General features: G+C 38.4%; 8 protein-coding genes, 1 long non-coding RNA gene and 2 pseudogenes across 12 annotated transcripts; 6 read left to right on the plus strand and 5 right to left on the minus strand.

Annotated features, from left to right (window-relative positions):
* The first annotated feature begins 36,157 nt into the window (after positions 1–36,157).
* On the plus strand, positions 36,158–38,796 carry LOC126606229 (transcription factor bHLH18-like). 2 transcript variants are annotated; one of them, XM_050273586.1, is made up of 5 exons: positions 36,158–36,279; positions 36,771–36,867; positions 37,046–37,654; positions 37,931–38,302; positions 38,392–38,796. In XM_050273586.1, exons 2-5 carry the CDS (start codon positions 36,829–36,831, stop codon positions 38,464–38,466), a joined length of 1,095 nt encoding a protein of 364 aa, XP_050129543.1. In that variant the 5' UTR covers positions 36,158–36,279; positions 36,771–36,828; the 3' UTR covers positions 38,467–38,796. The 2 variants fall into 2 exon arrangements, with proteins under 2 accessions (XP_050129543.1, XP_050129544.1); XM_050273587.1 differs by having other exon boundaries at positions 36,771–36,855.
* Positions 38,797–42,382: 3,586 nt separating this feature from the next.
* Positions 42,383–49,210, minus strand: LOC126609336 (disease resistance protein RPM1-like; annotated as a pseudogene).
* A 2,124-nt stretch (positions 49,211–51,334) lies between these two features.
* On the minus strand, positions 51,335–59,191 carry LOC126608143 (DEAD-box ATP-dependent RNA helicase 5-like). The gene is made up of 13 exons (XM_050275945.1): positions 58,591–59,191; positions 58,374–58,498; positions 57,178–57,285; positions 55,608–55,688; positions 55,223–55,301; positions 53,544–53,629; positions 53,412–53,468; positions 53,241–53,308; positions 52,934–53,002; positions 52,757–52,850; positions 51,948–52,112; positions 51,774–51,866; positions 51,335–51,613 (listed from the first exon to the last, which is right to left on the minus strand). The coding sequence occupies exons 1-13, from the start codon at positions 59,108–59,110 to the stop codon at positions 51,521–51,523; spliced, it is 1,638 nt and encodes a 545-aa protein (XP_050131902.1). The 5' UTR covers positions 59,111–59,191; the 3' UTR covers positions 51,335–51,520.
* A 577-nt stretch (positions 59,192–59,768) lies between these two features.
* LOC126607224 (secretory carrier-associated membrane protein 4-like) lies at positions 59,769–67,477 on the plus strand. The gene is made up of 12 exons (XM_050274745.1): positions 59,769–60,018; positions 61,789–61,902; positions 61,981–62,043; positions 62,459–62,492; positions 62,587–62,709; positions 63,811–63,873; positions 63,977–64,070; positions 65,173–65,218; positions 65,297–65,364; positions 65,520–65,568; positions 66,650–66,715; positions 67,255–67,477. Exons 1-12 carry the CDS (start codon positions 59,950–59,952, stop codon positions 67,285–67,287), a joined length of 822 nt encoding a protein of 273 aa, XP_050130702.1. The 5' UTR covers positions 59,769–59,949; the 3' UTR covers positions 67,288–67,477.
* LOC126607225 (uncharacterized) lies at positions 60,025–60,932 on the plus strand. Its single transcript, XR_007617532.1, has 2 exons — positions 60,025–60,503; positions 60,611–60,932. It is a non-coding gene; the product is annotated as an uncharacterized LOC126607225 (long non-coding RNA).
* A 1,191-nt stretch (positions 67,478–68,668) lies between the features above and the next one.
* LOC126607223 (phosphoribulokinase, chloroplastic-like) lies at positions 68,669–72,118 on the plus strand. Its single transcript, XM_050274744.1, has 5 exons — positions 68,669–69,500; positions 70,930–71,014; positions 71,096–71,180; positions 71,296–71,540; positions 71,672–72,118. The coding sequence occupies exons 1-5, from the start codon at positions 68,956–68,958 to the stop codon at positions 71,918–71,920; spliced, it is 1,209 nt and encodes a 402-aa protein (XP_050130701.1). The 5' UTR covers positions 68,669–68,955; the 3' UTR covers positions 71,921–72,118.
* Positions 72,119–72,849: 731 nt separating this feature from the next.
* Positions 72,850–85,847, minus strand: LOC126608996 (plastidal glycolate/glycerate translocator 1, chloroplastic-like). The gene is made up of 5 exons (XM_050277016.1): positions 85,447–85,847; positions 74,115–74,430; positions 73,665–73,842; positions 73,346–73,475; positions 72,850–73,199 (listed from the first exon to the last, which is right to left on the minus strand). Exons 1-3 carry the CDS (start codon positions 85,750–85,752, stop codon positions 73,736–73,738), a joined length of 729 nt encoding a protein of 242 aa, XP_050132973.1. The 5' UTR covers positions 85,753–85,847; the 3' UTR covers positions 72,850–73,199; positions 73,346–73,475; positions 73,665–73,735.
* A 32,216-nt stretch (positions 85,848–118,063) lies between these two features.
* Positions 118,064–118,855, minus strand: LOC126609337 (putative B3 domain-containing protein At1g78640). Its single transcript, XM_050277275.1, has one exon. The coding sequence runs from the start codon at positions 118,853–118,855 to the stop codon at positions 118,064–118,066; it is 792 nt and encodes a 263-aa protein (XP_050133232.1).
* An 857-nt stretch (positions 118,856–119,712) lies between these two features.
* On the plus strand, positions 119,713–120,726 carry LOC126609338 (uncharacterized; annotated as a pseudogene).
* A 13,542-nt stretch (positions 120,727–134,268) lies between these two features.
* On the plus strand, positions 134,269–139,418 carry LOC126608998 (uncharacterized). Of its 3 annotated transcripts, XM_050277018.1 has the most exons (5): positions 134,269–134,622; positions 134,896–134,999; positions 135,100–135,184; positions 138,898–139,000; positions 139,193–139,418. In XM_050277018.1, exons 1-4 carry the CDS (start codon positions 134,380–134,382, stop codon positions 138,985–138,987), a joined length of 522 nt encoding a protein of 173 aa, XP_050132975.1. In that variant the 5' UTR covers positions 134,269–134,379; the 3' UTR covers positions 138,988–139,000; positions 139,193–139,418. The 3 variants fall into 3 exon arrangements, with proteins under 3 accessions (XP_050132975.1, XP_050132974.1, XP_050132976.1); XM_050277017.1 differs by having other exon boundaries at positions 138,898–139,418; XM_050277019.1 differs by lacking the exons at positions 138,898–139,000; positions 139,193–139,418 and adding an exon at positions 135,307–136,159.
* Positions 139,381–143,180, minus strand: LOC126608995 (uncharacterized). Its single transcript, XM_050277015.1, has 2 exons — positions 142,798–143,180; positions 139,381–140,876 (listed from the first exon to the last, which is right to left on the minus strand). The coding sequence occupies exons 1-2, from the start codon at positions 143,178–143,180 to the stop codon at positions 139,622–139,624; spliced, it is 1,638 nt and encodes a 545-aa protein (XP_050132972.1). The 3' UTR covers positions 139,381–139,621.
* Positions 143,181–144,179: the final 999 nt, after the last annotated feature.

Genomic DNA, 144,179 nt, shown 5'->3' on the forward strand with positions numbered 1-144,179 from the left:
ATTAGAAGGCTCAAGCATGAGAATAAACAGTTGCACAGGCTTGCACATAACTATGCTATAAACATGAAGAGGAAGATTGACCAGATACAGGAATCTGATCGTCAGATTTTACTTGATCATCAGAGGTTTGTGGGTTTGTTCCAACAACATTTTCCTTCGTCTTCTGAGGCTGTACCGCGTAATGAAGCTCCAAATGATCAACCACTGATACCTCCTCCTTCTGGGGCTCCGCCGACTGCTGAGGCTCCGCTGACTACTGAGACTTCTCTTAAGCAGCCTTTGTGAAGGCTCTCTCTTATATTTTTCTGCCTCCTGTTCATTTTCAACGAATTTTAATGTAAAAATACCTTGCATATCAGTCAATGTTTCAAAAATAAACCCACACCAAAAACAATTAAACAAGCAACAAATAAAAATGACAATTATGGCAAAATAAAACTACAGAAAAAGGAAGGTTTTTAGGAATGCAAAACATGGGTTGCCTCCCAAGAAGTGCTTACTTTAACATCTTGCAGCCGGACGAAACTTCCTTTTAAGCTTAGATAGGGCCCATGGCATTGAGTGGGATTTCTTCCACAATCTGCCCCACATCACTCTCATAGTATAGCTTCAGACGATGCCTGTTCACTTTGAATTCGTCGTTGTTCCTTAAGCTTTTAACTTGGACTGCACCATGGGGAAAAACATTAGTGACAACAAATGGCCTAATCCACTTAGACCATAACTTACCAGGGAATAATCATAGACGAGAATTGAATAATAGCACTTTCTGTCCAATTGAGAATGTTTTTCCCCAAATCATTTTGTCATGAAACACCTTTGTTTTCTCCTTGTAAATTCATGCATTCTTATAGGCTTTATTTCGTATCTCCTCAAGTTCATTCAGTTGGAGCTTCCTATTCATTCCAGCAGCATCTAAGTCCAAATTAAATGTTTTCACAGCCCAGTGCACTTTGTGCTCCAGTTCCACAGGTAGGTGACACGGCTTGCCGTAGATTAGTCAAAATGGAGACATCCCTAGAGGTGTTTTGTAGGCAGTGTGATATGCCCACAGTGCATCATCTAAACGCAAGCTCAAATCCTTCCTGTTTGGCCCAATAGTCTTCTCCAAGATTTGCTTGATTTCTCTATTCGAAACTTCGGCTTGGCCACTTGTTTGAGGGTGGTATGGCAGTGGAAACCCGATGCTTCACATTGTACTTTTTAAACAGCGCCTCAATGGTGAGATTGCAAAAGTGGGAGCCTCCATCGCTTATGAATACCCTCGGCATGCCAAATCTGGAAAAGATGTTAGCCTTGATAAAATCTGCCACCACTTTAGAATCGTTAGTACGGGTGGCTTTGGCTTCCACCCATTTCGACACATAATCAACAGCTAGCAAAATATAAGTAAAACCATATGAGGGAGGAAAGGGTCCTATGAAATCCATACCCCATACATCAAAGATCTCCACATTAAAGATGGGGGTTTGCGGCATTTGGTCCTTAGCACCTATTGTACCTGTTCTTTGGCATCTATCACAAGTTATATAAAATGTTCTAGCATCCTTAAACAATGTAGGCCAATAGAAACCACTCTCTAAAACCTTAAAGGATGTCCTTTGGGTGCCAAAATGACCCCACATGCATAACTATGGCAAAATGCAAGAATTGAATTAAACTCGGAATTGTGCACACATCTACGAATAATCTGGTCAAGACAATACTTCCATAAATATGGATCATTCCACACATAAAACCATGCATCATTTCTGAGTTTATCACGCTTGTATTTATCTAGAGTGTTAGGAACTTGTTTTGTGACCAAATAATTGACCAAATCAGCATACCAGGGCTCACTTACCTCTAGGGACAGCAATTGCTCGTCAGGAAAGGTCTCTAGAATGGGTAAGGAGTCCTCGTGCACCAAACGGCTGAGGTGGTCAGCCACCACATTTTCACTCCCCTTTTTGTCTCTTATTTCAATGTTAAACTCTTGAAGTAGGAGCATCCAACGAATCAGCCTTGGTTTGGCCTCCTTCTTGGTGAGAAGATACTTCAACGCTACATGGTCAGAATATAAAATCACTTTAGTGCCAAGTAAGTATGAACGAAATTTATCTAAAGCAAATACAATTGCAAGAAGTTCTTTCTCAATGGTAGAATAATTCAATTGAGCATCGTTTAGGGTCTGGGAAGCGTAGCGGATGACGTGGGGCTGTTTGTTCCTCCTTTGGCCTAAAACAGCACCAATGGCATAATCGGATGCATCACACATTAGCTCAAATGGAAGGCTCCAATCTGGTGGTATGATGATGGGGACCGAAGTCAACATGTCCTTGAGAGCTTTGAAAGCGGTCTCACACTCCTTGTTGAACTCGAAGGCTACTTCCTTTTGGAGTAAACGGTAAAGAGGTTGGGCGATTTTTGAGAAATCCTTGATGAATTTCCTATAAAATCCTGCATGGCCAAGAAAAGAACGAACCTCCCTCACCGAAGTGGGAGAAGGTAAGTGACGTACAAGATCTATTTTAGATTTATCAACCCCAATCCCTTTTTCTGATATGATATGCCCTAAAACTATACCTTGTTTTACCATAAAATGGCACTTTTCCCAATTCAAGACAAGATTAGTTTCGATGCATCGTTGTAAGATCAAAGTAAGATTATTCAAGCATGCATCAAATGAGTCACCAAAAACACTAAAGTCATCCATAAACACTTCAATGATCTTTTCCACAAATTCTGAGAAAATACTTGCCATACACCTTTGGAATGTGGCTGGTGCGTTGCATAGCCCAAATAGCATGAGTCGATAAGCAAAGGTACCAAAGGGACATGTGAAGGTAGTCTTTTCTTGGTCATCAGGAGCTATCACAATCTAATTATAACTCGAATAGCCATTAAGAAAACAATAAAATGAATGACCGGCTAACCTTTCCAGCATTTGATCAATAAAGGGCAGCAGGAAGTGATCTTTTCTTGTCTTAGCATTGAGCTTCCAATAGTTAATACAAACTCTCCAACCGGTTTGGATTCGGGTGGGCACAAGCTCATTATCTTCATTTTTTACCACAGTGACTCGGGACTTCTTAGGACAACTTGGACCAGCGAGACCCAATGGCTATCAGAAATTGGGTAAATCACTCCACAATCTAATAGCTTGATGATTTCCTTCTTCACAACGTCCATCATGGATGGATTGAGCCGGCATTGTACTTCTCTAAATGGTTTGGCTCCTTCTTCCAAGAGTATTCGATGCATGCAAGTGGTAGGGCTAATTCCCTTGATATCGGCCAATGTCCACCCAATGGCAGTTTTGTATTCCCGAAGCACCCTCACCAACTTCTCCTCCTCTTGTGCAGTGAGTAAAGAAGAGATGATGACGGGCAACGTCTCTTGTTCTCCCAAAAACACATATTTCAAATGGCTAGGCAATGGTTTAAGTTCTAGGGAAGGGGGCTGGATTACAGAAAAAAGCAACTTGTTAGTCGAAATGGGAATTGGAATTAGGTTAGGAGACTTACCAATATGCCTTGGATTTAACTCTAGGGCAGCAACCATCTCCACAAATTCTTCTTGAATAGGCATGGCAAAGGGCTCCTTCTTGTTGCCGTGTGCATGCCTAAGTGCTAACCCTTTGTTTTTTAGTCCAATGCTTTGCGTGAGAGTCTTTTCAAGTGCATCCTCACTCAAATCATCAAGGAATTCCTGCGCCCAAGAGTCAATCACATCAATAGAGAAACAAGAGTGACCATCATGAGGATATCTCATAGCATCAGAAATATTGAAATCAATAACTTCCCCATCAAATTCCATGGTCAATGTTCCCTTGAATACATCTATCTTTGTACGGGCAGTCTTCATGAATGGTCGGCCAAGTAAGATTGGTAATTGAGGGGAATGGTTCGAGTCTTCCATTTTAAACATGTAGAAGTCCGCCGAAAAGACTAGGTGATTCACCTGCACTAAAACATCCTCCAAAACACCTTTTGGATACGCATTAGATCTATTGGCCAGTTGAATGATCACTCCATCATTTTTTAATTCTCCCAAGTTCATAGATGCATATATTGAATAAGGCATGACATTTATTAATGCACCTAGATATAACATGGCAGATTTAAAGCGAGTATTTTCTATAACACAAGGAATTGTAAAACTGTCGGGATCTTTGCACTTAGGAGGTAATTTTCGTTGCAACACAGCTGAGACATTCTCACTTACCCTTACCACATCTTTGTTCGAAGCCCTCTTCCTTGTAATGCACAGCTCCTTCAGGAACTTAGCATACTTGGGGACTTGTTTAATTGCATCTAGAAGTGGAATGTTGACTTGCACCTTTCTGAATGTGTCAATGATGTCTTTGTCACTCTCATCCTTCTTTGATTGCATAAACCTGCGAGGAAAGGTTGCATTGGGTGGAATGGAATTAGAAGTCATGGAATTTGAATCCAACTTACCTTTGGTGGTCGAATTAAGGTGTGTAAGTGGTTGCGGCAAAGATTGCTCAATCCTTGCCGAAGGCAGGCCTTGTTCCTTCTCCTCAGATTGCATCTTTTCATCCTCCTTTTGATTGGATTTAGATGGGCTGGGATCAGATCCAACTTCTTTTCCACTTCGTAAGGTGATGACTTTGGCAGATTCGAAGCCTCCTTTTGGATTCACATTCGTTGAACTAGGTAACTTACCTTGTTTTCTACTAAATTGTCCCATGAACTCAGCCGTTTGTCCCATTTGTCTCTTCAATTCAGTCACCTCTCAAGCTTGATTTTGCACTTCCTTGGCGTAATTGTGCATATCTTTGGCTTGATTTTCCTGACCCTTCGCCAACATAGTTAGTAACTGAATAACTTGAGAATTATCAAAAGACGAACCTGAGTTATTTTGGGCAGGTTGTGTTTGGGGTTGTGCAGGTGCATACGGCATTTTATAGAAGCCCAGAGGTTGCTGTCTGAATGCACTTTGTTGTTGGGTTTGTTGGGGCTCCCTCCATTTGAAATTTGGATGATCTTTTTTTTTTTTTTTTTTTTTTTTTTTTTGGAAATCATTTGGATGATCTTTCCAGCCTAAATTGTATGTATTTGAGAACGGATCATTCCTTGGTTGGTTTTGACTCCTAAAACCCACGGCGTTGGCAGATTCCCACCCTCCGTTCTCGATCAATTAAGGGCACTTATCCGTGAGATGTCCATTCATTGAGCACACGCCACAAGCAGCTACACTTTGTTCTTTTGGTTTTTCCACCACCTGTGAAAAAAAAAGTAGTAAGATTAGCCATTTGATTTTGAAGTTCGGAAATAGCACTTACCTCATTAACTTGTTGCTGCCGTGGGTTGTCTCTTTGACCAACGCCTTGATATTGTTGAGCATTCAATGCTCGGTTAGCAATTAAGGTCTTGGCAGCCATGGGTGTTTTGTCCACCAAAACTCCTCCCCCTGAGGTGTCTAGCATTTGGCATTCAATTGGTAGAAGCCCTTCGTAGAAATATTGAAGAAGAAGCTCATCCTTCATCTGGTGCTTTGGACATGAAGCAACAAGGGTTTTAAAACGCTCATAGTAAGTGGGAAAGAATCCACCTTAGTTTTGCTAAATGCCACTAATCCTTTTGTGTAGTAGAATGACTCGAGAAGTTGGGAAAAACTTCTCCAAAAATGCCCGTTTCATACTCTCCCATGATGTGACAGTTCTGGGGGCTAGCTCATACAACCAATCTTTAGCCCTTTCCAAGAGAGCAAAATGGAAAAGCCTTCATTTTCAGAATGCTCCCATCAACATTCACAGGGGTCATGCTCAAACAAACAACCTCGAACTCATTCAAATGTTTATTAGGATCTTCCATGGACAACCCATGGAACTTAGGAATATGGTGCAATAAACTGGACTTTAATTCGAACTTGTCGGTCTTGTTTTGGGCCGCCCTTGGATATTGAATGCATAAAGGCAGAGCATTGCCCAATCCCGAAGCGGAAAGCTCCTTGATTGTTCGATTGTCTACTGCCATATCTTGGACTTCTTCAAAAGTCCTTGCTGTGGCCTCCTCTTGCTCTTCTACTTTGTCTTCTGGTGCAGGTTGAGATGGTTGGGGTTCTTGTTGATTCCTTGCTCGTCTCAAAGTTCGTTCAAAATCGTCGTCAAAGTCAAAGATGTGCTTATGAACAGGTTGTGAACTTCGAGTCATAAACAACCTAAAACAAGAAAACAAGTAAAATCAGCAACTAGGAAGAAAAACACATGAAAATAAACAAACAGAAATAACAAGGCTAATCCCCGGCAACGGCGCCAAAATTTGATGCGAAAATTAACTTAACACACAAATTTAACCCTCTTTTGACAATTGTAGTATAAGTATAACTAGGGATCGTTTTGGACCGGGGATTAGGAGGGCTTGTTAATAACCTCTAAACTGACTCAAAAACATAAAACTAAACTTAAAAACACTTAACAAGACTCATAGACTCAAAGCAAACTTAAAATACTCAAAACAGCTTAAAACAACTAAATAAACTTAAACTAGACACTAGGAATGACTTTGGACGAAAATTGACTTTTACTTGAATCAAAACACTTAAAAACACAAACTAAAATAAATTTGAAACACTTTGAAACAAGAAACTAAAAGGGGGGGTCTTGATTTGAATGAAGTTGAAACAAACAAACAAGTATGAAAAACTAGACAGATTGTAAAACAAATTTGAGAAATAAGATGATGGATGGGATAGCTAGAGGCTTTTTCTCCACACATGACATGTATGCAAACAACTCGATTTCCAGTTACTACTTCATTGAATTATGAATGACAATGCCCCAAATTGATTGTGACATCACTAGTTAACCCTCAGATTTTCCTTGTTTTATTGGATTGGATGACATCATTCGACAACCCAAAGCATTCTTCAAAAGTTCCCTACATGACATCATAATAGAGATACAATCAAAGATCATTACGTTTAATGAAAATCGTAACAATTGACAAAGCACTTGCAACTATGACATCATGTCACTCATGCTAGAATTAAACTTAACGCAATCGTTTATAAGCGACCTCCACTGCTTATGAATATAAGTTTGTAATGATTGTGAAACTTTCTTATATTCTAGCATCGGATTTATGCATGCCAATTAAGTGTCGACCCTTAATCAACAAATACACATAAGTTATCAATCAAATAGTTAAGCCAATTGCATTCACGATTCAAGAGTTCATAACTAGAATTTGTCAAATCATATTACACACGTAATCATGGCTTTGAAATCACCCCTTGCTAAGAGGGGTTTAGCCACTCATGTTCACAATAAAACAAAAGAAAATGAATTTAAACATTGGAAACAAAAGAAAGAAAACACCTAAACGCTCCAACGATCCAAGTTGGACAGTAAGCATGTCCAAGCACTTTCCTTCCTTTCCTTTGCTACGGCACAAGGTGTTGGTAAGTGTTTGAAGGTTTGTTTGTATGGAGGAAAGGATGTGAAGATGAATAGATGCGTTTGGATGAAGGTTGTATTGAAAATAGGGATGCATGATCAAGCAAAAACTCACTATATGGCTGCCACACACACTTCCTTTTATAGAGAAAGTGCACGGCAATGAGGTGAAAAATGGTGGTGTGTGCAATGATTCAAGGGTGAAAATGAAGTGATGATGCAAAGCATGGGGGGTAAAATGGAGTAGTTTTGCAACTATGAATGCAAGTGGGGAACATGAATGATTATGCACATGGCTGAGAAAGGAAAGGGAGGTGGAATGGTGAAGAAATGAGTCAAAGGTGCAGCAAGACTCATGATGCACGGCATGGGATTCCAAATGTGGTGGATGGTGCATTGATCGGATCATATTTATATATATTTTTACTTCAAATTCACTCGTCTTTTCTTGGTTAGTTCTTTATATTTTTGAGCTATTTACGTTATTTTTGTGTTTATAGGATTTGTTATGCAAAGAAAATAAAAATAGAATAAGTGAAATTTTATGTAATAACTTCGTCAAAATTGTATTCCATTAAAATAAGTTGAAAATAAGTACATAGAGTAATTAACGTCTTTCCTATCTAGCCAAAAACATAAACTGAAAAGTATTTTAATGAAAAACTCATTTTCGACATGTTTGTGTGAAATTTGCATGCAGGATCTCTTTATTCAGAGTTTGCAGTCAGTGGGATTATATACTGAAAGTCTTAAAGAATATCGGGAGGAGAAAAGAGAAAAGCAGCAAGGCTGCCAGAAAGAAAGGAATAAAAAAAGAACCAAAAGCTGCCTTTGCAGCTGGAGAAGTCAGTGCGGACAGAAAGAAAAGGAGGGCGAGAGGAGAGGGGAGAACGTGAAGGTCAGTGAGGGACTGACACGCCAGAAAAATAAGAAAAACGAAAGGGGAAGATAGATGACAGCAGAGAGAGGACAGCTACCTGGCAGCTAGTGGGAGAAGAGGAAATATAAGAGGGGGAATTGAGAAGATGCGGGGAGAGAGTAGCATGTGAAAAGAAGAGGACAGGGCGCCAGGGAGCATGTGAGAGGACAGCAGTGGGCTGTCCTGACAGACAGCAGAAAAGGAATAGACGTGGGGAATGAGCAGGGACGCAAGGCGCAGAGAGGATCAGGAGGCAGCTTAGCTGCCCTTGCAGCTTTAATAAAAAAATAAATAAAAAAAGCAGAAACGAAGGAAATAAGAAGGCAGGCGCAGAGAAAAATAGGGGGAGATTGACGCGGGGGAGAGAGGGCTGGACGAAGAGACAGCTGCCTTGCGGCAGCAGAAAACCGAGAAGGCGAGCTGCCTTGCGGACTCAGACTGGCGAGCAGCGTGAGCCTCGGGGAGGAGAAAAACAGAAGTAGCAAGCTGTCTTCTCTTTCGGTTAAATCTTTCCGAATTTATATTTTATTTTATTTTTAATAATGTGTAAATAAGTTTATTTTGGCTAGAGGTTAATTCAAAGCCATGAATATATTTGTAATATGAATTGATTACCTTCAGTTGTGATTTCTGAGTTGTGATTTAATTTGCTTAACTGTTTGATTGATAACTTATTTTTGTATGTCGATTAAGGATGCATACTTAATTTACATGCATGAATTTGATGCTAGAATATAAGTGAATTTCACCTAATCGTTATGAACTTATATTCACAAGTAGTGAAGGTTGTTATCCACAATCGTGTTAAGTAAATTCTTGGCATAAGTTTCATGCAAATCATAGTAACGAGTGTCTCGTCAATGCTTATATTTTTCATAGAACTTAATGATTCTTGCTTGTATCTCTATTATGCAATTCATGTAGGGAACTTGTAGGGAATGTTTTGGGTTGTCGTATGCAATCATCCAACCCAATAACATGTGGAAAAACTGAGGGTTAAAAAAGTGTTGTTCACGGTTAATCTGGAGTATTGAAATTCACAATTTATTGAAAGAACAACTGAAAATCAATTTAGGTTGCTTATGTGTCATGTGTGGAGAAGAACCCTCTAGCTAGTCCGTCATTTATCATTTTACCTTAATTTTATGTTTTTGTCAATTCTGTAATTTAATTAAGTTTAATTTACTTTTCATCAAAACCAAACACCCATCCATTATTAAATTATATTATTTAGTTAGTTTTCTTTATTGTTAGTCTTTTAATTTAATTTCCGTCCATTTCAGTTCCTAGTGTTTAATTTAATTGTTTTCATTATTTTGAGTCATTTTAAGTGTGTTTCGAGTTATTAGAGTTTTTAGCCTAGTTTTGTGTCCTTGAGTCTTGTTTAATATTTTTAAATTAATTTAGAATAGATTAGCAATCCCTCCTAATCCCCGGCATAGAACGATACCCTACTTACATCTATACTACAATTGTCAAAAAGAGGGTTTAATTTGTGTGTCAAGTAATTTTTCGCATCAAATTTTGGCGCCGTTGCCGGGGATTAGCAACTTTGCTAATCCCTTTATTTTTGTTTGTTTATGTTTATTTTGGTGTTTGTGTATTTTACTTTTGATATTTGATTTATTTTTCTTTCTTTGATTTTAGGTACAAATGGAGCGAGACATGGCACTTGCGACCATTCAAGCTCAATTGGCACAGCTCACTGCTCAATTGACTCATAATGCCGAACGGACCACAATGCCAAGTGTCCCTACACTTGATGTGCCCTATGGGCAAGGATATCAAAGTCCTCAATTTTCTGTCAATGAAGATGTTTGGGGATATCAAGGCCATAACCAATCAAGGGGCAACATGTTTTCCAACGCTTACAATTCAGATTGGAGAGGTAATTCAGATTATAGGTGGGATGAACCTCAACAATTTCAACAAGGTGGATATTGGCAGCAAGACGAGTTTTATTCAAGACCTATGCAGCCACCACAGCATCCCCTACAACATTTCCAATCAAATCAAAGTATGCCCGTGAATTATAATGAAATTCTTGAAGGACTAATTTCTGTGGCGCAGGGTTTACGAAAAGAAGAACAATTGCCGCCATCGGAAGAGTTCTATCAGTGGCCATATGAACCGTCACAGCCACCACAACAATCAACCCAATTCAATTCAGGTACATCCTTGGATAATGATACACTTAATAAGTTACTCACCTCTTTGAATCAGGGAGTAGAAAATCAAAACCAGGAGATGCAAGACCGAGTCAAAAGAGTGGACGAATTGGAGATGCAAGTTGGGCAGATTGTGGAATTCATGGCACATATTCGAGATCAAAGCGAACTTTCCAACTCAAACATTGCAAATTCAAAGGCAGAAGTTGAAATCGATGAAGCCATCACTTTGGAAGGTGACATGAAGGATGAAGCTGTCCCAGAACCATCCAAACACAGCCCGAACATGGATGAATTGCTGCTGCAAGCAGAAGAGGAGGAGGACGACCTGGGCAGTTTAGAAGAATTCTTGCTGCAAGCTCCTCAAATCCCTATGTCATCCAACTCAGGTGAGGAAGTTCTAAATTCACTTCATTCTAACATTAGTCCACCAAATGTCCTTTTTCCTTGCAGGTTTTTGATTCCAAATATCAAAGAGAGTGAAAAAGACATTGTGGAAGCTCTTCCAAAGGTGCAAAGTGATATCCTAATTCTTGGTGCACCAAAACAAGTTCCCGATATTATTGAAATGTTCAAAGAACCTTGCACACCAAGAAAAGGGATTCAAGAGAATGAAGTGGTTGAAGCAGATCAAGAATTCATCCAAGGGGCTGTGCATGAGACAATCAAGCCCAAAGCAGTTGAGTTTGATGACACGGGACAAACCACAACCATCATAGTAAACCTGGCCAAGTTCAAAGTCCCGGAAATGTTCACAGATGTGGTGTTTGTCATTGAGTTTGTGTCGGAAAAAGAAAATAAGCCATCTTCTCCAATTTTAATTTTAATTTATACTAACATGTTTCTTATTTTGATGATTCAGGCACCCACTCTTGAATTTAAACCATTGCCGAATCATTTCAAGTATCACCTCCCATTAAAAGATAAATTCCATGCTTTGGAGCCGAGGGGAGGTTAAAGGAAAGATTCGTCCGGCTAAAGACGTTAAATCAAGCGCTTCTTGGGAGGCAACCCAAGCATTCAACGAAGGAAGACTTTGGAATCGCTAACCAAATCAGATTTGAATTCTTACACCCTTATCTTTACTGCTTTCATTTTGTTTTGTTTAGTTAGTTGTGTTATTTGGTTGATTTCTGTGAGTTTGTGTTATTTAGTTTAAGTGTTGGGGAAGGTTAACCAAAGTCTTTTTTACATTGATTTACATATTTTACATTGATTTAAAAAAAAAAACAAAAAAAAACAAAAAAAAAACAAAAAACAAAAAAAAAAATAAAAAAAAATAAAAAAAAAATAGAAATAAACATTTTTTTACAATGATGTGTAAACTAATAGCATTCATTGGTCGGGTGGTGCTTCAGTAGTAGGCGGGGCTTCAGCAGTCGGCGGGGCCACAGAAGGAGGAGGCGGCAGAGGTTGATCAGTTGGAGCTTCACTACGCGGTGCCGCTCCAGAAGACGAAGGCAGATGTTGTTGGAACAAACCCACAAACCTCCGATGATCAAGTAAAATTTGACCATCGGTGTCCTGCATCTGGTCAATCTTCCTCTTCATACTGGTGGCATAGCTGTGTGCGAGCTTGTGCAATTCCTTATTCTCATGCTTGAGCCCTTTAATCTCTTGCTTGAGACTCTGTATTTCAGCCACCAAGGATTCAACGTGACGGGTTCGGGCATATAGGCGTTGGGCCATGTTGGATACGGAACCCGCACACTGCACACTGAGAGCCAGAGACTCCTTAACCGCCAATTCATCAGACCGTCTAGCGAGCAGTCTGTTATCTTTAGGAGTGACAATGTTCCGGGCCACCACCGCTGCTGTCATATCGTTCTTCATCACCGAAGCCCCAACGGTAAGGGGACCAGTGGGGGATATGAAAGAAGGGCGCCATATGTTGTCTGGTGAAGGAGGAGCTGCCTCTTCACGAATGTTCAAGTCAAAACGTCGATCAGAAGGGCCTGCCATTTTTTGAAGATGTTGAGAAAGAAGAGTCGGACTGATCAAGATTAAACAAGTGCAAGAAGGGAGTGTTTACAGGAGGGAGCTCAAGTGTGTTGTGGAACAAAATTAACACCTCTATAAAAAGAAGAAATCAAAGAGGCGCTCCTCAGAAATTGTTGAAGCGTCCTCTCGCAAATCGAAGAGTCGGGGCTCCTTTCTCAAACGCCTGATTCTTTTCTCAAAAGAGGAGTTTCCTTTCTCAAAAGCCGAATTCTTTTCTCAAAAGAGGCGTTGCAATTCTCAAAAGCTGAGCTTGCTCAGAAACCACGAGCCGAACCCCGGATTTCGCAAGATCAATTTGTCCAGACGTGTTGTCACTCGTCACATGCAACTGGCAGCTTTGCGGAAATTACGGGCAGCTTTGTCAGAAAGCGCGTAATTTGTACTATTCATCCATCCACCGGCTGCCGACAATGAGTGAGAGAATAGTTCCGGTTGTGAAGAAAAGTCCCATAAGTATCTACCTTCGTCTTCCACAGCAAAGGCACACCCTCTCAACACTTCTTCATCTCCGAGAATGCATTCCCAAAGAATCCTCCTAAGTTACTCAGTGTTCCTCATTCCTTGGGATACTCCTGCGAACAACCCATTCAAAGCAAAAGTATTTCATATCATAAAGGTTGAAAGCAAGAGTATCTCATATCATGCTTTCTCCCTGTCCTTCTCCTTGTCTTTGTTTTACGACAAGGAGAAAGAGAGCAATCAGCCAGCACTTGGTATCAATCTTCCAATCTGGAGCCAACTGCCTGGAACCCCTTCCTGATTGCTTACCTAGCCTTGCTCTCGAGTACTCATCTTCTTCATCTTATGCTTCCGTTTTGTCTACCACATCTACTTGGGGGACAAGTAAGGGAGGTGAAAATGATACCTCGAAGCATGTGGAGATAATTCAGCTAGGGACAAGGAGAAAGAAAGCAAGAGGTGGGCACTTGGAAAGATTGAAGAAAGAAACAGACCAACACCTCTACCTTGTGCCTGCCCGCCGTGCAGAGGAAACAAGCAGAGAAGAATGCAGACTGTGCAATTCTCGCTCAGAATTCCAAATCAGTTCGAGATCAAAGCTGTGGAAAGTCAACAAGCACGACCAATGATCACTTATTAGTTCTATTCATTGTCTTTTATTGTGATTTTCAATTTTTCGTTTGCATTTTTTTTACAATTTTCTTGCGTTACTTAACTGAATTATTTCTTTTCTTTGCAGGAACTTTTGGTTCTTTCCACCCTTGAAGTTGATTGCAGAATTTTAGCTTGGGGTCATCGCTTGATTTTACTGCAAATTAGGGAAGTTTTCAGTCCCATTGTTTTATTTTGTTTCTTATTATTTATTTATTTTATTTTTATTTGCATTATAGTGTTTTCTGACATTGGGGACAATGTCCGGTTTAAGTTTGGGGGTAAAGAGTATAAAAAATGACCAAATTAAAATTTTTTGTACCTTCGACTACGAACTGGTTTCATTTGTTTCTATGTTGTTGTTTTTTGTTTTCTTAATTAGTTTTGTTTTCTTAAAAAAAAAAAAAAAAAAAAAAATTTAAAAATTAAAAAAATTAAAAAAATCGGAAAATTTAAAAATCCAAAAATATTGTCTTGTTTCCCTTATTGTTTTGAATTAGATTTTTGTTAGTTTCCCGACCCAACGATATAATTGGATAAAATTTGAATCATGATTATCAAGAACTTAGTTAACATGTGTTTTGTGAAATTCCTAATTCTCTTGTTAGTTTTGTACATGTTTGATCATCTTTGAAAAACCAAATGCACATAGCCTTGTTGATGTGAAACTAAAGTATGAATTAAAGCTTCATATGTGAATTTAGTGACCATATATATCCTATGTGAGTTTTTGAGCCTATTGAAAGTGTGTGCATTTTTCATACACTCCTATTCTTTCATGTGTGATGAACTTATGTGAGATACATCTCTAGAACTTGCGTAACGATCTTTCGAAATGTTTGTCATTGATTGCATGAACTTGGAAATGATAGAGGCATTAGGTTTACCACCATGGCCCAAATAACCATGTTTCCCAAAGAAAAATGATATCATTAGATTGCCAATTTAAGCCGTATACGTTGAGCCTTTTATTTCTTATCACCAGATATGTCTACCCTTATACCTGAAACTTTTTTCCTTACCCTTTCCAAGTGAGCAATGTGAGATTGTCTTATGAGAAATGTTTGTGAAGTACTTTGAAGGTGTTTGGCAGAAGAATAAGTGTGGGGTATTTCATGTTTGTATTTAAAAAAAAAAAAAAAAAAAAAAAAGAAAGAAAGAAAAGAAAAAGAAAGATTTGTATACAAAGAAAATAAAAAGTTGTTCAAGTTTCAGTTTAAGAGTATGGTTGGAGGTGCTAAAAGAATCGTTGGAAAGGTTGAGTTCTTATAAATCTAAAGAAAAGAATTGCTTGCAATGTAGCTTGGAACTTGTGTTTACCTATTCTTTCATTTCAATAACCCTCTCCCTAAACCTCATTACATCCAATAAAAATCCTCTTGATTTAAGTTTTGCAATTATGATTGTGGAGATGAGATCTTTATGCAAGCTTATGGTAGAAATTTCACATTTGATTCTTTGAGCGAAACACATTAAAACTAAACACATGTGTGATTGAGTGCATATCCCGTGAGAAGGTCGCTAGTTTGCATATGATGATTTTAAAAATAAAAACTTGAAATTGCATTAGCATGGCTATCTCACACACTACACTTCAAGGATGATTCAAAGATTACTGCTAATATTTGAATTAGGAAGATGAACTTGGATTAACTTGTTTGGTGCTAGCTATGGTTCTTGATGATTTGTTTTCTTGAATGAAATTCTATGAGGGTCACATAAAGGGAAGCTAATGTTTTTCTTGTTACTTCTTGTTCTTGTTTTCTTTATTTTGCTCGAGGACTAGCAAAAGTTAAGTGTGGGGGTATTTGATCGGATCATATTTATATATATTTTTACTTCAAATTCACTCGTCTTTTCTTGGTTAGTTCCTTATATTTTTGAGCTATTTACGTTATTTTTGTGTTTATAGGATTTGTTATGCAAAGAAAATAAAAATAGAATAAGTGAAATTTTATGTAATAACTTCGTCAAAATTGTATTCCATTAAAATAAGTTGAAAATAAGTACATAGAGTAATTAACGTCTTTCCTATCTAGCCAAAAACATAAACTGAAAAGTATTTTAATGAAAAACTCATTTTCGACATGTTTGTGTGAAATTTGCATGCAGGATCTCTTTATTCAGAGTTTGCAGTCAGTGGGATTATATACTGAAAGTCTTAAAGAATATCGGGAGGAGAAAAGAGAAAAGCAGCAAGGCTGCCAGAAAGAAAGGAATAAAAAAAGAACCAAAAGCTGCCTTTGCAGCTGGAGAAGTCAGTGCGGACAGAAAGAAAAGGAGGGCGAGAGGAGAGGGGAGAACGTGAAGGTCAGTGAGGGACTGACACGCCAGAAAAATAAGAAAAACGAAAGGGGAAGATAGATGACAGCAGAGAGAGGACAGCTACCTGGCAGCTAGTGGGAGAAGAGGAAATATAAGAGGGGGAATTGAGAAGATGCGGGGAGAGAGTAGCATGTGAAAAGAAGAGGACAGGGCGCCAGGGAGCATGTGAGAGGACAGCAGTGGGCTGTCCTGACAGACAGCAGAAAAGGAATAGACGTGGGGAATGAGCAGGGACGCAAGGCGCAGAGAGGATCAGGAGGCAGCTTAGCTGCCCTTGCAGCTTTAATAAAAAAATAAATAAAAAAAGCAGAAACGAAGGAAATAAGAAGGCAGGCGCAGAGAAAAATAGGGGGAGATTGACGCGGGGGAGAGAGGGCTGGACGAAGAGACAGCTGCCTTGCGGCAGCAGAAAACCGAGAAGGCGAGCTGCCTTGCGGACTCAGACTGGCGAGCAGCGTGAGCCTCGGGGAGGAGAAAAACAGAAGTAGCAAGCTGTCTTCTCTTTCGGTTAAATCTTTCCGAATTTATATTTTATTTTATTTTTAATAATGTGTAAATAAGTTTATTTTGGCTAGAGGTTAATTCAAAGCCATGAATATATTTGTAATATGAATTGATTACCTTCAGTTGTGATTTCTGAGTTGTGATTTAATTTGCTTAACTGTTTGATTGATAACTTATTTTTGTATGTCGATTAAGGATGCATACTTAATTTACATGCATGAATTTGATGCTAGAATATAAGTGAATTTCACCTAATCGTTATGAACTTATATTCACAAGTAGTGAAGGTTGTTATCCACAATCGTGTTAAGTAAATTCTTGGCATAAGTTTCATGCAAATCATAGTAACGAGTGTCTCGTCAATGCTTATATTTTTCATAGAACTTAATGATTCTTGCTTGTATCTCTATTATGCAATTCATGTAGGGAACTTGTAGGGAATGTTTTGGGTTGTCGTATGCAATCATCCAACCCAATAACTTGTGGAAAAACTGAGGGTTAAAAAAGTGCTGTTCACGGTTAATCTGGAGTATTGAAATTCACAATTTATTGAAAGAACAACTGAAAATCAATTTAGGTTGCTTATGTGTCATGTGTGGAGAAGAACCCTCTAGCTAGTCCGTCATTTATCATTTTACCTTAATTTTATGTTTTTGTCAATTCTGTAATTTAATTAAGTTTAATTTACTTTTCATCAAAACCAAACACCCATCCATTATTAAATTATATTATTTAGTTAGTTTTCTTTATTGTTAGTCTTTTAATTTAATTTCCGTCCATTTCAGTTCCTAGTGTTTAATTTAATTGTTTTCATTATTTTGAGTCATTTTAAGTGTGTTTCGAGTTATTAGAGTTTTTAGCCTAGTTTTGTGTCCTTGAGTCTTGTTTAATATTTTTAAATTAATTTAGAATAGATTAGCAATCCCTCCTAATCCCCGGCCTAGAACGATACCCTACTTACATCTATACTACAATTGTCAAAAAGAGGGTTTAATTTGTGTGTCAAGTAATTTTTCGCATCATGCATCAATAAGTTCATGTAGTGGAGGTAAAAGTTGCATGAAATCTGATGGGTAAAGGGGATAAGAAATGTACAACAATTAAGTGCAATGATTCAATGTTTTGATGCATGAAATCAGAAATAATGAAGGAGACAAGGGTGGTGCACGGCATGGGTGGATAATGAGTGTAATGGTGTATGAAATGAGTGCAAGAAATCTGGTGCATGAAGGGGAAAAGGGTGATTATGCATGGCATGGGTGGAAAGGTGAGTAAGTGGTGAATCAATGAGTGCAAGGAGGTGAAAGGATATTGTGCACATGGTAGTCAAAGGAAAGGAAGTAGAATGGTGCAGCAAATGAGTGCAAGGAGGGAACATGGATGAATGTGCACGGCATGGGTTGGTAAAATGGAGTGATTTATGGCTAAAAATAGGAAAGGAAATGGCTCCCTTGCACGGCAAGGAAGAGAAATGGTGAAGGATGGTATGGCTTGGACTTTTAGGGCAGGTTTAGGACTTCTAGAATATGTAATGAAATGTCCCAAAGTATTTAGGAACCCTTCATGTGACTAAATCTTTGGTAATTTAGGATTAGGAAAGGTAACGACAAGATAAGGCAAGTTTGACTAGTCTTTCCTCATTCTTAATGGTTTCCTTGTCTTCCTTGGTCCTCAATTTATTTTCTTCCTTTCTTTGGCACATTCCTAGCTTCTTTAGATCTTTAATTTCGTCCAACCACTTTGCTCCATGCATGTGATATCCATTCCATGCCCAAAACTACTCCAAAATGCACTTATTTGCCTCTTTAAACCTTTGTACCTACAACCACACGAAAATGGCTTGAAATACTAAATCAACTAAGAAATAACAACATAAGAACAAGCTAACTAAGTCACATAAATATGCTCCTATCATCCCTCAAATAGTTTGAAGGTTAGAGATCCCTTGTTGCACATTCACTTGCCTCCATGGCTAAGTGGCTTAACCCCAACTATGTCGTGGTCACCCTCGGATGGAGTGACTTTGACATAGTCAAAGATCAAGGACCTAACCACAAGACAACTATGATGCCTCAGGTCAAATGACTACTTTGCATTATCCCAACCATGAGTTCTCATGTGACATGAGTATGAGAACTCCGTGTTGATCGCGTTCAGTGAACTCATTCTCTATTGAGCACCTACGTACTTGTCTTGGTGTCAGTCACACCAATGACTCGAGACCAGTCACTCTCCCTAAGAGAAGACATAGCACGTACTGATCTTAACGGACTGTCAATGCCTAATTGGCAATCCTATGATCAGGAACGTGTAGGATATGTATACGAAAGAGAATGGTCTCATGAATCTAACTTCTTTAGATTGCATTCTCCCAATTACATATTCCTTGGACTTATCGTTTAAGCGTATAACATTTATATGAGATGGCTTCAAACAATAATCTTTGCCCTTTAAATTAAACTATATTAGTTTAACATGTGAAATGTCCATAAAGTATCATCATATGATTGGTTTTAGGGCACATTTCCAACACAAATAGATTATAGGTTTCTTTTTTCTTAGTTTTAAACTTTTTACTTGTATGTACATTTTTATTTGATATATAAATGTCACTTTTTTCCTCCATTCATTTTTAATAAAAAAAATAATTATAATTTAAATAAATTATGTAACCAAAACAAAAAAAAAACAATTAAATTAACAACGAAAAAAAATTAATTAAAAAAGTTAACACCGCGCGACGATTGGTCACTTAAAGTTTTGTGAACTAGTGTTGTATTCATCGTGCAAACTTACCCGCACCAGAACCACCGTCCCATGTACTGTATCCCATCCAGCTCATTTTGTTGCATCAGGTTACGCACGACAAACTATTTTCGTTCCCTTAAATTTTGCGCGACAACGTCTTTGTTGTTGCGCATTCTCATTCTTGTGCGACAAAATTTGTGTTCTTGTCGCTTAAAGTCTATTTTCACAACCCTTGCGTGACGAACTTTTTGTCACATAAATTCCAATGCGACGCTATGTCGCTTTACGCGACAAATTGCCCTTCGTCACGAAAAGTGTTAAATGTAGCAGTGTGTTGAGTCAGAGGATGGTAAAGCAGATGTCTATGCTCACCATGACAGCATCCTTTCATTATTTTCCCCTTTGCGCAGCATGGTTTGATTGACCCTTCAAAGGTGGAGAAAAAGATGCAATTCGTGTGACAAAATCATTTTGGTAAGCACATTAAAAATGTTGTTTTACATTTTACATCCTCATTGTCCAAACTAGGAATCTTTGTTTGTGCTAACCAAGGTATAAAATATCGATGATATCGGAAATATCGGTAGTCCAAAAACACAGAAATATCGATGGAAATATCGGGATATTATCGATATCGATAAAAATAATATGGAAACCACGGAAATTGTAAGAAAAACTTGGAAATTTTTATTGAAACTTTGCAGGATGTTTATTTAGTCAATTATCTATTAGTTTACCACAAAAAATTGGAAGGAAATGCATTGCATGATGGATTTAATTGATTTAAGTTGATTATATAACGAGCTGGCAAACATTGTGAGTGTAGAAAATATGTAGTAATTAATGAAAGAAGTTTGAACACACCATAATCATTTATACATAATGAATTAGTACAATATTTTACACTTTATACATTGCATGATAAGATACATGAGTGACTTATTTTTATAACGGGTACATATCAATTTTTTTATAAAAATTAATGGGTACAAACTTATCCTTATTTTATTTTTTATATATCTGAAATGTTTGAATTGAAAATTAACTAGGAGTTTAATAAGGATGTGAGTATTAAAACTCTAAATCAATTACTAATTTTTGTCATGAAAGTTATGTAACTAACATGTAATTCATTAATGCTAGGGACTTTGATCAAAATATAAAAACTGATAAGATCTTAGTCAATGAACTTTAGAAACTAGGGATCGGATAATAATTTTTCTTTATTTTTTTAAAATAATAATAATTTGGTTAATCACATTTTACATCATCTAGTTTCGAGAAAAAAGAAAAATGTTTGGTCAATTTTGAAAGCCATATCAAAATTTTGAGTGATATTTTTATCCAACGTGTTAATACAAAATCATATAGACATAGTACATGATTATGTTTTAGTAATCGAAGACGCCACAATGAGATGAACGGTTCTACTTAGGTAATTATAGGTTTTTAATTAAATTGATGATGTAGTAAATATAAGACTGACGTAGAAACGTCACTTCCACCATTTAGACTAAATTGTATGATTGGTTTTCCTTTCATGTTACTAATTTGAATAGAAGCCGAAGCTCTACAATAATGAGTTTTTGTTCATATGTGCTAGTTTGGTTTCTCTCGTTAGCCCACAAATAAATCAAATGCCTATCATATCATTATTCTGGCGAACAATCAAATTAGCAAATAACCAAAAGACGTATATCAATATGATATTTTTCTAATGGTGCAATGTGAGAAAATTAGTACTCAACGTTAAACTCATTCCCCAACCTAAAATGTATAAATCGAAGTAGCCTTAAATTCTTTGGCGGGTAATTGAAAAACTAAATTGCAACTCAAATAAGTCCAAAAGATCATTACCCATAATAAAAACGCAATTTTGTTGGATAAAGCCGGTGGCTATTGAATGGTAAAGCAAAGAATACAATACAATTGTGAAATTAGAGTTGTTGCTGTTGTCCCACATCGCCCAAGTCATAAAGAAGAAGCTGGTGGAGGGATTATAAAAAGGACCAGAAGCCCGAACAATAAAGCATCTTCGCGCTTGGACCAGAAGATCATTACCCTTACTGATCGTAAGATATTATCGATAATATTGCGATATTATCCATATTTCGCAATATATTGACGATAATTAAGGGATAAGTGTTAAAATATCGTTATCTCAAAAAAACGATAATATCGGCGATATTTCGCCGATATTATCGATATTTTGGTCCTTGGTGCTAACTCAGGGGTCTCTTCTTTAAAAAATAAAAAAAATAATAAAAAAACTCTAGGGTTTCTTATATGATGACGTTTTAGTAGAGAATGCTTTGAATGATGAATATATTCTTCTCAATAAGAGGTACTCATAGGTTTACGTAAATGGAAAGATAACTAATTACAAGTGATTACATGATAATACACAAGATTACATATCAATCAGGGATCCTACCTAAAATACAAAAGTCAACACTTCCCCTCAAGTTGGTGCATATATGTCACTCATGCCCAACTTGTGTAAGAAACTTGAAAACTTGTGACTTGAAACAGCTTTTGTGAGGATATCTCCCAACTGATCTTCTGTTTTTATCGTCGGTACTTCAATTATTTTTCCTTCCAATTTTTCTTTGATGAAGAACCGGTCAACTTTAACATGCTTTGTTCTATCATGTTGTACCGGATTATGTGCAATGTCACAGGCAGCTTTATTATCACAAAATAATTTCATGGGCTAATCATGTTGTATACCCAAATCGCTTAACAGAAGCTTAAGCCACAAAATTTCACAAATCCCCAAAGCCATACCTCTGTATTCGGCTTTTGGACTGGAACAGGCAACGACATTCTGTTTCTTACTTCTCCATGTAACCAAGTTACCCCCAACAAACGTAAAGTAACCTAATGTTGAGCGCCTATCATTAATGGAACCTACCCAGTCTGCATCAGTATAACCTTCAATACTAAAGTCATTATTCCTTTTAAACAAAATCCTTTGCCCGGACTTCCTTTCAAATATCGCAATATTCTCATCACGGTATTCATATGTTGTTCTCCAGGATCATGCATGTATTGACTTACTACACTCAAGGCATAAGCAAGGTCTGGTCTTGTGTGTGCCAAATACATCAAATGACCTACTAACCTTTGGTATGTTCCTTTGTCAACTGGTACTTGATTAGGATCAATATTAAGCTTCAATCCTTCTTCTAATGGTGTAGCTACTGGCTGACAAGCTGACATGCCAGTTCCGTGCAACAAATCAATAATATACTTCCTCTGAGACAAGAAAATTCCAGAACTGCTTCTCGACACCTCAATCCCTAAAAAATATTTCAGGGATCCAAGGTCCTTCATTTCAAATTTTGTAGACATGTATCTTTGCAATGCCACACGTTCTTCCAGATCATTACTTGTTACCACCATATCATCTACATACACAATAAGTGTAATAAGCTTTCCATTCTGTATTTTCAGGAACAAAGTATGATCAGAGTTACTTTGTCTGTAACCAAATGCTCTCATAGATTTTGTGAATCTTCCAAACCATGCTCGAGAAGACTGGTTCAAGCCATACAAGGATTTCTTCAATCTGCACACCTTTCTTTTGTATTTATCTGAAGCATTACATCCAGGTGGAAGATCCATATAAATTTCTTCTGTCAAATCTCCATGCAAGAATGCATTCTTCACATCGAACTGTTGTAAAGGCCAATCAAGATTTGCAGCCAATGACAACAAAACACGAACTATGTTGATCTTGGCCATAGGAGCAAATGTATCTGTATAGTCAATTCCATATTTTTGAGTGTACCCTTTTGCTACCAGTCTTGCCTTGAAGCGATCCACCGTCTCATCAGCTTTATACTTCACAGTATAAACCCATTTACAGCCCACAGGTTTCTTGTCGGTTGGCAAGTTTATGATCTCCCAGGTAGCATTCTTCTTCAAAGACTTCAACTCTTCATTCATTGCTGCTTGCCAGCGTGGATCAGTTAATGCCTCATGCACACAGTTAGGAATAGATACAGTAGATAATTGATGCATATATGACTTATTTGATTTTGACAGGTGACTAGTAGACACATAATTACTTAACGGGTATAACACATTAGACTCAGGGTTGGGCTTACTCATTGGATACCTAGTTTTGCATTTAGGGTCGGCTTCATAAGTAAGTTTAGGAATACCTCGATTGACGCGATCAGGGAGACGGTGTGGTGATGGTGCATCCGGGATCGAAGACGATTGATTATGGTTATTGGGACTCGAGATCGACTGTGAGATAGTTGGCGACATAGGATTGTTCGGTGGTGAGGAAACTGGCAGTGAGCTATCAGGCAATGAGTTATCTGGCGATGTCAACTCATCCCTGTCAAGGTCTTCAACATTGTTTCCATGTGAATGATCACCATTTGTCTCCAAGGCATTACCACTTAGTTCCAATTCATTCATGTCATTGTTTTCGTGTGAATGATCACCACTTATTTTCAAGACATCACCACTTAAATCCAAATCATTCACACTATCTATATCTGGAATAGTATAATCAAGAGTTTGAACTTCTGTCTGATTCTCCCCTTGAAGTGAAGACTCGGGATTGGCAAAGTACATATCATTCTCATGAAATGCAACATCTACAGTAACAAACAATTTTTTCGTCGGAGGGTGATAACAACGATACCCTTTCTGATTTGAGGCATACCCCACAAACACACACCGTAAGGCCCGAGGTTCAAGCTTACTTCTCTACTGTTTGTGAAGATGAACGAAGGCTACACAGCCAAAAACGTGAGGTGGAAGATTAGGAACTGTAGGAGCATCAACATATGAAGAGAAAGTCTGGAATGGTGTCTGAAAGTCGACTGATCAGGATGGAACACGATTCATGACATACGCAGCTGAGGTGAGAGCTTCTCCCCAAAAAGATAAAGGGAGACGCGCCTCGAGCAAAGAAGCACGAACAACCTCTAGAAGCTGACGATTCTTGCGTTCTGCAACACCATTTTGTTGTGGAGTATATGGACATGTAGTCTGATGAACAATACCATGATGATCAAGGAAGGCACGAAGTTTAGAGTTTACATATTCGCCGCCATTGTCACTCCTAAGAACCTGTATTTGTGACTTATATTGTACTTGTACCATTTTGGAAAACCGCTGAAACAAAGAAGTAACTTCGCTTTTGGACTTCATCAAACAAACCTAAGTCATACGTGTGCAGTCATCAATAAAAGTAACAAACCAATGAGCACCGCCAAGTGTGGCAGTTTTAGATGGTCCCCAAACTTCAGAATGAATTATCATAAATGGGATTGAACTTTTATTCAAACTAGGCGGAAACGAAGTACGATGACTTTTAGCCATTTCACAAACACCACAATTAAAGCTAGAAACGTCATGCTTAACAAATAGGCTAGGAAACAACCTTCGTAAATAGCCGAAAAAATCATGTCCAAGTCGACGATGCCACAACCAAACCTCCGAATCTTTATCGCTTTCCCAATGAGATCTTTCCACGGCAAGAGCTTGAGTCAAATTTCGAGCACTGTTCGATGTCAGCTCCAAGTAGTATAGCTTTCCCTTCCGAATACCATAACCAATCGTCTTACGAGTCTGAATGTCCTTAAAAACACAAAAGGAAGGCCAAAAAATAACAAGGCAATGTAGGGCGACAGTTATTTGAGCAACAAATAATAAATTATAGTCAAGGGAAGGAACAACAAGTACGGAGTCAAGATTTAGGGTATCAGAGAGGGAGACATCGCCTTCCCCAATAATGGGGACAACATTACCATTAGCAACACTAACTATAGTATTGGTTGATGGTTTTAAGGTTTGTACCTGTCTAGAATCACAAGTCATATGTTCAGTAGCACCAGAATCAATTATCCATGTACTATTCATAACAGATGCAGAAACTTGGAAAACCTTACCATCATTACCTATATCATTAAGACAGGCCGACACTTTCTCGGCTATATGTTCAGAATGGATCTTAGCTTCAGTAATCGAGGCCATTCCCAACTAGTTATAATTAGTCCACGAGTCCTTGATTGATGTAGCCTAGACCTCCAAGCAAGCTAAGCCTAAGAAACCAATCAGTATGGGCCAACAAGGTAGCCCACCAATGACAAAACAAAAGAAAGCAATTTACAAAGCAAAGCTGATATTTTTTTTTTCCTTCTTTTTCCTTTTTTTTTTCCTCTTTTTTTTTTCTTTTTTTTTCTTTTTTTTTTCTTTTTTTTTTTTCTTTTTCCTTTTAAAACAATACAAAACTTAAATAAAAGATGGTACGGGTCTGCAGTCTTGAAGCAGCAGGGATTGTCTGGGTTTTCTGATTGCAGCAGCAATCTCAGATGAGTTCGCGGTTCAGGCTCTCCAGCGTGATGCGAATGAGCCAAAAAATTTCTTCGGGCAAGTTTAACGGATTTCGGACAGCAGTAGAGCTGATTCACAGTTTCTTGGACAGCAACAAAGCAAGGTTGCTCGTTGCGCTTGGTTGAGCACAACAACGACGAGGCAAACAGGTCGCTCGCTGTGATTTCTTCAGAGGGGCAGCAATGGCACAGCAGCCGCTCGCTAATCAGAGGTGCAGTGCTACTGGAGCGGTGGATTGCCTTTTTCTAAATGATGTGCTGAACAGCTCAGCACCGCAAGAAATCAATGGTGATTACCAGTTAGGGTTTTTCTGGCTCTGGTACCAAGTAGAGAATGCTTTGAATGATGAATATATTCTTCTCAATAAGAGGTACTTATAGGTTTACGTAAATGGAAAGATAACTAATTACAAGTGATTACATGATAATACACGGGATTACATATCAATCAGGGATCCTACCTAAAATACAAAAGTCAACAGTTTTGATATTGGTTTTGGTAGAGTATTATCCCATTCTGTGAATTGAGAAGGGTATTATTCTTTAGAAAGCTAGTGTTTTCAATTATCTTTAGCTCGAAGAAGATGCTCTCAGATTTTTTTGTGATATCCCATCCTGAACTTAGTGATTTATTTCATTATGGAAGTATTTTGGAGATTTAATTGAAGTTATTTCGTTAAATTCTCTGGTTTTGAAAAAAAATGAAGTTAGGGATATTTTGGTCATTTCAAATTTTAATATGATGTGTCCATATCCAGTTCAGATCACATGTCTTGTAGAACAAGCATGGTCATCCAGTAGAGTCGCTAGGAATCCACCTAGTGTCTCGGAGTAAAGTGATGGTGGCACCGCTACTCTGTTTGATACAACTCCGCTAGGAGCTTGTGTGTTCATGACCGAACTTCTGAGGTAACTGTATTCGGATCAGTCCAACACTGAAAAGTCATGGTCCCACAAGCGGAAGAGATTCTCTCAAATTGCTCTCTAAGTCACATACAACTTGACTTGCACAAATTTGCCACTCAAATAAGCCACACAAAATAAACCAACTTTAAGGTCCTATTTATAGTGCATAGGACTTAGGTCACAATGAGAATTCCAATCTTAATTGGAAGTAAATTCAATTCCTAATTAATCGAATAGGTAATTAACAACATCTCTTCACTAAGCAAGGAATCCAACTAAGAAGTCAAATTCAAACCGAATTTTTGTATTAGCTTAATTTTGAGCCGTAAATCACTGCAAATGGAAAGTTAGAAGTGGATGATATAATCACTGCAAAATGATTGAGCACCGACTTATTCGAAAATATTGAAATCTCTTATTTTAACGATGCAAGTGGTTAATCTTGCAAGCCTACATGCAATATTTATGTAGCAGTTTATGACTAGGGTTTACAATTGAATGATGCTTAAGGCTTAAACGTGCGTCCATGCATAATTTGCTTCTAATCGTCATTGGCTGGGTTACTGGCTAATACAGCCAACAGCCCACATCCACTAGTACTAAGAAACGAATTAACGAATAGTACACAAGTCGTTGCTTCAAACAGTTGCCAGATTCAAATGACATAATATTGGTGGTTAGTATGAAATAATGAATCTTCATTATCTTTCATATGGATCTTACATCCTCTTATTTCTAATTGTGTTTTTCTTCCCCACTATCCTCGTATATTGTCTTTGTTACACAGAGTCCTAACCCGTTCCATGCATTTTATCTATACTCACGCTTTTCTTTTCCTAGGCTGTGCGTCCAATGGTCACTTAATTTACATGAGCATGATGTGGTTACATCATCACTCCTCTAGTATGATCCGAGTTTATATTTAAAATATAGTAATAATTAACAAATAAGACATATGACATAATATGAACAGATTTTTTTCTAATTTAAAAATATATTTATATTAAGAGATGCAAAAAACAATTGGTGTTGTACTTCTTATCTTACAAGTGAATAGCAATATTAGTAGATATAAGTAGATTATTCAATTTAAGAGATAATGTTGCAGTCTCATACAGATGGGCATTGTTATCCAAATGTCCATTTTACTTCGATTTTCGCCTGTAAAATCGAATGAATTGGAGAATATCAACAAATAAATAAAAATTAAAAAAAAAATTGTGAGAGACAAAAATAAATGTGTGAACAACACTATCCAAAACAAAATTCTCATAATTATGAGAAACTGGAAGTTACAATGACTGTTCGTGCGGAACTAGAACCATATCCTCCTCGCCGCCAAAAAGCTGAAAAATGCTTACGGAAATTACCTTAATCTTTTATTTTTTTATTTTTTTATTATTTATTTTTGTTCTAAGCTCCCTACCTTGTATTCCTCTATTGCCCTTGCAATATCCCAATTCTCATGTGCCTGATTATCAAAATTCATATAATAATACGTAGTTAATTAATATACATGTTATGGGATCATAATTTTGCCATCTAGCTAGTTTGGATCCCACGTTTTCTATACACATATCCGGCTTAGTTGGCCCAAATTCAACCTATAAATTTCCCCTTGAGTGTGTAAATACTCAAGTAGATTCGGCATCATGTCGATGTTGAGGAAGTTGACTAGTCGGCACTGATTTTGGGAACAAGCTATTCTCAAATAAGGTAGGAAGTTGTATAAGGAAGTAAGTCTCACAAAAAAAACCTATGGATATGGTAAAAACCTGAGTAAGGACAAAATTCATAGTCTAAGGAAAAATACGTGAGAAATACAAAGTCAAATGAAACGTCTACGGAATGTCATCAAGGATATGATCAATCCAAGGTGGGTGCCTCATCAAAACCTCATTAGGTAGCAAAAACCCAGTGGGAAAAATGCTCCTTATCGTAGGAAAAAGAGTACATTAAGATCAATCAAGTATACTTCAAGATACTCCCTCTGAGTTTGACACAATTCCAAAGAGAACTAGCAATGTTACAACTCAGAAAGTTTACGCATACCTATTCCTTGAACAAGCTTCTGAAATGTTGCCTTCGGTAGTGATTTGGTGAAGAGGTCAGCCATCTTGTCTTGTGAATGGATTTGCGTGACTTCAATCTTTTGATGCTCTTATTGTTAATGTGAGAAAAGGAACTTCGACGCAATGTGCTTGGTGTTGTCTCCTTTGATGTAACCATTATTCAGCTGTTCGATGCATGATGCGTTGTCTTCATAGATCGTTGTCAAGATATCCACAATGGGGTAAAGATTGCAGGAGCTTCGAATATGATCCACAATTGCTCTCAACCAAAATCATTCATGAGTTGCTTTATGTAGGGTGAGAATTTCAGCATGGTTAGACAAAGTAGCAACTAAGGTATGTTTAGTTAACCTCCAAGAGATTACGATGCCTCCAACGGTAAAGACATAACCCATTTGAGAACGCGCCTTGTGCGGATCAGATAAGTATCATGCGTCAGTATAACCAAGAAGGCGATAAAATACTCGAGATAAGGGGGTGCGGCATCGCTCAAGGATCCATAGGGATAGAACAAGCCTAGATTTGTAGTACCCTTAGGGTAATGGAAGATGTCTTTAACACTAGTCCAGTGTATGCGTGTTGGTGCATTATTGTATCTTGCCATAAGATTAACAGCAAAGGATATGTCAGGTCTAGTGCATTGAGCTAAGTACTATAAAGCGCCTATCGCACTTAGATAAGGAACTTCAGGCTCCAAAATCTCTTCATCATCTTCCTTCGGACGGAAGGGATCTCGTTTTGCATCTAACGATCGAATGACCATAGGAGTACTCGACAGCTTCGCTTTATCCTTATTAAAGCGGCGCAACACCTTCTAGGTGCAGTTAAATTGATGTACTAAGATTCCATCCGAACAGTGCTTTATCTCAAGACCAAGATAGTATCAAGTCTTTCCTAGATCTTTCATATCAAATTCTGACTTAAGGTCCGCGGTAATTCTCGTGTCCGATGAGGTTCATGTCATCGACATATATTGCAACAATCGCAAAACTGGAATGTGACTTCTTAATGAACACACAAAGGCATAGTTCGTTGTTCACATATCCCTGACTAGTAAGATACACACTCAAACGGTTATACCACATTCTTCTGGATTGTTTCAAACCGTAGAGTGAATGCCTCAGCCAAATTGAGAGAGTGTTCTGGGGTTTGGAAATATTTGATCCAGTCAATGTAAGTCCTTTGGAAACTTTCATATAAATTTTCATGTCAAAATCCCCATAAAGATACGCAGTTACTACGTCCATTAACGGCATACTCAGTTTTTCGGAAACTACCAAACTGATAAGGTAGCGAAAAGTAATCACATCCATAACAGGTGAATAAGTTTTGTCATAGTCAATCCCAGGGCATTGTGAGAAGCCTTGCGCAACAAGACAAGCTTTATAATGCACAATTTCATTATTCTCATTACGCTTCCAAACAAAAACCCACTTGTAGCGAATAAGCTTCACATGTGGAAGAGTAGAAGCTACAGGCCCAAACACCTTACGTTTCGCAAAAAAATCGAGTTCGACTTAGATTGTTTGTTTCCAGTTTGACCAATTAGTTCTACATCGACATTCATCAATAGAATGGGGTTCAATGCCATCGCTTAACATGATCTCAGTAACTACTGCACATGCCAATGCATCATCGACGATCATCTCATTTCTACCCCAAACATCATCTAAGCTAGCATAATGGACCGAAATCTCTCGATTTTCGGGATGTGAATTCGTCTCTTCAAGGATGCTTCCGTAATCTAGAATTTCCTTATAAGTTGGATAGAATGAGTAGGCGACAGTCAGATTCACGATAGGCTCTTCAAGTGCCTGTGTTGTGGGTTTCTTCTTCTGGGGGTGTGAATCATTTGAACCAAGTGGTTGATGCGTAAAATAACTAAACACACAAATTAAACCCTCTTGTTGACAATTGTAGTATGGATAAGTAGGGATCGTTCTTAAACCGGGGATTAGGAGGGATTGCTAAACACTCTAAACTGACTCAAATACGTAAAACAAAGTTTAAAACACTAAACTAGCTCAAAGAATGCAAAACTAAACTCTAAAACACTAAAACAAACCAAAAGACTCAAAACAGCAAACAAACACTCAAAACTGCCTAAAAACCACTTTATGGGCAGTTTTGGGACTCTAACACAACTTGGACGAATTTTGGTTTCCTAATGACCTAAAACACCTAAAAACATATTCTAAGACAAGTTCTAAGTAATATGACTTAAAGGAATAAGGTGGGGTTGATTTTGGACGAAATTAATTAAAACCAAACAAGAACAAAGTAAACAGATTTTTAGACAAAGTTAAGTAAATTGATGGGTGATAGATCAACTAGAGGGTTCTTCTCCACACATGATACACTTGCATTCAACTTTGATTTCCAATTGCTTCTTTCAATGAATTATGAATCTCAATGCCCTAGGTTAACTGTGATAGCACTTTTTTAACCTTCAAGTCTTCCTTACGTTATTGAATTGGATGGGAATGCACATGCAACAACTCAAACATTCTCTAAAAGTTCCTTACGTGAAAAGCACAATAAAGATACAATCAAAGATCATTAAGCTTCATGAAAACTATAAGCATTGACGAGGCAATTGTTACTATGAAAAGCATGAAACGTTTGCCAAGAATTCACTTAACACGATCATTTATAAGCGACCTCCACTACTTGCAAACATAAAGTTGTAACTATTAGGTGAAACTTCCTTATGTTTTAGCTTCAAATTCCTGCATGAAAACTAAGTTGGCCACCTTAATTAACACACACAAATAAGTCATCAATCAAACGGTTAAGCAAATTGCATTCACAATTCATGAAATAACAATTAGACGTAATCAATTCATCTTGCAAGCATACTCATGGTATTGAATAACCCCCTAGCCAAAAGGCTTAGTTCCTCATGTTCACAAAACAAAGGAAAACAGATTCATACATTGTAAATTTAAGAAAGAGAACACCTAAATATTCTAACGATTCGATGTTGAACGGCTAGAATCTTCAAGTACTTCTTCTTCCTCTCCTTTGCTGCGGCACAGGGACTATGGGCAGGTTTTTGGGTTATTGAATGATGTAGAATGGATGGGGGACGTATGGAAGTGTTTAGGGTTGATGGGTGGTGCGGCTAGGGGTGATTTGTGGCAGAAATTTGGGTGAATGGTGGTAGAATGGGGCGGTTGAAGATGGAGTTCAGTTTCTGGCGTGAATGGTGAGTTTCTGGATGAACGGGGCTCTTTGTGGCTACACAAGGATGTTTATTTAAAAGGGATTTAGGAAATTAAAACCCTAGGTTAATTAGGCAAACAGAAATTAAGTCTAAGGCTTCTAGAATTAGGAAACAAAATCAGAAACTTAAGGGAAATTAGCTAAAAGGTGCGGCTAGGGTATGAAACACAAAACGAAAGTGTTTTAATTCAAAAAATAGGGAAGAATCACTCTCCCTTGCACGGCAAGGAAGAGGAAAGGTCAAGGGAATGCGGCTGTGATGTGGGAAAGGTTTGATGTCCCAAAACTGAAGGGGAAGTGGATCCCTTGCACGGTAAGGGGATGGAGGTTTGGGAAAGGTGCGGCAAAGGTCCCTAAGAGTTCTAGGGCCTTTGTTTTGTGTCCTCAAATGCATATGTAGTCCTCAAAGTGGCTGGAACATGAGTACTTTTAGAATTAGGAAAGGTCAAACCAAAATAGGAAACCTTGGCTTAACTTTCCTACTTCAAGTAGGAATCCTGGTTGGAGTAGGAATCCTTGTTGAAGTAGGAATCCTTGTTCTTCTAGGAATCCTCATGTGATTAGGAATCCATCTTCAATTAGGAATCCTTCGTCGATTAGGAATCCTAATTTCTTCAAGTCTTTAATTCATCCATTCCTTTTGCTCCAAAAGGCTCCAAATTACATCATTTTGCACACTTCGGCTTTGGAATCTGAAAACACACAAAAGTGACTTTAAACACTAAAATAACTAAGGAAACACAACTCAAATGCACGAGAACAAGCCAATTAAGTCGCATAAATATGCTCCTATCAGTGGTCTGCCACGCTTGTGTAGGGGCAAATGATTGGCTAGCTGCTAATGTACGTGGATCAACCAAAGTGGCGTCCCGAGCTTCCAAGAGGGAAGTTCATTGTACATTTGGTACATCCATCTTTGCATGCATATTCCCAACTGGAATATGTGATCTTGTCACTCTCGCTAGATCGTTAAAAGTATCTGGCATGCTCTGAGCTATGCTATGAAGATCTAATATACACTACATATTAATTTCAAACTAAGCAATGCAGGGATCTAAATTAGACAAAATGGGAGTCGTCCACAATAATTCCCATCGTTTTTAAGGAATGTTGACGGTAAACAGATTGCCTGTCAAAGGTTATAAGTAACGAATGATCGAAAAAGAATCATATCCGACATAGATTCCCATCCTTCGCAAAGGCCCCAATGTCTAATTTTAACAAAAAATTAGTTTATGTCTAAGATTCTAATCTTCCATAAGGGTGGTATCCTCCTAAAAGTCAGAAACCTCCATTTTGGTACTCTCCGGTTCATCCACTTGCGCAAGGTTTGATTCAAACTTCTTACGACTAGAATGATATCCGGCTACAACCTTCTGGGGAGCATTGCAAACACAGGACCAATGGTCATTTGAACCACAGCGATAACGCATGTTTGCATCCATGGTTTCAGGTGCTTTGCCCTTATTCTTAAAGTTTGGGGCCTTGGGAGCGAGGTTAGGGCGCTTATGGGCTTGGTTTCCTCCCTTAGATGGGCCTTGGTTCTATTGACCTTGATAGGGTGGCTTTTGGCTGCCCTTACCACACCTACGTTGGCGTTTTGGGCGTTGATTCGTGCTATAGTGTGCTTCAGGCACAGTAGTCGCCCCAGTAGATCAAGCTTGATGATTTTTCATCAACAGCTGATTCTGCTTTTCAGCGAGAAGTAAAACAAAGATCAAATCTAAAAACTTAGTAAACTTCTGAACCCTATGTCAAATAAGTATTCTCCAAGATATCTTCTTCGGTTAAGGTCTCGTTACAGAACTTGAGAAGTGATCGGATTTGACAAACTTCAAAATTATATTCATTCACAAACTTAAAGTCTTGGAAGCGCAGATGCTGTCAGTCATGTCTTGCTTCAGGCAAAAAGATGTCATTTTGGTCATTTTGTAGTGCATCATGAATGTGTCTTTGAATGAAGATCATGGCAGAGGCTTTATCAACTTCGCCAACCGGGTTGTCCGTCTTTTCTTCAATGGCGGGACGTAAATTCTTAACGGTGAGGTGGGGCTTCATATCATGGACCCATTTGAGTTAGTTTATTCCAAAGACCTCCAAAGCGGTGAAGTCGAGTTTGTTCAAATTCGACATGTTCCCATAACAAAATAAAAGGACAAGATGTGGCTAGTGTAATGGAGAAAAAATCAATCCATTCACATAGAAGTAGAACATTCAAGTTCTAATCGACATGTATTGGTTTAAATTTACATGAAAAACTTCATGTTTTCATGGGTGATGTTTTTAACGAAAGCTTCAGGTGTTCAAACAAGTCATGTTTCTAGAAACTTCAGGTTTCAAAATAATTATGAACTTCAGGTTCATATGTTCATGCAGACAAACACAAATATATATATAGAAATATGCAAATAGAACTTAATATCTATAATTATAATTGAATTAATTATTTGGACTTCGGGCCAAATTAAATATAATTATAATTGAATTAATTATTTGGACTTTGGGCCAAATTAAAGTGTGGGTGAAAAAATATAAAACCCATAAGGCTTAAAAAAATAGGTATTTAAATTCGGGGCCAAAAAACATGGGTCAAAGCCCATGGATAGTCTAATTAAATTTGTACCGTGCGCCCAGGCCTAAAAATTGGGCTAGGGTAAATCGGACCGAGCCAACAGATGAGGGCTTCAGGCCTTTCTAGGCTGTGGGAGCAGGCCCAACCTGCTGGGTGAGGTCCATAAAGGCCCGTAAGGGGCACAGATCCACTACGACGCAACATAGGTGATCCCTAGGACGCAATCCAGTGCATCGGGGTGTAGGGACCAAAGGATGGGTTTTACTGTGGTGGGGAGCATGGGGAGACTTGAGTCATTCGGGCTAGTGTCGTGGGTTGAGTCAAACAGAGGCCTAATTGGGCTCTGTGATACGGGCCATGAGAGGTGAAGCCCAACTGGGCTTGGGTAAAGTCCAAAACATCCTAGGTTAGAACTGGGTCGTGTCGTTGGGGAAAGAAGATGGCGTCGCCGCTTCAGGTGGCTAGGTTTTGGTACAACGTTCTCGGTGCATGGCAGTGGGTTAAACGGCGAGCCAATTCCTAGTGATGGATGGGGTGTACCTCGACGTCGGGGGGAAAGAGAAGAGGGGAAAACTCATGAAATTCAAACTTGACTTTCATCCAAATTCGATGAAATTCTTCTGGAATTTCAATGATTTTGGTTCAAAAATCATGACACCATGTTGAAATTTTGCCAGAAAATTGCACGGCAAGGCCGTGGTTTCGCTGCAGGCAAGTTGAGGTTTCTGGTGGCTCATGTCATGGGTTCGAAGAACCCTAATTTTTTTTTTCAATTTCCAAATTAATTCAATGCATTTCAATTAATTTAATGCATGGACATATATTTAATGCAATTCATGGCAATATCAATTCACATAATTCAACAATTATGAATATGATGCATACATAATTTACGTAGAATCCAAAATTCGAAATACCTAAAGTTGGGTCATGCATCATGGTGAATGTTCATGCTATCAATGCTACAAAAATATCGAGATAAAAATCGTTGTTTTGAAAGAATCTAATTGCGTGATGATATTGATGAACTGACTTGATGTAGAAAACTTCAACATCAGGTTCCTAAATGCAACGGTAAGAGCGTGCTAATAACGTGTTGTGGCCTATACTTAACTGACAGGGAAAGGGGGTCGGCAGCAGAGAGAAAATATAGAGAGAGATGTGTTTGTGGGGTTGTGTAAAGGATATGTTATTCCCCCTACGCAGTGCCTTTATTTATAGTAATAAGAGAGAAAAAAAATCATTCTCCTCCAAGGAAAAAAATCATTCTCCTCCAAGGAATACAATTCCCAAAAGGAAATAATAACCAAATCTAACTCAGGATTTAGACAATCACACTTAAAAAGAAATTTATAACAATGTTTTATTTGTTATTTGTTATACAATATACTCAAATATGATTCTAATTTCTCAATTATAACTCCCTTAAATATCTTATAAATAAAAAAAAAGGGAATTATAGAAATATATTACCTAGAAGTGGACAGGAAATACTCTTGATCTTGGTATAGATGAAGCCGTACAATCTCGTAATTTTGAAATTCCTCTAAACCTTAATATTCTGAATTCAAGGTGAGTTATAAAAATTTCGGAATTTCAATTCCGAAATTGGGTTGATATTCATCTCTTAAAATTTCTTGAATTGAAATTGAAAACATGTATTTTTGGTCCGATTCAACGAAAATCAGGTTACCCAATCAGTTGAATTTATAGGTCAAAACAAGAAAAAGCCTCCTAATGAATAGCGTTCACTCATCAGAATGCGGGAAACATTTTCACACGTGCCACTATAACTTATAGTATATTATTGGATCGGTGCATTCTATTTTCTTAATTTGCTTGCTTTTTAGTCATCTTCTCGATGTGGAACGCGTTCGTACACCTATAAAAGATTACAATTGCAAGACTCATCTTTCCTGGAGAACTGGAAAAACAAAAACTTGGATAGTCTTCACGGGTCGTAAGGTGAGGTGTTTTTCAACTTTCAGTGCTCCTATTTCCATTTTTCCAAGTTCCAAGGAGTTTTCTTGGGGTTTGCTACGAGATCTCTCGGCTTCTTTGATTCCTTAAGTTCCCTGAACTTGTTTTTGAGGGTTCATTACTATCCATCAAGCAGGCCTTTTGAGATTTGCGTTTCTTTTTAATTTATTCAATCAATTAATCTCTGGGAGATGTGAATGTTTAGTCAATATTGTTACCTCTGTAAATTTTGTTTAGTACTTTTGAGTCTTTGACATTTAATACATAGACGATCATATGCATACAAATCTGATCCACGTTTTGCACTTCTTGTTCTTCACCTCTCTGCAATCTTGTTTTTGTTCTGAAGTTTCTAGAAAAGATAATATTTATGATCATATTATAGTCTACATATCAGCCTTCCATGAAATCTTTGTTCTTTGTTCAAGTTTTATTCATGCCTTCGTACATAACTAAGATTTTACTATTATGTTCAGTTGAATCAAACGCTGCTGCTAATTACTATCCACTCCAAGGAAAGAAACCAGGTGCATAATGGACATGATCTCATCAGCAGACTGGGTATCTGATTTTGTTATTCTCATTTCTAATTACAATTTATTATATACTCCTTTCCCATCTCTTAACATGAAGAGAAGTTAAGGAAAAAAAAAAAGGGAAATCTGAAAAAAATGGATGCAAAAGAGTAAACTATTAATCTTGACAAGTTCAAATTTTTGGTTTTCTAGTAATGTTTTGATTTATATTATAGGAAATGGAAGATCCCACTTTTATCAATCAATACGAAATGAGCTCTCTGGACTACTCATTTGAAGAGCTCATATTCCCGTCTCTCTCATCTGATAGCTACTATTCCAATCCGAATTTCACATCGAAAGCCACAGCTGCTACACACAACTTCAGCAAAGCATTCATTGAAAATCCCCATCAGACCGGCACTCAGGGAAGGTCAGCAAAACAGCCTAAGAACACTAATAGTTGGAAATCTTGCTCCACTGACCACATAATTGCTGCCAAAGCTTCTTCTTCTTCCTTGTCACACCTAATTTCATTTGAGAACTCCGACTCATCACCTCCAACCACTTCTCAGCAGTACTATGGTCTAGATTGCAAAGTTATCAAGCCAAAGAATGAGGTGGAATATTCTAATGGAAAATTGAACCCTTCAGCTTTGGCTTCCCAAGGTTCCTATGACACCCAAATTTGTTCACCCAAACATGGACAAGGGATCAAGAGGGCAGCTACGGTGACTAGAAGTCCTTTACATGCTCAAGATCATGTTCTTGCTGAGAGAAAGCGCCGAGAAAAGCTCAGCCAGCGGTTCATTGCTCTATCTGCCTTACTTCCAGGACTAAAGAAGGTACTAGCTAATCAGTTAACTTTTTTGTTGGTACTTCTAGTGTGTTCACTGTTAGACAGTATGTTATGTTTGTTAAGTTATGATCTAATGTAGCCTTTATCACACTATCATGTTTTAAACTGTTAATGATCTAGATTTTATGGAAGAGTTTGTCTAATCAATGACCCAAATTGATAATCTGGCAGTCGTGTTGTCTGCTAAGAGAACACTTCCGTAGTTTACTTTGGTTATAATGCCATTAAAGATTCTAATTTACCCTTTATCACAAAATTACAGATGGACAAGGCTTCGGTCCTCGGAGATGCGATCAAGTACGTGAAACATCTTCAAGAACGTACGAAGGTGCTGGAGGAACAAGCAGCCAAGAAAACTGGGGAAGCAGTGGTTTTTGTGAAGAGGATGCAGTACTCAGCGGATGATGATATATCTTCATCCGACGAGAACTCCGAGAGCTGCTCTGACCAGCCACTGCCAGAAATTGAAGCAAGAGTTTCGGACAAGGAGGTTCTCATACGAATCCACTGCGAGAAAACCAAAGGATGTTTGACAAGCATACTAAGTGAAATAGAAAAGCTTGGTCTCACCATAGTTCACAGCTGTGCCTTGCCCTTTGGCAATTCAACTCTTGATATCACTGTAGTTGCTCAGGTACCGATACTTGGTTAGGTTAATTTGGTACTTAAACCTGACATTTTTTTTACCCTTAACTAATAAGACTCTCTATTTCTTAATTACAGATGGATGTTGAATTCAGAGTGGCAGGGAAACATCTGATAAAAAACCTAAGACATGCTTTGCTCAAGTTGGTGTGAACAGAAATTTGAAGTTTTGACGTTCACTCGGTGTCCTAGAGTTGGAGATAAATAGGAATAAACCTGACAGTTTTTTTTTTTCTTCTAGACCTTTGGAGGAAACACCAGCCATTGTACTCATGCTGCGAGCAAGGCTTTATTTTGCAGGAGGGTTTTTTCCTTTGTGTTTTTTGCGTGGTTGACCGGCCGTTAACCACGTTCGATTACCCTCGTGCTATATATGAAAACCTAGCTGCAGTTTTTTGTTGTTGTGAAGCGCTTTTGTGTGAACTTCCTTAGCAATCTCTTTGCTATCCTCTTGGCAATTGATTCTTTTTTATTTTGATTTGATTTTTTTTTTTGTTTGATCGTATATTACTAGTTACATGCTCACATATGTAATTATATTTGTCTATTATTTGTTATAAAATATTTATATTACATTTTTTAGAAACCAAATTGAGAGTGAAAGTAGAGGAGGGAGTGGGGGTTGAAGTGGGAGACGTGGGTTATTATTATTATTTTTTAAATCAATTATTTTTATTGTTTTGGGTCGCCAAGGCTCACCAATCATGGCTGACGCCATGTCGATTTTGAGTCCAAGCCCAAATCGATGACCCTATTGTCAGCGTATCCAATTTTTTTTTTTTGTGCTACAGAAACTAACGCTTGGGCCAGCCACAACGGTCAGCTGGGCTTCCAACAACTACTTCAACACTAACTATAACCACGTGGCCAAATCTCGGACGTCCATTTCCAATTTTCAGTTTAATCCAACTATTATCCTATTCTTCGTAATAATAACTGTTCAATCCAGAAAATATAAGAAAAAATAGAAAAACCAAATAAAAAAATATTCCAAAAGTCACTTGTAGATTTTATACAAATACTAAATCTTTTTTTCTCTTCTCACACCAAATTTTATACAATCTTTTATTTTCTACATTCTTATTTCATTGTCTACATTCCTATTTTGTTTGTGCTTACAAAAATGGCATCTCCCATCGAAGGTGTAGCTGAAGCCGGAACCACATGGTTGACCGCTGAATATGTTTTTTGTGTGAGTATTGGAAAGTCGTTACCCATTGTCCAATTACGGGCAATGAGCATGCGAGGTGTGCTAATATGTGGAAGCAAATTCATGAAGGTTATGTCGGTTGGTATGGCACTAGTCGTAGGGAAGGCGCATTTACTATTTAAGTGAATAGTAACTGCCATAAGTCTACTCCTAGATCTAAATCTACCAAAGCTGGTGGGAATGCAATGAGGGCGAGAATGCAATTAGGGCCAGTTTAGATTGCTGCATTTTTTTTAAAGATTGATTCTACTGTTCTTTAAGAATAATCAACTATTAAATACAACATTTGAGTATTTGATAAACTGTATTTTTAAAAGCGTTGTGACTATGAAAAGCAGTGTAAAGGTATTCGGTGAATTTAATATAAAAGTGATATAATTGTTTATAATGACAAGAATGGACATGGTAGTGGGAGTGGTGGCGATGACACCGATGGCGAAGGCGGTGATGGTGATGGTAGCAACAATGGTGGAAGTATGATGGTGGTGACAATAGTGGGATGTGGTGGTTGGGGTGAAAACATAATAATCATGGTAGGGGTGATGGTAGAGGAGGTGGTGGCAGTTCTGGTTATAGTGGTGGTGGTGGTGATGGCGACAACGATGGTGATAGCGGTAGTGACGATTGTGGTGGTAATGGTGGTGGTGGTAATGGGGTGGTGGTGTAAGGTTAGTGTTTGTAGTGGTAGCTAGTGGGGATCACTTTGTTTTTTCAAGGGACAAAGGGTGTGTAAAATGAAAAATAGTGGTAGCTGGAGGCTATTGCTTTTACAACATGCAGGATATTTTACTTTTACTGAACTTTTTTTTATTGTTGGACTTTAAAGTGAAGCAGTTTTTGGTAAAAAAAAGGGGGGGGACCTTAGTTAACTTATTTTCTAAAATTGAATTATTTGTGAAGGGTTATAACTGTTATTTAATGGGTTTTTGGTTTACAAACTGTGTTTTATTAATAATATAATTATTTATAATGATAAGAATAGACATAGTAATGGGAGTGGTGGAGACGATACCTATGGCCAGGGCAGTGGTGTTGATAGTAGCAACATGTTGGAAGTATGATGACAATAATGGAGGGTGTGGTTGGCGTCCAAACGTAATAATAGTGGTAGAGGTGGGGATGGCCGTTCTGGTTGTGGCAGCAGTGGTTATACTGGTGGTGGTGGTGGTAGTGGCCATAACGATGGTGGTAGTGGAGGTAGTGGTGGTAATGGCGGTGATTGTGTAAGGTTAGTGTTTGTAGTGGCAGATGGTGGGGCTCACTTTGTTTTTCAAGGGATAAAATGTGTATAAAATGAACAATAATGTCATTTAAAAAAAAAAGTAATGATGGTATTACAAAAATTGAAAATATTTATTAAAAGCTTAACTTCACTTTTTATAAAGAAGCTTTTAAAGGCAATATGTAGATTGCTCTTAAAAACTACTGTTTGAAGTAGCCCTTATTTTTAAAATATGCAGGATATTTTATTTTTAATAAATACTTTTTTATTGTTAAACTTTAAAGTAGAGCATTTTTTTGATTAAAAAACAGGTCCTTAGTTAACTTATTTTTTTAAATTCAATTATTTGTGAAGGTTATAATTGTGATTTAATGATTTTTGGTTGACAAAGATTATCTTGTTAACAATACAATAAATTTCTTCATGTAAAATCCATTCTCACTTTTAATAAGTTAGTGCAACACTGACAACAAGTTGAATTTCAGACCAAAAAAGTATAATTAAAGACAAAAAAAATTGGATTGTACTTTTAGTTTTCATCTTGGAAAACTTCATATAATAGTGGGACACCACAGTCAACGAAATGGGGTGGTGACCAAAATATGAACTCGCTCGAATTTCATTGTAGTCCATTTTACGTTTAATTCAATTAGCACATCCATTTTACGTTTAATTCAACATTATGCTTTTGAAGTTGAACAAACTATTCAATTTTTTTCAACGAAATCTGCGATTTTTTCACTACAACGCAGAGAGAAAAGAGGAAATATAGGTAAGGCAATCCAACTATTCTATCAACTTGGATTCGCCATGCTTTATATGAGTAGATGCTTCCTCTAGATTAATTCTCAACTGAGGTCGTATATGTATTTCTGTTGAATGGAATGCGAGAAATTTAATTATAATGATGAGTAAAACTACATGCAGTGGTCAGATGAATGGACAACTTGAAAACCAGCAAATTCAGGATCATGATCAATTATTGTTTAGGTAGGGGACAACATTAGTCCGACCAGAGATTATGTGATCTGCCCAGTTTGTAGGCTTCTGGAGACATTCTTGCTGTTTTTAGGTTCAAACCTAGATTTATTAAAATGCAAAGGACTATTATAAATTTTGATTGTTTAGATTAATTAATAACGCTGCTGTCTTGTTAATTAGAATATCATGTATTCTAACTTGGTAGACACTGTTTGATGGGACGGATCAGATGTGAATACTACTCTTTCAAACGTTCAGCAAAATAATTAACACTCAAGGCCGGGGAGCCAATTTCTATTGACTTCTTGATGTAAACTATCTGATACGCAATTCTTCGCAGATATGAACATTAGAGATCGGATTACAACATGGGACACTATTATCTTATTTTTTGATAGCTTAATTACTATTTTTCTGCTCAACCAATCATGCATGTTTGTGAGATGTAACGATGACCAAGTTACGGTACACGAATACATCCATCCAAATCGAATCATTAAAGTAAGCTCTCCTCGTCAGGCTTCTTATATCACATGGTCCAAAATGTCATATAATCATACCCTCAAGATCAGATGAAATTTTCATATTTAGAAGGTATCATTCAAATTGAGAGTCCACCAACTTGTACTAATGTCTAAAATGAGAACCTTAGTAAATTAATTTACAGGCTTTCGTTCTAAGAAATTCCATATCATGTCCTTCTACACAGAAGATACAGAGAATGAGCGAAGGTTGGTCATCTTTTCAACCGATGAGCATAAGGTGAACCCATCTTCTGTTCTCAACTTGAAGATGCCCAACCTCCTATCAGTTGATTCATTCTGCCAAGCTCCGCCATTAAAATACCATTGTCTTGATTTGCCTCAATAAAACACAGCTTTTGGAGTGACTGCAAGCCACATATTCCTGCAGGAACCTTAACTCCATATCTGGAATTAAATTGCGCATAAGACTCAACTTCATACCTATACACCAGGAGATGGTGAAGACGCTTGAGATTCAAAATTTCTGGAGGCAACTCAACGACACGAGAAGGTTTAAGATCCAAGGTCTCTAGGTTTTGAAGCTTCGTGATGGAGCTTGGACTTTTTCTACCTTGGTATCCCTCAAAATAAGATACCTGAGAAGAAGGTTGACGACCTCTATTGGAAACATGTCTAGATGTGGACCTTGCAAGTCTAATACAATAAGCAGTGGAAGACCTTTAGGGTATGTTTGTTTGCCTTCACTAGCATTCCTTGGATTGGACTAGACTAAATGATAGTCCAGTCTGGTGTTTGTTATTTATACGCACAAGAGTTAATGAGACTAAAGGGGACTCACCCCGACTGAACGCCTCGCTAGCCGTTCTTAGCGAGAGCCCTCGATTTCAAGCGAACTCCTAGTCCCATCCTCTCTCGCAGCTGATCCATTCGTCTTCTTCTCCTTCACACCTTCGCCATCTCCCATCTCCTTCACGACTTCGCCGTCTCATCCGAGTTCAAGCAGGACGAGAAGGTTCTCAGTGACGACGGAGAGGCCTCCCTTGACCTCAAACTCTTCGTGGGTAACCTTCCCTTCAGCGTCGATAACGCTCAGCTCGCTGGTATCTTCGAGAGTGCTGGAAATGTCCAGATAGTCAAGGTAATTCCTTGTTTTCACTTGAAATTTTGTAAATTTTATTTGAAATTTGGGTGAAAAGTGAAATCGGTTATTGTTGGTTTAGTGTGTTGTGGGTTAAATTTGGAGGGTTTTTAGCAGGTGATATATGATAAAACAACCGGAAGAAGCAGAGGATTTGGGTTTGTGACTATGTCAAGTGTTCAAGAAGGTAAATATGCTACTCGACAGCTAAACGGCTATGTAAGTCTTCATATTTAAGTTTGACCATTTGTTGATATTTTCTTATATATGCGAAAGTTTGTGATTTGCAAATTGGTACTTTATTTGTAATCATATTTATTAACATTCATTTATTGAAACTTGCTTGAGATTTGTCTTACTGAAGAAATGTTTGATAGAGCCTAGTCTCTGGCCTTTCGTAGTGTGTATTTTTTTACGGTTGCGATTACTTATTACCATGTTGATTGTTTTGAGTTGAAGTCATTGGTTATAGGTCAAGTTGAGAACCTTGTTTGTTGTATATAACTATGTTAGCAAGAGTTTCATGGCATTATCGTGAAAACAATTTTATTGATTGACGTTTGAAACTTGGTCGATGTTTATTTCATTCTGAAAAGGTTGTTTTGTTTTGTAGCTTTGTGTTGCATTTCTTGATGTTGGTTTTTTAGTGTAGTGATTGGTTGAGTTTCGTATTTATTTTGCTAAGTCTTGCCGTCATTTGGTTGTATTGCATCCATGAGAACCCTGTATATCGTATCTAAGAAAGGCTTATATCGTATATAAGAAATACTTCATTGCATTTGGCAGGAACTTGATAGCAGGGCATTGAGGGTAAACTATAGACCTCCTCCTCCCCAGACTGAGGATTCCTCTTTCTCTGGCTTTTCATATTTGGTTGTGTTCATGCATTGCTTGATTCCATTTATTTGAATGTGCTGAGTTTTCAGGTTTTCGCATATAATCATGTTCTAGATGCTATGGTACAGAAACATTATTGAGATTTTTGAAATAAACAAATGTGCTTCCATATCAATTTGTTATGGATATAAAAGTTTCACTTGATTTCTAAGAGCACCGTATTTGAGATGTTCCAAATTTGTTCTCTGATTAATATACTTAGCTATGGTGTGTGAAACATATCTACCAACTACAGTTTGCAGCAGTGTTGAGACTTTAAGGTTGAGGTAGTTGCGGATTATCTGCATTTTATCCATTTTTAATCAATTTATGTTATGTTTACTACACGATGCTTACAACATGCAGTCTTTTGATCTGAGTATTTGACATCATGGTTAATCTTTCTCAGTCTAAGCATCCACCTGGGGTGGAGTCTGCCCTACTACAAGACGTTTTGAGCCTAACACCGGAAAAACTAAGTTCATTGTCTTCGCAACAACAACAAGAAGTAATAAAGCTCCAAAAGATGCTTCGGTAAGATTAGATTCAGCCATCGTAGCAGAGTCATAAATGGCAGTTTTGATGCAACAAGTTGTTACATGTGCATGCACCAACTTGCTTGCTAGAGCAACAAAAGGCGTGGTATTGATTCAATCGATTTTGATTGTTTGTAACAGTATGTTCATGTAAGGTGTCGATTTAGAGGATGTGCAGTGCAGGAGTACTATTGTATTTGTGTAGCCTACACAAGCTTGTGTTTTAGTCTAGTCAGTAAATTAGTTAGAATAGCAAAATTTTGTCTGTATCACAACATTTAAATTTACATTCCCTCAGCTAAAACTTTTTGCTTCACTTTTGACAATCCTTTGCTGCAAATGTTGTGTACTTTGCTCGAGGTATATTCATGATCTCTTGCTTTTGCATATTGTTATTGGTTTTCTTCAAACTAGTTGGAGCAAGCAATTTACATGCTCGAATCCAAATGTAGCAATGATCAAGGCTCGGCTATCCATTTGCCATTGCGCCTCACGCATCATTGTGGTCTTGGGATTGAATGCAATCAAACCAAAGGTGAATAATTAAGAAAAGCATTCTAAACCTTGTCAATTGTTAGGAAAACACCTTTGTTATATTGATGTTTGGAGCAATACTACTCTTGAATCATGTATGTTTTTTTCGTTGGCAAGAAATTTGGTTTTTGTATTTTTTTATTGAGTCATACTCTCATCTAATATTATTAATTTTGATAATATCTTTAAATAAAAATAAATTAAATTAGAATAATAATTTAGTCTCAGTTTGAGCAAACACCAAATTGGTGACAATACTATTTTCATTATCCTGCTTCTTAGTCCGACACTGCACCAAACGCTTCACTAAGTTAGTCCAGCTTAGTCTAGTCTAAGCCAGTCCAGCTTAGTCCCTGAACCTAGTTCAATCCGAGATAGTCCGGTGCAACAAACGCACCCTTAAGAAACAATTTTGGTATCGAAAACTCAGTAAGCGAATGTTCTGTTGGAATTTATTAGGTTTATTTAGGAAATTAATTAGAGATTTGATTTGATTTTATAGTAGGGTATTTTTGGCATTTACGCATTAGGCTTTTTTAGATTTATTGCTCTATAAATAGAGCTTGTAATTTAGTTTGAGAACAAGTTAGTCACAATGTAGCCTTTAGGGTTTTGTAGCTGCTTCGGCATTCTCATTTGTTTAATAATATTATTATTTTGTAGTCTTGTTCGTTGCGCACTCTGATATTCAACTTGGTATCAGAGCAGGTTAGATCCTTAGGGTTCAATCTGTTCTCGTTAGTATCAATTTGTTTGCCTTTGTCGTTGCTCGTTTTAGATTTGTTAGTTGGTATTGATTGTTTGAAAGGAAAAGAAAGATGGAAAAAAAATTTGAATTAGATGATTTTGAGGAAAGCCTGAAGTTCGTATACTGCAGTGCATTGAATTAAGAACCTCGGTCAAACCCGCCTTCAACCTACTGCCTATCTGCTGACGAGGCCCTGATCCGAGAACCACAACTTGGATCGAGTTCATCTCTGCTGCACCTACCCCATCTGAATCTGCCGTGAACCTGCATCACAACGTCTTGAAGCCGTCCTGCTACGAACTGCAGCCCAGATCCATCCCACCACCAAAATCCCATCGCCACTACACTCGCATCAACCCCATATGCACACTGCCACTGCAACTAGAAACCTAGCACATCTACCGTCCAAATGGATTGTTTTGTTCGCTTGAATTGTTTGTCTTGTTGTGTCTGCCTAACAGAACTTGCCTTGTCGTGTCTGTCTAACGGAACTTGCCTTGTCATGTCTGCCTAACGGAGCTTGCATCCATATCTGCTTGTTGGCAACCTCATGATGTGTACCGCCATGAGTTTGACGGGGGGTGTTGAAATTTATTAGGTTTATTTAGAAAATTAATTAGAGATTTGATTTGACTTTGTAGTAGGGTATTTTTGGCATTTACGCATTAGGGTTTCTTACATTTATTGCTATAAATAGAGCTTGTAATTTAGTTTGAGAACAAGTTAGTCACAATGTAGCCTCTAGGGTTTTGTAGCCATTTCGGCATTCTCGTTTGTTTAATAATATTATTATTTTGTAGTCTTGTTCGTTGCGCACTCTGATATTCAACTTCTTCCCCAAAAATGAGCAGTGAGCGTAGATGAGAAGGGGTCCTCTTTGGTTGTACATTCTGCAAGGTGTTAAAAATTGATAGGCGTTGAACTTTGTTCGGCCACATTGTACTTGCTCTTTCTATATTGCTGCAAAGTTTTGCTCTCTAGCCTTCAAAATGACAATCTCCTGTAAAAGATCATGGATTTGGCATGATTTGACCCTCCCATCAGTTGCTGTTTCTGCTGCTTGGATCAAACTTTTGTCCAATAGCTAAGTTAACTCTCAGCAACTTCTTCTGGTGTCTTTCCGTTCTTTTCGATGACAAATTCTTCAGCCATCCATAATTGAATTAACCTGATATGGTCGATTTTATAGAGATCAGGAAACATTCTTGGATACAAGAAACAAGACTTGAGACGGTATGGTAAGTCGCTGAAACTGAGAGACAACTTTATATGTTATCAAGTTGGTCGTTTTCCTCAGTTTCAGCACCAATACTTCCACACACGCAGCCCATTCATCAATATTTTTCTTGTCTTTTGTAGCTAGAACGGCATTGATTGCCACAACTGCAAGGGGCAGTCCACGGCATTTCGTTAAGATACTTCGACAATTTTCCTCCAAATTGGGAGGACATGAGTTTTCCGGAATGCGATTGCAGAAAAAGAGTCCAAGATTCTTCTGGTGATAAGGGCTCTAAATTGTAGACCATACCGTGGTTGTCCACGCCAGAGGCCGAGGCTACAGCAGCATTGCGGGTGGTGATCATTACACGAGTACCGTGAGTGTTGTTGGCAAGGTTCTAAAAAATGCTAGGCACTAGTCGGGCAGTGGGGAGGGGCCTAGCACATAGGCGGCCTAGACGGATTTATATAAATTTATTATGTATCTTATAAATAAGTGCTTATTTACACTTAATTAAAAAAAAAAAAAACCTATACTTGTATGGATAATTAAAGAATGATAAAATGTAAAAATAGAAGTAAAAGAATACACAAAGTACATCCATCCAACAGATTCAATATTTAAAAAATAGTAAGCATATAATCATAATGAGGGGTATTCTTGGATGATAGACTAAATTCTTCTTGTTCATGATCCTTTTATTGGATTGCACATAGACTAAATTATTCAACCTTGTTGTATCTAGTTTATTTCTTTTCTTTGTCTGTATCCCCTCAAAAGTGCTCCAATTCATTTCACAATTGGATGAACTTGTAGTCAATCAATCATTTGCAAATTAGGTACACAATTTCCATAAGTATACCACTATGAAACTAAAAAAGAAAAAAAACACACAATTAATAATAATAATAAAAAAAAGAAAAAATAAACCAAACCGCCTAGGTGCTGCCTTGCCCGCAGCCTAGGACTGCCTAGGCGGCCACCTAGCTCCAAACTGATTTTTCAAAACGATTTTCCCTAAATCATGGTGGGTCTTCTCCGCCTAGGCGCGATTTTTAAAACACTAGTCGTTGGGCAGTGCATGATTGATGACATCCCACGCATCGTTGTTCCAAAGATCATCTAGAACAGTCAGGTACCTGATTTGCTGTAGTAGTTTTTTTATTCTCTCTCTTAACTGGTTGGTGTTCATAATATCAACTTCTTCAGGGACTGGTTTCCCGATAACTTTGAAGATATTCTGAAGTATGTGTCTTAGGAGCTGCTTTATCTTGAATGATTGAGAAACTATGATCCAAGCATGTACCTTAAAATGTTTCTTAACTTTTGCATCCCAACCACCGATACTGCTTGGTGTCTAGATTCACCCGTCATGAGCAACTCAATCAGCTACCTTTTGGGCTCACCGATTGCCACGAGATCAGCCTCTTCCAGCCAAAAGGGCATCACCTTGACTGATCTGAAGCTTCCTAACCTTGCTTGAGCCAGGGTCAACATCAAGCTTGTATTTGTCATGTCACGTCCCTCTGAGAGGCTTCTGATCTTTGATTTGATGCCTTGAATATCACCAGCAACCGAGCTTTTAATTTCTTGATGATACGATAAAGCTTACGAAGGGATTGCATGGAATCCGTGCCTGTGAACATGTGAATGAGAGAGCCTGAATTTGTCAAGCGCATCTTCAATCTCATAAGCCAAGTCTCTGACTTGTTTAACCCACACTTTGAGTTGAGGGTCTTCGTCTTCCTCTGTGTCAGCAACCCTTAAGAAGGCTTTAATGCGCTCCAACTCATCGATGATATCCTCGATCTGTGCTCGGACCCCTGAGAATAGTCTCTCCTCCTGTTCGATCAAGGAGGTGAGCCTGTCGAGCAAGAAGGTGACAACACTTTCTGCCATTTCTTTGGCTTTGAAACTTTTGTTTTGAAACTGAAAAGATGAAGAATGATGAGTGGAAGCTGGGAAGAGAAGGGTTTTGCGTGGAAGTCGTAAAATATATTGATATTGTTTTACGTGAGAAATGGTCAAAGTTTCTTTCAAACATTTGTTCATCCCATTACTTTGCAGCTTCCCAATTTTTTGGTTTTTATCTTACTTTGTAAACTACCAGGCAAATACTTTGACAAATTTTTGTAACACAATAACTGAATGATTAGGCAAGTTCGATATCTACTTTCTCTTTTTTTTATTTTTATTTTTTATTTTATTTTTTTTATGACGAAACTATATTATCTACACTAAGAGGGTGGGAGAGTGGGTTAAGCATCACAATGATCTAGTAATAATGCAATTCAAATTCGTTTTTTGTGAGAATCGAACCTAAGATATCTAAGTTATTTAACTTAGCCAAATTATCAACCCTTACTGTAAAATATCGTTGTAATTGAATAAATTTATCTATTTATTTTTGTTTTCTATAAGAAATGAATAAAAGATGGTAGTTAAACAAAGTTGAGTTGCGTGGTCCGACGAAACACCGTGTTGCCTCATATTACAGGATCTGGAAGGAATCATTCGGCCCGTATAAATTTCCTAGCAATGTTCCAATTACCTCATCTTTGTCTTTTTCTCACTCACACGTTTGCAGTCAACTACACAAAAACCCACAAGACTCCAACAAGACCGTGTCAGGTCATCTCCAACCAAATGGTCTAGAGGGTCAGATAGCCGAAAATAGCCCAAAAAATGTCTCCAACCGAGGGCTAGGCCAAAGGACTCGTGAGCTCCATAGGACAAAAATGGTCAAACGGCCAACTAGTTGGCCCATTCCAACTAGCCAGTCGGCCCCGGGCCAGGCCATACATTCAAATGCAACGGCTAACTGACGACAGCATGACGCCAGCTAGCAACGGCTAGCTGGCATCAGTTACCGTTGGATTTGAATTTTTTTTTTTGGGCCAAATTTTTTTAAAAAAATTTTAAAAAATTCTCATTTTTTCCTATAAATACTTAAGTCATTCCACCTTTTGTCACATAATTTTCACCATTCCTACACTATTACCTCTTCCAATAATCTTTCCTTCATTTTTTTCAATAATTTTCAAATGGCCTCATTTGCAATGAAAGGTAGGGCTTGAACTCGAAAAGAAGATGAAGCTCTTTGCAGGGCTTATAGATGAGTCTCGGAAAATAGTGTGAGGGAGAATTCTCAAACAAGTGAAGGTGTTTGGACTCGTGTGTCCAAAAAATACTATGAGTTCTACGAAGGCGCCACTCCACCGAATACCGGAAACTACAAGAGTTGTTCTTTAAGATGGAAGAAACATCTTCATCCAAATTTGAATAAATGACATCAAGCAATGTTAGCTTTATTTTAAATATTTAATTATATTACTTTAATTTCATAAATGAATTTCCTTTAATTTTTGTAATTATATTACATTTAATTTCATAAATTAATTTCCCTTAATTTTTGTAATTATATTTTCTAGGTACACCAAGCGGAAGAATTGTATATGGAGGGTAGCTCGAAATCCTTTTAGCATCATAGTTGTTGGGAAATTTGTAAAGGGCGGCAGTTGTTTACCTTTGACTATACTCTTACAATGACGGATGATGAAGATGATGTTGATTATGTACTTTAAATTTAAGTTGTAGTTTTTAAATTTAAGTTATTGTAGTTTTTAAATTTAAATAATACATTATGTTTGGCCCTCAGTTGGAGATAGTTTTTTGTCACAGGGCTATGCTTGGCCCTATGGCCCTATAACCCTTTGGCCTTCGGTTGGAGATGGTAAGAAATATAGCCCTGCACTGTTCATTAAAATATTAATTTCTTGGAAGGCCAGAGGGCTAAAACATACCCTCGGACCCTTCTTCGGTTGGAGATAGCCTTATTGACAAATAAATCGACCAGGACAAAAGATACACACTTGTTTACCAAAAACTTGTAACGGACAAGCAATATATCATGGTTCACTGAAATTGGGCTACGTCAAAATTGGGGTACAGCAGTGTTGCAATTTACGTCATACCTTGTTACCTAAGCAACCGGGTCATACCTTATGATAAGTAAAATGTTTCAGAACACTTTCCACGTGATGCTCTCAGGTATAACGTAAAATGCTATAAGTTTTAAGGTAATATGAAAATCCAAAGTAAATAATCATTGAGAATCCATGTAATACAATCGAGGGGGAAAACAAAACAAAAAAAGGACAACAAAATTTGCGTAAATTACAATAAGAACTAATTCCCACAGCCAACTTTGGGCGTTTTACTGCTCGAGTAACAAATGTTTTCATAATTGCAATAAGAACTAATCTTCATCGTCAGAGTTGAAGGTGATTTTTTGAGACTTTGGAGCATCGGCAGGAATCTCTTTGAAGTGAGCCCCGTAAAGTTTGGACTCCTGTATTTCAATACCCCAAAGAAAGAGCATAAGAAAAAGGATTGTTAAAATGCCACTCATGCAAGCGGATTAAAAGAACGCGGAACATGAATGCGAATTATTCAGCAACCAGAAGGAAAAGCTAAATATGAGATAAGATGAAAGAGAACCAAATGCGTGCCTTTTTCTTAACATGGGTGCCAAATTTCAACAAGGCTTCTGGCACATTTTGCTTGGCTTCTTTGAGAACATTGACCAGCTCCCCCGCAAGTCCCTGGAATAGTACTCAATATATAGTAGTTCGACGTAGAATTCTTCTCAAAATCTTGTAGAATATTGATTTATTTAGTGTTACCTTGTTGTGATGTGTGAAAAAAGTATGAGCAACGCCCTTCTTTCCAGCCCGTCCAGTCCGCCCAATTCGGTGGACATAATCCTCAGTAGTGAGGGGAAAACTATAGTTGATCACTACTTCAACGTCTGGAATATCCAATCCACGAGCAGCCACATCAGTAGCTATCTGAAAATATGTTTCAGATAAAATGCAATATATTATAACCAGTTTCCAGACAGCTACAAGAAGTTAAAATATTTCTTCATACAGATAGGGTCTTTCAGACAGAAGCAAGCATATGCTAACCACAAGTTCCCTGTCAAAAAGTTCGTAGAGATTTCAATAAATAGTTACCCCTATACAAAAACATTTTAAACCAGCTGGAGGGAAACTATAAAACAGTTGGGAGGAATGTAAAAACGTACCGAGACTTCCACAATATACAAGAACGTTGTTTTGGTAAATACGAGTACCTACCTTGTCCAAGATACTTGTGGGTTCTTTTTGTCATCATCATTATCTTTCAAGTTTCAAGTTCCATTCTAGTAAACCTTAATTCTTTCACTTTTCCTTAATACTGATTTTTGTAACCGAGTTAAAAAAGTTCGGATACAAATTAAGAGATCCCTCCTAAACAGGGTAGGAAAGAAAATGGTGCCTCTCATCATGTGGCACTAAGAGCTAAAATGTCCATCCAATTCTTAGATAAAAAGGGGAGGGCAAAGCAGAAGAAGACATAGTGTCAACGGTCAAGTTTATTATCATCCTCCATTGTATTTTGATAAATACTGTTTTTAGATAAAACATATCACTTCTATCGAACAACATACCATCAAGGGGCAGCTTCCCTTCTTGAACAGAGAGAGTGCCTTTGTACGCTCACTTTGTGCCTTATCACCATGTATAGAAACAGCTTTCCAACCCCTAAAAATAAGAAATACATAGACCATCAGTAGCTTTCCTCAAATATCTTCGGCAGCAATCCAAATATGTATCAAGAACTTTACCCTTTGTGCAGCATATTCTCAAGGCGAGGGGCTTCCGCTTTGTACAAGACAAAAATCAAAACTCTGTTCCTGTTCCACAGTATAACATCGGTATTAGCTGATATCAAATTACATCATCAAGGAAAGTAATTAAGTATTGAAGGAGCTCCATTGTGTGATCTAAAAATTGAACATGTATAGATGGTAAAACCAAGTGGGATTCGATCACACAAAATACACACAACACTAGTTCCAAAATAATCCAAGACGGATTGGCTAAGACACAAGTTACAAATGAAATAATGGGACATAATGTGCCAATACTTACTCTTGGGATTTGTGGTATTTTTCTAGCAATGCAACCAAGCGCCCATTACGTGAATGATCATCCAAGACCTACGAACGTGAGATGGAGGTCAATTGCAGTAAAGCATATATTGAATTAACAAAATAAACATCTATTCATCACATAGGTTTCATGTGTGTTGAGAACTTGTACCTCAACTATCTGCATAACATCATGGTTGGCAGCTAAATCCTCTGATCCAACAACTACCTGAAATAATGTGTTATTAATTTTCCAAAAGGTGAAAACGAACTATTAAAGGTCACAATAATTAAGAATTCGCACCTTAACAGGATTAGGATCCATGAATTCCTGAGCTAATTGATGAACTGATGGAGGCCATGTAGCACTGAACATTACCATTTGCCGAGCTGCACAGAGTCAATATATCTATATCATTATCACCAGACTGAAATTATCCTACAAAACTAATTGAACTAGTTAGAAAGATTCGAGAGTACTGAAATGTCAAGGTTCAAGTGGGACAGATCTTACCTAGCCCAAAAATTGGAGAAAACTTAGATACTTCAACCTAATTAGCAGTCTAGAGTTTAATTGGCCTCAAATTTTCCAATAATTTCAGAAATTCAAACTGCTCATGGTACTCCTTTTACGAGACATCTTTGGAGAGCAATCCGGGGGAAATAGATTACTTCTTATTTCATATTTAGGCAAGCATCACAAATTATTCTATAGAATTCCCCAATGGATTAATGTGGATATTTCCAGAGTCATGTACCAACTGGCACATTAAAAGGGCAACTTTGTAAGCTTCTAAAATAAGAGTTAGTGAAAAGAAATTCTGGGTTTCTTCTTGTGTGGAGGCGCAGCAACCTTGGAGTGATTGCAAAACACCTTTGGTATGATGCTGAAGGCTAGTCTGATGCCGGAATTTTTCTAACTCTATTGGAGTGATTCCAATAACCTTTGGTATGATGCCAAAGGCCAGAGTGAGTACACATCTTCAATATTCCTATCTATTTCTATTGTCCTACATCAGTTTGGTGGGAGACCCAGTATATTTGGCAAGGCTGGGAACCTGGCGACTGACTTAAGATACTACTACTTCAACATGTCAAACTCAATGTCGATTCTTTTGCAACCAAGGGAGAATAATGGAGGAGCCAAGTTAAAATTCAATAAAATAGTCTTTCTACTTTTTATGTAATGAATGCAGTTTAGTCAGCAAATTCTGCGTTTGAGTCTCTCTATGTTACAATATTAATTATTTGTTGTCATAATTTTTTCTTTAGAATTCCTCAGTATATTAATGTACATCTTTCCAGATTCATGTACCAACTGGCATATAAAAGGGGCTTACTTTGTAAATTTTTAAAATAAAAGTCAGTGAAAAGAAATTCTGGGTTACTGCTTGTGTGTGAGACACAGCAACCTTGGAGTGATTCCAAGGTACCTTCGGTGTGATGCTGAAGGCCAGTGTGATGCTGGAATTTTTCTGATTTCTCTATTGGTGTGATTCCAGTACACCTTGGCTGTGATGCCAATGGCCAGAGTGAGTCTGAATCTTTTATATTCCTATCTATTTCTACTGTCCTACATCAATAGGTCTCATAACTGAATTACTTCCAGGCCCCTCATAATTAAAATCATTTTCAGTTAGATGATTTCTATTAGAAACAAAAAACAGTTGTCCAAAAGTCTAAGTCAAAATGATTGTCTTTCCTCTCTCTATGGATAGGTGTCCAATAGCACTAAACCTGTGTATGTAAGTAGAGATGAGTGGTTATTTCTAATAAAGGGATGAAACAATTAGTAACATAAACTGGAAGAGCATATTTTTCCTCACACACCTTCTCCATATGACAATGGAATCAAATAAACTATTTAAATTTTAAACAAATAATTAAAATGTTTTAGACTTAATTAAAGTACTTCCAAACAAACTAGAGTACTTGATGTCACCTGATAGATAAAGAGAGACCTATTAATGCTACATCACATACCAGAGCATGTCTGGCCCAATATATAGCGAACTTCTGGTTCAAATCCCAAGTCTAGCATTCGATCTGCTTCATCAAGGACCTACGAAAAATTTCTGTTAGTCTCTATTTTTTGAGATCTTTAACACTACTAAAACATTCCATGTATAAAAAGACAAGGGTAGTGCTATTCACACACCCCTTTTTACCTCCCACACACCCTTGTCAATTTTTTGTTCATTGATCCTCTTCAATTCATTCAATCCGATGACAAAAAATTGAGTGGGGTGTGTGAGAGGTAAAAACAGGTGTGCGGATAGCACCACCCAAAGAAAAATTCACATCCAAACTAAAGTAAAATAAGAAAATGAAACTTAATGATACTTCCCTTCAGGTAACAGATACTTACCGTAAAAGATACTTCCTTCAGGCAACAATCCTTATTTTCAATGAGATCCTTTAGACGACCAGGAGTTCCAATGACGATGTCCTAAGAGCACAGAAAAGTATACAAAAACCAATTGTAAGAAGATACAAAATGACAAACATAGAACCTCTACAGAATACTTCCACCTGCACATGTACTGAATTAACTCAATCAGACTTTTGCCCAAACCAAAAGAACTAACTTTTCAAAATTTCCAAGTAAACCCAACTGATGTGGTATACCAGACTACCAGTAGCAACGACTGAAGTTTTTAAGTTAAAACTATTTAGTCAGCAGGAGTAACCCCAAATCTAGTTTGAATCATAAGCTCTTTCTCTTCTATAAGTAGGATACTACTATACTCAGGGCTACCAGGGTACTAATGCATATAATCTTTAATTGTAGACACATTCAAAACAATTTCTTTTAATAAGATCTTTGAATAAGCTTTTCAAATGAGAACTTGTTTCTCACTTGTTACAACAATAACAACAAAGCCTTTTCCCACTAAGTGGGGTTGGCTATATGAATCCTAGAACGCCATTGTGCTCGGTTGTGTGTCACGTCTTCCGTTAGATCCAAGTACTTTAAGTCTTTTCTTAGAGTCTCTTCCAAAGTCCTTCTAGGTCTTCCTCTACCCCTTCGGCCCTGAACCTTTGTCCCGTAATCGCATCTTCTAACTGGAGCGTCAGTATGCCTTCATTTCACATGTACAAACCACCATAACCGATTTTCTCTCATATTTCCTTCAATTTCGGCTACTCCTACTTTACCTCGAATATCCTCATTCCTAATCTTATCATTTCTCATATGCCCACACATCCAACGAAGCATCCGTGCCATAAAGTATTGCCGGCCTTATTGCCGTCCTATAAAATTTTCCCTTGAGCTTTAGTGGCATACGACGGTCACACAAAACGCTGGATGCACTCATCCATCCAACTTGTTTCTCACTTGTTACTCATACTTAAATAGATAATATGCACTGAGTTGCATGTCATCCACTGTGTTTTTGTGAAATTTATAACAACTTTCCAATCTTTTTTTTGTGTGTAGATTTCACCAAACTCATCCTGTCATTTCTCTGAAAATTGATGTTTTGTCGATATTACCATCTACATTTTGGTATTTTGAACCTCACAATACTTCTGTTAACATTAATATTCAATACCTTGGTTGTTATATGACTAGTAAAACAAAAGAAAAGAGGAAACTGTTTTGTGCACATCAAGTACAGGGCAAGCTTTGCATTAGGGAATCCTCCATGATTTGGCTACAATTGACTATGTGCAAAGCTTTCAAAAAGGACAAAGAATCCTTACATCATTAGGTGAAATTTATTTGGTTTATGTATATTCAAAACGAGGACAAAGTTCAAAATAAAGAATTAAATCTAGACGTCATCGTATTTCCAAGTCGCAGCGTTACTGATCCAGTTTAAAACATGAAGTTAATTTTGATTAGCCAATTGTAGACCAGTGTAAAGTATGAGGGGATGAAGTATAAATTTGAATTTGTGCCACATAAAATAAGAAAGAATTAAGTATCTTACAACACCAGACTTCAACATAGATATCTGGGGTCCCTTGGATGCTCCTCCGAACAAACAAACTGATACCACACCACAAGGTTTCCCAGCCTCGAACAAAACATCTGAAATCTGCCACCAGAAGATAAAGCAAATGGTCAGTCACCTTTCAATAAATAACCTTGAATTTCTCCGGTGAACATATCACATGCCCAAGCAGCAGGTGAAAAAGGAATGTAAGCAAGAACAAAAAATTATTAGTACAACCAAATACAAAAAGGAAACAAAGTTCACAAACTTGTTTCACTCTACTATTTGTTGGACATTCTTCTTACATGAAAAGTTTGTGGCTTTTAAGTGTTTGACATAGAAGGATATGATACTTGCTGACCCATTGTTGAAACTCCTTGAATGCTTAAAAAGAATTCCCCTTTCTTCTTACATCAGAACCAATGGAACACTGGTTCTATCCTAATGCAAAAAACATTTCCCCCACCCTCATTTACCACTGTGGACTAACCCAAAGATATTCGCCTACATTGCAAGACCGCAGAATTTGTACACATGACTATCAATATCACAATTTGTGCAACTATATGGTTCTTTTTCAACCTTAACAAGCAACAATCCAAAAGAGGGTTATCATCTTCTATCAGCTTTCTGACAAGTAAAGGTACCATTTGCAGCAACTCTGTTCAAAACTCATGTATGGACTATTATAGTGAAATGCATGACCAGATACCCAAAAAAATCAATGTTCTCAACTCCCCGTGTATGTGAGTGATTCCCCATTACACGTTTTATGATGAATATCCAATTCACGTAACAAAATCCTTGAGACAATTGAGTGACTGATAGTATTTTGTCACATAATAATCAATATTTTGCATTGAATTTAGAGCAAAAAATATCCTTAATTTTACTGATTCTAACTTTCTAGATTTTCTTGAGGTCAAGGGTAATTCCATAATAGCTCATCAGCATCAGATTAAAAGACCTACGACTAGCCGCCCACTGCCATATACCTACCACACAGTCATCCATCGTTGGACTTATCTAAGGGTACTATAGCAATAAATTATTCATTATTCAACACCTTTCGTCTTCCTCTGAACTTGCATTCTAGGAGGAGAGAGAAATTGACCGGGGGAAACACAATTACTCTAAAAATATTATCCAACACTAGTTAGAATGTGCATCTTGGGTCAGTAAGCACATACTTGTTGAGCTAGCTCCCTTGTAGGTGCAAGCGCAAGGCAAAGAGGAGTTCGTCCCCTCGAAAACTTACCCTTCCTCTTGTTCAAAACCTGCATAATAGCGGGTATTCCAAAAGCCAAAGTCTTGCCTAGAAAACACAACACAATCAGCTTAATTGGACAAAAAGAGCTCACAACACAAACCAAACTTCAAATCCCAAAATCCAATCCACACTAGTACCTGACCCGGTTTTTGCAATCCCAATAAAATCGCGACCGTCCAATAAGAACGGCCAGGCCCGGGATTGAATCGGAGATGGACTGTTGAAATTCTGACAGCATTGTAAAACCTCACTAGGAAGCTTCGATTCTGCAAAGGAAGTCAGTGGCTTGTATTTGGCTTCCTTCGAATCCTTCCCACTAACCACCACAGCCGCGTCTCCAGATTCACCTTCGTCGGCATGGCCATTTTCCTGTGGCTCCTGATTATTTTCGGGTTCTTCCTCCTTGTCTTTGGATTTCTTGTGCTTCTTCTTCTTCTTCTTCTTCTTTTTGACAATAGAATCTGAGCCTTCTTCCTGAGGAGCAATGTCTTCGAGCTTTCTCTTGGGGTTGGGGCTGGGATGGGCTTCTTCTTCGTCTTTGTTTTTCTGCTTCTTCTTCTTCTTCTTCCTCTCGGCTTTGGCTTCGTGGAGAGGTTGGGCCTGTTGCAGTTCTGCCTCGCCGACGGCGGCGGAGGATTCTTTGAGTTTGCGACCCATTGTAGAAGCTCAACTCGGGTGATAACGGCGGAGGAAAAACCAGCAGAGGCCGACGACGGGGTTTATTCTAGGTAGGGTTTTGACGTTTGACCATTTTATAATGTAGTACTGTCCACTTGCACGAAATTGATGACGTGACGAGGGTGGTTTTGTCATTTTACCTATGTAGCTAACTAACCACCAATAGGAACATGCCACGTGCATTATGCGTTAAAAGGATGTTAGTCCCACACTAATTATCCACCAACCGTATGTTAACCACCAATAGGCACCTACAATATGCATAAAAGAACGTTATTTACGCACTTATTTTTACTTTTCACACGCTCTAATTAATTTTGGCAATTGATATTTGTTAATTCATTTGATTGAAATTTGAAAAAAAAATATGTGACAAGAAAAATAAATGTGTAAATAATACTGCCCGCTGACATAAGATGGCCCACAACTTGCCCTTACTTTGTTGGCCCGCTGAAGGTGGCTTTTTTGGGTTGGAGGAGTTTTGGGCGGGCTTCAGCATTACCAAGCGGTGGAAAATGCGAAGGAGAGAAAGAAATCGAATGAAAAAAACTGATAGATAGCATAAAACTAGTGACCGCCGACCGTTGGATCAAATCCAACGGCTCAAAAGGCGTCGGCACTGTATATTACCATCCAACTTCCGTTCCAAATTTGCAATTGTTATCCCGCGTACGCGTCTCTCTCAGAATAAAGTGGGAGTTGAGTAGTGTCACTCGCACAACAGAGTCTCTCTCTCTCTCTCTCTCTCTCTCTCTCTCTCTCTCTCTCCCCCCGAGCGTGCGTGCACTACGTCTTCTGCAAGATTTGGGGATCTAGCTATGAATCGCCACCACGACCCCAACCCGTTTGACGAAGAAGTGGTCGAGGTCGAGGTCAATCCCTTTTCGGTAATTTTGCCTCTTCCCTTTTCTCTTTCTCCAATTTTAACCCTTTTCTTCTTCTTCCTCGCGCTTAGATCTACCTTCCATTTTACTTCGTGATCTCAATTCCTGGATAATTTCGTGAATTCGGTTATTCGATCTGGATCTGAAAAGTGAAATTTTGTTATTTGAAATTTGAATACCTTGTTTTTTCCTTCTTTTTTGGTAGGGAAGAAAATGAAGAAATGTTATTTTGAATTTTGAATAAAAATTTGAAATTTGAAATTTTTGCCTCATTCACTTCAAATTCATTATTTCATTATTTAAGTTAAATCACAAAAGAGTGAAACATTCATGTTTATCTTTTAACAGTAACAAAATAGAACACTGCTTAGTCTTTGTGATTCTTGAGATTGGGAGTCTTTGTGATTCTTGAGATTGGTCCTCCCCTCTCCCAGGACCGGAATGATTTTCCTTGCCCGATGGGGCTACATCCATCTCTTAATGACCTCGTGAGTCTACCAAACCCACACTGTTCTAAAAAGCGGCCTAGGCGTTAGACGGTGAGTTGCCGTCGCTACTAGTCCCTAATTGGTCGGAAAATCGGAAAGCTTTTTAGGTGGCTTCTTCGATGGAGCTAGGCAGGGCTAGGCGAGGATCTGTGGAGAGCTATACTGGAATCTGGAATTTTTTAGATGCGGACTGATCGGCTCATTCCAAGAAGAAGATGGCTTGTATGCAGAGTGTCGTTTTGGCAAATTTGTCGGTTGCTGTTTGAGTTTTTTATTCAATCTTTTTGTTCTAAGTGCCCACTATCTAGTTTCTTTTTTTTCTTTTTTCTTTTTTTTTTAATTATTAACTTTTCATTTTTATTATTATTTTGTCTCTTTTAAGACCCCACTGTCTCACCAATAATATCTATATTTTTCACATTTTGTTTTGATGATGTCTATACTACATATCAATACCACACTTTTTCTCAACTAAAAACTAAGAAAAATACAAGTAGAGTTTTTTAAGTGTAAATAGTTACTTATTTACATCGTATAATACATTTACTTAAATCCGCCTAGTTCGCCTAGGTGCTAAGCTCCAGCCCGCCTCCGGACTAGCGCCTATTGTCTTTTAGAACCTTGCAAACCCATGAAATTTAGAAACTACAGCAACCCAAATTCCTAACTTAATTCAAAGATCAGTATCTTAGGAGTATCTTAACCATGTCCTAGGAGTATCTTGACCGTTTCCTTGGAGTATCCGTTAGTCAACAACACAAAAAAAAATCATGGATTGATTTTTATTATATGTATAGAATTCAACTTCTCGTGTTTTTTGTCATGTCATTGGATTTTGAACCTCAAGTAAAATTGTAAGAAACCATTACTCTAGATTATTTCAGTGATGCAATATGACATATTAATGATGAATTAGAGATGTTGGTTCTTAAAAGTTGAGTGGAATGATGAGGGTTACAAATGCTGTGCTGTGTGCTTCTTTCACATCTTTATGAAGTCCTAGTTCTTTGTACTTAGGCAATATGTATTTTAGAAATTATAGGTCCCATGCCATGTCTTGTGCATATGCTATATGAATTTCAGGCATTTTAGTAGTCACATGTTGACACACCATGCATACTCCATTTATGATATGATACAAAAATCACTTTTGGATTATAATCCATACAGCTGCATGGTTTGGACATGTTTATTAAGACTGGTGTGAAGCTTAGTTTTACATATATTTTCCCTATCATCCTCGTATAAATGTGTTAAAATGTGCCATAATTTGGGAATTTTGCAGAATGGTGCTGCTGCTCCTAAGTCAAAGTCACGAGTTCCACCAGTGTCATCTGACCATCTGGGTTTTGGGCAGAAACACGATGCCACAGTCGATATTCCGTTGGATACAATGAATGTAAAGTAGTTTTATGTCGTATACATTTTTTTCCCACTCTATGAGATTATTTATGTATTGTTTGGCCATTTTCTGCAGGATTCTAAGCAAAAGGCAAAAGAGCTTGCAACTTGGGAAGCAGATCTCAAGAAGAGAGAAAAGGTTAACTGACAAGTTTTTTTATTGATTACTTGTCAGTTCTACCTTTATTGTATAAATCACTTTATATTCTTTTGAAGTGGAGTTTACAAATGGATAAATTGATCACAATATGGAATATGTTGCCTGTAATAATACCATTGAAGGCACAGTGGGAGTGGCTGAGGCACATGGGTTTGTCCCATGGTGCCTTAGGTTTGAAACCCCAATGTACCTTTCTAGCAATTGCTAGTGTTTCCTGTCCCCAATAATTGTAGGGTTCGGTGGTGGGCCCCAGTTTAGATGCGTTATTTGTTAGTATATCTCATTTTTTATTTTTATTTTTCTTGGTTACAATCACTCATTTGTGCTGTACTGCTTAATGCGTTCCTGTATTTTTTTTCAATACAGTTTTTGTATTAATATTTAGCTTTAACAGGATATTAAACGTAGAGAAGATTCTGTTGCAAAAGGTAAGCACTATGAATCTGCAGCCTATATTATTAGTAATTTGGGTGCCCTTTCTTAAATCATAGCAATTAATTTTTTTTCTTCTTTGTGTATCAGCTGGTGCCCCTGTTGATGATAGAAATTGGCCTCCTTTTTTTCCAATTATTCACCATGATATAGCTAATGAAATACCAATACATGCTCAAAAGCTACAGTATCTGGCTTTTGCAAGTTGGCTAGGTAAGGCATGTTTATTATGCCAATGTGGTGCTATGTATTTTGCTTTGCTTGTATTTTTATCCATGTGTTGAGGATTCCATTACAAAAGAGTCGATTTCAAATAGTCTGCCTTATAAGTTATAAATTGGATTTACATAAAATTATATGCTTATGGAACATTTTCTCTAACAATCAGTAGTAGTAAGTTATTTCATTGCTGGGATTTAAGGACTGTAGGTACTTATATTCGATTGGACTGTGTTAGTACCTAGTATTCCTCTTAGAATTGTTTACTTAAATATAGATAGTTCCAAGGAGAGGATTGAGAGTTAAAATTGTTTACTTAAATATGGATATTTGAATAAGGTTAGTGTCTTTCCGTTGTTTCTGATTACAGACATATATAATGGATGTTTTTAAAGAGGATGGCCACGAATTTTGAAAAGTTTGGAGTTTGGACATCCTTGTTGGGGTCATCTGGAAATGTAGTTCAATGATCCAAATGTTCATTTCTTTAGGTCCTTATTTAAATATTGACCGTACATAATGTTAGCCAAATTGAAATTGGCCAACTTTTTGGTCCCTCCTCAAGAATTATTCCTTCAAAAGTAAGCTTCCAGATAGGGAACTGTCTGGTCATATAAATTATTTACACAACCATAGTTGGTCCAATAAAATGAAAACATTGGTAATCAAATGGCGCAATGAGATTTGGTTTGGCTGATCTTACTTTTTTGCGTGGATGGTCCTTTGAAGAAATGATTCTGATCAGTCTAAGAGATAGTCTAGGATGTCCTCATTTTTTATTTCTAATTAGGGAGATACTCACTTGTAGCTCCTCGTAGGCTCGTGCACAAAAAATACATGTATATGTATAATGTAGATAATACAGAGGAAATGCTCTCTTGACAGACTCTCAATATGGACAACTGGTCACTTGAATTTTAATTCTAATATGTGATGCTAGATTAAGAGTCTGGCAGAATATGTGGGTGGACTCCTTGTGTCATTATTCTTCTTATCATCACATATATTTCCTTATTAGACGTAAGTGGATTCATTTTTTTATGTTATTTTTCCTTTACATGCCTGTCTAACACTGAAGTAATATTGTCATTGCAGGCATAGTTCTTTGCCTATTTTTCAATGTGATTGCGATTATCGTCTGTTGGATTAGAGGCGGAGGTTAGTTTTCCTTGATGATATTTGGTTATTACTTGATTGTAATGAATTTAGCTCCTTGGCTATCACGGTAATTGGATCTTCTGATGCGTTTCATGAACTGCAGGTGTTAAAATATTTTTGCTTGCGACGATCTATGCTCTAATGGGATGCCCTCTTTCATATGTTCTTTGGTACAGGCCTCTCTATCGTGCTATGAGGTAAATGTTTTAAGATGGCTTTGTTTCTAGTTTCCACGTAAATAAAAGATTTGTAGTTCCTCTGGAGATTACAGAGAAGCTGCAATGTTAGCATAAATTTTTTGGCACTTTAGAGAAAATAGCTTGACTGTAATATCACGGATCTTAGGTTAAGACAAGAAAATACTTTGACATTTTTGGGAACCAAATATGAAAGAGTAGGCATTTGTATTTATCCTAAAATTATCCTCATCCGATTAATGGAAGAGACCCTTGGCATATGATAGACCCATGTTTAAATTATGCCCTGTTTATGTTATGAACGAATCAAATTTACACTATGGACTCTAACTGGCACTATAACTCTCTCGCAACTCGTTTCTACCAGAAATTATGGTGCATAATATTTATTTGTCCTTGCTTTTAGTATTTCATGGGCACACCTACGGGGGGGACTTGGTAAATCAAAGTTTGATTTAGGAAAATAGTAAGAGAAAGGAATATAATAGAGTCAGACTCACTCCAAAAAAGGTGAATTGGAATAACTCCAATGGAAATTCAGAAGATTCCAGCATCATACCAGCCTTCAGTATCACACTACCTTGGAAACAGTGCTGCTTAGTCACCAGGGTGGGATTGTTATGTGATGCATCTAACATGGTGGTTGTGGTTGAATGTGGAAACCAATTTTTCCTGGAAATCAAGAGTTGTTTGGAATTGAATCCCTTCGCCGGGGGAGGGGGGGGTGGTAATTATGTGCAGCTAGCATGATTTAACTTTTTAATTTTGTATGTAGCCTTTCTGACAAGGTTCTTTTGCTCAAAGATGACACCTCGTCAGTTTTTCAGCCACTTTACAGTAACAAATTTCATTTATTCTTTGGAACTTCTAAAAAATTTACTGTTGCTGTGACCCTTTTCCATTTATAGTTGATAAAGAAGTTTATGATCTATGGGACCCTTCACATTTGTTGTACAAATGGGTAGAGAATCAGTTGTATGATGTCAATGTTATCAATATGGATGGAAATAGAATGTGCAGTTGTTTTCCTTTGTTAAATTGAAATCGGTAATATCATGCACTTCTGCTGACTCTGTTGAGGTGTATTTTTTCCAACTTGCAGGACTGATAGTGCCCTGAAGTTTGGTTGGTTTTTCTTGTTCTACATGGTATGTACTGATACCGTATATGTTTGATTTATTATGCTTGACTTATCAATCTGATTTTAATCAATTTGCTTGTGGCAGCTCCACATTGGGTTTTGTATTTTTGCGGCGATAGCTCCTCCAATTGTCTTTAATGGGAAATCATTGACGTAAGCTCTTCCCTTCTTTTTTGTTTCTTGCATTTAATATTATTTACTTGTGGCGATAGCTCCTCCAATTGTCTTTAATAAGTGTTTTGATGCTGTGTAACTGATCCAATATATTTTCCTCCTTTTATGTCTTTATTTTTGCTTCTTATATACAGGGGCATTCTTTCAGCAATTGATGTTTTCTCTGACCATGTGGTGGTAGGGGTAAGTTTTTAACGTACCTGCATCTATAGACACTGCTGCTAGAATGTTGTCTGAAGTGTAATGTTTGTTTTATTTCTCATCCCCATCATCTCAGTGTCTTCAATTTTAATGTAACCTCTAAAGTTGAAGAAGAGAATAGATTCGTAGTTGAGATTTTTGTTCAAGATTCAAAATATCAAACAGTTACAAAGAATTTGGACTACTTCATTTAACTGGTAAAAGGAAGAAAAATCATGGTCTAGACTCTAAACTATGACATAGGCCACAGCAACAAAAAACTATGGGGTAGGCCGGGAAGAAATACAAAGTTGTGCTGGTTTTCTGCCAAAACTGAAAACTCAGACTTGTGTGCACTTTTGACTTCCGAATTAATGTTTTCTTTTCCTAAGCATTCTTAACAAATGAACCAGTAACCACCTTCACAATGATCTAAAGTGGGAGAACCCTCTCTTCACCAAGATTCCATTTTCAGGTTCTCAATGCTATGCATTTATTGAGAATATCAGATTATTGCCGAACTTTTGTTTGCTCTGGTTGGCTGGTCAAGTTGTGAATTTGTGCTATGCATTGAGAATATGCTGGAACAAATTTTGGTAAAAGAATATCTGATTTTTAAATTTGGCCAATAATACATCCCTTATGCTTCTTACTTGAGCATTGAAAGGTTCTCTCAACACAGAACAGTGAAGGATACACTTTATGCTACACACACACACACACACATATATCCACTTTATGGTCCTTGATCGGTGGTGGTTCCTTAACGTGCATCGGTTGCCCAGTGGTTTTTTCCTTGGTTGCTGGCACACTTTACTCAGTTAGATTTTAGGTTCTAATGAGATGTTATGTACCCTAAATATCAATCCTGTCGGGGAAATGGATCGAAACTATTAATAAAACTCATGAAGACTTGCTTCCCAGTTCATAGCCATATCGCCCAGATTTGCAAATAAGAACAGAAAGGGTAATATCTAGCATCATGACATGGATTTCAGATAACCAAGGGATCTTAGTTGTCGGTTGGATTGTTTGGTGCAAATCTCAATGACTAATATTATTTCTTTTGTTGTATCCTGTGCAGATATTCTACTTAACTGGGTTTGCCTTGTTTTGCTTGGAGTCTCTTCTAAGCTTATGGGTACTTCAGGTGAGAGAGAGAGTTCCCTTGTTTCCTATGTGCATTTTAAAAATTAATAGTCTTTCGTTAGAAGTATAGAAAATGCTTCTGGTGGTTTACAAAGGCATGGATTTACCTGAATAATATCTACTTATGGATTTATGGAGGTCTCGATTGTTGTGACTGCTCCTAGATCACCGTGAGCCCACCAATTTGCTTCAGATGTATTCTGTTTTTGTTTTTCCTCTTATAGATGAAACTTAATCTTTACCGTTAACAGCAACGAGTGTGTTTGTTTCTTTATTCTCACTTTCACCAAATACATCCATTTAGGTATGTTTACAAAAGCTGGGACAACTATATCTGGAATATGTTTATTCACTTTCATCTGTGGTCTCTTAAAAGATTTGAACTTCGTTACCAGTCCGAATGCCTCTTATTTGTGTTCTAGTCAGATTGTGAGAGTAAATTATATTATTTCGGGTCTCATAGTCAGATTGAAGTCATTGTTAACCTGTTATTTATCGTTACTAATGATCTGATCGTGTTTCCCTGTTGTGTTTGTGCAGAAAGTATACATGTATTTCAGGGGGAACAAGTGAGATTTGATGGTGGGATTCAGAGTTGCATTGCCTTTCTAGAGTGGTTTTAGTATATTCTTGTGCGGCGTATTATGTTTGCCATTTCGTTGCGATATGAGTTAGTAAAGAATGATGAGTAAGCTATATATGTAGTGTTGTACCCAGACTCTAAACTACGTTGCGTTATAATATTACTGTTTTATGTGTTGCATTTTCATATTCAACAACCTGCAACGAACCAGATTAGTTGTGAATTGTTTGCTCAAAACCAATAGACATAGATGCATAGATGAACAAAAACTAGTTTTAATCATTCCATTTTCGAGAGCAACAGTACAATATCATATTGGGTGGGCTATTCACACATCTCTTTTAACTTTTCACATACTTGTTAACTTATGTCATTTGATATTGTTCAATTCATCCGACTCAACGGTTGAAAATTAGAAGGGTGTGAGAAGTAGAAAAAAAGCATACCCCAAGCGACTGGAAATCTAATACACCTACTATCGTAGGACTAAAGCGGCCACAACTTCTTCTGAGTGCGCCAATGGCGTGGAGCTCCATGCGCTTAATATCATCTATGAAGTGATAAAGCGGCCACAATTTCACCGTACAAAACGTGTATCCCGCAACAAACCAAGAGTTACCTTCCAAAATCCTCCGAGTTAGAACCTCCTCAAGGTCCAGAGTGTCCTCAAAGCAGACAGAAAGGATTGAAGTGCGTCTCTGCCATAGATCCGGCAAAAGCCAGACAAGGGTGGGAACTTTTCAAGCAAACAAAGCCCGAGACAAGGGTCGCAGAAAGAAAGAGATGGGCTCTCGACATTTTCTACGTAGTTAATTCCCAATTCATCAGTTTATGCATGCATGCCACGTAATTCGTCATGCCTGACTTCCATGACGAATCTAAACGACGTTGGTGGAGAAATTTTTTATTGTAACCGGAATACGGATGATACACTACGTGTTATATAATTGGTGAAAAATCTCTTGTTGGTCTGTACGTTTCTAGTTTCAGGTACGTTGCGCCTTCGTCATTGGCGCGAAGCAGATTTTTTGCAAGAGTAGTTTTAAATACTTTATAGAAGAATACTTTTTGGTCGAAGCTTGAAAGAATAATATAAACAGACAAATTAAGAGCGCAGGGAGAGAGAGCGGGGAAAAATCAGAAGTGGATGGCACATAGTACGTACTCTTATCTATCTCCAGAGATATCCTCTTTCCATTCCTCACCCTTCACCCCTAATCTTTAACCAGCCACCACTGCGTTGCCACGTGGCACATCAAATATCCAAACCACAACAAATAACCACCACGCTTCTTCTTCTTCCTCTCCTCTCCCCCCATGCCTGCGTTTATCACCTACCCATATGACATCACCTCATACAAAAACAAGAAGTAAATAAAAATAAAAAATAAGAAACCCCAAAAAAAACAACATGACACGTCAACAGCAGCGGTCTTAGCCGACATTTTCTTTTCTTTTCCAACCCAAAAAAACTTCCTCCCATCAACCTCTTCCAGCCTCTTATTTTGTGTCCCAAACTTTTTAGTTTGTTATTAGCATCCAAAGAAAAAAAAAAGGAAGAAAGAATAATATGTGTAGCCTTTCTTTCCCAAATCAAACCAAGTAAGCAAGAACACAGAGAGCTAGAGAGAGAAAGTAGTAGTAGTAGTAGTGGGAAAATGGCGATTTGTGCAGTGCACACAAGTGGCCAGCTGAACCCGACGTGTTCATTTTCCTCGTCCTTGGGATTCAACGGCCAAAAGCAGCAGCACGTGGCGGTGTTTTACAAGCAGAGAAGCAGCAGCAGCAGGAGAGTTGGAGTGAGTGTGATAAGATGCGAGCAAGAGACGATTGTTATCGGTTTAGCAGCAGACTCAGGGTGTGGGAAGAGCACATTCATGAGGAGGCTGACGAGCGTATTTGGAGGAGCAGCGGAGCCGCCTAAAGGTGGAAACCCTGATTCCAACACGCTCATCAGCGACACCACGACGGTGATATGCTTGGATGATTACCATTCCCTGGACAGGACAGGGAGGAAGGAGAAAGGAGTGACGGCACTGGACCCAAGAGCAAACGACTTCGATCTTATGTATGAACAGGTGAAGGCCATCAAGGAAGGCAAGGCTGTTGACAAACCTATTTACAACCATGTTTCTGGTCTCTTGGATCCTCCTGAACTCATCAAGCCCCCCAAGATTCTTGTCATTGAAGGTTTACACCCAATGTAAGTGCTTGTCTAATTGACTAGTTACTCATCATAATCAATTTGATTACGCTAACTACTACTTTATTATTTTCACACTCTCTTTCATTTTTCACTAAACATTCATGAAATCCTGGAGTTGTTCTTAATTTGGATCTTCTTTCTAATTTATTTCAACTTTATTTTTTTTGTTTTTTTGTTTTTGTTTAAACAGACGGTACTTTACATTAAATTCATGAAAAATAATTTCACACAAGCACTTCTCTTATTATTTTTTGAATGAGAGCATCCACGTAATTTATATCTAGAGGAAAACAAACCTTCTTTTAATTTTTGTATTAGTAGTTACTTCTATATGTATGTGTGTAATAATGTTAAAATGTCTTCTAAGGACGACTAGAAGTTTTTGCAAGACCATGAATTTGTACCACAAAATTTATACAAACACATTACCCTGATCAATAGTATCAAGTTAATATGTTGACAAGAAAATAGTTTCCTTTATATATTAAGTTAAACCTCAAAATAGACGGGAGGGAAGTTAAAGAACTTTCCTTTTCAAATAAATAAATAAATGTTGGAGTAGTTCATAATTTTATAAATGATTACAATACTTACATGTATTTAAAATAATATTAAATAAGTATTGTAGCTAAATTCCACAAAATCAGATATACTCACTGACATAAATAAATAAATAAATAAATGTTTACTAAAATGACTTCCTTATTTTTGAATGGTTAAAAGAATTTAACTAACATCAGTAAAATGAAAAGAAATAAATAAAAAACTGATGTCGTCAGCCAAACAATAAAACAAAAACGAAAAAAAAGGAGACTAAGATGACTTCCTTATACTCACTTACAATTGTCGAAATTCGAATTTAAAATCTCTTACTTACAAGTAAAGATTATAATGTAGTATTAAGTGACTATTTTACTAGGAGTAGGATTCTCTCCCCTATTTTTTCCCCTCCCCTTCCCTCTCCTTCTATTTGAACGGTCACGGTTAACCCACGTCAACATCTTATATTAATTTTATATAGAAAGAGAAAGACAAAATAGAGAATGTGAGAGGAGGGGAGGGAAGGGGATGGAAAGAGGATGGGAGAGAATTCTAGTCCATTTTACTAAAAATGTCGTACCCAGTGCACAAGGCTCCCGCTTCACGTTAATTAATTCCATCAACATCAAACAATGCACAACCGAACCAATCACATGTGTCACGTAAATTTTCGTCCTGCAAATAGATTTTTTTTTTACAGGTGCAACTCATTACAAGCTTGTTGGAGAGCGGATTTAAAACTTGGAAAGAGAAATATCACTATACAACGTACTTACCTGATAGTTAATTAAGCATAAACATATATATTAATCCATCAATATATATGTGTAGGTATGATCAGATTAAGCATAAACATATATATTAATCCATCAATATATATGTGTAGGTATGATCAGCGAGTTAGGGACTTATTGGACTTCAGTATCTACTTGGACATCAGCAATGAGGTTAAGTTTGCATGGAAAATTCAGGTAATTAAATTAACCTCGCATAATTAAACTTAATTTCGATAAATTTACCAAGGTAATTAAGCTAAAACTTGGATTGTTCAGAGAGACATGGCGGAGCGTGGGCACAGTCTTGAGAGCATCAAAGCCAGTATTGAAGCCCGAAAGCCTGACTTCGATGCTTATATTGGTACGTAGCCACCCCCACCTAAGCATGATTTATTTTCGAAAACGTATCTTGTTCGCACTCTTAGTTTGTCATTCTGCACTCTCATAATTATTAACTGTTTGTCAATTGTATGCAGATCCCCAAAAGCAGTATGCAGATGCAGTTATAGAAGTATTGCCAACCCAATTGATTCCAGGAGACAATGAGGGGAAGGTGTTGAGAGTGAGGTTGATAATGAAGGAAGGTGTGAAATATTTCAACCCAGTCTACTTGTTTGATGAGGGCTCCACCATCTCATGGATTCCCTGTGGAAGGAAACTCACCTGCTCTTACCCTGGAATCAAATTCAACTACGGCCCCGACACTTACTTTGGCAACGAGGTACGAATTTAATACTCGTCGCCAAATCTGTTCACCAAATGATGTGTCACTACGCATCCCACAATGGTGCTATACAAAAGCGTTTTTAACTGATCATTTGGTTTTTTGTTATGCATGGTTATGTATAATAGGTGTCGGTGTTGGAGATGGACGGGCAATTTGACAGATTAGATGAGCTGATCTATGTAGAGAGCCATCTAAGCAACATCTCCACCAAGTTCTATGGAGAAGTCACCCAGCAAATGTTGAAGCATTCTGATTTCCCCGGGAGCAACAACGGAACCGGTCTCTTCCAAACCATCGTCGGATTGAAGATACGCGACCTCTACGAGCAGCTCATTGCAGCCAGGGCCAAAACTCCAGCAGAAGCAAAAGCTTAGAAATATTTCATCAAATCTCTTTGCTTAATTATATTGTTATGCCTCTATTAATATTTCTACCTACTTAATTATTTAAGAGAATGCACGCATGCCTTTTTTCCACTCTTTCTTTCTTTACGTTGTAAGTCTGTGGAAGAGTATTTGTATGATAGAGAAACAAATTTAATAAAATTAATAAAAAAAAATAGATTGAAAAAATTCAGCTATGAGGTTCACCTCTATATCTTATCTCTTCAATATTTCAGTTTCCCAATACTTGATTGCATCACTCATATAACCAAGCAACCAACCAACCCTATGAATATGATGGCCCCCTTTCTTGTCCTTTATTACATATTTGCTTCTTCTTTCATAAGGACTAGGGAATGAGCTTAGCATAACACTCCCATCTTCCATTTAACCATCTTCAGTCTCACATTGGCATAATAATTGGAGGCCCCATAAAATTGGGGCTCTGTGTGGTGGCACCGCTTGCACCACTCCAATGTCGGATCCATCCAGAAGCTTCTAATCTTATTAAACTAACAGAAAAATCTACAATACGACGTTGTATTCAATGCAACGTGAAATGAATGAGTGAGATTCAAAGAAACATATCTTATACCTTTGTCACTTGAATCTACCCGGCCCATTAATCTCCACGTGCACTTAAACCAAGGGGTAGTGCAGCGACACAACACCCCTAACTAGTCATGAGAATCAGGCTTGCTTATTCACGGTAAAGTTTTAGGGAGCAATGGTAACTTGTACTCCACTTGGTCCTCTGCTTAAAACCTCCTAAACTCGTTTGTGTTAATATCTTTGATTCCTCAAGACATCAAGTTCATCGCTTCTAGGTGCAGCTTACACGTTCGCAAGGGCATTAAGGTACGCTGATTCAGTTAAAAGCAAAACTATTCAGGTTGGCTTCCTACCAACCTAAGTTTTCTGGAGCAACAGTAACTGATAGTGTACATAATTCCACTAAGGTAATCGAATACAGGTGTTTGTTCATGTTTACAGTTTATGTTTTATATAGTTCGGTTTTTAAACTGAATTCCTGTACCGATGAGAAAATATCGTGTATATTTATATACGATTAATAAAAGATTTCGAAGCAGTGGCTAATTGTGAGAGCAAACTAAGCAGCTGATAGTGTCATCCAACTACGGCAAGCAAGCTTTGCCTGACTGCTGGAACAAAGCAAAGAGCCAAATATACCATTCAGAGCGTAAGCAATGGCGCAAAAAGGGAGAGCCTCCGGTTCCTTGGCTGACAATGCTTCTGTTCCCAGTCAGCACTGGAGCAAGAAAAGAACAAAAACACCAAAACGAGACGTAAGTCCATAACAAACAGTTAATCATTACAACAAAACGTAAGTGCATAACAGACAGTTCACAAAAACAAAATATAGGTGCATAAGTTCAGGGTTTTGCGGATGTGTACCTAGATGCAGTAGCTATTCCTCGAGCAATAGGATCACGAAATTATAGTTTATCAAGTGTTGCTTGCACAAAATTAGCTCCTACCAGACCAGTTACTACAACCACGGCGGCTGTGAGAGATGGATTGGTACCTACAATTTCAATACAGGTTTCAAATACGTCCCACATGCAATATTATTTTGTAAGCATTATAAAGTTGTAACGTTTTGCAAGAAAGAAAAGTAAAGATAATAACGTCTTAGAAAATCATGTCAAACTTAGAACACATTTATGAGGTCAGAGATTTGCTTGTCTACAACTACAAAAGTATGAACTAGTACCTTCAAACAACGACACAATGCTGAGAACCAATGCCATATGTGAAAATCTCGGTAGAATTGAGACAGTCAAACTAGGTTCCAACCCAACAAGACGTCCAACAAGAGCGGTTGAATACAATGAAAATATGGTAGACAGGATGACATATGTGAAAATCTCGGCTGCATGCCTCTTGACGAGCTGAAATTAGTAGGCACAAAATTAATGTTCAAATATGGTTTCAGTATCAACTAGACATTGGTGGAAAGGTAAGACGCCAATTGGGCGAGTGCACAGAAAATAAATGATCTATTTATGATCACTAATAAGTAACTCGTCACAATTCTTAGGCAAACAGTAACTGATTCATTGATATTGACAGCAAAACCGCCAATGACTGATGGAAAATATAAATAGTGTACAGCTTCATCGGACAGAAGTTATCTTAGAGAGAGTAGCAAAGATTTGCATACCTATGATGAAGCAAATCTTGATACCCGAAGCCGTGGGAATACTCTTTACAGAAAGGGGCAAAACAACCAGAGAAGGAACGTAGAACAATGGGAGCCATCTCTGGATGAACAAAAGCGCCGGCTCAAAGAAGTTCATCAAGCTTGTTGCCACAGCAGGGACGGTGGAATTAAGAAAAACAAGAACGGAGAATTTGCAAAACATCCCGAAAAGCGCACTTGGGAACTTAATGGCAGCTGCCACAAATGCCTTCTTCAAAAACTTGTCCATTGCAAGAAAAATACCAACAGAAACAACCAAATCCAAAATCCCAACCACCTGTAAATTGTAAGAATCATACATCAAATCAAAGCCAACAACTTTTAACAAATAGAAACCTTCATTTTAATCATTGATAAAGATGACTTTTATATTAAAATCATGAGTAAAATCAAAATCTAATTTTAGTCACTTGATACATTAATAACCTCATTTATTAATTATATTTTGATTTTTTAATTATTTCTCTTTTTCTTCCTAATTTTAATGTATTAATTTTATTTCATTATAATTTTCATTTCATTTATTCTAATATATTTTGTTGTAAACATTTAGATAAACTAATTTTTATTATACAATATATTTCAATGTACTTTATCTTCTTCATTTAGATACATTAAATTCATTATAATAGATTTCGGTGCATACATTTCGGTACATACATTTTGATACAAACATTTAGATACATTAATTCAATATAATACATTTTGGTACTAATATTTCGGTGCATACATTTTGGTACACACATTTAGGTTCATTAATTTAATATAGGCCTAATCGGATAAATGGTTCCCGTGGTCATAAGGTATTCGGATGATAGCCCCTGTGGTAAAAAAATTCGGATTTAAACCCCTGTGGTCATAGTCTGTTAGGATTTAAACCCATGTGGTCTAAGTCTGTTAGGATTTATGCCCTTCTGTTAAATAATGCTGACGTGACTGCCAAATGTCTGCCACGTGGCAAAAATAATAATTTTTAATTTTTTTTGAAAAAAACCTGAATTTTTAAAAAAAAAAAAAAAAAAAAAAAAAAAAAAAACCCAGATCTGCAAGAAGAAGAAGAAGAAGAAGGAAGAGGGAGAGGGAGGAGGGTCGCGCGGGGAGACTGGCGAGGGGGGGAGCTGGTCTCCGGCGGGAAAAAGAAGAAGAAGAAGGAAGAAGGAGAGGGAGGAGGGTTGCGCGGGGATAAGGCTCCGGCGGGGGGGGGGGGGGAGCTGGTCTCCGGGGGGAAGAAGAAGAAGGAGAAGAAGTACGGCGAGGGGGGGAACGGGCGGAGGCCGGGGGGAGCTTGTTCTTCTTCTGCAGATGTGGGTTTTTTTTTTTTTTTTTTTTTTTGTAAAATTTCAGGTTTTAAAAAAAAATTTAAAATTATTATTTTTGTCACGTGGCAGACATTTGGCAGCCACGTCAGCATTATTTAACAGAAAAGCATAAATCCTAACAGACTTAGACCACAGGGGTTTAAATCCGAATTTTTTTACCACAGAGGCTATCATCCGAATACCTTATGACCACGGGGACCATTTATCCGATTAGGCCTTTAATATAATACATTTCGGTGCATATATTTTGGTACTAACATTTAAATACATTAGTTCAATATAATACATTTCGTACACACATTTTTGTCATAGCCCGTTCCGAAATACTTTTATCGAAGATGTGAAAAGACTAGAATGCCCTTGGGCGTTGAGATGAGTTGTATGTGACATGGTTTTAGAAGTGGACCAATATAATTATTTTCCTAAGTTTTTGGGGCCAATGAGAACTAAACCTTGGTTAGTTGTGATTGGTGTGTAGATTGGACCACACACACACATCCACATTACTTTATCTCTCTCTTCCCTCCCGTGTTCTCTCTTTATCTCTCGGACTCTCTCTCTCCTTCTTCTTGTACGGACAAACACCAAGGACCTCTCAAACCTCACTGATCGAGGAAGAAAATAGTACCATTGTATTCGTGAAGCCCAGACGAGTCGATTAGTACCCATTTCAGGTAAGGATACCTTCGAAAACCCTAGTTTTTCATAACCCCCGATTTGTGCACTATTCATGCACACATAATTATGGATGTTTTTGGGAATTTGAAGCTTGTAGGAAGCTTAGTGAGGTCCCAAGAAAGCTCGGAGTGCTTCGTTTGAAGGTTTTGGACGTCGGGATCGTGTGGACGAAGTTTGGCCGGTTTTCTTGGAATTCTCCGGTGAGATTCTGTGACTTTTAGAACTTTAAATTAGTATGATTGTGTTCTACAAGTTAAGAGCTTAATTTTGGTATAAAATACGTGAAAAATGGTGCAAAAACGAGTGAGAACTGGGCAGTTGCAGGTCTGCCCAGAATCCGGCGGCGGTGGCACAGTTCCGGTGTCTGGAGGTTGAAGACGATGCGCATGGGCCGCGCGTGAGGCCGTGCCCTCCCCGGCGCGTGAGCCATAGAATTTTTTTTCTAAAAATATCACACTGTTCGTGAGGTTGTGTAGATCACTGTGGTATATTCATATACCCAAATTGAGCAATGTATGAGAAGTTATTAGCTAGTTTTGTATATGTGCTTTAAAATAACGTTTTTATAGTTAATTCGCATATAGGTGAGGTCTATCCCGAGGACGAGCGTATCCACGGGCGACTCAAGGGCTACGACCCTTCGACATATCAGTAAGTGGGCTTTTGTTTTCAGTATATACTTATATATAAGATATATTTCCCAGAAATACGTTTTAAGGAAAGTATGCTTTAAATTAATATGCCAAATACTTTTATATTCGGAATATGCATTCCATGATTGTATATATATATAAATGTGGTGCTGTGGAGGCACAGGTAAGTTCAGGTAAGTTATGTTTAATTATATGAATCATCGATGATGTGATATGTGATTGAGTAATGTTGAGCTCATAAAACTGCACCTAGGGTGATTGTGATTAGCCAGAGATATGAAGTACAGGCCTGTTTATTTACGTCACCTCCCGCACTATATGCTCATATTGGATCCAACTTAAGTGCACAGTCTTATTGTACAGACCTTATTCATGGTTCCGACTCGTAGGTTACTAGCGATTTATCACCCGGCTATTATGAGAGAATAGAGTTGAGCATAATTATATTACACCCAATCTTGTCGTACAGACCCTTTCTAGGGGTTCCGACTTATGTGCAGTATATTGTCGTATAGGTCATAGTAGTGACTCCGGCTAGATTGAGTTTGAGCTATGAATTCAGCTGTACAGACTACCACAGAAGTTCCGGCTAACATATCACATTTCTATGAAATTATTCTTACCTGAATTGTTTACTCTATTATATCTTGGCATGGCATATTTACATATGAATATTATTATGTGAAGCATGAACTGAATGATATGATTTCAGATATATATATGTACATGCTTATATCTTGATTCTGGGAAAATTATACATGTTTTACAGCGAGGGGTTAGTTATGTTGATAAATGAAATGGTTTTGCAAAACATTTGTTTTTGCCCACTCACGTTTTCTGTTTTGCACCCCTCCAGGTTTTAAGTAAGCTTGCTGTTGGTGGCTCAAGGACGTCGGTTGTTCTGACTTATCTAAATAATAGTAGGACATTCCTGGCACTGTATAACTAGTACTTTTCCTACTGGACTGCACCTAGACTTTATGCTCTGATTAGGAGTGTTTACTGTTGTAACTAACTCCTATAATATTCAGTAGTGTGGTTTTTAATTATTCGTATGTTTGCTATCTTTATCGCTTCTGCACTGTGCTCATGGCTATGTCACTCCCACGTGACGGCCATCATGCCTTGGCCTCGGTCGGGATGTGTCAGTTTGGTATCAGAGCCTAGGTTTAGCAGTCCTGTATAATTCTTGAATGTTCTAATCATTGTGATATCTTATGTCAGAACTATGCCGCCTCGTAAAGAGCCCCGTCAACCAGCTGAATCTAGTTTCCCTGATATTGCTCAATTAGGGGAAGCTATAGTTTCTGCCATTTAGACAGCATTTCGTACTCCCCAGATGACACCTCTTGAGACAGTCCATAATCTGAAGTTGACTCATTTCATGGGTAATGAAGGTCATGAGGGGGCGGAAAAATGGTTGAATCATGTGAGAAGACCTTTCAGGTGATGCAGAGTCAGGGTAATCTTCCTCCTGATAGGTGGGTCGAGACGACTACCTGGTTTTTGGGATAACAGCCTGTATCCTGGTGGAGACAGGAGTCTTACGAGATGACCCCAGAAGAGATTGTGGACTAGGGAGTGTTTAAGGAGCGGTTTTGGAAAAGGTTCATTCCTCCTGCGTATATCGATCTTAAGAAACAGGAGTTTACTCACTTAAGGCAAGGGAAGATGTCTGCTAATGAGTATTACAGGATGTTTACTGATCTGTCGAGATATGATCCGGAGGTTGTTGCTAATCCAGTAGAGATGCTTCGCCGTTTCAGTTTGGGTACTAAGAAGAAATGGTGTTTCATAGCGACATCGACTCACTGTGCCTCCTACCAGGAGTTCTATGAGATTCTACTGAGGATTGAGGCCTCAGAGAACATGCCTAGTGAAAGTGAAGATGAGGAAGGAAAGAATGGGGGCCAGAAACGAGATGACAAAGGAAAAGGGCAAGCATTTCAGGGACCCCGCAAGACACATAACTTTAAGAGGAGTGGTGGCAGTTCCAGCTCTTCTAGCGGAAGATTTAGTACTAATATGCAAATGAGAGGTGGTAGATTCACTAGAGGTCCGAGGTTTCAGAGACAGAGAGATTTTGGTGGTTCAGGTGGATCTGGTGTTCCCTTATGCCGCAGGTGTAATAATCGGCATTTTGGGGAGTGTAGGAAAGGCAGTAATGGATGTTATACTTGTGGAAAGATGGGTCATAGGGTTGCTTAATGCTCTCAAAGTCAGTAGAGACCCCAGCAGCCTTCCTTGCCACCACCTGCACCTACCCAGCACGCTTCAGGATCTGGTGGTTATACTCAGACTGGACGAGGATGTGCCTACCATTACCAGGGCGACGCTGCTCCCTACACCTCAGGTCAGCAACAGTACTCTTAGGATCCTCAGTATCAGAGTGGGTATCCTCAGTATCAGAGAGGATCTATGTCTTATCAACCACATTCAGCTGGTGGATCTCAGTGGTACCAAGGGGGACAGCCCTAGCAGGGAGAGATTGCCGCTAGTAGTGCAGGATATTCGAGGCAGTCGGGTCAACAGAGACAGGGACGTGGTGTTCACGCCAACAGAGGTCGCGGTGGACGACATCAGAACCAGGCACGTATCCACAACATGTCATTGCAAGATGCCCAGAATAATCCAGATTTAATCATGGGTAAATATTCTTGGTCATTTTGCTAGAGTGTTGATTGATTGTGGTGCTACACATTCTGTTATTTCTCATACATTTGCTCAAGTGACACAACCTCATCATACACCTCTAGGATATAATTTAGAATTTTCTATGCTTAGAGGGGATAGCTGTTTTGTGGATCGGGTATATCCAGGATGTCCAGTGATAGTAGAAAGTATTATTATGCCGGCTAATCTTAGCCATTGGATATTATGGATTTTGATGTGATTTTGGGCATTGATTGGTTGCACTATAATCGTGCCAAGATAGATTGTTATGGGAAGACAGTCACATTTCATTGTCCTGGATTACCTGAAGTTACATTTGTAGGAAAGCCTAGTGGGGTGAGGCATGGTATTATTTCAGCCATGAAAGCAAAGAGATTGTTGTCGAAAGTTTGTCAGGGATATTTGACTCATGTGGTGTTGAATGATGATGCTCCTAGTAGTGTGGAGGATGTTTGAGTGGTCAGATATTTTTCGGATGTATTCCCTGAGGATTTGCCTGGATTGCCGCCAGATAGAGAGGTGGAGTTTGTTATTGATCTGCTTCCAGGTACGAATCCTATATCTTTGACTCCTTACAGAATGGCTCCTGCTGAATTAAGAGAATTAAAAGTGCAGTTGCAAGAGTTAGTGGATAAAGGTTTCATTGAGCCTAGTACTTCACCTTGGGGAGCCCCAGTCTTATTTGTGAGGAAGAAAGATGGAACTTTGAGGCTTTGCATTGATTACAGGCAATTGAATCGGGTAACCATTAAGAACCGTTATCCATTGCCTCATATAAATGATTTATTTGATCAACTCAGATGTGCCTGTGTATTTTCTAAGATTGACTTGAGGTCGGGATACTATCAGTTGAAGATTAAAAATGAAGATGTCCCTAAAACCGCATTCAGGACTCGATATGGTCATTATGAGTTTCTCGTGATGCCATTGGGGTTAACTAATGCACCAGCAGCTTTTATGGATTTGATGAATCGAGTATTCCAGCCATATTTGAACAGATTTGTTATTGTCTTCATTGACGATATCCTGGTATACTCTAAGTCCAAGGTTGTGCATGCTAGACATTTGAAGTTGGTGTTAAGCAGCTTGAGGGAACACCAACTATATGCTAAGTTTAGCAAATGTGAATTTTGGTTGAATCAAGTAGCATTTTTGGGACATGTCATTTCTGCTCAAGCCATTCAAGTGGATTCTCAGAAAGTGGCAGCTGTGGAGAATTGGGAGCAACCTCGAACCGTCACCGAGGTACGGAGTTTTCTTGGTTTAGCAGACTATTATAGACGGTTCGTTAAGGATTTTTTAGTGATTGCTTTGCCACTGACAAGATTTGTTAAGTTTGAGTGGGATAGTAAATGTGAGCAAAGTTTTCAGCAGTTGAAGTACTATATCACTCATGCACCTGTTCTAGCACTTCCAGATGATAGCGGTAATTATGAGGTTTATAGTGATGCTTCTTTGAATGGTTTGGGTTATGTATTAATGCAACATGGTAGGGTAATTGCTTATGCTTCGAGACAGTTGAAACCTCATGAGAAGAATTACCCTACACATGATTTAGAGTTAGGAGTTATCATCTTTGCTTTGAAGATTTGGAGACATTATCTTTATGGTGAGAATTGTAAGATCTTCACATATCATAAGAGTCTTCAGTATCTGTTTACTTAGAGAGATCTTAATCTTTGACAGCGGAGGTGGATTGAGTTACTTAGTGACTATAATTGCACGATTAAGTATCATCCTGGTCGTACAAATGTAGTGGCGGACGCACTTAGTAGAAAGACTCCAGCCAGACTTAATGCCATCTATGATTGTCATGTTCCTCTCCTAGCAGATTTGAGGTCCACTGGAGTGGAGCTAGGAGTTGAAGATCGAGGAGAAGCCTTGCTTGCTAATTTCCAGGTTAGGCCAGTTTTAATTGATCGTGTGCTTAAGGCTCAGATGATTGATGAGGAGACTCAGGAAATAATTCAAGCAAGAAACCAAGGCAAAAAGAAAGATTTCGAGATTCGAGAAACTGATGGCATGCTTATGCAGGAAAGTAGGATGTATGTGCCGAATAATGCAGAATTAAAGAAAGAAATTTTGGATGAAGCACATATTTCAGCATATGCGATGCATCCAGGAGGTACTAAGATGTATCATACCATTAGACCATTTTATTATTGGCTAGGTATGAAAAGAGAAATTGCCGAATATGTGAGCCATTTGCCAACAGGTTAAATCTGAAAGAAAGAAGCCGTTTGGGTTGATGCAGCCACTTCTCGTTCCACAGTGGAAATGGGAAAATATTACTATGGATTTTGTGTACAAGCTTCCTCGTACACAGAATGGTTATGACGACATTTGGGTGGTAATTGATCGGCTTACGAAGTCAGCACATTTTATTCCAGTGAGGGAGAAGTATTCGTTAAGACGATTAGCTAAGTTATTTATATCACAGATTGTGAAGTATCATGGTGTGCCAGTTAATATTATCTCGGATCAAGATCTCAGATTTACTTCCAAGTTCTGGATAGCATTCCAGACAGCTCTTGGTACGAGATTGCTTTATAGTACGACATCTCATCCTCAGACAGATGGACAATCTGAGAGGACCATTCAGACATTAGAGGATATGTTAAGATCTTCTGTGTTGCAGTTTGGAGATAGTTGGCATGATTGTTTGGATTTGATGGAGTTTTCCTACAATAACAGTTATCATTCGAGCATTGGTATGGCACTATTTGAGGCATTTTATGGGAAATCTTGCCGTACACCTCTATGTTGGTCAGAGGTTGGCGAAAGAGTTTTAGTGGGCCCTAAGATTGTGGATGTGACTACTCAAAATGTTCAGGTAATTAAGTCTAACCTGAAAGCCGCCCAAGATCGACAAAAGAGCTTAGCAGACAAGCATGCCACTGATCGGAAGTATGATGTAGGTGATTGGGTATTTCTGAAGCTATCACCTTGGAAAGGTGTTGTACGATTTGGAAAGAAAGGAAAGTTAAGCCCTAGGTACGTTGGACCATATTTGATCACCGAGCGAGTCGATAAGGTTGCTTATAGGCTTGAGTTGCCTCCAGAGTTGTCCAAGGTACACGATGTATTTCATGTTTCGATGCTTCGACATTATGTTTCAGATCCTTCACATGTGATTCCCCCTCAACCCTTGGAAATCAATTCGGATTTGACGTATGATGAGGAACCAGTGACTCTATTGGATTGGAAGAATAAGGAACTGAGGAACAAGACCGTACGCCTGGTGAAAGTATTATGGAGAAATCATTCAGTGGAAGAAGCTACTTGGGAGACAGATGATCGGATGAGAGAGATGTATCCACGCTTATTTTATGATTATTAGTAGAGGTATTTATTATGTATAATTTTGAGGATGAAATTTTATAAGGTGGGGAGATTGTCACAGCCCGTTCCAAAATACTTTTATCGAAGATGTGAAAAGACTAGAATGCCCTTGGGCGTTGAGATGAGTCGTATGTGACATGGTTTTAGGAGTGGACCAATATAATTATTTTCCTAAGTTTTTGGGGCCAATGAGAACTAAACCTTGGTTAGTTGTGATTGGTGTGTAGATTGGACCACACACACACATCCATATTACTTTATCTCTCTCTTCCCTCCTGTGTTCTCTCTCTATCTCTCGGACTCTCTCTCTCCTTCTTCTTGTACGGACAAACACCAAGGACCTCTCAAACCTCATTGATCGAGGAAGAAAATGGTACCATTGTATTCGTGAAGCCCAGACGAGTCGATTAGTACCCATTTCAGGTAAGGATACCTTCGAAAACCCTAGTTTTTCTTAACCCCCGATTTGTGCACTGTTCATGCACACGTAATTATGGATGTTTTTGGGAATTTGAAGCTTGTAGGAAGCTTAGTGAGGTCCCAAGGAAGCTCGGAGTGCTTCGTTTGAAGGTTTAGGACGTCGGGATCGTGTGGACGAAGTTTGGCCGGTTTTCTTGGAATTCTCCGGTGAGATTCTATGACTTTTAGAACTTTAAATTAGTATGATTGTGTTCTACAAGTTAAGAGCTTCATTTTGGTATAAAATACGTGAAAAATGGTGCAAAAACGAGTGAGAAATGGGCAGTTGCAGGTCTGCCCAGAATCCGGCGCCGGTGACACAATTCCGGCATCTGGAGGTTGAAGACGATGCGTGTGGGCCGCGCGTGAGGCCGTGCCCTCCCCGGCGCGTGAGCCATAGAAATTATTTTCTAAAAATATCACAATGTTCGTGAGGTTGTGTAGATCACTGTGGTATATATATATACCCAAATTGAGCAATGTATGAGAAGTTATTAGCTAGTTTTGTATATGTGCTTTAAAATAACGTTTTTATAGTTAATTCACATATAGGTGAGTTCTATCCCGAGGACGAGCGTATCCACGGGCGACTCACGGCTACGACCCTTCGACATACCAGTGAGTGGGCTTTTGTTTTCAGTATATACTTATATACTAGATATATTTCCCAGAAATGCGTTTTAAGGAAAGTATGCTTTAAATTAATATGCCAAATACTTTTATATTCGGAATATGCATTCCATGATTGTATATATATATATATATATATATATATGTGGTGTTGTGGAGGCACAGGTAAGTTCAGGTAAGTTATGTTTAATTATGTGAATTGTCGATGATGTGATATGTGATTGAGTAATGTTGAGCTCATAAAACTGCACCTAGGGTGATTGTGATTAGCCAGAGATATGAAGTACAAGCCTGTTTATTTACGTCACCTCCCGCACTATATGCTCATATTGGATCCAACTTAAGTGCACAGTCTTGTCGTACAGACCTTATTCATGGTTCCGACTCGTAGGTGACTAGCGATTTATCGCCCGACTATTATGAAAGAATAGAGTTAAGCATAGTTATATTACATCCAATCTTGTCGTACAGACCATTTCTAGGGGTTCCGACTTATGTGCAGTATATTGCCGTATAGGTCATGGTAGTGACTCCGGCTAGATTGAGTTTGAGCTATGAATTCAGCCATATAGACTATCACAGGAGTTCCGGCTAACATATCACATTTCTACGAAATTATTCTTACCTGAATTGTTTACTCTATTATATCTTGGCATGGCATATTTACATATGAATATGATTATGTGAAGCATGAACTGAATTGATATGATTTCATATATATATATATATATATATATATATATGTACATGCTTATATCTTGATTCTGGGAAAATTATACATGTTTTACAGCAAGGGGTTAGTTATGTTGATATATGAAATGGTTTTGCAAAACATTTGTTTTTGCCCACTCACGTTTTCTGTTTTGTGCCTCTCCAGGTTTTAAGTAAGCTTGCTATTGGTGGCTCACGGACGTCGGCTGTTCTGACTTATCTAAATAATAGTAGGACATTCCTGGTACTGTATAACTAGTACTTGTCCTACTGGACTGCACCTAGACTTTATGCCCTGATTAGGAGTGTTTATTGTTGTAACTAACTCCTATCACCTTCTGTTTAGTAATGCACTCTAGTAGTGTGGTTTTTAATTATTCGTATGTTTGCTATCTTTATCGCTTCTGCACTGTGCTCATGACTACGTCACTCCCACGTGACGGCTAGCATGCCTTGACCTCGGTCGGGGTGTGTCATTTTGGTACTAACATTTAAGTACATTAATTGAGTCCTTCAAGTTTGAAGAATGTTAAATAAAATTAATAAATTAAAAAACTCTTTTTTCGTCAAAAAATAAATTAAAATTTGTATATTAATAAATTTAAATATTTAATGGAAGACATTAAATAAAATGCAAATTAATTATTTTGAATTAAGGACACATCAAGAGATTATAATAGATATGTAATCTAACACTAGATTTATTTTAAATTTCAATCTTTTCTGGAAGGATTAAAGTTAAAAAATCCCTTTAACAAAATACCATTGAAACAGCAGGAAAGTGACCATCCAGGCCGATTTTAAACGCAGAAAGTTTGAATTACTCACAGTTCGAGAGGCAGAGGAAGTGGAAGCACTCTCTGAGGCCGTTGATTTCACCAAAAAGGGTGTCTCAGAGGAGGTATCCTGAGAACCCATTTGCAAGAAGGTGGAACTGGGTACTATAGGAAGTGTGGTTTGGGGATTAGTCCGCCGCTGCTTGTGTTGTAACGTGGCGCCATTGAAAGCAACAACAGGTGAAGTTTTCTGAAGTTTCGAAAGGGAAGGGAGACAAGTTGGAAAAGAGGATATAGAATTGTGGTGGTTGTGAAGGGAGGTGACTAAATAATTGGGTTTGGCTGAAAAGGTCGACATGGAAAGAGAAGTTGGGAGAGAGTGAGGGAGTTAGTCTGGAATTTGGATGCAACAGGGAAAAGGAAACCATTGAAATTGTGCGGACCCGAAGCGAACGTTTGTCAAAGGAAGGAGGATGAGATTTCAACCGCGCACCCAATGGTATTTGTGCCGACAACGTGACATGATATAAGTAGGAAACTTTCCCGGGACTTTCAAAATTTACACTTGGATGCCACGGTATATGCTAAATCAAATTCCTAAACCGAATGAGGTGGCTGATGAGTTAGCATAGCCATGTAACTAATCCAGATTTTAAAAACTCATAATCACTTATTTAAATGAGAATTATGATTACCCATTTGCAGGTTTAACTACATGTACTCTTCTTCTTGCTCCTCTCTCTTCTCTTCCAACAGCTCTCCCTCCTTTCTCTCTGCTCCCTCCTTCCTCTAGTCCACCAACGTGACTGCCGGCGACGGTAAGACCATATCATCCTTCTTCTTTTTCAAATATAACCCCCGTTTTTCAAACGAAACTGTCTTGAAACTGTTTCAATGGTTTAGGTGCCTTAATATGGACATTGGAGAATCCAACAACCCCACAAATAACAACGAAATGGATGATCGTGGTAATTTCCTTATTGTCACTGGTAATTTCTAACTGTAACTTAATGGAGTTGTGTAAAAGTTTAGAGTCAAGTAATTTTCTTATTGTTACTGGTAATACACATAACTAAAGATTACCTATTTTAATTGATTTAGGAGGTTTAGAGTCTTCAGATATTGATCTAGAAGACTTTGAGCTTAAAATAGAAAAATATGACAATGAAGTAGTAACCAACGAGACTGAATTGGACAAAAGAGCAGACGTGCAACATTCCAAAGTTGGGATGGTTTTTTGACAACATTGATGAGCTAGTTGCATGTTACAAAGAATATGGGCAGAGGGTTCCCAGTGAAGATCAAATCATCAACAAGGGGAGACCACGGATGATGTTGGGAAAAAATTGTTTTCCAAATTTATTTAGCCTTCTACTTACAACAAGCTTAAATAAGTTTTGGTGGCAATTGCTTTCCCTTTCCTAAGAAGACTCTATTTCCAAAATAAGGTGGAAGGTCTACATTAAATTGGGAAACAACTCTCTGCACACCTAAGCAGCATGGGATTTCTACACCTAATGCCCTTTTGTGCTTCCAGCTCAGCAAGATTGCTCTCAATCTCATTAAATGGGCAAGACTCTCAAATACTCTCACGCGCAGATCAGTATCCCTGAAGGTCCAAGCAGCTGACAACTACTGCTCAAATTTCCCCTACTCGTAACATAGAAAAGTCAAAGGCTTAAAAGTAAGATTAATTACTAAATCATATTTTTAATACATTCCCAATTGAAGATCAACTCCATCAAGTAAGTAATCCATATTTCAATCAATTTTGGGAATTATTCTTTCCTTATTCATTATACGGATGACACACCTTGGCCAATAGGATGCCACCATGTGTAGGGCTACTCTGTAACACTATGACTGGCCACCTCTTCCTATAAATACCTCAATTCCACCAAAATTTTGGTAAGTTTTTTGTTACGCATACAAACCCTAAACACTCGTTCTTTTCTGAGAAACTAGCTTACGCATCAGAGATCCATTAGGCAGACCTTCCCCCCACCTCATGGGTGTGTGGGGCTTTGGTCTTTGGTCAAATGTATTCATTGTTTTGTATGTACAAATTCATCAAAACTGAAGGTGGTAGATTTTTGCTACCACAACAGTGACTTGAAATTTCCAGCGATCGGAAAAAAATTTGGGTCACAATGACGGTGGTCAACAACAATTTCTGGCGCTGACACCGGTGGCATATGGCTCATGTGCAATGGGAACAAAAATATAAGTATTCCTATGCTTATAAATGTGTTTGTCCACAATTTCTGGCGTCGGCACCAGTGGCATGTGGCTCATGTGCAATGGGAACAAAAATATAAATGTTCCTATGCTTATGTGTTTGTCCACAATTTATGGCTTAATCCATATAGAATGAGAACGGATTAGATGTTATCTTTTTTTTTTTTTTTTTAGTGCATTGATATTTTTACATTAAGGGGAGAGAGAGTTGGTTAAGCCACACAATGGACAACCTAATTTGGTATCGAATTCGTCATTCACGAGATTCGAACTTAAGACCTCTCACTTCCAAATGAAGAGGAATACCATTAGACCATAGTACTGAGTGGCAGAAGTTATCCTTAAAGTTGGCATGTTTTTCCTAAAACCTTTATTAAAATTGATGTTTAATTTAAAATTTTCTTTGCCACTTAGTACTACGGTCTAGTGGTATTTCTCTTCATTTGTAAGTGAAGATCTTAGGTTCGGTTCTCGCCAAAGACGAACTTGAACCACATTATTGCTAGCTTGTTGTAAGGCTAACCCCACCCCCTCCCCTTAATATAAATAATATCGCTTGTTTAAAAAAAATAAAAAAAAATTGCCTTTTTTAAGAATTATTATTACTATTTTATTTATGGGGAAACTTGATATAACTCCAATTTTTTGAGCCAATAGTAGGAATAGTCCAATTTATTAGAATAGGTCCAATTCTTTAAATTTAATTATTTTATTATCAATAATTATCTCTTAAATGAAAAAATTTATTGTAAAAATCAAATTTCTTCCTAATTATCTCTTTGATTAATTCTTTTTATTTGTTATTTCTTGTTCTTCCTCGTGCTTTAACCCATTTATAGATTTTATTTTAATTTTTATAATCAACCTATATCACAGGTTAATTGTATTTATCTACCTATATGACAAATTCTTTTTCATAGTCAACCTGTCACAAATTAATGTGTCTTGCTTGTAGGTATATTATGTTTTTTCTACCTTTTAGTTAGGTTTCATAGCTCACTTATAGGTATAATATACACTCATATATTTGCTACTTTAGTTAGGGTATAATGTTTTGCAGATAGATTTATGTTAGTATATTAATTTTTTTTGTTATAAGATATTAATTAGATATTTTGGAGTTGAAAAATGCATAATATTAAAAGATTTTAATTGATTTTTAATATTTTTAGAAAATATAAAATGAGTATAAAATAAATAAAAACATATAATTTATTAACTGGACTCACTCCTAAAAACTCTCTATGTTTTTGGGCCTGGATCTAAAAGCCCCTTTATTTATTTAGTTTTATTTTTTTATTAGTAAGGCATGCCCATGCTTTTTATGCCTTTATAATTGGGTGGTCAAATTACGTTTATGCTCTTTAATGATCTGAAAGACTAGAAACTCAAACTCGCGAGCTCGTCTTCAAGCTTGAAATTGTGTATCGGACCGTGTGTAGAGAAATTAGGGCGGCCTCCCATAGAAGAAGTATCAAAACCTTAATCCTAAGTAGTTCGAAAAAACTCCCCCACCCCCCACACCCCGCCCCCCCCAAAAATAAAAAACAAAACAAAACAAAAACCTAGACAACTCATAAAACCAAACTAGAAAAGAAATTCCTCTGAACTTGGGAAACATGTTAGTTAAGTCGCTCTCTCTTCTTGAAAATTCTAGTAAAATATGAGAAACTTAGCTCTATGTTTTAGCTTTCTAGGAATATATCGCACTTCTAATGAAAAAATCAGTAATCCCTTAGCATCTTCATTGAATCATGTTGTGTAATCTGACAGGAATGCAATTCCGGCTATATTTACTTGACAAACTGAAATAAACGTCTACATGAAGAACCTAGAACTTGGATAATTTTTGTTGATCGACCTCTTGGGTAACTTCTCCAAATGGACTTGCATCAAACTTCTACGGAAAGTTGATTTTCATCAAAATTGTTTAAGTGCGCCCAAAAAAAAAAAAAAAAGGAATATGATGAGCAAAGTAATAAGATTCTTTTAAATTAAATTATCTAGTAATGATTAAGGATAAATGATACAAAAACATAAGAAATAATGCAGATCATATTTGATGTTCATATTGTAGAGACATAAAGTAACCACATATCTAATATGAGAACGACACATGGACTTTTAACACAATATAACGGATTTACCCCTGACGTCATCAGTAGACCACACCAAACTCTGAGGAGGTAAGCATATGTCTGCTTTATTGGTCTTTGGCCTTTGGGCCTATACATATATTAAGGAGTCATTTGGATCGATGATATCCCATTTCTACCACCGTGCATTTCCCGGCTCAAGGAGGCGGAAGTTGACACTTCAGAGTCTCCCTTAGGTGTTCCGCGCTCCAGAGCCACTACTTGCCAAAGGCCTCCTAGGGACTTCATGTAGCTGTTTTTGGAGACTAGTATGCATCACACTAGCAGAACATAGAGGTTTGCCAAGTATGGCCTACAACCTCACCTCCAAGCTGCACCCGAGGAGTCTCTCCTATAAATAGCTAAGCCCAAAAGAAAAATCGATAATTGCCACTTACTACTCATAATTCTCTTTGTTCTAGTTTTTTTCAAACTGTTTCTGACTTAGGCATCAAAGGCTCTTTGGCAGCCCTCCTCTCCCATTTTCTTGGGTGTTCATCAATTAAGCTAACATTGTTTCTTGTTTTTTAGGTGCATGCACTAGTAGGAAAAACAGCTTGTGCGACGAGATTTTGTGCGACAGAACACTTTTTGTCGCATAAGAGGTACTTGTGCGACAAAAAAACATTATCGTTGCACCAAAAAGGTAGGAAAGAAAAAAAAAATTCTTTGCACGATGAAGGAATTAGTCGTGCATGAATACTTAGCTTGACGAACAATTATTGTCGTCGCACAAAGTCAATAAGAAAAATGCAGGATAATTTTTTTTGGCGCAAAAAACATGAGTGACGAAGCAGGGGACCTTTGCACGACAAAGGATTAGTCGCACAAGTTACTGTTAGTTTTCAGTCAAACCATTCAGTGCATGTGAATATGAGGAATCAATATTGTATTTATTGCAAAAGTTTGTGCGACAAAGACCTTCGTCACACAAGGTTTACGCAACAAAGCATTCGTTGCGCAAGGTTTACACGACAAAACCTTCATTGCGCAAAGGCCCTAACCTTGCTATAAATATGCGCTTCTGCTCTCTTTATTCTTCACAATTCTTCTGTTTGTACTGGGATGGATGATAAAAACCGGGATAAGACCATGCCTGCCAACCCGTATGATCTGAGGCAACATGTGGAGTTCGCGCATGCGATAGGTGTAGCCATTCAGAATAATTGTCCTATTGCGGAGTGGCGTTCTTGGAAATATGTGCCCAAGAATGTGAAGAAGACGGTGATGGATCAATTATTAGTAAGTATAATGTTGATGGATGGATGAATAATTAATTTTGTGCATTTTTTTGTTATATGTTGGAATTAATTATTTGCATATATGTATAACATTGTAAGTATACTCTTGATTATGATACGAAGGAAGAGTTGATGAAGTTGATGGAGGTGGCGTTGAAGGGAGGTTACAAGCAATGGCGTGAGGACGTGGAGGAGAATGGAAGATCATCGAAATAGTAGCTTTAAATTTATGTTTTTGAGGACAATATTTAAATTTAAGGTTTTGTACAAGTTATGTATTTGGACTTAATTAGGCTTTAATTCTTGTTTGGCTTTTTAAATAATTGAATGGATTAATTCAATTTATTTTAGGTATTAATTATTTTTAGAATAAATATTTAACTAAATATTTGTTTGTAATTATAAAGTTTACGTAAACATAGATATCTATGTTTACGTAAACTTCATAACTACAATCATTCATGTTCGTCGCTAAAGAGATTGTGTGACGACAATATTCGTAGCGCAAGAGCACTTCGCATGACAATAATGTCGTCACACAAGAGCACTTCGCGCGACGAAACACCAATGTCGTTGTGCAAAGTTTCACTTAAACAGTTAGATTGCGTTCAACGCTCCCATTTATTACGCAATTATGACGCGCGACGAAAAGTCCAGTTTGTGCGACGAACCCATTCGTTGCGCAAAGTGTTCCTAGTGCTATATAAACACAGTTTCAGAACCCTAATTTTCATTTTTTTTTTGTTTCAAAAGCAATGGCCGATTCTGGAGAAGGCTCTCACGATAGGAAAGTTGTACAGTGCGTAGAGAGGTATTGACGTAAGCAAGTGCCCTACTTTGAAGACAAAAGTATGGCTGATGCATATGTCAAAATTAGCTATGATATTGGGGGTTTGGTGCGGAGGGAATGTTATGCCGAGTTTGAGTCTTGGAAAAAGGTCCTTGAGGAGTTGAAGAAGTCCATGCTGGGGGAGTTATCGGTAAGTTTGTATTAAATAATGTATAATTATTTTTGTTAAAAAGTAGTATTTTTAAATTACTAATTTATTGTTATTGGCATTAATGTAGGTTCATTAAGATGTTGATGAAACAGATGAGAAGCAGCGGAAGTATCTGGATGAGCTTTTCAAGAACCATTTATGGCAGTGGAAGTTTGATGAGCTGCGAGATGCGGAGCGAGGTGCTGTTGCCCCAACGGATGAGGATTGAAGTTGAATTGTAATTTTTTTTATTTATTTATTTATTTTTTGAAATAAGATTTTGTGGACTTTATATTTATTTTAATTAATAAATTTATGTTATGTGGATGAGTATTAATATTTACATTAATTATAATATGTATTTGAGATAATAAATTAGTTTTGTTAATTAATTTAATGTTTAATTAGGTTTGAGTTTGTATTTATATTAAAATAAAAATTTACATTACATAAAAAGAAAATGGAAAAACATAAAAAAAAAAAATTTAAAATGATTTTGCACGACGAAACATGTTTTCGCTACGCAACTTGTTTAAAATAATAAATTATAAAGCAAAGGAAAAAATAAATAAATAAATGTAGACTTGCGCGACGAACCCTTTGTTAGTCACGAAAAGGGTATTTGCGCGACGAAGATGGTGTTCGTTGCGCAAAATCATTTGTCCAGAAGTTAACTTTATAATTTGGATTCAGTTGTGCAGAGCCAAAACTGCCGATTTAGCCTCTGCACTCATCCCCTTTGTTTTTCTTCAACCCGGCATCCGTCATTTCTATTTTCTCTCAATTTCATCATCTAATACTCCCTATGTCTTCTTCTCTAGGTTGATCGAGCTATCTCGGTGTGTTTGGTGTGGATGCAAATTTCCGCCTTCTTCTTGTTGGATGAAAATGCACTTGCAAAACAATTAACACCTTAGGTCAAGGCCAAGAGCATCACGAGCCCACGATGAATTGGGGGGCTTTGGCCGAAGAACCTCCAGTGCCAAAGTTAGAATTTGAGGGAAAAGTGTTTAGAGAAATTTGGAGAATTTGCAAGAGAGTTGGAATTAGGTTTTTGGGAGAAATGGGAGCTATTTATAGGGGTGTGGCTGACCCCTATTTGGAGAAAAATGGTCCACTTATGGTGGTTTTTAGGTGTAATTGCAAGATATTATGTCAAAATAATATCTTGCAATCAATGAGGGAATTAATTAGGAAATTAATCAATTAATTTAGGTAATTAATCCTAATTTGAATGAATAATTGAGGGTTACCTTGTGGGGAGGATTTGATGAGGATGGATGAAATAAGTTTTGAATAAATACCTATTTTGATCATTTTTGACCTTGATTGAGTTGTGATTGTCCGCTGCTTGTGCGTGGGAGTTATGGTGTGCCTTGAGGGTAATTTTGTCTTTTTCACCCAAGAATCCACGTGTCACCTCCATATTTTTCTTGATTATTTTTGGCTCCACAAATGCCCCCAGACCTGTTGGACTGCTCGTAGGAAAGGGCAGTCCATATTTTTCTTGATTATATTTGGCTCCACAAAGCCCCCACACCTGTTGCACTGCTCGTAGGAAAGGGCAGCAGGTGTAGAGATCTTCTTGCTTTAGCAAACATAGGATTGTTTTCTATTTTAATGTAGATTCCCTCTTTAATTAGAAATTAGATACTTCTAGGAAAGGGAAATAAATTACTTCTAAAGTTTATTTAAGTCTACCTTAAGTAGATTATTAAATTAACTTTAGAGATCAATTTATTCTACCCTAAAAGAGAGAGAAAGTTAGAGGATATTTGTTCCCCCTCCCCTAACAATCTTCTACACTTGCCCGTGCAAAGGACCTTCTTTCGTTGCTTTCTTCGTCTTCACATCATGCCAAGGTAAGAAAAAATTAATTTTTCCTTGTCTTCGTAATTTTTTGGAGCCTCGGGGCTTGAAATTTGGCTCGACAGGGGTCAAGAAAGTGTGAAAAAGTGGCTACCGTGGGGTAGCTTTATGGTCTTGGCGTGATGGTGGCTCAGCTCGGGCCGAGGGCTGGCGGCGCCGGCCTTGGGCTCGGCGTGTGGCTAGCATGGTCTTGGCCTGGGTTGGATTGGGCTGTCTGGCATGTTGGGCCGAAGGAGAAAAATGGGAGCCAGCGAGCTAGGCTCCCTTGGCTGCTGTCTTTGGGCCATGAGGCCTAAGGCATTTCCTTTTTTTTTTATTTAAATGATGGGCTCGAGCCAGTGCTGGCATAGGAAGAAGAAAGAGAGGGGCCAATAGTTGCTTCCTTTTTTTTTTTTTTTTTTTTTGTGGTTGGGCTCGGACCCGTGCCTGAGGGAAAAGAGAAAGGCTGAGAGCCTTGTTGGGTCGTGGGGCCTGTTGTGTCGTGTCTTCCCTTATTTTTTTTTTTTTTTGTGCAGTCGTCTAATGAATTTTCTTTGCGTCTTTGTAGAATTTCTTGGAGCATGTCTTCTTCGAGCCACAAGAGTGATGATGGTGTTCCGCTGTTGTATCCTCAAGGCGGGTCTTTGAGCAAAGTGGGCTACTTTAAGGCTGGTCACTTCAAGATTAGCTCCGATGACTCGTTTTGAGACTTCCTTGAGGCATATAGGCATGCCATTCCGTTAAGGGTGCGTGTGAAACGCGTCAAGAAGAGTAGCAACCTTGAGCCTTGTAGTGGGGTTCGGAAAGCCATCAAATTTCACCCCTACTACTTTGTGTTGGGATTCTCTTTCCCTATGCCTCAATTCTTCCAAGAAGTGTTTTGCTCCATGAAATGTGCCCCCGCTTAATGTTCTCTGAACACGGCCTGTGTGATAGTGGAGTTCTTCAATCTAAGCCAATTTTTTTACTTAGACTTGACTGTCAACAAATTCTGGTACTTCTTTGACATAGGCCACATCAAAGGAGTTTGGCAGCTGCGATCTCGCCATAGGCTCTTTGATCATTCGAGCAAGGGAGATCATGACTGGGCTAAAGAGACTTTGGAGATAAGTGGAGAATGAGAGTCTGATTCTTCCCCCGAGTTGGGTGTTCCAACGATTTTCATTTCCGGTAAGTAGATTGCTCGATCTTCCAACTGCTTTGCATTTGTGCTAAGCTGCTATCTAATTTTTTTTATTGTTTCCTACTGCTCTTATAGATTTGGATTTTTGCTCGACTCCTAAAACTTCTTTAGATATGAAGAATGTGCATATTGCCCTAGGTATCCATCCCGAGTACCGTGAGTGGCGTTTGATGCTTAGCCCTCTTCCCCTGGAGAAATGTGGGATGCCCCCGAGAGAGGAGATAAGGCAAATCAAGGCTGAGGCGTTTGCTCGTCTGATCACTGTAGTTGAGCCTGCAGCGTATGAAGGTGGAAAGAAGAGATTTTCTCCGCCTACTCAGGAGATGCCAGCTGAGAAAAAGCCAAAAACTTCTTTTGCTGCTCGCGAAGGTTCGTTGGCTGCCCCCAAGCTCGTGATTGACTTGACTTTCTCCAAATGCGAGAAAGAGAAGGCTGCTAAATCTGTGCTAGTGACGCCTACCATTTTGAAGGTGGCTAGTTCGATTGCTGACATGATTGCTTAGCGTAGGAGTTCCGTCGTGCCCCCATTGCCAAAATTTATGCCCAAACGTCCGTCGGGGGCTAAGTCTGGTTCACCTTCGGAGATACTTACTACCATGAAGAATGATAAGGTGGACTTTGCTGCCAAAGTGGCGCCAAAATCCTCTCCCATTGCTGCCGAGACTGATTCGCCTGCTGAGAAGAATGTGACTGGTCGTGCGGGCAGTTGTGAGAAATCTACCAAGTTTGTTTCCAAGGAAGCTGCTGAGATTTATGCACTCTTGAGGCTAGATCTGCTTAAGGACATGGATGTATGTGCCAAGTTTGTTGATGGTGTCAAAGGGGTTGTTGGAACAAGTTCTTTTATGAAGCATATGACCGAGGATAGGAGGACTGCTTTGCTGGTTATGATGCAGAAAATAGCAATTCTAGTAGCCAAGTCAATGCTCCTTGATCAAGAGGACACCAAGGCTGCCAAAGAGGTAGTAAGGACCATGGCAGCCGAAGCTTATTCCTCGGCCAAGAGAGTTAAGAAGTTGGAATTTGAGGTTGCCGTTTTGAAGGGGTCTAATATCTTTGCCTTTACTTCTCTGCAGCTTGAGACCGCTTGCTAAGAGATCATGGATTTGAAGACTAAGCTTGACGCGATCCAAGTTAAGTATGAAAGTACAGAGAATGAGATCGGGTGTTACATACCTCAAATTCAGGACCTTGAGCGTGCCATCTCTTAGTTCCGCTCTACTGCTTACGCAAAGGATGAAGAACTGATTGTTGCTTACAACCAAGTGATCCACTTTAATAAGGTCATTGATAGGTTTGAACCTCAAGTGATGGAATTGCAAGGTGCTTTGAAGATCAACGACAGTCTGAAAAAGGAAGTGGATGAGTTACAGCGGTTTCGCGCTGGTTTGCTCGAGGAGAATGAACAGTTGAAAGGTGACAAGGCTAGGTTCGAGGCTTCACTTACTTAGAGTCAAGTCGATTTCTACAAGCTGGGTTATGTACACCATTTCTTTGGGAGGCCATCTAACTTTGAGTTTGCTGGTAAAGACTTCAAGACCTTCTTCATTTCTCCGGAAGACTTGCTCGCCTTTACTTTAAAGGCTTCCATTGGTGAAGTAGTTAGAGAAGCTGATGCCCAAGCGGAAGTAGCTAAGGGTAAAGCGCCAGATGCTGCCACTGCTAAGGATGTCGAGGTTGATGAAGGTGTGGCGACCGAGTAGTCATGTAGTGCCCAAGCTGCTGAAGAGTAATCTTCTAGATAGTCTTTAGGATTTTCTTTGTTTTCCTTGTTGCTTTTTGCTTTGCTTGAACTCCTTCAGTCTTTGCTAGTAGTTTACCAATTTTGCTAGAAAATTTAATAAACTTGCTTTCTTTGTTTTTCTCCATCTTCGCTTCTTTTGTTCATGCCTTCACCTTTAGACTTTATCAACTAGTGGTAGGCGTGCTACCTTTCTATAAGCAGACAGGCCTACGTAGCCTATGTAGCCGTAGGTGTTGGTGTAGAACTGTGCAAAGTTGTTAGCCATAGGGTCGACAGCCGGACGCCTTACTTACAGAAGCAGACTAGTCTGTGTAACTACTAAGCTGTTAACTTTGGCTTTCTCCAATTTCGTAGGTTGTGTAGCAAGTATCACAACACTTTAGGACTTAGTGTAGGTCGTTTTGCGCTTTGGTAGAAATGAAGCCCATTGACTGCGTAGCATGTCGGCAGTGGACGAAGCTTCGTATATACGCACTAACTTGTTTAACCTTTCACGGAAATGTGCAATTGTATAAGTTTAGCATGGCTTACTGCTTGAAGGGCAAGCCGTAGGCAGTCTTCTGGAAACTGTAGGCTACCTTAGTGCACTCGATAGTAGCTTTAGGGTTCCAAGGCAACCGTCCATAGGGCGTACTGTGTAATGTGCCCCCTCCACCTCTAGGGCCCAGCTCCCCACAGATTAGGCCAAGAGATCCAAAATCTTTTAGTTAGCTAAGCCTTGAAAAAGACCATTGTGGCTACTTCTAGGAATCCCAACACAAGCCATTGTGCATGTAGTTATACTAGGGCAACCCGGTTCATCCACCTCTAGATAATCGGTGTGTAGAGTTTATCCTCCTACTTTGGAGAGCAGATCCATATGGGTGTCGAGGAATTGGTTTACCCTCTTGCACTTGAGAGCATGGTTAGTCCCTCGGGGGGTGCAATTTCTACGATGAGTCCGTAAGAAGAGCGTGGTCTTCTTTCGAAGTGCAGGAGTGATCAGTTATTATAAACATGTAGTCAAGCCAACTTGTAAATTACTTCTGAATTCATCATTGAAAAACGAGTGAAACAAATGAAAACTTAGCTGTAAAGTAGAGACTGCATAACAATTGGATAGTCCTCAGCACGTAAGGTGGTTCCCGTTGAGCTGCTTGAGTCATCGGGCTTTGATGTAACAGGAGGTCACATGTGGTACTTCCTCAGATTGTAGGCGTTCCACTGCTTTTTGATCTCTTTGTCGTTCATGGTGGTGATAGTGTAACTACCCTTGTAGCCTACTTTGCTGATCTTGTACGGACTTTCCTAGATGGGATCCATCTTTTTGGAGCCTTTTTTGTGGGCAGTGATGAAGGCTTTCCTTAGGACTAGATCTCCAGGCTGGAACTGCCGGATCTTGGCCATTTTGTTGTAGTTTGAGAGGAGATGCTGCTGGTAGGCTACGATGCGGGTGATGGTCTGCTCTCATTTCTCCTCTGTCAGATCTAAGCTTGTGGCCATCTCTTTACTGTTCTGCTCAATGCTTGGCAGTAGAGTGTTAAGACTTGGCACGATGACATTGGGATGAATGATTGCTTCTGAACCAAATGCCAAAGAGAAAGGGGTATCACCAATAGTTCACCGTTTGGTGGTGCAATACGGCCATAGATATCCGGGGAGCTCGTCTGGCCATTTTCCCTCATTGTCGAAGAGGGACTTCTTGAGGCAGTCGAGGGTCGTCTTGTTGGATGCTTCGGCCTACCCATTGCCTTGAGGATATCTTAGTGTGGACATGTGCTACTTGATGCCATACTTTTGGAAGAACTTCACCAAATCTTTGCCCATAAATTGTGAGTCGTTGTCGGTGACGATGGATTGATGGATGCCAAATCAACAAATAATGTTCCTCCATATAAAGCGCTTTATGTACGCCTGAGTCGTGCTCGTCATAGGCTATACTTCTACCCATTTTGTGAAGTAATCGGTTACCACGATAATTATGCCCCTGCCCCCAGTAGCGGGCGGCATTGGCTTTACCAAGTCAATTGCCCATTGCATAAACGGCTAATGAATCATTTGTGGGTGTAGCTCACTGGCAGGCAGTTCTAGTACCGGCTTGTAGCGTTGGCAGCGATCGTAATTTTGTACTAACTCCTTAGCGTCTTGATGCATGGTAGACCAGTAGTAGCCTGCATCAAACTTCTCTGAAGTGATTTCCAAAAACGCCTTCGTGGATTAAGCTTAGAACCTTTAGGTCGTCGGAAGACACTAGGCAGCAGAGATATGGTCCAGTGTAGGATTTTCGGACGAGAATGTCGTTCCACATGTAGTAGCGTGTTGCCATTATTTGGAGCTTTCTAGACTCCAACCTTTCTGTGGGGAGTGTGGCATTGACCAAGTAGTATATAATAAAACTTTGCTAGTTTGGAGTTGTACTAACTTGTGACACTTAGGATGTTGGCTCTGCCTCTATGCTTGGCTTGTCTAGATACTCCACCGGGACAGAGCATTTGAGTTGGTGGTCGAGGACGGAGCCTAGGCCAGCTAGCGCGTCTGCATGGGCATTGTCTGCGTACCTTCTCTAGGTATTACGCCATCCTTGGATGTTTTGCCGTGTACTCGCCAGTAGTCTGGCTGGTGATTAGCTGGGAATCGGAATGATTTGCAAGCTTTTTCACCGCCAAGTCTTTTGCCATTCGGAGGCCTGCTAGTAGGGCCTCGTACTTCACTTCGTTGTTGGATGCTTTAAAGCCTAGAGTGATCGCCTGCTCGAGCATCAAATCGTCCAAGGTGACAAGGAACATGCCTACTCTCGAGCCTTTGTAGTCGGATGCATCATCGACATGCAAATGCTAGAAGTCTCCATTGGGTGGAGCAAGCGTGGCTAAGGTGTGCTTGGCTGCTTCCGGGGCGTCATTGGGCCTCGTTGTTGCGTCGCCTAGGCTAGGCATGAACTCTACTACGAAGTCTGCCAAGGCTTGGGCCTTTATCGTCGCACAGGGTCGGGAAACTAAGCCTTATTGGCCAAGTTCTAACGTCCATTTCATCACTCGTTGAGAAGCGTCTGGACTATGTAGGATTTATCGTAAAGGATACTGAGTCATGACGATGACTGAGTAAGCTTTAAAATATGGTCTGAGCTTCCGAGCCGCAATAACTAGCACCAAAATTAATTTCTCGATCTTTGGATATTTAGTTTCCTCATTGAAAAGAGCTTTAGAAGTGTAGAATACCGGCATTTGGGCTCCCAACTCTTCTCGTATGAGGGCAGAGCTTACTACTACTTCTAAGACTGCCAAGTAGAAGTATAAGTCCTCCGCTGCTTTTGGCTTAGATAGTAAGGGAGGTGATGTGAGAGACTTTTTCAAGTTTTGGAAAGCTCTTTCGCACTCTTCATCCCATTTATCTCGTTGTGCCCTCTTAATGGCCTTGAAAAAGGCTTGCATTTATCGGTGGATTGCGAGAGAAAGTAGTTGAAGGCGGCTGCTCGTCTGGTCAAGCTTTGGATCTCCTTCAAGGTAGTTAATGATTTCATCTTTAGGATTGCTCGGATTTGCTTGGGATGTACTTTGATTCCTTATTGGGCTACTAGGTACCCTAAGAATTTGCCTGAAGATACCCCAAATGTGCATTTGGCGAGATTAAGCTTCATTTTGTACTTTCTAACGATATGGTCTGATCGCTGCTTGCCTTTCACCATGATGTCATCGATATAGACCTCCATGGTTTCTCCAACTTTCTTCTTGAACATCATGTTTACTAACCTTTAGTAAGTGGCTCCGCGTTCTTGAGGCCAAAGGGCATGACCTTGTAGCAGTATGTGCCTCACTCGATCACAAATGGGTTTTCTCCTTGTCAGGCTCATATATGGCTATTTTGTTGTAGCCGGAATAGGGATCCAAGGAACTAAGTAGTGGATTCCCAGAAGTTGAATCTACTAATTGATCGCTTCGGGGAAGTGGATAAGGATCATTTGGGCATGATTTGTTGAGGCCGGTGTAGTCTACGTAAACTCTCTACTTGCCCTTCTATTTCTTCTTCACCAGCACGACGTTGGCGAGCCATGCTGAGTGCTCTACCTTTTCTATGAATCTGGCCTCTAGTAGTTTGTCAATTTCCACTTCAATGATCTCCACTCACTTAGGTGTGAAATATCTTCTCTTTTGGATAACCGGTTTGGCAGCGGGGTCGACGTGCAGCTTGTGGCAAGCTATCTCGGTGTCGATGTTGGGCATGTCAGAAGGTGACCACGCAAAGACGTCACGATTTTCCCTAAGGAAATCCGTGAATTCTTTTTTCTTTACCAGGCTCAGATGTAAGCCAATTCTTGCCAACTTTTTTGGCTGCTGGGGATTAAGAGTGATGTCATCAGCTTCCTCTTCGTGTTTCCATCCTATTTCGTCTACTAACACTTTGGTTTGGACACCATCTTCTTGATCTGCTTGTTGTAATTGCTATTGGGTAGCTTCGTTATCCTTTTAGACCTCGATAGCCTCTACGAGGGTAAAGGTTTCCTTCTTTGATTCCTTCAATACTTGCATAATGCATCATCGAGATGCGGCCTGGTCAGACTTGATTTCTCCGACTCCTCCTCCAAGGATGTGAAATCAGATTTTTTGATACTTGACGGAAGTAACAACATCCAGCTTTATTAGCCAAGGTCTCCTTAGAATCCTATTGTAGGGAGACAGGTCGCTTACTATTGTGAGCGTCTGCTTCGAGACAACTGGCGGTGTTTTCACTTCAAGTGTGATGCGACCGATAACAGTCAAGGTGTGACCGTTGAATCCGGTGAGTACCTCTGCTTGGCATATAATTATGCTTTCCAGGCCCGTTGGTGGCCCCCAAGTGCTCAGATTCGACGAAGATGCTGTTAATCTGGATCCTCTTGTTGACCTTGCCTTCCTTCACGAGCTTCTTTAAGTAATTCTTCCAAGTGTAGCAGTCAATGATTATGTGACCAAGACGTCGTGGAATGCACAGTACTTGGAGTGGTCCAATTTGGAACTATCTCCCTTTGATTGTTTTGGCATCTTGAACCATGGTTCATTCTTGATGTCGCGAAGGATTTGGTGAATCAGGATCGAGAACTTATAGTAGTTCTTGGGCATCGGGCCTCCTTTAATCGAAGATCGGTTCCTACGCTTGGCCCCCTGCATGCTCTTATTGTTGTATTGATTTCCTTCCTCCTTCTTTTGAGCCACTGTCAATTCCTTTCTAGGCTGCTCAGATGCCTTGTCTGCTCATCTAGCCTCGTCCCAGAAGGCATACTTCTTTGCCAGTGCAAAAGAGTCTGCCATAATTAAGTCTTCCTTCATGATCAATTCTCCAAACAGTGGGTTGTCTGTTCGAAGTCCATTTTGGAAGGCTGCACTTGCTATCAAGTCATCGCATCCAACTGCCTTCACTTTTTCTACTTTGAACCTCTTCATGTAGTCGCGGAGTGACTTCTTTGGATTCTTCTTCACATTGAACAAATGATCGGACTTTTTCTTAATCTAGTGGTCAAATGAGTATTCTTTGGTGAAAACCAAGGAAAGATCATCAAAGCTCTGGATAGATCGTGGCGGTAGGGTGTGAAACCAATCTTCCCTCTCACTTTGCAAAGTGGTGGTGAATATCTTGCACATAAGGGCATCGTTGTTCCAATAAAGAATCATCGTGCTTCGATAGTGCTTTAAGTACCTCTCCTGATCTCCATCTTCTTTGAAAGATGTGAAATATGGCATGCTAAACTTACATGGAGGCTCTGCCTGCTCGATCTCATCCGTGAAAGGTGACTTGCTCATTATAGTCATGTACGGTCGTAGTGCCTCATCAACGACCTTGTTGCGTTAGAAATCATGCAATCGATTGTTTAATAGTCTTTCTACCTCTTCCTGAATCTACCTTTGTTGGGCTAGCGGAGCTCTCGGTTGCCTCTGGTCTTGACCTGTTGGTCTAGGCTGCTCTTTCATGTGCTCAGCTCGCCTACATCACCGCTGCGGTGTGTGTGGTACTTCGATATGAGGTGGATGATGCTCCTTGCGGGCCTAGCCGTGAATGAACACTTTGCCTAGAAGGTTGCTCATGTTGATCATCGAAGTGTGGTCCCAACCGTGAGTGTATGCTTGTCCGTGGACCTAATCGAGAGTGCACGTTTTTCCGTGCGCTAAGATGGGAGTATACGCTATCTCGGGGGCCCATCCGAGAATGAACATTACCAGAACGCTTGGTTCGTGGCTAGTAGAGTAGGTGCTTGCCGAGATGCTATTGGAGAGGTTCTTCGTCTGCCATTGTCCTACTTCGGGACACCTCGTCTGGGGCACGCTGCATCTCGGTGCGCTACAAGAGCTAATCCACCAAGGTTGTTTGCTGTGTGAGGGCGCTTGTCAACTCTATGACTTGTCGAGAAAAGCGTTGTTCTCCGTTTGGATTATAAGAGCTTGGACAGAATATGTCTTCTTGAGTAGTGGAAGTGTGGTAGACTCTGGGCACGAGATTTAAGTTGGGAAATGTCAAATCCGTCGAGAAATGGGGTGAAAATGCCTCGGGTTCAATTGTCGGCCTAAAAATTTGAAGCCGGGACGATTGAATTGGTCTTTGACCTGTTTGGGCTGCTTGGGACACCACAGAAGTGGGTTGCAACGCAGGCAGGTACTAGGCTTGGGCTCGGCTCGGTAGATCCTGAGTTTGGGCCCGTGAAGCTTGAAATGGCGATGAGCGCTAGGTTGGTGGCCTTGGGCAGCGCGTTGTACTCTAAATTGGGTTGCTGGGGCAGAGGCTGGGCTGCCCTTGGCGCCTGGGCATACTGCTCCCCGTGAGGCGTTGGCCTTCCAAAGATGACCATGGTGGTTGCTGCCGTGATGGCTACTACGGTGGTGCCCTGCGATGATGGTGCCGCTCCACATGTTGTCGCCTTTAGCCTCATGGATCGCCATGATCCCATTTCTTGAACGTTGGAATTTCCGTTCGTCAAGGTTTCCGAATCTCTTGTCATTGTACTTCTTTTTTACGTTTTATCTAAGAATTTTTATTTATAAAAATTCCAAGAGTAAGAAAGTACGAAAAATCTACAAATGAACAAGAAAACGAAAAACCTTGAATGTGAGAGTCTTCTACGAGTGTGTGACTCAAACTCTCAATGAAAGCACCAATTTGTGGATGAAATTTCCTCCTTCTTCTTCTTGGACAAAAATGCACGTACAAAACAATTAACACCTTAGGTCAAGGTCGAGAGCCTAACGCGCCCACGATGAATTTGGGGGGGGGGGGCTTTAGCCAAAGAACCTCCGATACCAAAGTTAGAATTTGAGGGAAAAGTTTTTAGAGAAATTTGGAGAATTTTGCAAGAGAGTTGGAATTAGATTTTTGGGAGAAATTGGAGCTATTTATAGGGGTGTGGCCGGCCCCCTATTTGGAGAAAAAGGGTATGGCCACTTATGGTGGTTTTTGGGTGTAATTGCAAGATATTATGTCCAAATAATATCTTGCAATCAATTAGGGAATTAATTAGAAAATTAATCAATTAATTTAGGTAATTAATCCTAATTTGAATGAATAATTCAGGGTTACCTTGTGGGGAGGATTTGATGAGGATGGATGAAATATGTTTTGAATAAATACCTATTTTGATCACTTTTAACCTTGATTGAGTCGTGAGGGTAATTTTGATCACTTTTGTCCAATGCTTGTGCGTGGGAGTTTCGGTGTGCCTTGAGGGTAATTTTGTCTTTTTACCCAAGAATCCACGTGTCGCCTCCATATTTTTCTTGATTATTTTTTGGCTCCACATCTGGTAAGCATTTTTTTTTTGGTTAAGGTAAAAGTATTAATGGAAATTCATACTAATGCCATGAATTTCGTTGTCTATAGGGATATTGTGTGTGAATAGCGATTGGTGGAGAATGATTGAGAAGGTATTTTCTTTGTTTTATTTTTTTAAAATATACAATTAATTAAATTATGTTGAACTTATGTTGTACGTGTTCTAAAAAATGCCCTAGGCGCTGGGCAGGCACCATCCGAGGCGTTTTCTTGCAAATCAGCTTGAAAAATCGGCCAAGCTCTAAGCGGCCTAGGCGGTTGGGCGGCTGGGCTGAGTTGGGCGGTTTTTTTTTTTTTTTTTTTTTCTATTCTAAGTTTCTAACTTCTAATTCAGCAGAGTTTCAAATTCTATCACATGCCCTGCAACTACCCTAATTTCAGAAACCAAGGACTTCATCATTCGTCCACTTCATCTCTTCTTCCTCATCTGCATTGCACTCACCTGCGCAACTTTAAGAGGTTTTCTGGGCCATCGTCATCAATCGTCTCTCCCAGTCCTAGTTTCCACGGTCTCCACTCCAGTCTAGACTCTTCATTCTCCACATGCTCTTGCATTGTATCTCGATTCTCCAATCTCCATAGCTTGGCTGCGACTTGCGAGCCTACGACTTCGAGGAGCTCGTCGATTATGAAGAAAGGAGAAGCCCCCTGACTCTGCAATCTGCACTCTGCAGCTAAAGTCAACAGCGAAGGCTATGAAGCCCTCAAAAAGTGAGTTTTTGTTCTACAAATTTGTAAATGTTGAATTTGTTAAGGTATTGGAAAAATTACAGAGTTTTTGATTTGAAACCAATTGGATTGAGGGGAATCTGACAATTTGTTATTTGTCTACTGATAATTCTGGTAGTATTTTTGTGCTAGTTAGTATGAACTAGATCATATTGGTTGTTTGCTAGATCCAGATGCACATCTTAGCCTAATTGTCTATCAATTATATATAGATGCATATATCATATGACAGCGAGGACCCAAACTGCATATAAACAAGAACATCGTCTGTCACAATTTCCTGGCATTTGCCGAACTTTGATTATTTAGCAATGAGTGGCACCTAAAACTGCATGATCACGAATGCTACTTAATGTGTTTGGTATCTGTAAAAGAAATGAGAAGTTGGTCATTTTATTTTATTTTGAAAAGAAATCTTGTTTTGGATATAAAGATTGGAGTTTCACTTTTCTTAATTCATGTACTTGTGAGCTTGTCTTTTCACATCTGGATGCACATAAAAATTTCAATTAATTAGATTTATTCTACAGGAGCAATTACCTAATGATCTGGAGCGAGTCAATAATCTATTTCAAAAAGCACTGGAAGGTGGAATGAATATAGTATACGGGTATAATTGCTAGCTGCTAATTTCAGTTCTTGGTTCTCTCTTCCCAAATTAAGAGTCGGACATCCTTTTTACTTATAATTTTCTTAGGACAAGGCAATAAACCTTCCTTCTTTTGTTTATAGCACAGATCAATCAGTCGAGAAGAAATTTGTTTATCAATTTTGTCCGAGAAATACATTGCCATTGTTTTGGTTTACCAATATAAATTGAGGTTCAAATTTCTCGCTTACCCTTCTTTCTTTCTTCCCCCTTAATTGAGAACTGTCCTTTACTGCTTGCATTAATATATGACATACATGATCAATTGTAAATACTGTGCTAATGGTAAATATTTTTGTTAAAATTGTGTCACAGTAGGTCTCGTCTGGACGATGTTTTTGTCTCAGACTTTTGTGGAAGCAACTCTGGGATTCCATATGACTTGTTTAATTTAAGTCCCACCTTTTTGTATTTTGCAAGTTAGCATATTTTAATTGCCAACAATGAGTTTTGGGATTGATTAAATGGTTTTAGTTTAATCTTTCTACTGCCAATGATTTAAAATTTTAGTCCAGTAAAATATGCAGAAGCAGTTAAAACAAGATTCTGCCTTTTGACAAGCTGACCAAAATAGAAAAATAAAACAATATCATATGTTGGACTCAGATTATCACTTAGCTCGTTGTCTGCCAGTGATTAAAATTTATCCTATCAAAGTGTGTTTTTGCTTATTTTGACAACCTGACCAAGACAGAAAAACAAAACAATCTGAGTTGGCTTATAAGTTAAAATACTGTGATAGTTTTTTGGTGGGAGATTAAGACCTAAAAGTTTGTAATGTTTATTTTATATGAATTTTAGGATTGTTTCTTCTCTTGTGTGATGACTAGTACTTCATCTTCTGGAGCATCTACTGCAATGTTGTCCTCCTCCCAATATGAAAATGTGTTGAAGCGTAGCTCAGAAGATGTGGGATGGGAATATGGGATCTTGGCAAATCCTACAAACTCAGATAAGGTGAAATGTAAGTTATGTAACAAAATCATTAGTGGTGGAGTACATAGATTAAAACAACATGTAGCCAACATAAGAGGAAATGTAGCAGCATGCACAAAGTCTTCGGATGAAGATAAAGCCAAATGTCGAGCCCATTAGAAGAAGCAAAAAATAAGAAGAAACAAAGGGATAAGCACATTGTGGAAGTGAGGGAAGAGGTGCAACTTCAACAAATTCAAGAAGAAGAAGAAGACATTGAAGTGATTGGTCAAGGAAAAGGCCTCGCACTCTTGGACCTATGGATAGGTTTGCATCCTCCATCAATCCCGATTCTTCAAATGAGGGAAATAAGAAGACTCGGCAACACAACATCCATGATGCAATTTGGAAGGAAAGAGCACATCAAATGGATCAATATGTGGCTCGATGGGTGTATGAAGCCGGTATTCCTTTCCATGCTATTGATAATAATAGCTTCAAGCGTGTGATGGAAGCGGTTGGTCAATTTGGCCCGGGTTACCTACCTCCAAGCCAATACGAATTAAGGGAGCCATTATTGAAAGAAGAGGTAGAAAGAGTAAAAATGTCACTCAAGAAACATGAAAAAGAGTAGGCTTTGAATGGTTGCTCAATAATGACCAATGCTTGGAGTGACCGAAAAAGAAGAAGCATAATGAATTAATGTGTCAATTGCAAGGAAGGCACCATATTTCTTTCTTCTAAGGAATGCTCTAGTGAAGAACACACTGGGGAATATATCTTTGAATATGTTGACAAGTGTGTTGAAGAAATTGGGCCTCAAAATATGATTCAAGTAGTAATCGATAATGCTTCTAACAATATGGCGGTGGGAAACATGATGAAGAAAAAGAGGCCGAATATGTTTTAGACATCATGTGCCACTCATACTTTGAATTTCATGCTTCAAGGGATTGGTAATCTCCCTAGGTTCAAAGGAGTTATTGACAAGGCAAAGGCTTTCACTATCTTCATTTATGCACATCATAAAATTTTGGCATTGATGAGGAAGCATACCAAGAAAAGAGACATAATAAGGCCTGGAGTCACTAGATTTGCAACTTCTTTCCTCACATTGCAAAGCTTGATGGATAAGAAAAAAGACTTGAAGGTTATGGTTGCTAGTGATGAATGGGAACAATGCAAACATGTCAAGACTACAAAGGGGAAAGCGGCATATGTTACCGTAGTGAATACACATTTTTGGAGTGGGGTCTCACTTTGCTTGAAAGTGTTTGAACCTTTATTCAAGCTACTTCGATTAGCACCTAGCATTTTTTAGAACCTTGACGTTGTTATGTTATGTTGTGTTGTGAAATTATATTTATATTATGTTGTTAAATTTGTACGTGAAATTTTATTTTTTTTAGTAAAACTTAGTTTCCCATTCGAGGATTAGTTGGATTTTGGGCATGGATGCGAAGGGGTTTATGGATGAATAGGGATAGTGATAAAGCCAGAAGGTATCTTACGTTTCTTTCCATGAAACCGAATGACAAAAAAAAAGAGTTTTTAAGGTTTGTATCGTATGTAAAGTTTCCCGATGGGAATGCTTCTAATATCGCGCGTTGCGTGAATGTTGACAGGGGTAAATTTGCTAGACTAAATAGCCATGACTTCCATGTGGTTATGCAACGCCTATTTGTGGGTATTCGACAGCTATTGCCGGAAGATGTTGTGAAGCCAATCATGTTATTGTCTAGACTTTTTCCCAACTGACGACAAGAACGTTGTGAAAGTTGGACATTAATCAGTTGTGCCATGACATTGTCCAAGTCTTACGTAAGTTTCAGATGATATTTCCTCTAGCTTTCTTCACAAGTATGATCCACGTGATGGTTCACTTGCCCGAAGAGGCATTGCTTGTTGGTCTTGTCAACTATTGTTGGATGTATCCAATAGAAAGGTATATAATCCTCATCATTTTTTTATTCATCATTAACCCATGCTTACTAATTTGTATCGTTTCGTTTTATTTTGGCAAGCTTCTCGGGGAGCTGAAAAAAAAGTGTACGCAGCAGGGCAAAACCCAAAGGATCAATTATAGAGGCTTGGGTTCAATATGAGTCACTTACATTTTGTGGAATGTATTTAAAAGATGTGGAGATGACTTTCAATCATCCTCAGTGCAATAATGACAGGGGTGTGAGAAAGGAGAAACTTTCTATTTTTGCCTAATGTGCACGACCTTTTGGAGATCCTGTACAAGGCGAGTCATTTTGTAAAAAATGACATGGAGGTAGTGCATTGGTTCGTACTGAACAACTGTGATGAGATAATGGCATACTTAGATGAGCATGTAGAGATAACGAAGCAAACATCCATCACATTTGTATGCCAAGAAACACTGAGAATTGTGTCCACAGTGATTTCTCAAATATGTAAGTTATAAGTGTTTTGTATTTGACATATATTTGTAGTATTTAATTTTCTCAAACTAATAGTGTATGTTTTTTTTATAATGTTAGGTGAATAAATTGAAAGCATCGAACTCCCCCACTTACAGTGAAGAGTTATATAACTTGGCATTCGGCCCGATTCACGCTAAATTGTTCTCGGGTTGCTATGTTAACGGCGTCAAGTTTTTGGGGGCTGCACGAAATGACAAGTTATGTACGCAAAACAGCAGTGTCTATGTCCCAAGTGGAGGCGAAAGTACGGACATCAATTTCTATGGCAAACTAACAACTATCATGCAATTGCTTTACAAAGATCGATGCCAAGTGATCATGTTTAAGTGTTGATGATTTGATACAAACCCAAATAGGCAGAGAAGTGTTAAAATCGACCATGGCTTACTATCTGTGAACACTAACAGAACTTGGTACAATGGCGACCCCTACATTTTGGCAAACATGGCAAAACAGATTGTGTATCTAAATGACCCCCAAAGCCGAGAGAGGTTGGAAAGTTGTTCAAAAGATGGATCAGAGGAACGTGTATGCTATACCAGAACAAGGCCCTATTGACGACGACGTCGACAACGTCGCTGACCAACGTTTAGAATCTTCAATAGAAAATGATGCGGAAACACTTCGAGATACAAATTTTATCCAATAACCATTTCAGATATAAAGAGTGGGTTCAATCGAAATACTGATTCAGTCAATTCCAATTGACCTCGGTAATATTCCACGATACAATGGTGCAATGGGCTCGAACAAAGACGGTGACGTACCTATCGAGAAGGAGGATTGGGAGAACGAAACTGACGATAGCGACAATAACGAAAGTTATTATAGTTCGAATGATGAATAATGCAATTTATTTGTGACTTGCTATGTAAAACATATTAAATGAATTTTTTTTGTAATTTAATTATCTTATGTTATAAATAAATTGTTTTTATTTGAATAAATATAAATTTAAAAAAATTTACCCGGGTAAATTAAATTTTCAGCTTATTACATGATGAACATAATATTATTTGTCGCTCTAATGGTATTTGCGCAACGATTAATTACTCTTCATCGCTTAATGAGCTGAAATTTTGACTTTTTGGGCAGGCATGAAAATAATTTCGTGAAAATTTGAATTTTTTGAACAACAAATATCTTATGTTCGTCGCGCAATAACCTCGGGATTAAACTGAAATCACAAACACTTTCCCCTCACCTCTTCCTCTCTGTAAACTCTCCCTCCGATAGCCATCTCCCTCAGCTCTCCCTCGCACTCTCTCTTCCTCCTCCGACAGCCATCTCCCTTTGAGGTAATTTTCAATGTACTTAACTCTAGTAAATTTAGGAATTAGGGTTCTAGAATAAGGGTTCTAATGTCCTGTGTTTTTTATAATTAATTGATTTCTGGTTGCTCGACGTCTAATGCTTTGAATAATTGCTTTGAATTAGGGTTCTAATCTGCTTTAGGTTCTAATCTGACCAGGAAGAATGGGTTTTAAAATTCACATCTATAACGCACATGCAAACATAAAGTGAAGTTTAAAACTTCAATTTAGAAAAAAATTAAAAATCCTAATTTCAAGTCATAAAACCCTAACTTCAGAAAACCCTCAATTCAAAATTCCAAACAATAACATAGATATTAGAAAGATACACAGAATAATTACCTTTGATGCTCGCTGCTTCTACCTCCTGGGTGTCACCCCTCAAGATTTTCAGAAGGTCAACACCTTTAACTATCTCTTTTTCTCTCTATATATGTGTATATATGTATGTATACTTGTATATGATTAAATTTATGATCTTGTGACTCGGGTCATTGAGATCTAAGTTCAAGTTGCTGCATTTTTGTATATTTTTGTAAATCACTATTGGTTTCTTATATTGCGTGAGATGCAGATTGCAATAATGCAATATCTGCATGCACATTTGTCAGTTTTTCTTGTTCTCTTTCATTCGGTTAGTGTTAGAGCTTGTGTTGTCATGCAAATGTTAAATTTTTCAATTTCCGGGGAAAAGGAAAATGCTAAGATGTGCTAAATAGCTTTGAGGTAGTGAAATATTTTCTCAAGTTTGCAATTGAGGAAGAAACAATACAGTATGCATTTAGTAACGTATAGACGGCCCCGAAAGTAATCATTTAAGACCTCTACAATAGGTGTAGTAGGTCTCCTTCATCAATGAACGAGCTTCGTTTATAATATCCATGACTTGTTATAGTAGAGGTCCTCTGTTTCATTTTTTTATTAATCTCCCTCTATGCCTTCGAGTAATAGAGGCTATTTTTAGGTTCAGATCCTAGTAGGAAAAATAGGAAATCTACTTCAAATTCGATTTAATATTCCTAGTAACTTGATTTCTCTTAAGTGGTGTTTTAATTAGGAATTATGTTGTCATTTAGTAATAGTCGTTTACTGTGATATATTGGGCTAGCAACTTGTGTTTGTAGTTCTTATGGTTGCTGGCTAGGCTCTCTAAATACTCGAACTAGTGAACACAAGTTGCTAGCCCAATATAGCACATTAAACGACTATTACTAAATGCCAACACAATTCCTAATTAAAACACCACTTAAAAGAAATCAAGTTACTAGGAATATGAAACGACAACACAATACTATCATAATTTTGTGGTTGCATAATTTTGTGGTTGCCAATATTTGTTTATAGTACTTTATGTCAAAGTATCAAACTTGTTTACATTATCGTGGTATTTAATTGTAAGTCACATAGGTGTGAATCTGACACGAGTGGAACTACATAGGTATAGGTGCCTAACTAATGATGAAGTCGTACACTCCTACCCTCCTACCAATGCTATATGTGCTTGTTTCCCCTCAATTAGGAGTAGGATTTACATAGAACTGGTTTGTCGCCACTGTGACATTTTGATATATTCACTTTGAAAATGGAAAAGCATTTCAAATAGTTTATACATTTCCCCTCCTTTCAGGCTTCTCGAACTCAAAGAGACAATGGAGCCTTTAGCTTTAATCACACACAAACATATAACCTTGAGGCAATAAATAATATAGATAGCATTACCGTTAGGCAGTAAATAATATAGTTTGGGTGTTTTCTTGAACATTGATCTCTATTAAGAGAAATGATAGTGTGACTATCTCAAAAGTCAGAATTTTCATCTAACTTCTCATGACACAATAATATAAATTTAGCGTTAAAGTATAGGATGATGAATAGTCTATAATTTTTTTTTTTTTTTGAAAAGGTCCTTAGCATTCCTCTTTTTCTGAAAGTGCAGTTTCTCCATGTATGAGAAACAAAGACATAGTTTCTTTTTTATTATTTTTTTTAATCTCAGTTGAAAGGAGGGGAACTCATATGAATTTGAGAAAAACTAGTGAAGGATATGTTTGGAGGCCTACATAAAGCAGCTACTGCCCAAGCCAATTAGCTATAAGGATCGTATCTATTTTTGTTTTCTTTTTGCTTAATTGAATGGGGAAATGCATATAGGTAAGTGGACTGGTTTTTTGTTTCTCCTTTAATGAAATGCATATAGGTCAAGATGCTTTTATGGTTTAATTGTCGATTTTATGCTTGATTTTAGATTTTGGGATTAATTTAGTTAATGTTTAACGGTATATATATGGTTCAAATGCTTGATTTAGTTATGCGTGGGGTTGGTGTGAGTGATATGCCACATAATTAGGCATGTGATGGGATTTATGTATACTTAATGAAATTTTTTTCTTCTAATTGTGCAGATGTCATACCTTATTAGAAGTCGTAAGGCAGTGACAATTGCACCCCGCTCGATTCCCCCGCCTCCTACATCAGCTGCCACTGCTCCAGCAAAAATAAACCACAGGCTGGTTGATCTGGTTGGTCCCTGGGTCTCCCAGGCGCCGGCGTCATCATCATCATCAGTGGCGCTACCTGTTAGCGCCAGGCATGGTCACCGCCCCTCCCCCCCCCCCCGCATGCCCGACACAACATCGGTATCCACTGATGATGCCTCAGGGTCACAATAAGGTAAAGTTAAATAACGCTTCACACGTTGATAATTGTTTTTTTTTCTATAGTGCCTTGGTGATTTCTCCATATAGATTGTTCTACGTTGTATTAGATTGCCTAATGATGCTAGGAGGGTGGTCATTAGTTATTTGTAGGGGACAACATGTCTCTGAAGATGTTTGTTCAATTTTTCTGCTTAATTCCGAGTTTACTAGTTTAATTTTGTTCAAAATTTGAGCTAGAGCTGCTTTAAGTTCGATCTTTAGTTAGTTAGTTAGGTAAGTAGAAGGAAAATGTGTAAAGCTGATAATTTAGTTTTCTCTGCATGTCCTTTATATAAAGGATTCTCATCTGAATGATCATGGTAGGCGTTAGGCCGTTAGTCTTCAAGTGTTGAAGCAATTCATAATAGCATTTCAATTTGCTGCTTAAATTCTCAAGTTCTACTATGTAATATTTCACTTGCCATCCATTACTGAAGTATTCAACTGTTGTGATTGTTGTTGTCTATCATATATTATTCATTACAATGTCCAGGGTTTGGGAATTGTTATAACTTTAGGGGAGGTTCTGCCGAAACTTCAGTTTACTTTGTTGTGTTTGTTTGACTGTTTTTTATTTTTTGCAGCAAAGAAAAATACTCGAGGACCTTGTCACCAGTTGAAGACGGCGAAGGTCACCCGGGTGACTAACGGACGTATCATGATCGGATACAATGACTGGTATCGGGCTGCACCAACGGCAGAGTAGCATAGCACATTAGCCCACGACATTGGTCACGTCATTCGGACCTATTGCCCTATGCAATGGAAGTCTTGGAAGGCGATGCCAGATGAGGTGAGGACGAAAGTGTGCTCATATTTGTCAGTAAGTGTCCTGCCTTTTTATTGCTTTTCCTTTAAATTTTATATATTTATATTACTTAATGTGTGTAATTAATTTGTTACATTGCAGATGAACTACAATTTCGACGACATCAACGACAATATGTTGGCATACGTTAACAGGCTCTTTGCTGAACGGTACAAGCAGTGGAAGAGCGACATGCACCAATATTTTGAGACATTTGATGATCCGCATGTCGCTCTTGAGGGGTTTGTTGGAAATTTGAGTAGTTTGAGTAGAAATTTCTTTGTCCCACATTGGCCATTCCCAAAAGATTTTATCACTTTATAAGGCTTTGTCCTTTATAGAAAGTGATTGGAGTAATAGGCCTGGAGACTAAAATTGGGCTCACCTTTGGGGTTGGGCTTTGGGGTGTACTAATTAATTGGTAATTAATATATATAATTAATTATAATTAATATATATTTAATTATTTTCGAAATTAATTAATTATTTTTAATTTCGAATTTAAATTAATGAATTAATTATTTTTACCAACAGACTCATCTTTTCAGATGAAGTCTGAAGTGTGAAAACGCAGAAACAAAAACACCCTTTTCAGCAGATGTCTCCCAACAGATGCATCCCTTCCTCATACTTGTTGCAAACAGGTATAATCACATCATATATACATCCATCTGCATGGCATTTAGAACAGAGAAAAATCATAAATCTTCTCCTGCAATCATAAACATCCTTTCTGAGAGAACCACATTAATATTCGCCAGAAGTCAACTTTCCGGTGCTGGAATTTCTGACTTAGATCGTTGAATCCTGGTGAAGCAGACGTCCGTAGAACTACAAGCACTGAGTAGGGACGAAATTTCTGTTTTAAGGACATTGCGGTACGCAAGCCTCGATCTTCAAGTTGTCTGTTTTTATAATTCATATTCTAGTTTATATTCTGTTAATTCCTATTGTATTTATTGTTTATTAGCATATATATTTAAATCACAGATTGTTGACTTATATCCAACAGGGTTGCCCGAAAGAGTTTGAGGACTGGGAAGAAAATTGAGTGTGGCTCTGCAGTCATTTTCAGGAGCCTGGCTACGTGGTACGTTTTTTATATTAAGTCTAAAAGTATTATACGTTTCTTACTAATGTTTATTGATTTTTTTATATTTCATTTAAATTAGAACTAATACGTTTATTTTTTGTATAACAAAAAAAGGCGAAAGCCAACAAGATCAATCGGGGGAAGAAGACTCTTCTCCACCATTCGGGTTCAAGGACCTTCTCATATAGGATGAAGGCGCGGCGAAAGGTAATAATAAAGTTTTTCATATTCAATTTTTAGTATGGCAGTAATATTAATTTTTTTTTTCGTACTAACATTTTTCTTATCTTGTTCTATTCATGGTGGTTCAAAATTCTCGAAGATCGATGTCTTTGGAGACGTTTATGTTCGACCCGGGGATGAGTTGGCCGAGTCCCTTCATGTAAGTATTCTTCAATTGTAATTACTATCTTACGCATTCAAGTATCATGGTTATTATTTGAATGTTATTATTAATATTTCATGTTATATTACACAGTCAACGATGATGGAGAAGAGGCAGTTAGTTCTTCAGGAGTCTGCTTCCCAACTTCCCCCCAAGACTTCGATCGAGTATGTGGATCCCCCGAGGATGCGGGGTTTCAGATCGTTACAAAGACCTTGGATCAGACTTTCAGGAAGAGGCTGGGGACGTATTGTAGGGGGATAGGGAATGCCCGGCAGCGGGAACCTATAGCCTCTTCCTCATCGCAATCGAAAGGTGAGGTGACAGCTTTGACAGCAGAGGTGGCCGACCTTAGGACTGAGCTCGCCTCGTATAAGAGCCAAATGTCACTGATCGTACAAGCCCTCAGTCAATCCGGCATTCGTCTCATGGATTTTCATCCCCCGTCGATGTCCGATCCAACTAGCATGCCTAGAACTCTGCGCCTTCGACCTCTGAGCCCGTCCCCAACCCCGAGACTTTCTTGCCTTATGATTTCTAGCCGCCTACGAATGACGACCCCGTATATTACTCTGCATTATTTTCTTAATTGTTTACTCCCTTACTTTTTAAACATTTTCCTTATACATACATTTTATATTTATTTAAATAAATTATTTTTCTCTTCATTACATTTTTTAATTGAAATTTAATTTATTATTTTATTACAAAATTAAAAACAAAACAAAAAATAAATTAAATATTTTTTTTCTTTTTGCACGACGAATATATTCGTCTCGCCTAATTCCTGCGACTAACAAGATTTCGTCATGCAAGAACAACCTATCGTCCCGCAAAGTTTTTAGAGACGAATATTAGTCGTCCCATGTATGTATTATGGCATTTTGTCCGACGAATACATTTGTTCCTAAAAATTTTGTGCGACAAAGGCCAAATCGCCGCGCCCTGTTCTTTGTGACCAATGCTATTGTTCGTCGCACAAAGTCTTTCTTCACAATCTTTGCACGACGAAGTTTCCATCATGCAAATATTTGTAAGACAGAAATAGACCTTGTGCAACCAACTTGTGTTCGTCACGCTAATAGTTAAACGTAGTAGTGATGTGATTTCACCTGAATTTGCATCCACACGTATTACCCAATTATATTAACATTCTTGTCTACTAGTTAAGCTAACAAGTGGAAATTTTTTAACCCGAACTCAACTTGTTAAAATAATGAGTAGCACTTCTGACCCGTGTTTAAGAACTTTTCTTTCCCGAATGAAACTTGAAACTTCATTTTAGAGGGGCAATGCTGGACAATAATCAACAAGTTAAAAAACATTCAGCTCTAATCTTATAATCAGGCATACTATAGAAAATTATTCTCCTTTTCAAGATCCAAAAACCAATGATAGGGGTTCTTGGAATGAGTTTGAGATAGCTTAATAGGGGGACTGGGGGAGGAATGTAAAATTTTAAAATATACAGTACTCTTAACAGGTTAGACGGGTCACTAGCTAACGGTCCACTTGTTTCAACTCGAACCCACTAAGGATCAACCCGAACAGTAAATTTTTCATGTTGCGTTAACGTGCTTTGTACAATCTTTTTAGGTCTAATTAGACTTGCCAAACATGTCTCGATTGTAACCCAAACTTAGTAAACCAGTTGTGTGTGTTGTGTTTGTCTTAACCAGTTATGTTAATAGGTTGTGTCGTGCCAACCCATTAAACTAACTGGTAGAAAAATCTTAACCTAACCCAATCCATGTCATTTGTTAAGAACTTTTTTTTTGTGGAATGAAACTTGAAACTCCTTTCAAATGGGTAGCGCTCAACAACAATCAACGAGACCAAAATATTCCGTTGTTATCTTCTACATTATAGAAAAGTACTCCTCTATTCGGGATCCATGCTTTTAAAGGGTTAAAACAAGTACATGTGAGTGATAGTGAACTGTCACGTTAGTTTACAGATTGGTAGCGGGTTTACCCATTTCTATCCATGCCCATTAAAGCTCAACTCTAACACTTATCACTTTGGATCATGTTAACGAGTCGTGTACGATAACCTCACATAATAAATCAAAGACACTTTAGCTTTGCTTATAATTAATTGGCCTCTGCGAACAGAAGAGAAGCAGGTGGACTGTGCTGTTGACTTGGAGTCTAGTTGGCATTGCTGACTTGGACTGAGGATGATGTGTGTCTTTAGACCAGACTATTTCTCGACTCTCAACCCATCATATAGCGCACTGCTATTTCTCTTAATTAATTAGCACAAAAGCTATTATATCAGAAAGCAAGCCCCCCGTTCAAGCAGATCAGTAATATTGGAAGCTCTCACAGTGCATGTAAGTAATCAGCTTTAATAAATACGGAAGCTCTCTCCGTACACACAAGTAATAAAATTAAGATTAGAAAAAGAAAAAAAAATTAAGGTACATTCGGTAATTGTCTACCGATATGAAGAGAATAAAGGTACACTAACTCCTAAGTCCTAAATTGGCTGGTTTATAAATCAACGGTTGCAAGAGGTGCAGGGCGTTGTTTGGTTGCCCGTTTGAGTAGAGAAAAAAACAAGACGGGTTTGGAATTTGTTTTGAGCCAGTGAAGTCCAATTTCATCGCCCTTTCTCAATTGTCTCCTCTTGACGAATGCCGGATGCCAAACAAAAACGTAACTGTTGTCGCTCTGCTTGAAAACGTACTGATGACAGGTAGTGTGCGTATCTCCGTCAAGGAACGTAATTTCTGCGCCCTTTCTGTTCTCAAGGGCTTTGGTAAACTTGTCGTCCGCGTAAGGGAGGATATGTTTGTTCATCAAGTTTGCTGGCACGTAGAAGTGTGTGAGATCTCTAGCCGTCAGTTTCTTTTTGATTTCCCATGAATCCATAAAATTTAGATTGGCAATAACAAGTTCATCTCTTTTATTCCTCTTCATCTGCTCCTCCTTTGTTGTAATATTTTTATTAATGTTCGTCATGTTATTCTCATGACCGAGATCCCGAAAGCGATCACCAGTGGGAAAGAGTGGAAGCGTCGACACTAGTTTTTGACGTTTCGATGAACTATTAGTCGTCTCATCATGATCATGAGGGCTAGTATTAGGAGAGGGTTGGTCAGGTACTTGGTCCGCCTTTCGCTTCTTCTTGTTATCTTCATTATTTGTACTAAAACTTGTAGGCCAAGTCGGATCCCATAAAGCTAATACTGTAGAAACTTCATCATGCGATGATCGTCGTAGTTGTGGGCGTGGTTTTGAACGGCCAAGGGTTTGTCCTGTTGACAGCATAGTCCCTTCCATTATTCTAATTTGAATCTGCAAACTTGAGCTTGAAACTACGCGAGCACAAGAGGTGAGAGAGTAAGAAGAACAGTGAGAATTAATTGATTTGTGTATGTGTAGGAGTCGTATTTATAATAAGATGGAGAAGATGAATCCAAATCGGTAGTGGATCCCGACACAATGGGAATTTTCCTGTTGACATTCAACTTCTGAACGACTGAGGATTCTCGGCTTCCTTTTTTAGCCCCTTAAAATTCAGATTACCGGTTTCCTTTTTTCCGATTAAATTAACTCCTGCTTTAGTTGGGTATTATTTGTCTACCAGGGAACTGGCCGGCAGCTTACCCGTTTTGTTTTGTCTTATTATGTCGACCTATTTAAGGTATAAGTTTTCTTGTTTCTGTGGGTTAGGGTTTGTTTTGATTCAGTAGATTTCCTTGTCCTTGTAGCCTAAGTTTTATTTATTTTTTTTATTTTTTATTTTGTTTTATGTACTTGTATACATACCTCTTTATGGAGAAGAATAAAGTATAGCGAGGGAGGGGAAGAAGATGTTGGCGGCATCTACGCTGTAAACTTCATCACTTGCCACTTCGGTGATCTCGTCGCTAAAGTGTGAAAATCTTCTGAAAATAGGACTCCTAACCCTGAAACAACTAATTGGGTTCACAGAGATCACCCCTCAGAAAGTCAAGAACTCTCTCCTAATACAAATCCAGCAAAATCCCTTCTCTGCTGTCGACCAATCCGAGGGCAGCCCAAAACTCACTCATTATGTAGCACTGGTCGATAACATACTCCATCGATGGAGGTTTGCCAGAATCATGGCGCTCGTTTCATCGACAAAGATTGTGAATTAAGTAATTATTAATGATATGCTTAAGAATGGTAGACTGGCACTAAAACAAATAATTGGAGGAGAATCTCTAGTTAAGGATACTACTGTTGAAGAAAGCTTTCTTAAACTTGTGAAGGCTCGTTTGATTGAACGCTGCCCGACTCCTGAAGCAGCACTTGTTGAAGAAGTAAGTAAATAAACAAGAAGATGCTCCTGCAAAGAAGTGAGGTCCTAATAAGTCTGCTTAAAAGATGTTTGAAGTACCACAGACTGTATAACAACATGTTCTAGCAGCACAGCAGTACCTTCAGAAGCTATGAGATTTTCAAATTCTGACAGATATATAATTCTTCTAGTATGAGCACCGGGGACAAGAGCAAGCATGATCTTTGGATCAGTTGGACGAAGAAGAATTTGGTAATAATGATCAAGTGATTGTTCCTTGGTTTGTGCTAATTTTGAGGAATTCATTCGCTGTCTAAGGCTCAAGGCTTGCGTTGAGAATGTGAGAACACGGCAACGGGATAACGACCTGCTGCACTTGTCTTAAGAGCAATGCTTACTATAACCGCAGAGAAGAAAGTACAAACAGAAAATTTAGTTCCATTATCAATTAGTACCATCTACGAAGAGGTGATAAAGAGTGAAGTTGGTTGTAGTTTGACATGGGATCGTGTCAAAGCTGCCCTCAGCTGCTTGTGTGCTGGAGAAAGTGATGTGGATGATGAGTCGTACTTGAAAATTCTTGAGCAAGCTCAGAACAATGAGGTCAAGTCGATTGTTTAGGTTACATTGTCGACCACTTCAAGTCTTCAAGTCACGCACTTGAGACGGACAAGGTTTCAGATATGTTGAAAAGATGGGAACTCCTACGATTCTCTATGAGTACGTGCTTATGGAGAGATTAGTTTTCTTGTCGTGGAAGGTAGATAAGGCCATTGTTTGGAAACATGTTTTGGAAGAGATGTTCCAGGCCGTATTCCTGATCAACCCAGGAATCAAAGCAAAATGGGCATGCAATTTGATAGACGCTATTCTGCCTATAAAATGATACCATATACATATTAGAATGTGAGCATTCATTAAGCGATTGGCAATATGAATGAGAAGCTCGTGATTATTTAAAATGTTAGTCAAGGCTTTCCTTCTTCGGTTTAAATTTATATTCTGAAGACACCTCCTCACGTATTGAAGTAGCTTCCCGATCGAAAAGGAAAGAACATTCCAACAAAGAAAAAAAATTAGCAAAGGAAAGTAGATGGCTTGAAAGTTGAGGAAAAATATAATGTTCTGCACTAGAGAAGGGGGAGGGTTTAAATCTGGATGCAGTAGGTTCAATGAAGTGGAATGACCTAACCACCTAGACAATCCACCACTTCTAGTGAAACATGGAATTAATTAGTCCAAGCTCCCACTTCTAACAAGGAGGATGGCATTCGCCGTTTCCCAGTCAATTCAGGACAAGACATGAAGCACGTATTGAATAATAAAGGTAGTTTAAGTTACGTCGCGCAAAAAGGCTTTGCACGACGACAATAACCTGCGTTGCGCGAAACATATAAGGGTTTGCACGATGACGGCATAAGCTACGTCGCGCGACGCAAGTTATTGTCGTCGCGCAAAGTTTTTTTTATTTTTGACAATATATATTTTATTTAATTTTAATTAAATTATAAACAATAGTTAATAAACTAAGAAAAAGTATATAATTATAAAATTTATGAAAATGTACCTACAAGTTGTCCAAAAAAAAAAAAAAAAGAACTACAACAAATAGTCTTCTAGTTTGATGCATCAGGTTACTAGGTATCGGTTAGGCGAAGTGGCTAGAAGGTCAAAGGTGGAGCAGGACCAGGTCTACCGTGCTTCACAGACTTGTATGAGATTGAGAACACAAGAAGATAGTGGGTGATCATCTCAGCCATAAAGAAAAAATCATTAGGTCCAAACTTTCCCCATCCATGGAAGCATGTGACAAAGTAGAACAAAACTTAACGACGGAAAGAAAGAAATGCTTAATCCCGACACTAAAACACTATGTTGCAGCATTCATTTATCAGTAATCACTAGTACTCGTGATGATTAATACAACATTAATATGAAACTCTTGTTTATAAGATGCCCAAATACAAGCTTCTCTTCAAACAAGTTCATAAAAAAAATAAAAAAATAAAAAAAATTAAGTCTGAATCTGTCGAAGAGTAACTTCTAAACCCATAAACAGGATAAAAATGGATTTTTAAACAGCAGGGCCTCAAGATTCACAACTTAGGTTGCGGCCTGCCGCAGTCTCTTTCCTATATCTATTATGCCTTCTAAGGCACGTGGAGACTTCTACATTCCTACATTATTTTGATAATCCAACTTATTTCTGTAAGTGTAACAAAACAGAACAGGGAGGTAATCCAGAAAATTCCCATGTGTTATTATACAACAAAACCAAACATGCACTATAAAAATTAAAATTAAAAAATTAAAAAAAAATAAAAAATAAAAGAAGAAATATCAGGTCCCCATTTTCCAGAATACAAATCAGACACTTGAGATTAATCAAATTGCGACATGAATTAGATGCATAGTGTGTGCATGGAACATATGCTTGACCAAGGGAGGACAGGCACAAGACTAACATTGACATCATCTATTAATTTAAAAGAAGATGATACAAAACGATACAAACGAAAATAGAACTTACGTACCCAACCAAAAAAAAAAAAGAAGATCGTATAATGGAGTCAAATACAAAATTATTCGAAAACATGAGGTACCACAGTTTTGTAGAAAGAATGACTCGCTTGATAACACCCGCCCTTGTCTTTGCCTCTTGGTATCATTACCTACAAATGAGATTAGAAAACTATTAATTAATAAATAATAGATAAAGAAAGAGACACAAAGAAAATGATTACAACCAAAATTTGTGGTATTTCAATGGCTGATTAACATCACACTCACATCAAATCTTATAGCATAAGAAACAACCCCATTTCCTAAGAACAGCAAGTGGTTTCATTGAATTTCCTAATAAATACAATTTTCATAGCAAACCTTGGATTTACAAGTAATGAAGCAAATAACCCAATTTCCAAACGCATTCCAAAATGTCATAACTCTTTGAGACATTTCGTCAAACACTTGGTGGTCATACTGTGCTTACCCCAAATTACTTACAGCAAATTTGATAACCACTTTAAGTTCTCTCTCCCTCCTGCAAGAATAACAGAATGATGATCATATGGGTAAGAAGACTGTTGACAGAAACTATGTCCAAACAAATTTTGAGCATTGAGTACCCAAGCAGCACAAAGACCATGGTGTATCCAGGCAAAGTTCCAATCCATATTGTGGTCATATTTTTCAACCATTCATCACAAGTTACATGCAATATCACACATAACACATACATGAGTATATTGGAACAAGCCTTGGGATTTTTACCTTCCAGAAGAAGACGGGGACTTGGGTGCGTAGTTGACGGAATCGCGAGGAACTCACTAAGTTTGCAATCAAAGATGGTTTTGTTTCTGATTTCGAAAAGGTGGAATTGGGCTCAGGTATATAGAGGTAGAGGCGTTTGGAAATTTCTGAAAAGGAAAGGCAAAGAATCTACGAGAGAGAAATGAAATGGAGGAGAAAGGGAGTTAAGGTTTTGGAAATAGGGAGTTAAGATTTTGGGCGCCATGCCAAAATTTTTGCAGCCTTCCAAAATTTTAATTTCCCGGCTCCTCCAAATGTTTTTAATTAAGGTAAATTACATAAAACTACCTCAATTATTGGGCCAACCACAATTTCATACCCCATCTTTAAAACATTTCAATGTCATACCTTATCTTACAAACTTGTTGCAATGTCATACCTCCGTCAGTTTGTGTTGACCCTAAAAACTACCAAGCCTACGTGGCACGCAGGCCGAGTAATTAATAAGCTAACTACATCCTTCGGTTATGTGCGAGGCGTGCCAACTCGTCGACCGAGCTCGCCCGGGGGAGTAAAATGTGTTGATGTTGGGTTGAGCGCGCTGCTAACTTCTTGGTCTTGCGATTGTGGCCGAGGAAGGAACACGTCTCGGCCTTCGGGTTCTAGAGCCTAAAGACAAGGCTGCTAGTTCTACGAAGTTCAATATCAGATTCGACTTTCAATGTGCCGAACGTAGTAACCTGGTAACACCTCACTTCGCTTAGAAGGCTGATGAGATGACCTCTACCAACAAGGACTCGAAAATCCTTGTTGACCGAGACTGGGATAGGTAATTAGTCAGTCAAGAAGAAGTGTTGTTTATCCAAACTGAAGATGTCGCCCATTGCCTTCACAGTGCTGCTTATCCAAACTGAAGATGTGTCGGCGGGAAAAAGAAAATAAAAATCTCAAGGTTGTTGAGAGGTTTCGCGTAGAGCGAGAGTTTGCGCAGGGCAGTTTGTGTGTTGAATTGGAAAGCTTTCTCTTTGCCACTGCCTTTGTATTTATAGGTTTCAATTCTTACTTGGCACGGCTTGGTAACTTTGTAGAGTTCAATCGGGATTATACCACCTTCTCCACATAATATGTGACATCAAAATCCCAAATCCCTGATGTAGACCACATGCATTTGTGATAATGGCCCCAAGAAACAATTCTAATATTTGATGGTATCGTACCATGCATATCCTTCTCTCAATGCCACATGCTTTAATGGAGGACTTATCCATCTGTTTCTGTAAAAATTTATTAGCCTATTGTCCTCCTTCCTTATATTTTGCATAGCACCAATCTAATCCAAAGATTGGTTTTAATATTTAAATGCCTAAATTGCAGTTTACGTGGATCTCTATCGTCCAAATTCCCATGCACCAATGACATTCCAATTTGCATCATTATCTTGACTTCATCATCATCCCAAAAACCAAGCATCCTGACTATTCAAACCTCATCTTAATGTACCATGCTGCTTCAATCTGATAACAAGAATCCCAAGTCCATTTGAACTGTACTGCTTGCTTGGAAATATTATTTGCATCTTATCTATCCCGTTTAAGAATATGCCAAGACAATTCATATTAAAAGATAATTATTATGATAAAAACCATAATATTATCCTTTAATAACAAAATTATCTTCATTTTTCCATCCGACGGTTGGGAGCTATGCTCACTCAATGGCTTTGATTGCACAAGCCGATGATGTAATTTTGGGTCCAAACAGTTTGTCTGTCAATTCTTCCGTTAAATGCTGACGTGGCTTGAAGATGGGCCCACTCCCTAGCCCAACTGGATTAAAAAATTAATTAAATATTAAAAAAATAAAAAATAAAATCATTTAAATATTTTTATTTTAAAAAGGTGGGACCGATCCCTTACAAACCCATCACCCCACCCCTTATCCCCATCAAATTTTTTCCCCGCTCTTGTCTTCCCCCAATACAAAACCAAAACCACCCCAAACCCAAATCCCACCCGCGCCAACATCCTCCCCCACCCTCCTCGACCACTCATCCCACTCCCCCAATCTTTTCTTCTCTCCCCAGAAACAAACAAATTTTGAAACAAAAAAAAAACCCAAATTTTTTTTATTCTTGGCAAACCCAGCCAAATTTCTTAGTACACCCACTGAAGCCTGCGAGCTGGGTGTGCCACCCTGGAAAATGTCCAAAAGCGACGAAACCCCACCTCTAGACCCAATTGCCCTCGCGTTCTCATTCGGAAATCTCAAAGCTTGAAGTGCCAAATAAGCCTTCTAGGCGTCGGCAACGTGGTGATCGAGGTAAGCCAAGATCGAGTCGACGTCTCTCTAGGTGCGGAGCTTGCCGGTGGAGAGATTGGCGGTCTGGTTCTTTCATGGATTATGCTGGCTCTCTGTAAAAAGAGAAAGTGAGGAGAGGGAGAGTTGTGGGGTTTGCTTTTTAGGGTTTACAGAGGAGAGAAACGAGAGAGAAAATGGGAAATGTTGGAGTAAATGAAGATGAGCAGGGTAGGTGGTTACGAAGGAGAAAAAAAGGGGCATCGAGTTGGGTTCGAGACCGTGAGAGGTATAGATGTGGTGGAACGGATGGACGGAGATGAACGGAAAGATGAGGAGTTGAAGAGGTGGCGGAGGGGAGGTTGGGGTGACCGGAGATGGGTGAGTTCGATGTCTAGGTGAACTGGGAATAAGGGGGTGGGGTGATGGTGACACGCCCCGATCCTGATATTCCCTGAATACCATGATAGGTACGTGCTGGCCGACACCCGAGGGTGACGAAAGCCATTTATTGAGTGCAAATGCTGAGAATAAAGGATGGATAAGACTAATAAATATAAAAGAATCAAAAATACGCATTTAAGAAACGTGTTCAGAGCATACAACTAACTAGAACACTAAAGGAAATAATATAAAATTGAATGAATAAAGTAATGGGTCCTACACCGAGAAGACTCGAAGATGCTGATGCGGAAGTGCCTTGACGCTGGGATTGTATGCCTCGATTCTAAGCCCTGAAGGGGGTGCAAAACAAACATGAGTGGACCAAGTTGATATAGATATAATAAAACAGTTATCAACATACTAACCCCCAGGTTTTATGAAAACACATATATATCATGATAAACATAAGTTTTCCAAAACCTAGCATGTCGTGCAATGTCTCAAATCATAACTTGTATATATAATAATCACTAGTGAATGTCTAATAACCCCCAGGCCCCATGCCGGCTCCCCATCTCTGAGCAGACAGTCAGAGGAAAATACATTTCAGGCCCCATGCTGGCTCCCCGTCCCTGTGCTAAATAGCCAGAGGAAACACACTCCAGGCCCTATGCCAACACCAAACCGTCGCTCATAGCGAAAATGACCATTAGGTAAGTACAAAACCATTGAACATATATATATTGAAAAGCAACTTCATGGTATAAAGTCATCCATCATTTATACTATAAAGAGGTGTTCGAAACATGTTCTAAATATCATATCGTCATCCATCAGATATTCTATAAGAACATGGGTTATATGAAAAATAGTAATAATTCAAACTAGCCTCAGTAAGTATGTTATTTCAAAGCGTTTCATAAAACGTAATCATTAAATCATGCCTTTCATGTATGCATTTCTACTATTAAAACATGCATTTTAGAAGAGGTCCACTCATAGATACTTAGCCGCCGAAGAGCCACGCAAACTAGCGAAGACGGAAACGCCACAATAATTGCCCCTAAGCACATAAAGGGTCCAATTAATAAAACTCTATTATAACAATTGAATTTGGGAAAACAGACATTGGAAATAGATTCAGGACGTCGAATTACCCTAAGAAGGGTCCTGGTTAAATTTCGTAAAAGTCGATAGAATATTCCTAGAATATTTCTTGATGGAAATATTTCCTAACGAAATATTTCCCATAAAGGGTTTGGACCGGTTAGGGTTAAGGGTTTGAAAGGTTAAAGGGTTTAGGGTCTAAGGTTGGACTTAGGGGTTTAGGGTTTATGGGAAATGGGTTTAGGGGAAATAGGGAAAATGGTTTAGAATTTGGGTTTTAGGGTTTAGATAAATAGGTGGGTTAGGCTTAGGGGTTTTAAGGAAATGGGCTTAAAGGATTTGGTTTTAGGGCCCGGCCCCAAAGGCCAAAGGCCTAAGGTAAAAGGACATGGCCCGAGGGCCTTAAGCCTTTAAAGGCTTGGTTTGAAAATGGTGATGGGCCTAAGGCCCGAGCCTTAGACACGGCCCAAAGCCCTTTAATCCAAAACAATTAAAATTAAAACAAAACAAAAAGGGAGAAATGGGTTTGGGTTGGGCTCGGCAGGAAAGGCCCAAAAGGCCTATGTTTTATGGGTCGCCGGACCCAAGGAAGAAGAAGACCGGAATTCGGCCGGAAAGTTCCTTAACTTTAAACGTTCATAACTTTGTCAAAACTCAACGAAATCGAGTGATTCAAAAATGAAAGTTGTATTTATCAAAGAGACGAAGAGAATGGTACCTCAAATGACTTCTAACTCGTCGTGGTTTGGCCGGAAAACGCCTTGAAAGCCTCGGAGGTGGCCGGAAACTGGGTAAGATTCAAATGGATATAACTTCTTCAATACTCAACGAAATTGGGTGATTCAAAAAGGAAAGTTGTAGTACTCAGGGAGACAAAGAGATTTATACCTTGCACACCGGCCAACTCACATTGTTTTGATCAGAAATTGGCTCAAAATCCGTCAGTTTCTCACCGGAAATCAGGGGAAGTCTCCCCGACGTGTTTCTTCGTGATTTGACATCCAAAACACAACCACGGGGTCAGAAAAGAACTACAGGGATGAAAAGAGAAGCATTTGGAGTGTTTTGAGGTTTACCCAAAACAGAAGGATGAGGAACTCGCTGGAGTTTCTCTATGCTCCACAGAGACGAAAAGAGATAGAGAGCTAACGGGGTGATGATGGTGATCCTTATGCCGTTGATGGGGTGTGGGCATGGGTGTGTGTGGGTTGGTCCTCGGGGAGAAAAAGCTAGTTGCAGAGAGAGCCGAGAGAAAGATAAGGGAGAGAAGAAGAAGAGGGAGAGAAAGAGAAGAAGGAGTTCGGGGAGAAGGAGAGCAGAGAGAGAGAGAATGAGTGCCACGTGGTACATGGGCAAGAGGGAACCGAGGACAACAAAACAGAGGTGGCCCCTTGGGCACACCATTTAAGACCTAAAAACAATTTTAAAAGCAAGATAAACTCAAACTTAGTGAAAATACAATTTAAATTAGGGTGGGTGTAACAGATGGGTTCGTAGGGGATGGGTCCCACCTTTTTAAAATAAAAATATTTAAATGATTTTATTTTTTATTTTATAATATTTAATTAATTTTTTAATCCAGTTGGGCCAAGAAGTGGGCCTTGCATCAAGCCATATCAGCATTTAACGGAAGAATTGACAGACAAACTGACGGAGGTATGACATTGCAACAAATTTGTAAGATAAGATATGACATTAAAATGTTTTAAACATGGGGTATGAAATTGTAGTTGGCCCAATAATTGAGGTAGTTTTATGTAATTTACCCTTTTAATTATGTATGATTCTATTATTTTCTTTGTCAAAATGTATGATTCTGTTAAAATCTATCATTTTGATAAGATACACATTCTACAAAAGTAATTTCAACGATTCAATCATCAAAATTATTTGTCTAAACTCTGATATTGCATACGTTAAAAATCACAACAAAAAAAACATTCAAAGATTATGTAACGAGATAAAACTTTTTTACTGTAATAAATGAAAAATTATGATTCAACGGTTATTTTAACTCCGATTTTGATGATTTTTTACAACTCCACTCCTTAACCCTATATGAATACAATGAATGAATTCGATCTTCAATTTAAAATATTTAAAGTAGTGGATACCACAAAATCTTATGTTGTATTTAATCTTTATATATAAAGCCAAGGGCCCGATGTATAGTGTTTTTTGGAGTCACAAGCTTCACAAAAAATAATTGGACAAAAATGCCCCTCAAACAAAAAACTTCAAAGGTAACCCAAAATAATGCATCAAATGTGGTACGGGTATTTTCATCATTTTAACAGTGTTTTTCTAATAATTAATTTTTTTTACAGTTTTTTTTAATAATTAGTATCTTACAATAGGCTAGTAATAATGTGATTCAATAAGTTGTTCATTAAATATTACTTTCTCTATTTTTAAACACGCGGATAATAATGTGATTAAATTAGTTGTCAAATCATTGTTTTTTTTAACAAACGATATTATCTACACTAAAGGGGAGGGGGTGGACTTAGCCTCACAATGGGCTAGCAATAATATGATTCAATTAGTTGTTTATTAAACATTATTTTCTCTATTCTTAATATAAATTCAATAGAGATTGATTTTATTATGTGGATTCAGCTGCTTTAATTGGTTTATGAGGGGTTTCTTCTAGCATTATCTAAGATTATTCATTTACTTCAAATATTTGACTTTTCTTTTGTCAATTTACGCATATAAATACATTTAAAACGTGTAAATCGAGTGTAGCACTAAAAAATGTCTTTTGCATGCACGTGAGCACGTGCATGAAGGCTAGTGAAAGTATAAAATAAACTTTAAGTGTTCATGAATCTATCCTTTTGATGTGATATGCATTCTACGAAACTAATTTCAACTATCCAACCGTCAAACTTGTTTGTATATACTTCGAGATCGCATACGTCAAAAATCGCAAAAAAAAAAAAACAAACATTCAGAGATTAGCTAACAGGATGAATTTTTTTTTACAGTTATAAATGAAACATCATGATTTAACTGTTATTTTAGCTCTGATTTTGATGTTTTCTTACCACTACACTCCTCGACCCTATAAGAATACAATGAACTAATTTGATTGTCAATTTAAAATATTTACACAAGTGGACACAAAATCTTATGTTATACTTAATGAAAGTATTAAATAGTTTCTAAGTGTTTGTTGAATCTATCGTTTTGACGAGATATGCATTCTACAAAACTAGTTTCAATGATCCAACCGTCAAACTTGTTTGTATATACTCCGAGATAGCATGCGTAAAAAATTGCAAAAAATAAACATTCCGAGATTAGGTAACGGGAAGAAATTTTTCGATGGTTATAAATGAAAAATCACAATTTAACGGTTATTTTAGCTCCGACTACACTCCACGACCCTATAAGAATACAATGAACTAATTCTATCTTCAATTTAAATTGTTTACACTAGTGGTTTTCTTTTAAGGTTTTGATTCAGTTTCACGAGTGCGCGAAGGAAACCAAATAATTGGGAATTCTAGATTTTAATATCCTCCAAGAGAGATGAGGGTGGGAGGCAACTACTGCAATTTGGTTTGCAGTTTCTGCTTCCCAGACTGCTTTTGTTATATAGAAATACTTGTTGATTTTGCGCGACGAAGGTCTTGTCGCCTAGAAAATTGCGCGACAGACTAACCGCGTTGCGCAAAAGATCCTTTCGCAATGGAGAACTATAATGTCGCGTAAAAACCCTTTGCACAATGGAGAATTATAACGCCGCACAAAAACCCTTTATGCGATGAACCAACTGCGTTGCGCAAAGACCCTATAACGTCGAGCAAAAACCCTTTGCGCAACGGAGAACTATAACGTCACGCAAAAACCCTTTGCGCGATACATTTAGTCTGTGGTGCAATTTTTTGGCACCAATCCAAGATTTTACCGCTTTTTTTTCAAACATTATGCGACGAATGAGTACCTTCGTCGCGTTAAAACAGTTTGCGCGACGGAAAGCTTCATCCCCTAACGGGCCATCGGGCAAAACGTCATTACGTGACGCTTCTTTGTCAACGTTTTTGCCCACGTAATATGTTTCGTCGCGCAAGTGTGTTTTTGTACTACCTGCTTCTTTTTTCAGCTAAAAATCACCCTCAGTAAGTTTTTGCAACCCAATTACAGTAGCAAAATAATGAAACGATAATTACAATTACAATGCACAAGAACTCAACCCAATAGCAAAAAGTAACTAGAAAAAAAAAAAAAAAAAGCTAAGATAACCTTGTTAGAAGTTCTAGTAAAGCATACTTGCTGCAATATACTATTCAATGCTCTTCGTTGTGGTAGGCATAATGTGGAGGTTGAATGATGCATATATTTGGGCGGGGAGTTTGAATTATAGACGTATTGGGGTGGGAGATGACTGATAATAGGAATACTGGGGAGGGGATTCAGTATGATATGTTGCAAGTTATATATTTATATATTAGTTAAAGTGTAAATAGTAGTCTGTTGTCCCACATTGACAAAGTACATATATAATCCCAATTGTAATTCCTATATATACTCCACTTTGGAGATTAATGAATATACAAGAAATTCCCAAATAATATCATATATATTTTTGGTATTTTACCATGTTTAATTCAACTTGGCATTAGAGCAGTTCGCTCTTGGTGACATGTGTGCTTTAATTTTGTGTCCATTTTTCTTAGTATTGTGCAAAAAAAAAAAAAAAAAAAAAAAAGTGAACAGTGTTGTGCTACAGTACATCGCTACAGTGTCGTGAACAATGCATTGCTGCATTGCCTAAACAGTGATCCTACTACAGTATTCTGGTGAATTGTCTTAATTCCGCTACGTATCTTTTATGCCTTTATTGTTTGTGTTTTAGCTAAATGACTCAATATAATCATAGTGTTGTTATGCATCTTGGTGGAACAAATATATGGATATTGATATTGGGGCCACCCTAGAGTGTTTGATGAGTTACATGACTATGTTTGTGATTCGTATATTACTAGTGCAAATGAAGCATCTTCCCCTGTGAAGGGTGAAGGCATTATCTCTCTCACTCCGACCTTATCACTGGTCCATGCTTTACTTGTTCTTGATGTTAAGTGTAATTTTTTGTCGGTAGGAAAACTATTTGATACCTTATATTGTTTCACTCACTTCTACCCCACGTATTGTTATTTTCAAGACATTCAAACTTAGAAGATAATTGGTCATGGTAAAAGAATTAGGGGTTTGTACATCTTGACTATGGATGATACTTTTGCTTCAGGTTCAAATAATCATCAAGTTCTAAGTGCTAAAATGGATGACAAACATCAAATTTGGTTGTGGCATCGATATTTGGGACATCCATCATTTAGTTATATGAAACATCTATTTCCTTCTTTGTTTCGCACTTGTAGTGATTCAGAGTTCAAGTGTGAAACATGTGTCATGGCTAAGAGTCATCATGCTTCCTTGCCCATAAGTGATTCTAAAGCTACTTTGCCATTTGATTTGATACATTCTGATGTGTGGGATCCGGCGAAGGTTACTTCTAATGGATTTTGTTGGTTTGTTACTTTTATTGATGACTGTACTTGATTAACTTGGGTGTTCTTGATGAAGAATAAGAGTGATGTCCATTTACTTCTTTAAGAATTTTCTGCAATGATGTCTACTCAGTTTTAGACCAAAGTTAAGGTCTTTAGGTCTGACAATGGAGGAGGTGAATCACACTTTGGCATGTTTTTTTTTGTGATCATGGTATTATTCATCAGATGACTACTCCGTTTACACCCCAACAAAATGATGTGTCTGAACAGAAAAATCGTCAAATAATGGAGGTTGCTCGCTCCTTGATGTTGGATAAATATGTTCTTAATCATTTGTGGGGTCATGCTGTTTTAGCTGTTGTGTACTTGATAAATCATGTTCCAAGTAGGGTTGTTGATTTTCAGACACCGTTTGATGTGCTACAAAAAAACAATAGGTTTGAGTCCCACATTGGCTATACAAAAAGAGAAATAATAGTTTAAATATCCTAACTTCACTCCAATTAACATCGAGGCCTTTGTCATAAACCCCACACCTGACAGATTGTGCAGGTGGTAATTACCAAGTTGGGGATAGTATCGGTGTTGTTGGAAATGGTCCTTGGCTCATCTCTTTGATAATTCTACATGGTATCAGAGTCAGGGAACGGGCCCGTATGTACTACCACATGATGGGTGGGTCCTCTTGGCCTTGCACGATGATGATGGGTCCCTTGGCCCTTCGTGTAGGGTGAGTTCCCTTGGCCCCACGTAGTCACCAATGTGTGGACCTCCCACGTGGATCCTACATGGTATCAGAGCCAAGGAGTGGGCGTACTGCAACGTGATGGATGGGTCTTCTTGGCCCCGTGCGATGATGGTGGGTCACTTGGCACCGAGTGTAGGGTGAGTTCCCTTGGCTCTACGTGGTTACCAATGTGTGGACCTCCCACATGGGTCCTACATGGTATCAGAGCCAAGGAGTGGGCCTGTATGTACTGCAACGTGATGGGTGGGTCCTCTTGGCCTCGCGCGAGGGTGAGTCCCCTTGACTCCACATGGTTGCTAATGTGTGAACCTCCCACGTGTGACCCACTAATTGGGTCCCATATGAGTGGGCGTGTTGAGTCCCACATTGGCTATACAAAAAGAGAAATAATAATTCTAAATATCCTAACCCCACTTCAACTAAAACTCCACACCTGACAAATTGTGCAAGTGGTAATTACCAAATTGGAGACGGTATCGGTGTTGTTGGAAATGGTCATTGGCCCGTCTCTATGATAATTCTACATGATGGATATAATGGGACGGAGTGGGGGGAACTGAGTTCGCTTGTTATGGGAGTGGCAACGCGAGTTTGCTGTTTATCTACTCTAACTTCAACAACTACTGCACTCAAATGATCGCTCCTCCTCAAACGATCGGAAAATAGGGTGCAGGTACGCATCAGCCAAAGTACAATTTCATATTTAGGTCAGGTTCCGCAGTTTGCTCCATTGTCTTTAGCCATTGCTTCCTGGCAAAGTAACAAAAAGTGCTTTCGATCAGAAATTTCTTAAAAAAGTCTAATGCACCTCTGACAAATTGAATGCAGTGGATCAAAAAATTGATGAAAAGTTCCAAGCTTACCTCAAGTGGGTACTTTCTAAATGCAGGTTGAATACGATAATTGCAGAGCTTGTTATTTTTAAACTTACTCATAAAAATTTGAAAATAACATTTATTTACATGCAATTTAAACTTAGAAATTGAATGTCTTAAATTCTAAGTTTTTTTCATGTGAAAATTTTAAATTTCTATGTTTATAAGTCTAAACAAAAAAATTTGTATATATCAATTTATAAATTCTGATTTTTATTAAATTGTAAGTTTATTTTCCTTCTAAGAGAAAAATATAGCGCAATACAATACAGTGTTTGACGGAAGAAAAAAGGGCCAATGATACTGTGACAGTGTGACTCAATCACCAACAGTGCCTTATTCTGGAGGACGAAACGATGGCGATGCAGAGATTATTCTCCAAGCTTCGTTCTTTCGCTGTGCGCTCAGCCCAAACTCTCCCATCATCAGTCTCCTCTCCTGCATTGCTTCGGTCTTGCCCTCCTCTGCTTCACCACCCTCTCCCTTTCGCTTCAATTCGTAACAAATGGACCGTCAGGTCCCCTTTCATTGCCCATTCACCTATCCAATCATTGCCGCCGGCTCTCACGGCGCTTCATTCCTCGGCATTCCCTTTCTCGGTAAGTTGGTTTTTCTTAATGGTTCATCTTGCCTGTTTGGTTACTGTGAAAATGCCTGAGAACGATTTATATTCTATTTCTTGAATCATTAAGAAATGCAGAAAAGTTTGCAGCCAATACCCGACTTAGTTGGGTTTTTAGTTTGATTTTGGGCTGTTTTGTAATCGATCAAACCGGCAATATGAATTAGGGGTTTATATATGGTATTGCATTGATGTGCAATTATATTCTAGTGTTTCGAAGATAAATGGTGTTTTGTTTGTGTATGTTAAGATGGTTCAAGTGCGGCATGTTTCGTCAAGGGAACGAAAGAAGAGGAGAAAGCCGATGACTCCAGTCACTTCCAAGTTAAAGAAAACCAAAATGAAGTCTTACTCGTAGGTTTATGTTAACTCAGCCATCATATTGTGTTTTTTTTTCTTTTGGAAATGTTATTACAGTTTTGTCTAACAGTTGGTTTTGAAATTTCATGACCAGGTCTTACAAGTCCAGGTTTAGGACAATGAATGATGGGACCATTCGGCGGTGGAGAGCGGGCAAGCGGCACAATGCCCATTTGAAGGTGTGCTTTGCATTTTGAATTCAAATCTTTGGTTTTGTGTGTACAGATGGTCAATGCTCATCTAGCAAGTAGTAAATTTCAGTCATGTTTCAAATTCTATATGAATGAATGCTTTCCTACAGGCGGGATGGTGAATTTCGGTACACATACAGTACACATAACTACACAAGAAAACTTCTTTGGCGACATTTTCTTTTTGGGACCAAACTTCTGGGCTAATTTAGACTTGTAATTCTCTGGAAATGGTTTGGTGATGCATGTATTGGTGCAACTTGAACGGGCTCAGCCTGAACTCCATGAAGCCAATTCAAACTTTCTGCCCATATAGACAGGTTCAAAATAGCTCAGGTTGAGTGTGTTGAGAAAATACAAACCTGATAAATTTTGAGTTGAACACAAAATTAACCACCCAACATCTAAACTTGAATTCCAACGAATTACTGATAAACTACTACAGGGCCTTGTGAACAGTATCTTAACTACTGAAGGGCTGTATTGTTATTGTTCCTTAAAGTTAAATAGTAACAAAAACACTTTCATCCACGAGGAGGGAGATTGGAAGGGTTAATGATAAACTTTTTGTGGGAAGGGATGACGGAAGGAAAGAAGGATCACTTAGTAATGGAATGAGGTGGCTTGAGGTAAGGCAAAAGGAGCTTAAGGGTATGAAACATTGTAAAGAGGAATGAAGTCTTTCTTGGGATGTGGTTGTGGAAATTCCAGACATAGTTAAATTCCTTTTGGGATGGGCTGCACCTGCATGAGAAATGTCTGGAATCCCAAGGTCGCAGCCAGTGGTTCAAGTCAATGCTCGTGAACTAATATTTCTAAATTGATTGTTGTTTTTGCTTCTTGTTGTCATTTTGGGGTGAGGAATGGGGATCCAGGTATGATTTTTAGGGGGATCAGAATTACGTACCCTTTATCGTCATCTTTAGAGATTGACCTGATATCTTAATTATCCCATTGCTATCAGTCTTCTTTACCTCTTTGTTGGAATGTTTGGCTTCAATGTAATTTCAGTGAGCAGGAAGTGAAAGATTTCCTGTCTTTGCTGTCAGATCTGGAGTCTGTCTTGCTTGTCTCAAGTAGATCCAATTCCTGAACCTAGCACCAATTTCTCTCCATCAGTCGAGGCCCTTGTGTCCTTTCCATATAAACCACCCAAATCAAAGCCATTACTAAACAGCCCCACACAACTTGGAGCTTCTTACCCATCCACACCATTTTATGGGTCTCGTAGAGAAAGGAAAGGCAAACACTTGCAATGACCGAACTTATTCATCTCCCTGAACAGCTATTTTGTGTAACCATAGGAAGACATACTGATATCCGATTTACCTGAATATATTGATACTAACAGCCTGCATGGCCTAGATTTTTCTTCATTTTCTGAAACGGCGTACATATTAAAAATGGTGGCTCATTATCATTGAGGGCCCAGTGTCATGGCACCTCTTGTACATGGCTAGAGCATTCCAGAGACATAATCTTGGGCTATGATAGAGGATAATTTTATTGTAATGAGGTTATGGCTGCTATATTAGTTAGTATGTAATTTCATATCTTGGTTTCGTAGTTATTTGGTATCTTTCTTCTCATTGGCATGTAATGTGCAAAGGAGATGCTGATTGTTTCAATCATCTAAGGCTCCATTGTCCACTTGTGTATCCTTTATGGACAAGGCTGTTCACAGAGACCATTTTGAATTGGGCTATCTGTGAATCTTGTGTTGAATTACTTTGTGAGAAGCCCAAGTCTTTTGGAGGAAATAAAAGGGGCATGATGCTGGATATGTGCTGTTCTGAAAATACTTTGTGTTGTTTGGATGTAGAGAATTTGGAGATTATTTGAAAGTGCTAAGGGGGAGGATGAGTTTGTTTCTAGGCATCCTATCAGTTCTTGGGGTGCTGTTGTTAGTTAGTTTTGTTTGCATTGGGTTCAGATGAAAGTGCTGAGACCCAATTGCTGTCTTTCCCTTTGTTGGTGTATTATGGGTAAGATGAAAGAGGAAAATGTTGATCCTCTATTTGTTCGCTGGCCAGTAGCTCTAATTTGTGACACTCATTACTCGAGGAGGCAGGGGTGAGTTTAGTAATCCCAGAAGGGTGCGACAAATTGCTTAGTTAAAGATTACTGGGTTCGGCAAAGGAAAAAAGGCTTAAGTGTTGTGGGGCTTTTGTAGGATGCTTTTATATGGATTATTTGGATGGAGAGGAATAGAAGGATTTTGAACGATAAATAAGGGGGTGGGGTAGAAGAGCTTTGGGAAGGGGTGAGGTTTTGGCCTTCGCTTTGGGCTTTGGTATTCACTTTCGTCTCTCTTGCTAGATTGGAAGGCAGTTATAGGATGATGTTACTTTCATAGCTTTTATTTATGTGGCTCTTGTAGATCTTTGTTAATTTCCTTATGCTATGTTAAGAAGAGGGACTTTCAATATCCCAAAGAACTTTAGACTTTATTCTTAAAGAAGCACTACAAGAAGTGAAATGCTCAAACACTGCAATGCACTACAAAGACTCCAAACAAATGAATTTCAAAATGACACCTTCTCTCAAATGTTTAGCATCCAGTCAAAGAAAATAGCATGAAAAGACCAATCCCTAAACTCAGAGAAAACTGAAGTGAACTCGTGTGAAAAGCTCCACCTATAAAAATCCATCTATTGCTTTCCAGCCAAACCACCATGACAATTTCTGAAACAGCATGCCCCTAGCACCAAACCCCTTTCCTACCTCCAAAAAACTTTTAACTTTTCACACAAGAGGCATCGCAAGAGGCTGGAATTGACAAACTCAAAGCTTTTCTAGCAAACATTATCCTCAAGAAATATGCAACTGGACATTGGAACATTAAAATGGTTCAAAATTCTGCGTTAATTCTCCGCTAGTTTAATACCGGTAAGTTGGAGATGCAATAACGCAAGCTAATACCTTTACCTTGGGTTAAACTTTAGCCTTCCAAATTGCTTGAGAGGGACCAAAAAGGAGAAAGACAAGGATCATCCAGTAATCGCCTTGAGAAGGATTTGCAATAGAAAACTCGTGATGGCTTCAACTTGCAATATAGGTGGCCAATCATCTTGGTTTCTCATTTGTCATATATTCATATAGATACATGCACTATATGTGTCCATGTGTGTGTTTTTATGTGTTAGTTCAGGTGTGTCCCAAAGCATTAGACGGATGTTTTCATATTGCTTATTCACATTTTGGGTTCCTGCAAAGTTTTCTACATATAACAAGGAAGAGAGTTGTTTGAATGACTGCTCCAGTATGCTCTACTGAAACCTATAAGTCATGACGTCACATGCAGAAGAAGTGAATCCTTTTCACTATTTTTGTTACTTAAAGTGGTAACCAGCAAGTTTGAAGTTCAATTACCTACTGAAAATTCCCTTTCAACCAGTTTTCATAATCTGCTTCCATTTGCCTAGCTCCTCTGTAGGTGAAGCAACATGAACGAGTATGTATGCTTGTCCATTGCCCTATTAGTGCAGCTAAATCTCTTATTGGTGTCTTGACCTGCTCGATCAGACTTCAGTTCCTTTTATTGCAAATGTTCCGTTTTTCTCCTTACAATGATGCATTCATAATATTTATTTTATTTTTGGTCTGGGGTGCATTCATGATTTGAGAATGGTTTTAGTAGACCAGAACTCTAGACGTACCAATTTGCTCCTGAAATTAATGAAATTTTATATCTATTGCAGTCAAAGATATCTAAGCGTAGACTCAGACTACCTGCCCTTGTCCATCCTGCTTACGCTACAGTGATGAAGAAGCTCAATTTTTGCGGTTAAAAGTTTTGATCTGGTAGGTGCTGCCGGTAGTTTCCGTTTCTGATTCCTTTGAACAAGCAGTGCTTCAGTAGCTAGATTCTTTTAACTATTGGCAAGTTCAGTTTGAGGCTATAGCTGATTTGCTGATGAGAACAACGTGCTATATTTGTCTTTTTAAACTTGTATTCCGTGGCTTGCTGAGGAATTTTTTATGAGAGTTTTGCAGTACTGGGACGTATCAGAAAGACATAACAACTTTGTCGACGTGACTCAAGCTTCAAATATTGATCGATTAGCCGTTTTGGAGCATTTGTATAATAATTTTTCTTTCATATGTGATTTCTTGCAACACTTGTACTATAAAATTGCAGCATTTGTGTTCTGCAACCTCTTGCAGCACTTTGTACTCGAAGCTTTTCCCATACTTAAGTCAAATGTATCATTGAAATGGAGTTCGTCGGTCGAAAACGGTCAAACAGAATGCCAAAAGAACCGAGTACATGAATGAAAATTTAAAGAAAATAATTTCTTCACATCCCTATTTTTTCCTAGAGCTCGACTTAAATGGCATGCAGAAGGTGAATATGGCGTAGAAAAACATTACATCCGACGTATTTCATTATTTTCATGTGACTACGTCTGGAGCTGCCATAATTTAGTGTACAGCTGCTGGTTCTTGTGTCTCATAGGCAGCCTCAAGGCCACTTACAGGCGAGCCTCCTCGCTCGCTGTCGTGCCTCACATGGCCGGCAGCTTTGGCTCCTCCATAATCGCTGACGTTCCCAAAAATCAGAATCACCACTCCACACACAGTGGTTAAAAATGACAGCCCGAAAGAAGTGAACAGGTTTCCTGGGACTGCCGTTGCCAATGCGAAGCCAGCACATGTGCCAAGAGCTTTGATCCAGGAATGCCATGTAGAGAAAGCGCCTTCTTTCCCTGGCGGCGAACAATCCATCAGCAGAACCCGTCCAAAGGCGTGCAAAAGCCCCGCGGACGTGCTTTGAACCGCACCGAAGAACAGGACATGACGATGCCCCCAAAGTGAGTTCCGGAAATAGAATCCGGACCCGGAAGTGAGTGCTGATAGGAAGAAACCCATGAGTTGCATTTTGATGGCGTCCGCCTTGATGAGATGCTGCAGTGGTTGTAACATTGGGAGAGAAATCAAAGGGAAGATGAAGTAAGTTAGGAAAAAATATAGCAATGCTTTTGGATCATAGCAAAGCTGCCCAACTAGGTAAAGCACTCCCCCTGAGAAAATACACATTGATGTGAACGAGGAGAGGAAAGTTCCCATTAGTCCTCCAACTGCATGAGGAAACTTGAAGACTGAAAGTGCATGGGACTTTGAGATAGGTGGATTCACACAGGGCCTATTAGTCACAAAGAAATGGAATATCCCAGTTAACCATATGATCCCACTAAAGATTGACACAATCCAAAGCCCTAGTAACTCTTCATCTTCCCTAAGCATGTGGTAAGTGAAGGATGAGAAGACGGCGGAGCCTAATGAGCCCGCCGCGGCTGCGTAGAGCGAAAGCCAGGCGGAGACTGCTTTTCGGGCTTGGAATTGGGATTTTCGGATAGTGGGTCCCGTGAAACCGCGGACCAATAGGCCGAGGTGGCGGGTGTGGCAGGCGGTGGCAATGACGTTGGCACAAACTATGGCGGCAATGTATGGTGGAAAGAGCCAGATGTTTCGGAAAAAGCCAGCTGGAAGACAGAAGATGGACCCGATGGCGGCTGCGGCGCCGGCAACGAGGGTTTGCTTGTAGCCATGGTCAAGGATGATGGAGACAAAGTGAAGGAGTGGAGCAGCTAGAGCTAGACCTATACCCCATGAAATTGAAGTCCACTCTAGAGGTGAGTATTTGGAGAGTAATGACCTGTTTGTGAGTCTAAGGTACCTGCAAATATTAAACAACCATATATTTCAAATTAAACAAATAAGGACACATCAGTAGCTAGTTTTGATTTTTCTTGTATTAAGTCATCTCCATAAGCTCACTATAAATGGAAAGTGCAAGATAAACGCAATTGTATTATTAATCTGGTTTAGTTTAAATAGATTGAGATGAAAGATTGTAACTCAAGTGGTTAAGAGTAATTATTTTTGTACTCAAAGTTTTACATTTGAATATTGGTCTCTGAGATTGACATAACTCTTTACTTTGAATTCTGAGATTTGAAATCGATAGAAGTGGTTATTGAGTTTGTTCACATCAATCATTTTGGTCACAGAAGGATCAAAACAATTGATGATGGGCAAACTCAGGGACAACTATTATCGATTTCAAATCTAAGAGACCAAAGTGAGGAGTTATGTCAATCTCAGAGACCATTTTGAATAAAAAGTCTATATTTAATTAATGAACTAAACTCATAGACCATTTTTAATTCTCGCGAAAAACGAATTTGAACCACATTATTGTTAACTTATTGTGAGGCTTAGCTTACTCCCCCTCCTATTTAGTGTAAATAATATCGTTTGTTAAAAAAAAATTAACTAACTAATCTCTCTTTAAGCGCGAGTGGATTTCTTTTTATATTGTCCGTATGTTGGTTTCAATTCATAGTTTATATAAACTCAAATTCTTGAGAGGCTCATAACTAGGGATGGACAAAATACAGATGGATATGGGTAACCGCGGTTATCCGCCTATTTAATGGGTAACTGTTTAAACAAATAAACGGTTATAGCTGTAACCGTTTGCCTGTGAATTTTAAATGGATGGTTATAGGTACCTGCAGTATAAATGGTACCTGTTTAATCGTTTATATTAATATATGTAAAATAAAAATAAAACAACTAAAAGCACTAAAATTATTCGACCTCCTCCCAGACTTCCGCCGCTCATCTTTCTCTCTTCGTTGCCCTCTCTCATCTTCGGCTCTCTCTCTCTCTCATCTCCGGCAAGTTGCAAAAACGAAAAACAAAACAAAAACCCTAAAACTTTATTGCTATTGTCTGTTTGCTTTGTCGCTCAGATTTAGTGCTTTTGGTTCCTCAAATTGCAAGACAAAAGAATTTCATTGGATTTGTGGCTGTGGACTTTTGCATGACTTGGTTGGTAGCTCAAGTTTTCCATATGTTTCATGCCCACATAATGCTGAGACACTTATTATTTCAATTATTGGTAAATATATTATATTACCTTGATTGATAACACCTAAAAATATCATCCGTAAATTATTATTTTAATTATTGAAATGGTATGAGGACTTAAAAGATTGAAATACGGAAATGCATGTTAAATGTACCTATAATGGTGTTTAATTGTCAAAAAAAAAAAAAAAATTATGACAAATTCTTTTTTAAATTTCAAGTTGTTAAAAAATCGTGTCAACAGGTAAAATGGGTAAACAGATAAAAAAAGAGAGGGTAAAGGGTTAAAAAATGGTAAATGGGTATGCTGTTACGATTAAATGAGTACGCGGCTATAGGTATAACTAACCGTTTATAAATGGTTATGGGTATGTAAATAACTATTTATGCAATGACTTAACGGGTAAACGATTATGCGGACAAAAGCTTAAACGATTATGGGTATATAACTGCGGTTATCCGCCTGCCATAACCATGTCCATCCCTACTCACTCATAAGTTTGGAGGGTGACTACCTAAACTAAATAAGTATTAAGGCTAGTAATGCTAAAACAAATTATAATTATATAATTAGACTCTACTTTCCATGTTAATTGTCAGACAAATATCAATAAATAGTGAAAATTATGGTTTCATACATATACGAGGAGCTAGACATCAATGTCAATTATAGAGCTCCAAATATACATAGATGATATCATGTGGCACATGCATGCACTTACAGTGTGGTTTCCTTGTGAGTGCAAGCGGCCACGCCCTTGTACTTGCGGGCTAACCCCACCCCAGACCCAGAGTCGCGTGCGGCGTCTCCGATTTGGGTGATGATGAGAGGGAAGACGATCGGGATAAGAACAAGATGAATGAAGTGGGAGCACAACTCATAAAAATACCAACTCAAAATCTCCACCTTGTTAGGCTTCTCTTCAAACCCTGCATATACTTTGTATGCATCCCTTGCCCTCTCAATTTTCATGCCCGCCCCATGCACATCTGGAGTAGTAATATCATCACCCGCTAAATACGCAATTTCGACCGCTGCTGATCTGATCAACTCTTGCTGCACAGTACTAGTTTCAACTTCAGGACTACTCGGTGGTTCGGCCATTTTAGCTAGTCTTCAAGCTTTGAATCAAGGGACTGTATGTACATATGTGTGTCTATGTGTGTATATATATTTGTTTTTCACGAGGAGGGCGATGGAGACGTGTAAAAATACTTGGCGACGGAGGCGAGTAACCAGCTGGTTGCGGAAAATCCAAAGGGCTTCAGAACCCTCGGTATGTCCATATGCAAACGTCAATATATAGAGGAGCGAGAAGTATATATACTGACATTATTCTCAACTCTAGTGTCTTTTTATGGTCCTATTAATCTATGGCACAACAAACCAAAGGAAATCTGTCATGCAACAACATGCCACTGTACTTAATATTTATGCGAGTAGTTGTTTTGACTGGGCAGTTGAAATTGTAAATTTTATATTGGCAATTTCGTATAATGCATGTTCGAGTTGCAATCCGTTATTAGCCTTAAGTTTCCTATAATAATTAGGTTTAAGTTAAGAATCTATTTGTACTTCCTTCTAGTCCTTCTAATTAGGGATTAAGTTTTTGTTTGCGCCGAAATTTTGGGTCAAGGAGAGATAACTCGTGTTAGAGGTTATCAGGGCCCGCTGATAGGATTAAAAGCACACCACAAAGTAGCACACAAATGTCCTATTGATTTTCCTTATTAACACTAAGATTTGTCAATTGTAGCATATGAAAATAAGGGTCTTTCCCGCAGAAGATTATTTTATCTAACTACCTAAAATGTCACAAAAACTGGGTTGCTGTCCCTACTGACCAGCCACCGAAAAATAATTATTAGACTGACTTATACATATCTAAAGTCTACGAAATTTTATATGTAGATACTAGACACACAAAGCTACACTTACAAAAATTTTTGGGATTTTTGGAGTTGATTTGCTATTTAAATTAAATCGAACAAAAACAGGATAGAAACAAATTTTAAGTAGTTCACAAATTAAGAAAAACGAGTTAGGGGTATTGCTATCCACCACCAAATAATCATGCAAACATGTTATGTTTCATTCAAATTT

The sequence above is a fragment of the Malus sylvestris genome, chromosome 16 (assembly GCF_916048215.2).
Source record: "Malus sylvestris chromosome 16, drMalSylv7.2, whole genome shotgun sequence".
Classification (NCBI taxonomy): domain Eukaryota; kingdom Viridiplantae; phylum Streptophyta; class Magnoliopsida; order Rosales; family Rosaceae; genus Malus; species Malus sylvestris.

Bases quoted from the DNA above. Each gene is read 5' to 3' on its own strand.
- LOC126606229 (XM_050273586.1), top strand. From the start codon at position 36,829: ATGGACATGATCTCATCAGCAGACTGGGTATCTGATTTT. The intron at 36,868-37,045 runs GTTATTCTCATT...TTTATATTATAG, and splicing joins CAGACTGGGTATCTGATTTT to GAAATGGAAGATCCCACTTT. The intron at 37,655-37,930 runs GTACTAGCTAAT...ACAAAATTACAG, and splicing joins TACTTCCAGGACTAAAGAAG to ATGGACAAGGCTTCGGTCCT.
- LOC126608143 (XM_050275945.1), bottom strand. From the start codon at position 59,110: ATGGGTCGCAAACTCAAAGAATCCTCCGCCGCCGTCGGCGAGGCAGAA. The intron at 58,499-58,590 runs GTACTAGTGTGG...TGTGTTTTCTAG, and splicing joins GATTGCAAAAACCGGGTCAG to GCAAGACTTTGGCTTTTGGA. The intron at 53,630-55,222 runs GTATGTGATGTA...GACTCTGTGCAG, and splicing joins ATTGGGCCAGACATGCTCTG to CTCGGCAAATGGTAATGTTC.
- LOC126607224 (XM_050274745.1), top strand. From the start codon at position 59,950: ATGAATCGCCACCACGACCCCAACCCGTTTGACGAAGAAGTGGTCGAG. The intron at 64,071-65,172 runs GTAAATGTTTTA...TCCAACTTGCAG, and splicing joins CCTCTCTATCGTGCTATGAG to GACTGATAGTGCCCTGAAGT. The intron at 65,365-65,519 runs GTAAGCTCTTCC...TCTTATATACAG, and splicing joins TTTAATGGGAAATCATTGAC to GGGCATTCTTTCAGCAATTG.
- LOC126607223 (XM_050274744.1), top strand. From the start codon at position 68,956: ATGGCGATTTGTGCAGTGCACACAAGTGGCCAGCTGAACCCGACGTGT. The intron at 69,501-70,929 runs GTAAGTGCTTGT...ATATATGTGTAG, and splicing joins ATTGAAGGTTTACACCCAAT to GTATGATCAGCGAGTTAGGG. The intron at 71,181-71,295 runs GTACGTAGCCAC...AATTGTATGCAG, and splicing joins TGACTTCGATGCTTATATTG to ATCCCCAAAAGCAGTATGCA.
- LOC126608996 (XM_050277016.1), bottom strand. From the start codon at position 85,752: ATGTCGACCTTTTCAGCCAAACCCAATTATTTAGTCACCTCCCTTCAC. The intron at 74,431-85,446 runs GTGAGTAATTCA...TACAATTTACAG, and splicing joins CTTCCTCTGCCTCTCGAACT to GTGGTTGGGATTTTGGATTT. The intron at 73,843-74,114 runs GTATGCAAATCT...TACTAATTTCAG, and splicing joins CAAGATTTGCTTCATCATAG to CTCGTCAAGAGGCATGCAGC.
- LOC126609337 (XM_050277275.1), bottom strand. From the start codon at position 118,855: ATGGAAGGGACTATGCTGTCAACAGGACAAACCCTTGGCCGTTCAAAA.
- LOC126608998 (XM_050277017.1), top strand. From the start codon at position 134,380: ATGGCGATGCAGAGATTATTCTCCAAGCTTCGTTCTTTCGCTGTGCGC. The intron at 134,623-134,895 runs GTAAGTTGGTTT...GTGTATGTTAAG, and splicing joins CCTCGGCATTCCCTTTCTCG to ATGGTTCAAGTGCGGCATGT. The intron at 135,185-138,897 runs GTGTGCTTTGCA...TATCTATTGCAG, and splicing joins GGCACAATGCCCATTTGAAG to TCAAAGATATCTAAGCGTAG.
- LOC126608995 (XM_050277015.1), bottom strand. From the start codon at position 143,180: ATGGCCGAACCACCGAGTAGTCCTGAAGTTGAAACTAGTACTGTGCAG. The intron at 140,877-142,797 runs GTAAGTGCATGC...TAATATTTGCAG, and splicing joins ACTCACAAGGAAACCACACT to GTACCTTAGACTCACAAACA.